Source organism: Maylandia zebra, linkage group LG5, assembly GCF_041146795.1.
Source record: "Maylandia zebra isolate NMK-2024a linkage group LG5, Mzebra_GT3a, whole genome shotgun sequence".
Taxonomy (NCBI): Eukaryota; Metazoa; Chordata; class Actinopteri; order Cichliformes; family Cichlidae; genus Maylandia; species Maylandia zebra.
The window spans coordinates 20,426,999-20,569,059 of NC_135171.1; the positions used below are offsets into that span (position 1 = coordinate 20,426,999).

Consider the following 142,061-nt stretch of genomic DNA (forward strand, 5'->3'; position numbering starts at 1 on the left):
ATTACCTCAGCTCAATATTAGCTTGGAATTTGATGGCAGCATTTGCATCTAATTATTCTAACTGGAAAAGCACAGCATCACTGTAAATACAGTCACGTGAAAAAAAAAGTTTGTCTGTGCAGTGGCAACTGCTGGCAACTGCTCAGTAACATGATTTGGTAAATAAAAGAGCATCTTAGCATGTTAAAGATGAGCACAACTGTCTACAAATTGTGGAGCAATTTAAGAATAATCTTCTTCAAACATTGTGAACATTTTGAATATCCTATCGTCTATAACACATAATATTGACAAAAGATTCCAAGAATCTGGAGAAATCTCCTTGTACAAAAACACAAGGCCAAAAATCAATATTGGATGCCTATAATCTCCAAGCCCTCAGACAGTACAAGAAGGCATGATCCTGCCATTGAAATCACTGCACAGCCTCAAGAACACATCCAGAAATCACTGTGACCACAGTTTGCTGTCTCATCCACAAATGCAGGCTAAAGCTTCACCGTGTAAGGAAGAAACCATAAGTGAACATGACACAGAAATGCCATAATTTTCTCTGGACCAAAGCTAATTTAAAAAGGACTGATGTGAGGTGTAAAACTGTTCCTTGGTAAGACAAATCAAAACTTGAAAATCTCCTTTGGAGAAACTGAAGACGAGAGAGGAGAGAAGAGAGGAGGACTATCCAGTTTGTTGTCAGCATTAAGTTCGAAAAGCCTGAATCTCTGATAGTATGAAAGTGCTTTAGTGCCTTTGGAATTGGCATCTTTCAAATGTGGAAATGTGCCATCAATGCAGACAGGTATATGCAGGTTTTAGAGCAACATATGCTCCCTCCCAGATGTTGCGTTTTACATGCAAGATCTTGCATATTTCAGCAAGGCAATGCTAAATCACATAATGCAGCTATTGCAACAGCATGGCTTTGTAATAGGAGAGTCCGGGTGATGAATTGGCCTGCCTGCAGCGCAGACCTTTCACCAACTGAAAACATCTGGTGTGTCATGAAATTGAATATACAACAAAGAAGAACCAGGACTGTTGAGCAGATGAAATCCTTTATCAGATAAGAATTGGACAACATTCTGTAAAGTGAGTGCTGATAATGCATAGTTCTTTGACCAGAGGGCAGCTTGCCTGTTGGCAATGTGTGTTTGAAATGCCACAAACACAACGATCAGTTGATCCAAGCAGAGTTGGGCAGAGAATAAACAAGAAGTCTGCAACTTGTTATAACTATACAACAAGTTTATTCTTAAACTCTCTCTCTCTCCATATATATATATATATATATATATATATATATATATATATATATATATATATATATATATATATATATATATATATATATATATGGAGAGAGAGAGAGAGAGAGAGAGATGTGTGTGTGTGTGTGTGTGTGTGTGTGTGTGTGTGTGTGTGTGTGTGTGTGTGTGTGTGTGTGTGTGTGTGTGTGTGATTCTCACACATGTAATGTGTACAACATAAACAGACTAGCATCAATCTTGTTACAGCTGTACAAAACTGGAACAACCACCTCCGAGCTAACAGCTTTAAAGCTCAACTTTCTATTGGATGTAATCATTTCAAAATTCTATGTGCACAGTTATCTGATGGAGAACCTCAACGAAGCTCCCAAACCTTGTAACAAGCAGTAAAATTAACTGTAAACCATGCTGTTTAGAGTTCTAAGAATTGTTTCAAGACTTGATTAATTTAAAACACTGGGTTTGAGCTTTTGGAGCCCCATAGCAGGCTAACCAAAAATCACCAGCACTGTGAAATAAATTTGATGATTAAGGTTTTACTTAAACACAATAATACACTGTTTTGTTTATGAAATTGTCAAAAATGACTGGAAATTGTGCAATTTATGTTAAATATAGAAAACAGACTTACTGTCTTTACTGCACATGGACCTCACATGGTTAAGTGTGCCGTCATTCCCCTATGAGACTTTTTTTTTTTTTTAAACACACAACCCTGTAGATTACAAAATTCTTACCTCTAACTTGCTTTCAGCCACAAATGTTTTGCAATATGTTGTCTATATTCCTCACCCTTCAAATGGGGGGAGTTTATGAAGGAAGTGTCGTGAGCTAACAATGTCTCTATCTAGTGGAGCATTAAAGAACTGCAGTTTAATGTCTATTGGAAATAAGTGAGCCATTTAAAAAACTCTAAGCATGGGATATAGATGTCCCGAGTAAATTATTTGTATAGTGTACTGTAGACGAGACAGAGACATCCACCAGATTGTCTTAGAAGCTCTTCTCAAGTTACATGTGAACAGCAACACATTCTGCTACCAGAATGTATAAAACTCCAAACATGGAGTTTTATACATGTCTTCACTTGCTGAAAAACTGGATGAATAATAAAAACATCCGCAAATACACCATCTGTGCTGTTCCCCAAAATAATCACATTATTAATAACAAATTAAATTAAAGCTGCAAGCAGCGTTATGAGGGCCCTCGCACCCCCGGCGCGTCGGGCCACGCCCAACACCTAAAACCAGCACCTCCGATCTGATGTCACATTGATGGAATTCATGCATTTAACAATCAGCTAACATTTCATCTCATTCAATCATGATTATAGTTGTCCCACTAGGTGGTGCTCTAACCATTACTGACAAATGGCATATCAAACATTTCCGAGCTCGACTCTCATCACACCTGCGACCTTTGGGAGAGATTGGACATTGTGTTTTTGAGTGCAGTGTTGGGGAGTAACGGAATACATGTACCGCCGTTACGTATTTAGAATACAAAATATGAGTAACTGTATTTCGTTACAGTTACCGTTTAAAAAGGTGGTATTCAGAATACAGTTACTTTGTTGAAATAAATGGAATACACTGGGGTACTTTCCTGTTTCATTTTGTCGCGGGTCAGGACTGTTTGGGTTTTGTTTGACAGCTAAGTTCTTTTGTTCCAGGCGGCAGCGTTACGGTTGCCATGGTTACAGGGCGACGCTCTCTCTCTCTCTGCGACTGTGTGTTTCCTGGGTGAGAGAGCGCCTTTTCTTTGTTGTTGTTGTTGTTATGCTAAGCTAACAGGCAGAATGCTACAAGCATAGCTCTAAAGAATGTAGCATCATGTTCAGTGTAGTCCGTGCTGCAGGGAGAATGGACTGCCATACACGTTATGGGTCTGTGAGCGCTAGGAGGGAGAAAGGGGGGAGTGGAAAGGTACGAGCAGTCATCGAGCAAAAACGGGAGCTGGAAGCATGTAAATATAATAATAACCACTGCAGCCAAGAAGAGTTCCTGACGAGCCCAGTTGTAAGTAAGGTATTAAGACTCGACTGTACACTGTGTTCGTGTTTTCCTCCGAAAACAACAAGTTCCGTTGGAGCAGCCTTTCAACGCCTCTCTCTGTCTGTCGCAAGAAAAGTTGACCCACACAACAAAGTAGAGCTATTTTTCGGCTACCAGCCGACAGGGACCCCGCCGTATTATGCTGGGCTTACACTGTGCGATTTTTTCAGTCGCGCGATTGAGCTCCTGCTCAAACTGTACGATTGACTCGCAGGGGTTAGAAGTTCATAGGTCACGATGCAGGGTCTCACACTATACGGCCCGATGCTCTGATGCGACCTGAGTGCTCACACTGTGCGTCCATAAAAATGAAGGTTATAACAGAAATTCTGTCGCTCGCTCTCCCTCTCCGTCTTTCACTCACACAGACACACCACCACCATCAACTTTGCTAAATTGCTAATGAAAAACATTGGTCAGGCAGCTGTGATTGAGCAGCAGTGTCGATCCAACTATTTTCAAGGTTGTTGTGGTCGTGATAATTTTGTGAGGCCACATCGAAAGGGCTCGGATGGTTCTACAGGTTGTGCCTCCCTCGCTTGTGTCCAGATCACACGCTGCACTGCCGTGCTACGCCGTCTTTTTCGCTGACATTTGTGTTTGCGCGTGCGCAGTGTGGCAAACTGCGGTGACACCCTCACGACCAAGCGATTGATGATCGGGAGCTGGTCGTGAGGTGTCAATCGCTTCTCGTTACCCCACGTATACTACACGATGCACGACGCACGATGAAGGCCAAAATCGGGCCGATCGCCAAAACGATCGCACGACTCAAAAATCGGCTCAAAATGGGCCAAAAATCGCACAGTGTGAGCCCAGCATTAGTCAGAGGTCCCTTTACTACAGTTCGGAGTCGCGGACCTTCAGTAATAGTAATAAATCACACAGCAATAGTACATTCACGTTGTTGTAAAAAGCATGATAATATTGTAGCGGGTCAGGGCTGTTCGGGGTTCTGCTTGTACAGTTATGTTTTGTGTATGTTGCCATGGTGACGGGTGACGCCCTCTCGCTGCGACGGTGTGTCCTTCCGGGGTCAGAGGGCGCCCTATGTGTGTTGTGGTTGCCGCGCTGAGCAGTTAGCTAGTGGCAGTGTGTTCTTCTGCAAATGTAATAAACGGCTGTGCTCCCTGGCTAGCTCACGGGAAGCAAGACCAAACGATACCTCCGTCTCCTCCTTGTCTGAACTCGCCACAATATATTAAGTAATCCAAAGTATTCAGAATACGTTACTGTCATTGAGTAACGTAACGGAATACGTTACAGAATACATTTTGGGGCATGTATTCTGTATTCTGTAATGGAATACATTTTAAAAGTAACCTTCCCAACACTGTTTGAGTGACAGCAGATTACTGCTTTTTGGTGAGTGATTGAAACTCCACATGTCGCCATGACCACCCCGTTTCCCTAAACGTAAAAAGCTTCGCAATTTAACATCAAAAAGGTCTTTAGATTCCACACACAGGAGAATTGTTCAATCTGATGAAATCCCTTGGAGGAGTTCGTCAAAGTATGAGGCCTGAAAAGAGGGGAAAATGTTGATAAAATTACACATTAATTTTAAAATGGCTGACTTCCTGTTGGATTTGGGATATTGCTCCAAGAGAATTTTTTGGTACATCTTGATATCTTCCATAAGCTTACCAGGTTTCAGACTCATAGATAAAACACAGAGCAGAGGCTGATGTTTTGACATTTTTTAGGGGGAACTGTGGAGCCATTTTACAATTTTCCTTAAAAATGATCACATAACAAGAAAGCCTTCATCACATTGGAGGTGTGTGCCAAATTTCAAGACTTTTTAAACTTTCCAAGCCCCTCAAAAGCAACTTTATTTTTCATGGTGAACCGCGTTGCCACCAGGGTGCGCCGTTCAGTTTAAAGTCACAATTTTCGCACTGAAGCATCATGAAGGACTGATGGTGATATTCACCACTGTTGAGGTGGCCATGATGAACCTGTGAAAATCAGTACAACAAAATGAAAGCCATGATATTTCCTGTTGCCACTAGGTGGCGCTCTGCGTATTCCTGACAATGGGCACATCAATCTGTTCAGGGCGGGTCTGACATCATGCCTGTGAAGTCTGGTACTGATCAAACTGGATTTCAGTGAGTTATACTAATTTGTTTCTTCATGGCGAGACATCCAAGTTCGCCATGCTTTCGGGGTCACACCCTTTGGCGAAAAGTCACCGTTTTCTCTGTAACCCAAGACCAACTCCTTAAGGCTTTCCTGGAGAAATTTGAGGCTGCAGATGTCGCCCATCACAATACTGTACCCCAAAGTGTAAAACATGACATTTCCTGTTCCCACTAGGTGGCGCTGTCCCTGATGTCAAATATGGAGCCTTATCATATGTGTGCTCTTTGGTCCAAATCGGACAATGTATGACAGAATGAGAGGCAATAAGATTTTCATGTCGAGTCATCGAAATTCGCCGTGGCGCCACGGCCTCACCGTATCCCGAAAACTCCAAAGCTCCGCAATTTAACATGGCCCAGGTGTGTAGTTGACACTGACCAAAAATGAAGCTTATACAACCAAATCCCAAGGAGGAGTTCGCAAAAGTTCGAGGCATGGAAATAGCAAAATTAGTGCCAAAATGTCACCTTCACTTCTAAATTGCGGACTTCCTGTTGGGTTTGCGTCAGTGGGCCAATTGACTTTTTTGTTCGTCTTGGTATGATACACATGTGTGCCAGATTTCATGTATGTAGCTCAAACGATGTGTTCGTAGGGCTGCATTTAACAAGGCACAGGTGGCGCTCTAGAGCCATTTCCCAGTGCTCATATGTAAATCCATTAAAATACGAAATTTTTCACCAGACCTGGCATGTGTGCAAAATTTCATGAGTTTTTGAGCATGTTAAAGCCCTCAAAAAGGCAATTCATTTCAATGAAAAATAAATAAATAAATGCTCGGGCCCTAATAATTTTAGTCTATGACAGATTTTGCTTTTAGTGACAAACAGGCCAAAAATGAAACATTGACTAAATTCTTCACTTCTGGCTCTTTTTGATTGATGTTTTCATTTATGAACCTGTAAGTGTATTGTTTGGTTCAGTACCATGACTCTTTTCAGTGTAAACCACACAACATGGGAGTTTATGTGATTGAAAAACCTAGAGACAAATTTTTGCCATATAAAATGCACCTGTTAAAAAACTGAAGCAGCTGTAAGGTTTTAAACATTAGGACTTTTTTTTTTTTTAAAGAAGATGAATCAGGTCCATGGCAGGTTCTCAAATTGTTTAAACACATCAAATGAATAGATGAACAACAATACATGAACTATTTTACAGTGTCATTATTAGAAACAGTGTTTGGAAAAACTAGGTACATGTCATGACTCAGTAGCTTGTAGAACCACCTTTAGAGGAAATATCTCTGTGTGGATTTGTGTGTGTGTGTGTATTCTGATTCATGTATGTGTGATCAGAAATGTGCAAATATATTTGTAAATCTTTACAGAGATTTGTTCATGTGTAATTTGGAATGTGTGTGTAACCAGATTTGCAAATGTGAAATTAAATCTGTAACCATGCATAGATGGTTTTACTCTAAGCACTGAAAATACAGACAAATCTTCTTCATCTTTGTCTTCTTGTCCATTTAGAGGTCACCATAGCAGATCATCTGCTCCATATCACCCTCTCTCCCCTCTGCATGTTCTCCTTCATTACATCCATAAAACTTGTCTGTGGTCTTCCTCTTTTCCTCCTCCAAACCATATATTAGGTCTCACCTTGCAAACTTTCCTTTTTGCTCTTGCCACTATCTGTCTTTCTGTCACAAGTCACCCCTAACACTTGTCTCCATCCACACCATCCTACACTTTCTTCTTCACTTGTCTCCTGAATTGTCCATTTCTTTCGATGATTGACCCCAGTTATTCAAACCTGTCCAGGCTCTCTTCCACCTACTCCCTACTTCCACTACAGATCAATATCATCTGCAAACATCATACTCTATGGAGACGCCTGCCTGACCTCATCTCTCAGCATGTCTATTACGAGCGCAAGGGGCTCAGGGCCGACCCCGATGTAATTGGTGAAATACTCTATATAGCTGGGAGGGCATGGTGGTTTCCCCTCATAGTTTGGGGGAAAAGACCATGGATGTCTTTCACCACTCTCTCCATTGGGGTACCCTGCAGGAAACCATTGAAGATGGACATCACCTGGAGCACCATCTCCCACAGGTCGGTGGTATGAGCAACTGCCATTTCTTTTCTCCTGTGGGTGGCTCTCACCAGCATTACACTACCATAAACAATCAAACACCAACCAGAGTCCCTTTGGAGCTTGAGACACCATGGTAATTGTTATGATATTTTGATACCACGGTAAGCATTTACAGGATATTGTTTTATACAGGAAAACTGTTACTCAATAAGGCCCATATACTAGTTGTTTTTCTCTTTCTATGTGACCCAAGAATTAATGTGTAGGACTCACAAGCTGGTACCTCAAGGTCGAAAACACCACAGAGATGAGACCACTTCCTTACTCCCATCCTCCCTTTTTCTTTATCTCCTGGAAAAGGCTCATTAAAGGCTAGGTGGTTTGTTTCAGAATTCACTAATGAAAGAACTCTGTATTTTATGTCTAGGAGTGTATTTTGCTGGGATGATCATAAATTATAGCTGAACTGATAAACTACACAAGGGATACTTTGCTCAGAAGGCAGGAAGACGTTTCCTTATTTAGTCTGTACCGGTTTGAACTGGGAAAGCTGACACACGAACCTTTTTTTTCTCTATATAAACTGCTGTGTATCAAATAAACCTTTGAGTTGATTCTGGGAAAGCAATCTGAACAGTTTCTGTATCACTTTGTTCTCCTAACTGCTCCCGATATCGTAACTAACCCAGCTGAACGGCATACCTGAGTGTTACTTTAAATAATTAGGAATCTTATAAGGAAAGGACAAAACTCTGCTTATCGCTCACGCCACGGAGGAAACCCGGGACGGCAATTTCCTTCAGTAATCTCACACAAATACCAGTTTGACGTGAACATCATTTTCATGTATCCGCCTCCACTCTGCTGCATCCATAGCAGTAAGCTTTTGGCTGATGTCTCTTCAAAAAAACCTGCAATGTTCAAGAGCTCCTGATCCAACACTGCTGACATCCATATCGAGACCAAAAGGAAGAAGGGCTCAAGTGAGTAAAGCACTGGGACCTCCACTAAGTCATCTGTAGTGAAGTGAAACCTTAAAGAGATTTTTTTGCTTCCTTCAAACTATAGAAAGCTTGTAAGGGGTTTCTCTTCCACTGTTGTTCTTTGATCTACTTACTATAGAAAGGAGCACAGTTTTTGTGTACAGAAACCCCTCTTTAAGTCCTGAATACATCTGAGGGTGGGCCAATCCCTTCCACATTCTACGGAGCTTACAGCATCAGTGCCTTAGCCTGTGGCCTACTAACATGGCCTTATGTCACATGAAGCACCATTTATGTAGATGTTTTTGCCTTCCTGCCTTCATCCTGGCCAGTACAAATCCAAAGGCTTCAAAAGCACCATTGAAAGATGCACTGTGCGCAAGAATGTCATGAAGAGACCACAAGCTAAGCCACTCTGACTGGAAGTGGCCATGTGAGCTTAGGTGCATTCCTTCAGTACCATTAGCCTGGACTTAAAATTGAAACTGCGAATAAAAGGCTTCCCAGTCAGCCTTGACATTATATGTCAGAATTTTCACATTAGCATAGAGGCTTTCCTGGTGCACATGTGCAGTTCTGTCCACATCTCCAGTGTCTGCTGGTTTCACCTAAAAGGCACACCGGGCACAAGAGCGATAGAGCCTGCAAAGCCAGCTTCAGTAGCCATTTTTGCAGTCACTTATCTGACCTGCTCTCTGCTCTTTAACCCTTCAGTCTTCGGCTAAGCCAAAATGTTCTTGATTTTCCACATCAACTTCCTGCTTAATCTTGGAGCAGTCCACCAGAAGTTTTTTTTTCTTTTAACTTTTGACATCAATTGAATCTTCCCTCTTTGTGAACATAGTGGATTAGACAATATACAGTTCTGCTCGCCATTTAAATTAAGTTTTTCATTTAATATATGCAGTTCAATTTCATGTCAACCTTCATAGTAATTGTGTTGCAAGTTACGTAGTAAATGTAGTTTAGTACTAAATGGTTAAAAAAAAAAAGATTGTTATAAAATATGGATTTTACCAGAGAGAAAAATAATTGATTTGGAACTGGTTTTACTAACTAGTAGAATTTGTGTTTATTGTGATTATTAATAGCTTTTATAGTAATTGTTTTCTTGCTTGTTTTGCAGCCTTCCCCTATGTTTCTTTCAGTATAAAGGTTCTGCATTTATATGTGTGTCTAACTCTGTATTTGTTAGTTAGCTTTTGGTAATGGTTACTCTGTGTCTCATGTTAGGTTATATACCTTTGTCCTGTTTTCAGAGAGAGAGAGGGACCTAATTTTGGTTTGTCATGTTGTCTCTCTTAGTTGTGTATTCTTGCATTTCCTGTATTTCTAGATGTTTGTTTCCTGGTGCTGCACTTTGCTTTTGAACTGTTATTTTTTTTATTTATCAGCATTGGAGGCTGTAAATATTTTGCTCCTGCATGTGGGTCCATAAAACTTTGTTAGTTATTATAATTTGTAATTTACATGTTAAATCTTTGTCGTGCAGGGTGGAGCCCTCTTCTCCTTAGAGCACGTGGCTGGTGACACCTCGACTTGGACATACTTCTTTCAGCACATTCTCAAGTCTGTGTTGTTCTACTTTGGTGATGGATGTGAGATCAGCCGGGAAACATAGAATTATGTGAAGGAAGCCAATGTCTCTGATCTCAAACTAAGACACATTGAGGCGCCGCTCAGAATACATTGAACTTTAACTCACTTTCCTCTCCTTTGTCATGTGACCAGCAGAGATAAAAAGTGCCGGTCAACTTAGAGTGATCCTTTAGTGTTGTAAAAAGAAAAGATAAACACTAAAAAGACACAAACGGTGTATAATACTGATTTTGTATCCAGCTAAAGTGACAAATGTATTTTGGTGTTTGTTATTCTGTTCCTCATCTTCAGAGACTCTTGCCTATGAAGTTACTAAAATAAATAATGACCCAGTGTAGTCCATCATGTGCTGCTCATTCATCTGAGATTGTATTTTATAACCTGGTCAGTTTTCATAGTAAAACATCAGAATTTAACTGAAGAAGCATCTTAGATGAGGGGTGAAAGACTGCAATGACCTGGATGAGCGAGAACCTTTACAGACTATTGAAAAGGGGATAAACTCTTTTTCTTTCTTTTTTTTGACATGACTCGACAATTTTTGAGAAGGAAAAAAATGATCTTATAAAAACGTGATAAAGGATGGGTGGTCAAAAACATGATTCCACCATAATGGATATGCCCATGTCCATTAAAGTTTCACTGATATATCAGTAGTCTGATATATTGTCTGAGACTGGCCTGTTACCAGTGAATTACACTGTACTGATATGCAGTAATATTGAAATATGAGCAGGTTAACTTCAGCACTACCGCCACCTACAGATATATATATTTATCATAATTTTATTAGTGCCCGCCTTAGATTCATATCAGTATTAGGGTTGGGTTCTGATGACTGTTTCCTGCATGCTTGCAGCTACTGTTTGTAACCTGATAGCTTTTTTTTATGTAGACTTTTATTTAGAAAAGCGTGACACACTTCCCGTCTGACCTCCTATCTCGCGATCATTCGCTGCTGTTTACGCGGCTTAGCTGCACGACAGTCGTGCTCCACAAAAATGACTTCTGTAATGAGATTTCTGAGCTCTATAGTAAATATATTATGCATTCCGCTTCACCTGATTCACGCCGTCGGCCTGTACGGAATATACAAGCGTATTTTACCAATTTGTATAAATCGGATGGCGAAATCGTACAATAAGAAGATGCACGATAAAAAGAAGGATTTGTTTTGCGTTTTGCCAGAGTTCAAGAAGGCTGGTGGGCAGCTCACAATTTTGGAGATTGGCTGCGGCACAGGTGCAAATTTTGAGTTTTATCCGCCTGGTAGCAGATTGATCTGTACCGACCCCAACCCGCACTTTGAGAAATATCTGACAGAAACTATGGCCAAGAACGATCACCTGAGATATGAGAGATTTGTGGTGGCGTCGGGGGAGGACCTGAGGGCAGTGGAGGACGACTCGATAGATGTTGTAGTCTGTACCCTGGTGCTCTGCTCTGTGGACGACGTGAGCCAAACCCTGCGAGAGGCACACCGCATACTGCGACCAGTGAGTGGGCTTTGCAGCAATTACTTCAGACTGAATCGAGTCCATATTAAACACTGATTGGCAGCCATGCTGTTTATGTTATTATTTGTGCTGCTTCTCTTGCGGGAGAAGAAGACGCTTCGTATCCTAAGAGTCTGTCGTTGTCTAGAGTCAATATATTTTCATGAAAGTTATAATTGTCGAAGTGTTCTCTATCGCTTTAACAATTGTGAGCTTTAGGACACGTGATCGTGATAAGCGGGTACTGCCACCTTCCCTTGGTGGATTTTACTGCCTTCCAGCTGTGGTTCTGCATCAATCAGTAAAAGTTGAAGAGTCATCAAGAAAACAACTGCAGTGTTCACGCTTTAAAAAGTTTATCATCATTTTCTGTTTGATTGTACAACATAAACATTACTTAAATTTATTAGAGACCACCTGTTATATCCAACAGCAATAGTGAAATCAGTTCTTAGTTTCCAATATCAGTCCAATAGGCACTAAGTCACTAGATGGACAGTAATAGCACTTTGTACCATGCACCTTTTTAATCTGTCTCCAGTTTAAGGCATTTAGGTCTGTTTTATGGGATTCCATATTAATTTAAAGCAATATTAATTAAATTATTAGATCATTATAGTGCATATATTTCTTAAGAATATTGTTTTATACATTACATTTTTAATTTATTGGATATGTGTGAAAAGCAATTTTCCTTGATCAAGAGGAAGACGCCCAACTTCCATGGATGTGTCAGATGCAGTGAGGTATTCTGTTTAACATAAAAAGCGATTTCCTGCATTTTGCAAGAAACGAATGCCAAAAACTGATTGCACCTTTGATCTCATGACAGGAATGTTGTTTCAGGCTGAGAATGACTTGGAGTAATTAATTAGAGATATGTTTGACAGGCCAACAAGTCATTTACACACAGTTTAAATACTGGCAAAGTGACTTTTACATGTATTTTACAAAAGTTCTTTACTTTAACAGTAAATAACTGTATTTTGGCATCTTATTAAAAAACAAATTGATGTTGTTGACCATTTTATCTATGTATTTATTTATTTTAACACAGTTTTTTTTCTCCTCCTCTTACCTCATGTAGTGTATTTTCGTTGTTTTTCCTATCAGCCTACCTTTCTGACATGTCTCCCCAATGTGATGTTTGTGTAAAGTTGGTCAGAAGGTTCCTTTGTGAGTGCGCATGCGCCATTAGCGTGCTGCCTGCTGTAACCCCTAATTTCCCTCGGGATGAATAAAGTATTCTGATTCTGATTCTAAATTTGAAGAGTTCCTGGATTAGAACAATAATTGCATTTAGCATTGAAAATAACATTTTGATTAAAGAGTTTGTACTAGTGGATTAACCATTACAGAAAGATTAAACCAGTGATTTTGGTAGTTGCTAGTATTGTTAATTTAGGCACTTGTGGCACTTGTAGGAGGTTAAAAACGTACACATCCCATTGAGACATGCTACAACATATAAAACAACACTGGTTAGAAGTTCTTGAATGGTAGGCTAAAACTCCTTATTGTTAAAATCCTGCATAAACATTTCACAAGGGTAATACTGGCAGCCATATTTTTCACATTACTACAAAGCATTGTGTGTCCAATGTAGGCTGTAAATTTCACTTCATGCTTGTATTAATAATTTTTTGAACAGGAAAAATAAGTTTAATGCTTGTAAGTACGGTGCTGTGAAAAAGTATTTGCCCTGCCTGAATCCTTATGTTTTTGCATATTTCTCACACTTACATGTTTGAAATCATTGAACAATTCATCAAAAATGTAATACTGGGCAAAGGTCATCCAAGTAAATGCAAAATGCAGTTTTTAAATGATGATTTCATTTATTAAGGGTTAAAAAGTTATCCAAACCTACCTGGCCCTATATGAAAAAGTAATCACTCCCTAAACCTGGTAACTGGTTTTTCCACCCTTGACAACAAGAACTGTTATCAAGTGTTTGTGATAACTGGAATCAGTCTTTCACATGTCTGTGGAGGAATTCTAGGCAACTCTTGTGTTTTAATTCAGCTACACTGAAGGGTTTTTGAGCATGAATGGCTGTTTATGGCTATGTCAAAGGATCTCAAACTTACTTCACTCTAGACTTTGGCTAGGCCACGCCAAAACCATTTCTTTTTTTTGAGCCATTCAGAGGTGGACTTGCTAGTGTTTCGGATTATCGTCCTGCTGCATAATCCAAATAACCTTGAGATTTAGGACATGAATTGATGGCCGCACAGTCTTAGGGATCTTTTTCAGTAAACAAATTTCTCAGTCTTTAGATGATGTTCTGTTTTTTGTTTTTTTTTCTGTCCTCCTGGATGAGACATTGATGTTTTCTTCGAGTGATTTTGGTAGGCTGGCCACAGATACAAAAGCTCACCACTGTTTTGGTTGGTTGTGTTTTTTTGTTGGGGATGTATTTTTTCTGTTTATCAATTTGTGTGTTCTGTAGTAGATCTTAAGACGAAATGAGCGCCTACGTGTTTGCCAGTTAAACTATTAATTTACCACTCATTACCCAATATTGACACACTTTATAGTTTACATGTTAAATCTTTGTCGTGCAGGGTGGAGCCTTCTTCTTCTTAGAGCACGTAGCTGGTGACACCTCGACTTGGACGTACTTCTTTCAGCACGTTCTCCAGCCTTTGTGGTACTACTTCGGTGACGGATGTTGGATCGTCCGGGAAACATGGAAATATGTGGAGGAAGCCGGATTCTCTGATCTCAAACTAAGACACATTGAAGCGCCACTCTTCTTCATAATGAAACCTCACATCTCGGGCTATGCTGTCAAATAAATTCAGTCTGATTGTCTTTTTAGGGAGCCCCCCCACCCCCTTCCAAAACACACAGACACACACAACCAGCTTCTGAATACGCTGAGCATTAACTGCCTTTTTCCTCTCCTATCATGTGACCACCAGTAATAGAAACCACCAGTCACCTTAATACTATTTTTTTATTAGAGTGAGCCATTAGTGTTGTACAAAAAAGATGAACACTAAAAAGACAACCTTACATAGACAGCACACAACTCTAATTTTGAATCCAGCTAAAGTGACAAATACATTGTGGTGTTTCATCCTCCATTCCTCATTCCCAAATTGCTTGCCGGGAAAAAAATTGTCTTAGTGTTTGTGAGCTATGGGGATTGATTTGTACCTTTTGTGATTAAAATCAGATAAAATTTATATTTTTTGCTGTTATTTAGGTGACTGTGTCAAAACAGCAGCAATTAAAAGTCTTTATCCCACTGAGTTTGTTTTCTTTCAAAGATTGGGAGGAACTTGGTGTTGCTTTCACTCTCATGTAGGCTGCACTGCATTTCCAGCACCTCCTGGTGTCAATGAGAGGCGTTGGTCACGTGTTAAAGATTATAATCTTTTGAGCTTCTTAAGTCGTTCATCTTCAGGTGCCACAGCAAAGTTTCAGGTAAGCTCGGTGAGAAATGAAGGTTTGTCTAATGAAATTATGCAGACTGCTTTGTTCAGCCTTGAGTCTGCCCTTGCACGCAATGCAGGTCATAGGGCTGCGTGGCATGTACAAACGCCTTTTTCCCTTGCTCGCCTACAATGTGACATTTTCATACAACGACAAAATGCACAGAGTCAAGAGGGAGCTTTTCCGAAACATGGCCAAATTTGCAGATACCGATGGCACCCTCCGCCTGCTGGAGATCGGGTGCGGCAGCGGAGCTAACTTCAAGTTTTACCCTCACGGCTGCACGGTGATCTGCACTGACCCCAACCCGCACTTCGAGAAGTACCTGCGGATGAGCATGGACGCAAACCAGCATCTGACTTACGACAAGTTTATGTGCGTCTCCGGGGAGGACATGCGGGGAGTACGAGACGGCTCTGCGGACGTTGTTGTCTGCACCTTAGTCCTGTGCTCTGTCAGCAATGTGCAGCAGGTCCTGCAGGAGGCCCGGCGCGTTCTCAGAACAGTAAGTAACGTCTCGGTGCTGCCTTCAGGCTCAGTAGGATTTATTTTATTTGCTGCTAACGCGCATGAATGGCATTGCAGTCGGTTACATGAGGTCGGCTAGTAAATTCATTATGTGGCATTAAACACACTCGGTGTGTTATTACCACCATTTCCCGGCTTCTTGTAGAGCAGTGGACAACATATCCAATTTAACTGAGTCTTATTTACATCGCGTTACATCAGAACAACAACCTACTCTCAACATGCTTTACATCAGATGAGCCCCAGGCACTTGGCAACAGTGAGAAGGAAAAACTCCCTTTTAACAGGAGGAAACCTCTGGCAAAACCAGGTTCAGGGAGGAACAGCCATCTGCCACAACGGGTTGGGGTAATTTTAACCCAGAAATCATCTTATGCAATGAATCTGGTTAAAATATATCACCGGCTGCTTAAAAAGTATTTGGCCCCAACTTCCGCCAATATGAAAAGCTAGGGCTAGAGACTGGGTAAATATCTGTAGCTCTAGAAGCCCTTCTTCCAGAAGTACTCAACATGTAGTATAGTCAGTGGCATCTCAAGTGATGAAATGAAATGAAGCCATTCTACAAAGTATTAGACTGGTTTCTCTGTGAAGTATCTACTTATGCAGATTTTGCATCATCTGTGGTTGACCCACTGAAGGTGATATTTTACCTGAACCTCACACGTCTTGCATGGCATTTGAACAACTCTGTTAAATATTTTAAGTTAAAATATGCAAAAGACCGCACTTTTAAAGTAGACTTCTTTTTCCCTTTATGCTTGTCAAGAATATTTTTTACTGTTAGCAAATCCTAAAATATCTGATAGATGTATGACTCCAATGGAGTCCAATGGTTATACTGGAATCGCCACACCCCTTCTTTGTCACACTTCATCTAGTTTGAACCAGTATCAGCCAGAAAGTCAGCCCCAGTGTATGTATAACCAGCATTACACAACCACACATGAACACAATGTAATCTTTTTTGCTGACTGTGTTTCAGGGTGGCGCCTTCTACTTTTTGGAACATGTTGTCTCAGATTCTTCATCCTGGACATACTTTTTGCAGTATGTGTTTGAGCCTCTCTGGTGCTTTCTCGGGGATGGATGCATGATTACCAGAGCAACATGGAAAGATATAGAGGTAGCTGGTTTTTCCGAGCTTAACTTGAGACACATTGATGCTCCAGATGTCAGTTTGATGATCAGGCCACACATCATGGGATATTGTATTAAATGACGGCATGGTGGACTGTGGAGTTTATATTAAAACATTCAGGTTATACAGTGACATACATCCTAAAGCAACACTTGTAATGGCCTGTCCAGAGTTCACATATGAATTTCAAACTACTAGTTGAGGTCCAAGTTCAGGCTGGAGGTTTATTTTGAAAGGCAGCCCATCTGAGTGCACACAAGTTTAAAATTCTGAAAAAAACCTGAAATTATTTTCATTCATCCCTGTAATTATAACAGATCTGCTTACATTTTTATTGCAATACATTAGCCACACTACATAAATTGAGTGAAAATATATTTATTTACACAATCAGCAACATTTCATTTACTGTTTTGTTCTCCTTTCCCTTCCCTCCCATGATGTATATAATAAATATTACCTGGACACTGTGCTTTTTTTCCCTGATTGTCTAAGGAACGGCCATAAAACACCCAAACAAACCACACTTAATTTTGTTTGTTTCCTTTCTCTCTTACCTTTTATATTGCATTGCACAAATATAAGGAATGACAATTGTAACATCTCCGTATAGGGAAATGAGGGGAAATGCTGGTTCATAAAATAAACAAAATATGTCTGTGTAGTAATTATATAGTCAAATTTCTGCAGATGTTGTTAAAGAAAAAAAAATCCAACAGCAAAGTTAAAAAAAAAACAAGAAAAAAAGGAAAGGGATACATTTAGAAACTGAGACTCAACATTAAAGCTCACAATTTCACATCTCCCATTATTAAAAATGTACACAACTATAAATGTTATAGCATTAGCATTTTTTAAAAACAGCAGGTGGAAAAATGGCCAATTTGTATTTTTTTCCCGAGTAAATGTCACTGCTATAAATCACTTTTTTTTTATATATCAAACAGAGTAAAAAAACAAAACAAAAAACAAAACCCTGTAGAATCTCAGCCTGAAATGAAGTGTTCCCAGAAACCCCATCACGTCCAAATGGCTGAGGTGCACCACTGTCACACTACGTCCCAATCCATGAACATTATTCACACAGGTTAACCTGTTTTAACACAATAAAGATCTTTTAATGTTTTGAGTTCTTCAATCAGAGTCTTGTTTTGGTTCTCGAGAACAGCTACGCGGTTTTCCAGGCATTTAACATATTCCTTTTTCTTCCGTCGACATTCACGGGCTGCCTCTCTGAAAACAGGAAAAAAAAAAGTGTTTCACAATGTGCACTATAAACTTATTGATACGGTGATAGAGGATTTTGTCCAATCCCTACCTCCCCAACTATAACTATAACCATAAAATGAATGTACACAAAGTAAAAGCACCTGGGGCATTTTCACACCTATAGATTGTTTTTTCGGGTCCAAATCAGTTGATGATTTTGTAAACTTATAGCTTTTTCATACAACTTGTTAAAGCTTCCCCATCCAGGCGGAATATGAGACCTTGTTTTACTCACAAATACACTGTGGATTTACCTGTTTTTTGCGAGCCTAATTTCTCTTTTCATTGTTGGATCATCAGTTTTAGTCTGGGACAGTCCCACAGGAGACGTCATAACTACAGTCTGAGGCAAGGAAGTGGATGTGGGTGCTGTGCGGATCTGGTACGTCTGCACTTCTCCTCCTGCACCTGTGTGGAACAATAGTCAAAGAATTACAACTGGAAAAACAAGAGTTTTGCATGCAGGCATGAGTTAAGATGCTTGATCAGTAATTACTTCTCAGTTGACCAGAACTATGTACAGTGGTATAGTCCAACAAGACATATGTTACTTCACTTGGCACACACGAGGAATTCTTGTGTTCACCTGAAATTTGAATTATTACTGCTCGGGTTTGTTGGCCTTTTTTCTACCCCTCTTATTTCAAAAGATTTCAAACCTATGTGACTCAACTAGCAGTTTGGGTTTGTTTTTCAAATAAACAATAATTAGACTGAAAAATAAAAAGACATCTTGTTGGAAGTAAGATGGTTCTTATAAAGAACCTTACAAGCTGTATTTGGCAAGTTACTACACACATACCACTGAGCAGATAAAATCTAAGAATGTAAAGATTTTCAGACACAAGGCCACTACACAATATGCTGCATGGTAGGTAAGTATTTAGTGTAGTATGTGTGTTTTTCCATATTCTACTGGTCCGTGGTATGTACTACAGGATGTTGGAGTAAGCTCCAGGAAGACTTGTGACTGGATTTACTTTTTTGATTGCCAATCCTACATTGTTCTTGTAGTCAGAGCCCCTTGATAAGGCACCGTCATCTGACCGGAACACGTTATGAGAGAGCATAATTTAGCTGAACACATTTAAGCTCACAAAAAAGTAATCAGGAAAAAACTGCTTGAAAACTCTGGCAAATTTTATTGACTCACCTTGTACAACAACCTGATTGCTAGGCACCAGTATCTGCTGTCCATCGGGTGTCTGGGCATACTGAAGGATGGTGGTGCTTGACTGGGCTCCACCAGAGTTGGCCATGGTGACAGCCTGAAGTCCCTGAATGCCTTCGGACCCTGGAGATGCCAGCTGGATTGTGCCATTTGCAGCTATGGTAACTAGAAAAAAATTACACAAAGAGTATTAGAAGCTGGTAAAGCAAAAGTAAAAGTTACATTTTTTGTGAGTAGCTCAAGTACTACAAAAATTCTAACTTTCAGTATAGCGCTCCATGTATATAGAGCTCTTTTCCATATATATATATTTTACATTTCAAGGCAATTCTTAATTTTGCAAGTCAGCGAGAAAGATTTTGTAGGTTCTCCTTTCAAGTATAACCGAAGGGAAAAGCTCTTACTGTACTGGCCGCTGCTGGTCTGGTAGATTGGTGTGGTTGGTACTGTAACACCCGTAACTCCTGTGGATGTGGGACTGCTGTCCTTTCCCTCAATGTGTGCCACTTCCTCTGCTGAAAGGTCATTCAGGATTTTTCTATAATGTGAAAAAATGACAGTTCCTGAATTGTTGTTTATTAAACAAGAACTGGGTTTTCAGTTTCTTTTTGTTTGTTTGTTTTCCTTACCGATATGAAGGCCGCCTCGCCAGTATTTCTCTGGTTTTTTGAGTTGCTGCTCCACTGTCTGATGAATCCTGTGAGTCTTCACTGTCTGTACCCAGGGCCTTGAAAGTAGGTGGTCAATTATGATATAAAAACAATTTAAGCAAAAGGTCCATTTGAAAATAAAATAAATACAGAGCTGAGAAAAGCAGCCGGTCTTACATGTGTATTTTGCCCCTGAGGGGACTGAATGACTGATGACTGTGCAGACTGGATCACACCCTGAACCTGAAACTGACCACCAGGCAGCTGCACAACAGCTACAGGAGAACCACCCAGTGACATCTGGAAAAAAAACACAGAAAAGTTCTAAATGTCAAAAAACTGTATGTTTGACATAGTAGCTTGGTGTCAGTGAGTGTGTGTGTGTGTGTGTGTGTATACATACACACAAGTGTGCTCCGAACTTTTGAGAACAACAGAAATATTAATAAGGATATAAGGAAATTTTCACTCAAATTTACACACAACATACTTTTTATTTTTGCCATATTTAGCCACGAAGCTTCCTGTGGCACGCCGGTGTAGTTTTAGTAGAGGTAAATTCGTCTTTAATTGTTCACAAAAGCTTTTCCCCTCCCTTTTTTAAAAGACATTCAGTAGCAAGGGCAATATCCAATTAGTATGACTAAAAATAACAAACTATAAAAGGATATCTTAAGAAAAATTATCTTTAAAATTATTATTTATAAACCCGACAAGCTGATAACAATATGATTCCACATAGTTGCTTTTTGTCACATGTAAGTCTTCATTTATCCTCATTTGGACACCATGTACTTTAAGTGGATAGTTCATAGATATTGTGACCTTAATAGTACTACAGATATGAATTGAAACAGCTTTATGAAATAAGAAGCAAGATTAAGCCAAGCAGACTTACTACACTACAACCTAGAATGTATTTGGTTTTTTCGTTTCAATTTTTCTTTAATCCATTTTAAGTAAACAAATTTAAGGTGTGTGACAGCAAGAGTTGAAAACAAAAAACTTCATGAATGAACCTAAACATGAAGCTGTAACAAAAGGTCAGATATGCGCTTTCAGCCTGGCATTCATAAGTGGCCTTGTATTATCAGCAGTGCGAGAGCAGCTGTAGTATAGCAGTGATACTTCTTAATGCATTTTGAATCTATTAGTTACCTGGTGGCCTATCTGTGAGAACTGAGAGGTTGTGATGGTAGTGGGAATGGTTGCAGTCTGTGACTCAATGCCATTGCTGACCTGCTGTACTTCTTCCATAGTAACTGGGAAGAAATAAGTCATTACCGTTTCATAGTGGCGCTAGTGTTAACAACAACTTTCTGTGGCGGGGTGGTACGCCTGTGACATGTTGTAACCAATCCGCTGTGGCCTTCTCTGCTTCTTTTCCTCTACTACTTAACACCATTAATACAATCACTGTGAAGAATATATGAGCGGTCAAATCACAGTTTATTTAATTATTCTGCAGTTTAAAAAACATGAATTACAGCCAACTAAAAAAAAACAACTTCCTCTTTGGTTAGGTCGCGCTAGCCCAAATGCAACTAACGTTGCAAAGGAGTTACGAAACATGCCTAGGCCCGACAGTCAACAGTTTCAACTTTTTTTTCTTTATTCATTTATTGCTAATTTTACAATGTGCAACTTCCATCCCAAGCAAACGTTTTCGGGTGAAATAAAAGCTCCTCACTGCTAGAATGATCTAGATCACTAAGGTTACACTTGCTAGTTAACGGTAGCTAACGTACAGTAAAACGGATGTTGAGCAGTTTAAATCTTATAAATCGATTTCATAGCAACATCCGAGGCAAGTTTCTCTCCTCCGATTCAAAGGATGGACAAGCTTTTGTCTGAATGAGCAAATATGTGCAACTCTGTCACTGGCACGCAAGTTACCGCGTCAACAGACGTCAGCGATACGGGGAGCCATTAAGCTAACTACACCTTCCCTTTTCGTAAAACGGCGAGGAGTTGACGAAGTAGCAGCCGCCATTACCGCCACAGCCGAGCAGACAGCCACACGAGCACAAAATTGCCGCTCAGGCAGCTGAAATTTACCTTTTCAAATGCAGAGAAGCTGCTCTCGCTCACAGCGTGGACTTCCTGCGATTTGGGTATAGACCTTTGATCAAAAAAAGTAATCCTAAAAGTACTTAGCACCGAAGGCTAAAAGGCTAAAAACATAAAGATGTCAGCTAAAAAAATCGCTGACCACTTTTTTCCCAAAGGAAATGGGCGGTGCTGCTAAAGCAAAGACGCATTACGTAACAGTTTCTTTAGGCTTTGTGATTGGTGAGAAGAGTTTGAACAACTAGTAAACACAGAGAAATGAAAAGTTTACTTCATTATGTTTTCAGGGAATAAAGACAATTCTGACTATTCGAGCTGCAACATTTTCTGAGATGTTGACTTGAAGAAGGTTCATTTAAACGGATCAAAGAATGACAGGTGTGAAATGCTCTATCTGTGGACAGCCTCCATCTTCTCATTTGTTTTTGTCTTCATGTTAATGGTTAATATAGTTGACAACATTTTCTCTGATTCTTCTCTAGTTGTTGCTGATTATGCATTTTATATTATTCATGTAGTGCAGGTTCTTGCCACGTTCTACGCATTCTCAAATCAAAATTTGCACACAAAAGGCCAATTTTTTTTCTTGCTTTTAATGAGACAACAAACTCAACTATCTATGATATTACACACACACACACACACACACACACACACACACACATATATATATATATATATATATATATATATATATATATATATATATATATATATATATATATGACTTTGTGCAGAGCATTCAAGACTAAATGTTTGCAACTTTTTAATGTCGTCCTTCTGTCCTTTTGAGTTTGATATCTAATTTGATTTTTCTTTTTATGATTCTGTCCTGATTTGATGACGCTAGTGTCTTCTTAGTTATTTTTGTTTTTTAATTATGTTTTAAATAGAAGTTGTAATTTTTTTACTATATCTATGTGATTTAGTAATCGATTGGGGCGATCGTGGCTCAAGAGTTGGGAGTTCGCCTTATAATCGGAAAGTTGCCGGTTCGAGCCCCGGCTTGGACAGTCTCGGTCGTTGTGTCCTTGGGCAAGACACTTCACCCGTTGCCTACTGGTGGTGGTCAGAGGGCCCGGTGGCGCCAGTGTCCGGCAGCCTTGCCTCTGTCAGTGCGCCCCAGGGTGGCTGTGGCTACAATGTAGCTTGCCATCACCAATGTGTGTGTGAATGGGTGGATGACTGGATATGTAAAGCGCTTTGGGGTCCTTAGGGACTATTAAAGCGCTATATAAATACAGGCCTTTTTTTTTTTTTAACATTTAAATTTGACAAAAATATTACATATTTTTTAGATCATGTATAATGTAGTATGTTTTGTTGTTAACGCTTCTTAGACACTTGCCACTTTTATGTACGCATGTAATTTAATTTAGTTCACATGAATTTAATTTATATAATGCCAAATCACAACAACAGTCACCTCAAGGTGCTTTATATTGTAAAGTGTAGACCCTACAGAAAATGGAGAAAAATCCAGCAATCAAACAACCCGCTTGGCCAAAGTGGGAAGAAAGAACTCCTTTTTAACAGGAATAAACCTCAGGCTGAACCAGGTTCAGGGAGGGGGTTAGGGGTGAAAAAAATCTCAGTACCAGTAAAAAAAAAATCCCCTCTGAAGTCGCATCAATGGTTTGACCCATTTGCTAAAAGTTATGTTCATGTTTGTTGCATATCTTTTAAAAGACTGATATGTTTTCAGCTCGGAGTCAGTGACAGCTGTGCAAATGTAAATCTCAAACTCCATGAGGCAATTTTTTTCAGATTTGACACAAACTGACACAGGCATGAACTAGTTATGGTGATTATGGTCAAGGTCATTGTGACCTTACAAAACATGTGCAAAATTATTGGTAGAACTGCAGAGCCTGTTACTTGAGAATATGACCCAGGTTATTCTGTAATAGGTTCAAAAGATGTATCCTATAGAAATACACTCACTAAATGTCTGTGTGCAGGTGTGCCTGCTGAAAATATGGCAGTGCAGAAAAGATAAGACTGCAGCTCTGTAAACCTACAGTGTGTCTAAGTGAGTGACTTATGTAATTTTTCACAGAAAAAAGGTGTTGAGTTGTTTTCACATCCTTTCAGAGAGAATCAAGACTTCTACTGCATATAGTGTGGAGTAGGTAGAAGTTACTGTAAATGAAGCACTTACACTTAACTTACACTTTGTTATGTGCTCCCATTCAGCAGCTCCTTAACAAAAATTAAAATTTAAAAAAATCACCCATTCCCATGGTAGCGCGTCAATGTATTTAGGCATGTGGAAATGGTCAAGACAACTTGCAAGAGCAGTTGTCCCCTAAGAAGGGGGATTTAATGTAACTTTGAACATGGTATCCTTGCTGGTGCCAGAGTGATCTGAGAGTTTCAGTAACTACTGATGTATTGGGATTTTCCCCACACAGGCATCAATAGAGTTTACTGAAAATGATTGGAGAAAGAGAAAATATCCAGTGAGCAGCAGGTCTCTATGTGAAAATGTGCTTTTGATGCCAGAGGCCAAATTGCTTCTCCCGATAGGAAAAGACGATAATTCAAATAACAACTTGTTACAACCAAACTATGCAGAAATACAAGACATCTACCTTTGAAGTAGATGGGCTACAGCAGCAGAAGACCTCATCGGGTGCCAGGTTTGTCAAGGCTAAAATTCACATGGGCTCACTAAAATTGGAAAAACGTTTCCTGGTCTGCTAAGTTTCGATTTCAACATTTGGATGGCAGGGTCAAAATCTGGCTGGAAACATAAATCCATCCTGTTATATCAACAGTTCCAGCTGGTGGTGGTGCAGTAATGATGTGGGGGATCTTTTCTTGGAACATTTGGGGCCCCAGCTGAGCATCGTTTAAACACCACAGCCTACGCGAGTCACTGATCATGTCCATCCCTTTTTGACCACAGTCTGTGGGGATGCAGTGTGTACAATAATTCAAAGAGTGTAAGATATTTAGAGTAATAACAGTATTCATTAGTAAGCTCAAGAATATCCAGACACTTGAAATGATTAAATGGTTCTTTTTATTCTGCATTACTTATACATAAAGTATAAAACAAAGTACAACAAACCAAAATAGAAAATAAGTGAGAAAATGGGAAAGTGTACCACCTTAGTATTATTTTTTTTAACTATACAAGTTGAAACACCTCTGTAGCAATAAAGATTAATCAGTGGATCACACCTTCTTGGAGCAAGTTTAGATTTCACCAAATAATTAAAATACAACATACTAAAGTGTGCATACACAAAACATTGACAGAACAACTCAAGAGATGAATACAGTCTTAAGTACACTACTGATTAAATTTGTTCAGTCCTCCGTTCTTAGTAATTACAAAATGTATAAGCATCATGTTTATTTCACCAGACTGTGCAAGCTTTGAAAAGAAATTACACCGTCGTCGGGATTGCATAGTGTGTAAGAACTCTGACGGAGAAAAAAAGAGTGGAAACCAGAAGAAGCCCTTGTAGACTTCCCAGTGAAGCAGGTTGATGGTAGATGGACACTGGTTGTCAGTTACCCCTCTGTATGCTTATTAGGTTTGTGACGCCTCATTTTGACAAATGTCTACATTTTATGGGTACTCTTCACAGATTGCACCACGGGACCAGCTGGTCCATCCCTGTCCTAGGAGTTTTGTTCCCTGAATATACAGTTTCAAACATATTTAAATCCCCTCCCTCCCCCACATTTGTGCCTCAAGACAAGATGTGCCTCAAGACAATTCCTTCTTGTGCTTGGCTGAGTCATGCAAACATTCTGCTGCAACTGTAGGATGCAGTGTTAAAGCTAAGATGAAGAGCTATTCGTTTTTTTAAATATATATATATATATGTGTGTGTGTGGGGGGGGGGGGGGGGGGGATTTGAAACTAGGCAAAAACAAGTATCAAGCTGTAAAATTACATTACATACTTAATGTAACATTGAACGGGGATAAAGTTCACACATTAGAAACCTGCTGTTAAGTACCACCAGTGCAAAGTGCAGTCATTAAATGATTATCATTCCCAGTTATGTTAAAGTTGTTTCTAAAATGTTTGGCATGACTGAATGTTATAATAAAACTACAGCAAAAGTCCAAACAGAACAAAAAACCCCCCAAAAAAACAATTACTATATACATGTTGATATTCAAGGTTCATCACTGAAACAGTATGATCCAAAACAAACAAACTTTTACTTCTCTGAGGAGCACAAGGAGAAGCACGAGTTCGCAGGAATCCAACTACAGTTTGCAAATATATCTAGCTGCTTTTTTTTTTTTTTTTTTACCCATTTTTCTGCATTACCTTTCATTATCAACCAAAGATGTTTTAAATCTGGCTAAGCTCTGCAGATGGATTCACAAGTGCTTCTAAAAATCCAGTGACTGAACACAGAAAATAATCCAGATACATAATGATGGTACTAACAGCATTGCTTTTGCCATTCAGAGTTAACTATTTACAAAGTTGCACAAAGACAAAACACAGTTTGAATGAACCTTCTAGCGGTGAGGGGAGAAACGGGCTGAACTTTTACATACTTGCTCTATTGTGTAAAGTAAACTTAGAGGGGCATGGCTCTTTTGCAAGTATGATGGTAATGGATTATATATGAACACTTGTGGGGCCTGCTTTTTCTTACAAAATAACCTGGTAGCCTGAAAACAGTCATAATATTGTTTTTAGCCTTCTCCGTAGACACTCCCCCCCCACCCCCCCGCAGCGGCTGATAGAAAGTTTCCTGGCATTACCAGCAATAGTCCTCCCACTGACACCTCAAAAGTCCTCAGCCAAGATTCATCACACACATGCTCCTGAACCATTTATAATGCCTCATTGTTATAATAAAATAGAGATTTTTTTTGTGAAAGTGCAATGTTAAATTCATCCTGACTAATAATGCTTTAAAGTTATTTACCTTTATCCTCCATTACATAGCTAGTGTACCACTTCGAAACTGTTAAACTGTATTTACAATCTTCTTTCTGCTACTGTTGTAATCTCCCTGTTGGGTTCTTTATCTACAAACCATCAACCGAGAGAGCTGAGTAAGCATCTATACATTTTTACAATTAAAAATATCTATACAGTTACGTACAGTATCTAAAATAAAAGGAGGCCCTTGTAAGTACAGTACAGAATACGGCCTCTTTCATCTTTTGCTTTGATCCCTTTGGATATCTACCAGGATTTCAACTACTATTCAGACCCAAAGGAGAATCAACAGCCGTTCAGGGTAAAGTCTTAAAAATTAAGTTAGGAATGTATGGCTGTTTGAAAGTTTTATAAGGCAAGAAATATATTAGGGCAGGAAAATCTATTTGGCTTCATTATTAAGGGAAAAAAAAGCATTTTAAGTAATGTCCACAGACTTGCTGTTATTTTCACAGTTTGCCCTCTTATTCATCTGTATTAGTGATAAATGACGAGGGCTCAGCAGATGCGTTTGTGTGCGTCTGAAATGTAAAAATATTTCAAGTTGCAGATTGAAGTGCAGTTGCGGTGCGTAGACACAAAAGGGAAGGTTTTTGTGGTAACGGCCTGTTGTATGTGTTGTTCCGTCCCTTCTGCAGAACAAAAAAAAGAAAAGAATAGGAGCAGCAGGGACTTTTTCTTTTTTTGCTTCCAATGTGCGACATGCACATGTTACCTCTTCCCCAAAATTCTATATATTGAAAAAAAACAAAAAAAACAAAAACACAGTGAACAACTCCAAGCATCACAGATCCAATCACAGACATGCATGTGGCCAAGATATGCTGGTGTCACACAGGGCTAGGTGTCAGTATATGTGGTTCATGCTTTTGCCTTACACCTCAACCAAGCCAGTAGCCAGATGGTGGGATAATGGCTAAAAAATTATTATTATTTTTTTTAAATCCCAGAACACCACCACAAGTGCTCACATGTTGTAAGCAACATAGATAGGATCCAGCTGGTCAGCGAGGAAAGAGTCACGAAGGTGCATGCGTTGCTTTTCTCCCCTGGAGTTGATCGGAATGACACCGGGGTCAACGATGACCACCACACCCACAATGAGGTGGTGCTCCTCCAGCACCACGTTGGTTATCAGAGGCACCAGGTCCAACGCATCCTGCTCTGAACCACACAGCTCCGACACCACCACCAGCAGGTTGGTCCACGTAAACACAGCACTGTGAGGCACAAGGACGAGGCACTTAACAGCAGTGTCACGATGAGGAATAATAAAAACTAATCGGATATTACGTTGTGATGACAGCCTAAAATGTAATCTTTTGTTAAATGGTAAATGGCCTGCATTTGTATAGCGCTTTTCTAGTCCATAGGACCCCAAAGCGCTTTACACTACATTCAGTCATCCACCCATTCACACACTGGCGATAGCAAGCTACATTGTAGCCACAGCTGCCCTGGGGCGCACTGACAGAGGCGAGGCTGCCGGACACAGGTGCCACCGGGCCCTCTGACCACCACCAGTAGGCAAACACGGGGTTAGTATCTTGCCCAAGGATATTTGGCATGCAGCCAGGATGCAGCCTGGGATCAAACCACCGACCTTCTGATTAGTGGCTGACCTGCTCTGCCACCTGAGCTACAGCCACCCATAGGGCAGTGGGGTTCCAAAATTTATACACAAAGGCCCAATTTTACTGCTTTTACCTTCATGTTTTCAAGGTTTAGCAATAATAAGAAACTGGGAAGAACCCATGCTGCTGCTCTTTTTATTAATTCTGTTTTCACAAATTAAAAAAGTGAGGTTATTTTCTCAGTTGCTCCTCCTTTGAAATTAGTTCATCACTTCTTGTATTTCTTTCTCCCATAAACAACAACAAAAACAGCTGATTTCTAAATGAATGTAGACATAATATTTTCAATGATCATCTGCAAGGTTTATATTTCTATCCTTATTAGTACCAGCCAGGCTTTTTACTCACGCCAAGGAGGTTATGTTTTTGGCAGCGTTTCTGTGTGTCTTTCTGTCTGTAAACACAATAGCTGGAAACATTTTGAATGAATTCTGATAAAACTTTGTAGGGTCATGTTAATGATCCATTAAAATCTGGCTTAAATCCATGAAGTTGTTCAAGGTCAAGTTAATGATTTGTTGGCCGAGAATTGACAGGAATCTCAGAGGTGTGGTATGTTTTGTCAAGATACAGAAAGTACTGTTTAAACACTTCAAATATGACTTCATACGTGACCTCTGACTTATCCTTCAAAGTCCATCGATTCCTCTGTAGGTCAAAATGATATTAATGCTATATTGACTTTGTTTGCATTAACAGCATATAGGAACATGTTCATAACATGTCTTTTATCCTTAAAACTATGTTTGTAATTGTACTGCCTTTAATTGTGTTGACAACGTTTCAGAAATGATACTGTTACATGGGGTTTTTAAATATCACAATATACAGTGGGGCAAAAAAGTATTTAGTCAGCCACCGATTGTGCAAGTTCCCCCACCTAAAATGATGACAGAGGTCAGTAATTTGCACCAGAGGTACACTTCAACTGTGAGAGACAGAATGTGAAAGAAAAATCCATGAATCCACATGGTAGGATTTGTAAAGAATTTATTCGTAAATCAGGGTGGAAAATAAGTATTTGGTCAATAACAAAAATACAACTCAATACTTTGTAACATAACCTTTGTTGGCAATAACAGAGGTCAAACGTTTACTATAGGTCTTTACCAGGTTTGCACACACAGTAGCTGGTATTTTGGCCCATTCCTCCATGCAGATCTTCTCGAGAGCAGTGATGTTTTGGGGCTGTCGCCGAGCAACACGGACTTTCAACTCCCGCCACAGATTTTCTATGGGGTTGAGGTCTGGAGACTGGCTAGGTCACTCCAGGACTTTCAAATGCTTCTTACGGAGCCACTCCTTTGTTGCCCGGGCGGTGTGTTTTGGATCATTGTCATGTTGGAAGACCCAGCCTCGTTTCATCTTCAAAGTTCTCACTGATGGAAGGAGGTTTTGGCTCAAAATCTCACGATACATGGCCCCATTCATTCTGTCCTTAACACGGATCAGTCGTCCTGTCCCCTTGGCAGAAAAACAGCCCCATAGCATGATGTTTCCACCCCCATGCTTCACAGTAGGTATGGTGTTCTTGGGATGCAACTCAGTATTCTTCTTCCTCCAAACACGACGAGTTGAGTTTATACCAAAAAGTTCTACTTTGGTTTCATCTGACCACATGACATTCTCCCAATCCTCTGCTGTATCATCCATGTGCTCTCTGGCAAACTTCAGACGGGCCTGGACATGCACTGGCTTCAGCAGCGGTACACGTCTGGCACTGCGGGATTTGATTCCCTGCCGTTGTAGTGTGTTACTGATGGTGACCTTTGTTACTTTGGTCCCAGCTCTCTGCAGGTCATTCACCAGGTCCCCCCGTGTGGTTCTGGGATCTTTGCTCACCGTTCTCATGATCATTTTGACCCCACGGGATGAGATCTTGCGTGGAGCCCCAGATCGAGGGAGATTATCAGTGGTCTTGTATGTCTTCCATTTTCTGATGATTGCTCCCACAGTTGGTTTTTCACACCAAGCTGCTTGCCTATTGTAGATTCACTCTTCCCAGTCTGGTGCAGGTCTACAATACTTTTCCTGGTGTCCTTCGAAAGCTCTTTGGTCTTGGCCATGGCGGAGTTTGGAGTCTGACTGTTTGAGGCTGTGGACAGGTGTCTTTTATACAGATGATGAGTTCAAACAGGTGCCATTCATACAGGTAACGAGTGGGGGACAGAAAAGCTTCTTACAGAAGACGTTACAGGTCTGTGAGAGCCAGAGATTTTCCTTGTTTGAGGTGACCAAATACTTATTTTCCACCCTAATTTACGAATAAATTCTTTACAAATCCTACCATGTGAATTCATGGATTTTTTTTTCACATTCTGTCTCTCACAGTTGAAGTGTACCTCTGGTGCAAATTACTGACCTCTGTCATCATTTTAAGTGGGGGAACTTGCACAATCGGTGGCTGACTAAATACTTTTTTGCCCCACTGTAGTATTATGATACATTTGACCTTTCCAACTGCCTTTTTTCTCAAGTTAACCCCAAAATTTGTTATATATCTAAAGTCCTGCCAAAAGAAAGAGAACGAGCTGCCCTTTTATTTTTAATAAATACTATAGGATATTATTATATATTAAGCTCAGGTTATTTATGTGCAGTTATTATCTACTCCTACATTGTTAAAAACATTAAAGTGTGTGTCGGTGTGTGTGCATGCATTCGCACCTCTCAGCAATACTTCGGTGAGCCCGTGACACTGACGTTTCAATGTCAATAGGATGGTAGCGCAAGCCTCGTAGCTCCAATGTCTCATCCAGTGAGCCCACCACAAACAGAGCATCATGCCGATCTGAGCACAGAAATGCAAACAATATAAGCAACACCCCCCCAAACAAATTCAGTCACATTACAGCAAAATTTGTAATTGGTTACTGTAGGATCGAGGTTACTTTAGTTTCATAAAGTTTGTTTAAGTTTATGCTTTATCAGGTTTAAATCTGCAAACCTTGTTACATTAAACTTATCAGCACTATTCCATCAATATTTCTGAGTCCAGGTTTTAGCTCAGTTGTGGTCTATTTACCCCCGCTTGCATCCAGTAGCTCGGTCCTCTTCACAAAACCCAGGTATCCAGTTCTGGCCCATAAAGTGTGCGGGTCTCCGAAGCTGAGCTTGGTGTTGAAGTGATCAGCCTGAAGACTTTCCTCTCCGTATATGGTGTAGTAGCCACTGGCACTGTGAGGGCTGTTTACCCAGATCTAAGAGAAAGAAACATCTGTAACTTTCAGAGAAAATCTTCTCTAGCTTCAGGTGTGGTCTCGATATGCGTGTGTGCTGTGGTTAACCTCTCCTAGATGAGAATCGCCAAGTGGGCCTCGGGTCTCTGGATTCACTATGATCACCCGAACACCTGGCAGTATCTAAAAATGACAGAGAAACAAAGACACTAAATACAACTCTGACATGCTTTTCATTAAACCTCTCAAAAATTGAGAAAAAAACCCACACAGGACAGCGCATAATGAGTTTCACCTTGCCAGACTCCATTAGAGGAAGACTCTGAGGTGCTCCTCTCTCCACCAGCCTCACTCTGCCAAAAACACAGGCAGCGCATTTATAAATATTCAAAGTTCTAATTAATCTTTGCAAATTGGACCATGTCAGGGATTTTCCTGCACAGAGAAGTTTCTGATGCCAGTGAGGTTTTAGCCAGAACCTCACTGTGTTATTGTTTTTATTGTTTTTTCAGAAAACCCCCCCAGACGTGATATTATTTTTTATATTGATCGCATCCAATAAATCCCATTTAGCTAGAAAAAAAGTGTAAAGTAAGCTTTTACTAAATACTAGCAAGTTTACTTTAACTAACTTGACTGTTCTCACCTGTCATGGCGCAGGGACTTCATGTCCACATACACCGTACAGGGATCAGGACCAGTGGTGCCCTGAAACACACACATATATAAAAGAACAGGTTTAAAGAGGTCCCACTTCTTTCTCATTTGATCTATGATCAACAGCGACGTCCTGCTGGTTGGTGTACCTGCAGGCAGATGGCCAGGTTAACTCTGGAACCAAAAGCAGTGCTGACAGCTCTGGACGACAGCCCGACATCCTTAAACAGTTTGGAGAAGGAGTGTGTGAGGGCAAGACGAGGGCGTTCCTCTGCTATCACCACACAGCTCCGCACACACGACAGGTTCACACCACGGGCCTTAAACAAACATGCAAATGATCAAACCCATGATGTTTTATTTTAAAAATAGCTGTATTGTTTCTCTTCCTGCATGTCGAGTCCTAACCTTGAGTAAATCTGTCTGAGTACCCAATCCCTTAGTGCAGAGCTCCATGACAGAGTAGGAGCAGAAGGTGTCTCTGATACGGTACTGACTGAGCGTGCTTAGCCACAGAGACAAGCTGGTCTCCAGCTCGAACGGAGGAATCAGGATTGACTGGTGACCTGAGTAGACACTGTGAGACAAAACATGTAGGTGAAAAAGTGGGGAAAGTGATACCTTTGTAAATAACCATGAAATATTGTAGCTGACGTTTTACCGTACCTGGCGAGGCACCACAAGACGAAGCCCAGACCACAATAAGGATCCAGACAGATGGCTATTTGGCGAGAGGAGTACAGCTCACACTGAAGCTTTATAGAGCGGCAAAGTGCGCTGACTGCTGCATGAGAGATCTGACAAAAGACAAGAAAAGATAAAGAATTAATTTTGTGTATGTTTTATAAAACAAAGTAAAGTCTTCCATAGATATCTGCCACTCATATATAACCAGAAACTGTTCCTTACACGCTTTCACTTTTTAAAAATGAAGACATGCTCCAGGTATGTGCATCTGTGACTGTACTGGATTACAACAAGAAAAACGACACCCTGCTGATTCCTGCTGGTGTTTTAATACTACTCTACTACTGCTGTAATGTATGAGACAGTGTACCAGACAGTCATTAACAAGTTTAAGATACAGCCAACACGAAATTAAAAAACGACCACAGAATTGATGCCAATATTTGGTTTAAAATAGCGCCGTGACAGAACTCAGTGTTTTTACAGTCTTTTTCATGTGGCAAAATCCATCCTGTAAAAGCCCCAGTCAGTAGAGGAGTCATATAAAAAGTCACGTGTCTCACCTTGACTCCAGTGAGCATGCCTGTTGTGGACACGCTGAAATCCAGATAAGCTATCATCTCTGCTGTGGGCGGCTTATAGATCTGTGGAGGCCGGCGGCGAGGAAGGTCATCTGCAAACACCAATAATGCGGGTTTTACAGCGCTGTGCACAAAGTAAACTTAAGATAATATTGAGCAATGATATAGAATAGGATCCAGCAAGCAACAACTAACTCAAAGTTCACCAAACAGGTGTCTATTCACAAATCTACCCACTGAGCAACTTGGATAACAATTGTAGAAAGCAGTGAAATGTCCAGCTTCCTGTTTTAGTGTCTCAGTGTTGCAGATTCAAACAGTCCACAATAACCGACGCCAACTTCATCTACGCTGCCTCGACTGCGACCCACAACTAATGAACCATGTTCCTGCTTTGAATCTGACACATGAGAAAGTCAAGCGCTGTGAACAACGTGTACTTAATTTGGAGTGTGTATGTAAATAACAAGAAACTGCAGGATTTAAAGTTTTGTCATATGTTAAAACTGAACAGGGGAAAAAAGTGTTTTATTTTCTCATTTTCTTTTCGGCGTGTTTGCTTATTTACAGCTTTCACGGCTGATTTATTTAAAAATCACGTTGATGGACCATTGAAAACTATAGCATAGCAAAATGACAGCAAACTGTTATAAAAGCAGCTCCCTCAGTCACAATGGGGCACTGCAGTGGGCAGCTACACACGTTTGCTTTTGCATCGGATGCCTTTACAGTGGACACAACCCCAAAAAGGATTTGTGTAACCTCCGGAGACCAAGTAATGGATCTTTTCCTTGTTAGGCAAATGTGTAAACCACCATACTATGAAGCTACTAATAAAAACAAAGAGTCATTAACCTTTAATTTTTGATTAATTTTGATCAACCTTCTGATAAATACGATAGTTTATAATAAACAAACTTTTATATTTACCAGAATATTTACCAAAATGAATGAACTGTGAGGACAGTGAATCATCTTTCTTTAGAATGCCTGACTTTCACATTACTGACTTATTATTCATAATTCTTTGATACAAGGATTAATAACTGAATACTAACTGCATACTTACATCTGAGTTGCAAATACTTGACGGTGTTTATAAAACATTAAAAATAGCTGGAACGTCTCAATCATACCAACTGGCACCACAAGGGGGGGCCTGATTTAGCCCATGGCTTGTAACCAGAGCATCATGCAGTACTCAGATATGTTCAGGCTTGATTAACATACTAAGAGTATTTACTACCTGTGTCAATGATTGTTGGCCAGGTTTTAACATTAACAGAGGCAGCTGCCTCTTTGGAGCGCAGAGTCCTCATGAGGTTTTGTGTCGTAAGGATGCACGCAGCTTTACTGACCTGGTAACAAAACACATTTGAATGGGAGCGTGAACAACACAACAGTCAGAATCATTTTTGTTGTAAAATTGTGAGCAGCACATTCCATCAGCGGGTCGATTACAGTTAAAAAGTGGAAACTACGATGGACACTGTAACTGGACCCACTTCATGAGCATAATTTGCTCTCGGAATCAATGTAGCTTGTAAATGGAAATTATTTCAGGAAACTGGATGCCATAAAGATCTGTTAAAATCTAATGAAGCGCAGAGAGGCGCCAAGTAGTTGCAGAGTTATTTTTGGTGAAAGCATAAGTAGAAGTAATCCAGTGTATGGACGTGTTTTTTTTAGTCCTAATATCTACACGAATGAGATCCTGCTTAGGATTAAATGAAAGGACAGGCATAAATGCATGTAACCACATGCACTTACGTCAATGATCATGCGGACAGTAGGCAGCGTGGCTGCCAGGTTCTGAGGGTGCGGAGGCCTGACGTTTACAGGAACACATCCAGCATAGAGACAGCCGTAAAAAGCAGCAATCAAATCGATCCCTGAGGGAAAACAAACAGAGGAAAATCATTTCATAACAATGATGACGGAAGGAACGCTTAGACATGGAGCCGGAGGTAGAACCCACCAGGAGGATAGAGCAGCACTACATTCTCTCCTGTGTTGATGCTGCCTTTCTCAGTGAGCGCTGCAGCTATCTTCTCAGCTCGCTTATGAAGCTGGACACAGGTCGCTGTCCCCACTGTCACACCCTGAAGGACAGGTGACAGTAAGGTTACTATGTATTGTTTTTGTCAATCACATAGATGATGTACGGCATTTTGCAGTGTATGGACAGATCAGTTTGGTACCTTGGCGTTAAGAAGAATGTAGAGAACGTGGTCTGGGTCTGTCTGTGCCCTCCACTGTAGCGCCTCTGTCAAATACTGATGCTGTTATTAAATAAGAAACATAATTACACACTGTAAACTGAGGGTTTTTTTGTTTAAGTGTATAAAATATTACAAACCCAGCCACTGGGGGTAAATACAGGAAGGGTGGTGTTGAAAAAAAGAATTTATTAGGGTCTAAATTTAAAATAAACAAAGCGATGCTTACACTGAGTGTGCTGTCTGAGAGCTGTCTGGTATAAATGATCTGAACAAGAATTAATAGCACACTAAGCCAATATAGCTCTTATAGTAATGAACCCTAACTTAGGATGTGAAAGGTACATCAGCAATAAAAATAAAGGGTGACATTCATGGAAGGTGCTTATTTTCTGAAATACCAAAAAGTTAAAAACCCATGCAAATTCTTGCTTACGTCAGAACTGAACGAAAGCACACAAACTAAAACCACAATACAATACAGATTCGAGCATGACCAGAATAAACGAGGGTGGGGAACATGCCAGAGAGGGTCGTGATTCTTACCATTACGGTGGGCCACATACAGAGCTACATCCAGAGAGTGACGAGAGAAGAGAGAAAGAAGAGTCCAGATTTTTCTATAAAACTGAGCTCTGGCTGAGGTAGAGCCATTGTTACAGTGGCAGCTGAAATGTTTCAGTGTTTCCTATTTTAACACACTTTGCTGAGCAATGCTGTTAATTACATGCACAGGGTGCCTGCAGCTTCTGAAAGACTTGCATTTAGCTCTTGTGAAAAACAGGAGTTAGGTTAAAAAGGGTACGGTCACACTGCAAGAATCAGTGCAAAATTCTGATATAGTTCTTGCATACATTCATCCATTCACATTTTCATTTATTGCAGATTCCAATTAATGTGCAGTAGACACCAGAGCATTTCAACCAGTGCCAAAGAGGATGAGAAGATGAACATTTTATGGCCATTTCTGCCGGCAGTTTGATCGAAGCTTGGGTTATCAGATTCGGAGTTCGGTGCTCATAGTTCTAGTACCTTTCGGACCAGATCCTGATCTTCAATCAGACCGAGGTCTCTCCCTGCAGCCTGGGCAATCCTCTTTCCTGCCACCAGGTTTCCCACCATGACAGATGCAGGACCGACACCAACTACAAGACAAAACAGTCCGAAAGAGATAAAGTGAAATAAAGTAGGAGGCAAAAACAAGACAGGGAGGCCAGACCTCAAAATTATCAAAGCTGTGTGAGATCATCTTGACACAGAAACAAACAAAAGGCAGCATCGAGAGAAGAGCTTTGAATGTCCTTCAAGAAGCCCGGAGAACTATTCCTGAAAACTACTTAAAAAATAATAATAATAATAAAAATAATGTATACTTTATTGATCCCTGTGGGAAAATTCCTCTCTGCATTTGACCCATTCACTAAGTGAAGCAGTGGGCAGCCATTGGGCACCGGGGAACAGTGTGTAGGGACGGTACCTTGCTCAGGGGTACCTCAGTGTAGCTGTTCAGTGGATTCGAACCCCCGACCTTCCGATAATGGGGCCACCACTCTACCTACTGAGCTAGCCCTGCCCCAAAAATGACAGGAAAGCTTGTCTAAGAGAGTTCAGACTCTGTTTAAGACTGAAGGTTGTCAAACCAAATACTGAATTGTTAGAATAGTACAATCACTGTTTATTTAGATGCCATGCATGTTTGCACATTTCAATAAGTTCCTGCTCTTATTTCGCAGTTTCCTAGCAAAACACCTAGAAATGAGGGGTGACTTAAGACATTTGCAGATTACTGCATCTATATCCTTATGACTGCACAGCAGACCCATAGGTTTCCTACAAACTACATCTATAAACAGTCTCTGTGCTGGACTCCATTTAATAATTTATGCTAAATACGTTTAAATTATGAACCTCCTCACCGAGGCTTCGTTTGGCATAATCTTGTAAGAAATTGATGGGGATCATCTTCAGTCATGTTGAACAGAAGTTTGTGTCAGACAGACCTACCTGGCTGCTTCTGGCGGGGCTTGGGCAGGTTGGTGACACAGGTATGGGGACACATTAGGATATTGCAGGGGTGGAGATTGCCCTCTAAGAAAAACTGCTTTGTGTCAGAAATGTGGATGCCACCCAGCGGCGTTTTTGGTAAGGTGTTCGCCGGGACCAGAGCCAAGCAGTAGAGCCCCACTTGGTGGATGCTATCAATAGCCTACAGATGAAACCAAGCACTGAGATTAGCTTTGCTGGGTAATGTTCTATATGTCGAATGATTTTTCGATAACTCCAAAGACTGAAGATTATATTGTAGACACACTGAATGGAGGCTTCCATTCGAACGCTGTGGCTGAATTTACCTGAAGCACCCGGCTCATCCACTGGAAGCTGTCCTCCTCGCTGGCATCGGGCCTCTGCTCTGCCACAATTACAACCCTCTCATCATAGAACACCGTGACTGAAAACACAGCGATCCTGACACACACGAGGATACACAAACTCACTGAAGATTAGCCAGAAGACGTGGAAATCAAACACAAATGAGCAGTTTAAAGCATACAGAAAGTAGAAATACTTTATCTTTCAATAATCCCTTCAGTTGTCAGTGTGGGGCCTGCTGTGTTTCCTCTATACCACTAGATGTCAGTAGTTATAAATAAGATTTGCACTTGACCCACCAAAGAGCTCTAAGATTATTTTCTTTAATCCATGAAGAAGAGTTTTGCCTCACCTGCCACGGTACACAGTCTTGACCGGCTCAACTGCAAGAGCTGTGGCCACCAAGTCGTCGGCGTTGTGTCTCCGCCCGCTCACCATCAGCAGGCCTTCGATCTTCCCCACCACGAAGATGAGACTGCCCTGTACAGAGCAAGTGATGCAACAGCAGGGTTGTTATACGGTTAGTGAGAGAGACGAATGGTTTCAGGTTGCCACAGAAGTGCTCTAATGAAAGAGTCCTACTTACTGGGCCAACAAACCCCAGGAGTCCAGATCGCACAAATGGAATCTCTCCAATGGGAACTCCGTTAGCGTTAACCGGTATCACCTGGGCACGACGACGCAAAGAAAGAACAGCAAAACACACAAAAACAGAATCAGCTTTAACTGCGTCCCTTACTAACGATGGTGGCAGCATGTGCAGTTTGAGTGTTGGTTATTCTGCTTTCGCACCTCAAAGGTGTTTTTGGTGAGTCCAGGCAGGCCATAGTACATGTTGCCTCCTGCACGGGAGTTGATAATTATCTCTCCAATTTCATCTGTTTTACACAACTGAGGCGGTCCATCTGGCTTAACGATACACATCAGAGCTGGAGGGACAAAAAGGCAAAGTTAAGAAAACACGGACTTCCTAATTTAAAATGATTCCCTTGATAATTTTATCTTAGACGTATGACTAAAAAAAAGTCCCACTTTCATTCTTTGTTGCGTACATGTATTCAGATTTACATCCTTTCTGTTATTTTTGCAGTTTAAAAAGATTGACTGGATTGACAGAATGTGGGAAAGTGTAGACTTTCAGCTTAAATTTAATAAAAGAGTGTATTACTTGTTTTAACAATTAACAATTTTTATATTCAGTCCCCTATCTGAGCGTCATAAATATAAATGAACAAATTAACACAGTTACATCAAAATATTCATTTTAAAGACTTTGCTGAGGATCCTTTGCAGGAAATGGCTGCACGATGTCAGGAAGCAAACAGATAACACCAAAGAATGAGTTTCCTCCTTTGGGATTCTTTGTTGCCAGGCCTGCAAATGTTTTTTATATTTTGTGGTTCTTTATGCCTTCAGTCTTGCCTTTCTTTACCTTCAGAAACTCCTGGGTTTCATTTTAGCTTAAAGTACAAATTTGTCTGCTTAACCACAGATGCACACTTATGCATCAGACTGCCTCCAATGTCTAATCTTTGTTTTCTACTGCTGAGGCTTATGAGGGGCTTATTACAGGCTTGGATTATGACATGTCTGTCTCCTAGAGGTTTGATAAATGTTTTTTTTTCTCTTTATGATGGAAAGGATCCCATGATCACTGACCAAATTAGTCCAGGTTCAAGTACAACAGTGCATCCTTTTACCCCCCTCATTATTGTGCCAACGTGCTAATGTCCCTGCTAGTTCTCTGGTGGATATTGACCTCCACTGAGAGCTCCTTTAGTGCATGTTGTGGGTTCACAGATTAAGCTTTTAAAAATGAAATGCCACACTTGGAATCACTTCCAAACCTTTGACCTCATTCATTTATGAGGAAATATTAATGAATAGGCCGCGTCAATTTTTCGTATAGATTGTTCAATTACACATGAGCCCAGATAAACAGGGCACTATATATATATAAAAATGGCAGTTGTTGGTACAATATTTTAGTTTGACCTCCTAAGTGAAAGCTTAAAGTCTGCATATTCATTACAAACTGTAACATGAACAAGTGTTGGTATATAGCCAAAATAATAAATGCTGTTTTAGTGTTCAAAAACCCAACTGTTTATGTCATGAAGTCTTAGAAATAAACATCTGCCAAAAAACTGGAACATTTTATCTGGATGTTGAAAAGAAGAAGATAATTATTTGAATTTCTAATTTTCTCATATGATTATAATTTTATGATTATATTTTTGAACAAGCTTGTTTGCCTCCATTTTCTTGGAGACGTGCAAAAGGTCAAACAGAAAGATTTCAGAGCTGGCGGCAACTAGGCCTATTACATTTTTACACTATAACCACGTGGTTATAGTTAGTCAATATTGTAATCTCCTAATATGTATAGAAAACTGTTTTTTGTTTTTTTTTTAAGTGTAGGTCGTAATGGTCTCTTTTTTAGCAAATTAATTACAATCAAAAAAACAAATGCAAACAAAAAGCCGTTTATCATGCAGCTTTTCTTCTACCCTCACCTCCAGGCATGACGTGCCCCACATCTTGTACAGTCAGAGCGGAGTTCTTGTCTTCCGTGTTCACCCTGATGACACCGTGGCTCAAGCCACCCATGGAAAGGATGGCACGGGCAGGAAGAGGCGCACCAGGCACTCCGGATCTACACGAGTAGACAGTTCACAATCAAACATGGATGTTTCCATCTGTTAGCCATCTGCCTACCCTCTTATGAACAACATCACATATAAATTTCTGTCTAGTTGGACTGAAATACAAGCTGTGAAGGTGGCTTGTGTGAGACATGAAAGAATAGAAAGAATTTGGTTTTAATCTTCTGGTTTTGTCTTTAAGTTTTCTGTAATTTTTAACAACATCCAATAAGAGCAGTGAATATAGGTCAGTGAGTTACCTTCGTATAGCTACCGTCATGGCCTCTGGAGATGTGGCACAGGGGCAAATCACCTCAGGCTTCAGCCCATGAGACTGGAACTTGTTCAGGAAGGCATCGCAGGAAGACACTGACCCTGGAAAGTACAATTTTAAAAGTGTGACATCTAATTTGGCTTGTTGGAAAAGACCCAGTTTTACAAAGCAGCGATGGCTCGGGACATACTCACAGGGATTAGCACCATCAGCAACAATGAGCATTCGTAATGAAGCCAGGCTGATGTCTCTCTGCTCCCGATGAGCCATCATGGCCCAGTGCAGATCTCGGCACTTCACCAGAGCTACACGAGCTGCACAACAGCAGGAGTTACATGGAGTATTATAAAATTATTTTTTAATACACTTCGTCTCAGAGTAAAAGATAATTTACCTTTATGGATGTGGACCCTCTGCACCCAGGAGAGAGGACAGGCTTTCATCACTGCATAGGGAACGCTGATCGTGTGTATCCTGTTCATTACAGCCTGCAATCAAACAACCTGATTACTGGAGGTTGCAAATAAAAAAAAAACTGGAAGGGATTTTTTTCCTTCCAACTTGACAAACAACACAAACAGTGAGAAACCCATTTTGTGATGATTTTGTGCAAGAAATCTTTCATTAGTAATTTAACATTTTACATTTACTAGCGAATTTATAGTTCAGATATAATGTGCACACAAATTAAGACGTTGTACATGCACCTAGCTGTATATGCAACCTAACCTAACCTAGAAATCTACAGCTAATGACACTCACTGTGAGAACTCCATGCCATAAGCCCATGTCCTTTTTGAAGTCCAAGACATTCACCAAAGTTTCCCCTTAAAACAGAGACACAAACACATAAGTGAGGTTGGCTATGTCTAAACAATCTAAACTGAGACATGACTCAAGTTGTGATTTGCTGTTATATAAATAATATGGAGCTGAACCGAAATAAAGCTTTGTGTAATGGATGATGCAAACACTATCCTTCTACTCACCCTCACAGTAGTTGCAGGCCTGAGTCAGTGATTGGCAGTGGGTTAACATGGCCACTTTAGACACAGCCACGCCCACCACTGTGCCCTCCTTATTTGCTTTATACTACAAAGAGATGAAGCAACAGATGAGCCACAACACACCTGACTAAAATGATGCTTTAAAATATTTTTGGTACTTTGACAGGATGGAATAGGCTCTAAGAATGAAGCAACAAAAGTAAAAATAATAATAAGCACAGCTGTGTTACCTCTATGTATGCAGGGTCAGTGTTAGCAGTGGGAATGTGCGGCTGCCAGTCTTTGGATGGTTTCGTCAAGTACTTTGAATCTGTTATCACCCACTTCATTCGAGGCCAGCCTAACAGAGACAGGGAAGATATGCATCACACAACAATTTCGAGAAATATTTAATTTCTTTAAAAACAAAAAACAACAACAACAAAACCTCACAGGTTTTCTAAAAGCCACCAAAATTGATCTGAACTAAAACCCCAATTCTCCCTAAAAAATGGGATGCTGAGTAATGTGTAAAAAAAAAAAAATGCAATGATTTGCAAATCATATAAACTCACACATAACACAGAAAACATGTCAAATGTTTAAACTCAGGCATACAAATATTAGATCATTTTATATTTGGATGGATTTTGTAACATGTCTGAAAAAGTTGAGATGGAAGAAACAAAAGGATGGAAAAGAAAGTTATGCTGAACTGAACTAACTGGGTCAGTAACATGAGTGTGAATGGACTCAGGGACACTTCCAGAAATCACAGTCTGCGAACACAGTTCGCTGTGCGATCGACAAATGCAGTTTGAAGCTTTATCGTACAAAGAAGCAGCCGTAAGTGAACATGATCAAGAAAAAAGTGCTGTCTTCCCTGGACCAAAGTGCTTTTAAAATGGACTGAGGCAAAGTGTAAAACTATTCTGTGGTCAGATGAATGAAAATTGTGTATTGTCTTTGGAAAACATGGATGCTGCATCATGTGGACTAAAGTGAAGAGGGACTATCTGGCTTGTTTTCCATGCTCAGTTCAAAAGCCTGCATCTCTGATGGAATAGAGCTGCATTGGTGCCTTTTTGGAAACGGTATCTTTCACAAGTTTAAAGGTGCCAACAATGCAGAAAGGTATATGCTCCCATTAAGACAAACACCTCCTTCATGGAAGGCCTGGAGACAATGCTAAACAACATACTGCATCTATTACAACAGCTTCATAGTAGAAGAGGCGAGGTACTGAACTGGCCTGCCTGCCTGCAGTTCACACCGTTCACCAAATGAGAATATTTGGCTCATCATGAAACAAAAAATAGGACAAAGAAGACCCAGGACTGTTGAGCAGACAACATTTCCTTCCAAAAGGTCCAGCAGCTGGTTCCTCAGTTTCCAGATGTTTATGGACTGGATGCCACACAGCAGTACGCACAGACCTGTTCTAACTGTTTTGATACGTGTCGCTATGAAATGTTACTTTTTCTCATTTAAAACATTTGGTCTGTTTTCCAGGTTCTACTGTGAATAAGAGTTTTTGAAATTTGCAAAACAAAGCATCCCAATGTTTTTGACATTAGTGTTGAATTAGACAAAGGTTGCTTTTTTTTAAAACAAAACAGGTATTCAGGACATTCAGGACAGAACTTGCTTGCTGACCTTTAAATTGTAGTATTTCGCCCGTGGGGGTCTTGGGTAGGCCTTTCAGGCAGATCTCACTAGTCAGAGCCAGACCAACGCCACAGCTACCGAGCAGAAAACCCACCTGGCTGATACCTGCATCCTAAACACGTCACAAACAGGACAACAAGAAAGCACTCAGATTTTTGAACATAATAAAAACATAAAATGAAAGTTTCCTGTGACGGTTTTTATACCTTGCGAGACAGCGGTACCTCAATAGGTACAGGTATAACTTCAGCAAGGAGGCATCCATAAAATGCCACCCAGAACATCCCGGGGTCACTGTTGGGGTACACCAGCGCCACCTACCAAGAAAGTTTAGTTGGACGTTAAAACAAGCACTTTCTGGGGCCAGTGGTCATTTTAATAAAGTAAACCCTCTTCCATATCAGTCGTTTTACGTAACAGGACATAATAGACATAAAAGCAGCATAGAAGCAGTGTGTGAAAAACTAAAAACAGTCTTTTTTGATGTTATTTTCAACAACAACAAAAAAAATCCTGCCTCCCACAGAGGCAGCAGCAATAAATTGTGATACAGTCAATGTTCATTGCAAATACACAAGTTAAAAATAATCATTTGCTGTAAATAAGTGTGTGTTTTCTGAGTGTGAGCTCTTACTCGGTCTCCTGGTTTGAGGATTTGCTCGTTTTTAGTGCCCAGTTTGTTCAGGAGGGTGTACGCCAGCTTCACACTGCGACTCCACAGCTTCCCTAACAGACAGATGGTAGATTTTGAGGGGGCGGGGGGGGTTAGCACCTTTAGAAAAATATAATGTCAAAGAGTTTGCACATTTTTTTTACTATTACTAGGTTTTAAAATAATAAACATATATAATGTTATCTTTCAATCGTCACAATAAGCGTTTATGACATTAAATGACATCATTTTACTGACTTGATGACGTTATACTTCTCTCTTTGAATCTTGTGTCTCACCATAAGTCAGTGTATAGAGTGGTTTGCCTGTGATGTCGAGAGCAGTAAGGGCGGGGCTCTTCCCCTGAGTGGCTCCCCAGCGAGCCAGCGCTGCCTGCAGGGCTGGAGGCCAGTTACTGACCACTCCCAAAGGCTCCCCTTTCACTGGGATGATCTGACGGCCCTCTGGCTTGGGTGTGTTGGGGTCCGGTTGGGGCACTGTGAAAGAGAGACAACAGGACAGTTTTGAGTATATTACAGACTAATGAGATGAGATATCACGGAGGTAAAACCGGTCCATGCGGGGTATCAGTTTCCTCCTACATGGTTTCCCCCTTTGTTTCCTGAGCTCTCATGTTACCTGCTTTTTTTTTTTTCTTTTTTTTTTAAATTTACTAACATATATATATATATATATATATATATATATATATATATATATATATATATATATATATATATATATATATATATATATTTATTTATTTATTTATTTATTAGGGGTGCAACGATACACAAAATTCTCGGTTCGGTTCAATACTTTGGTGTCACGGTTCGATATTTTTTCGATACAAAAAAATCGTTCATGCCTTTTTAATTTGTCATTTATTAAAATTATAAATATATATTTTAACTCAAAAGTACAGTTTTTAAATTTAATGTTGCTGAAACAAAAGTAATTAAAAAAATAAATATATCTCAGGGCTCTCAAAATTTCAAATTCCCTGGTAGCCCTTCGGGCAGGGACTCTTCAGTTTTTGGTAGCCCAAAATAAATGTGAGTAGCCCGAATAAAAAAGAGAGCAATTTTTTGATTGATGTTTTGTTTCCTTTACAATATTATACATTAAAGTATAATATTGTAAAGGAAACAAAACGTTAATCAAAAAATTGTTGAAAAACAAATTACAACATTGTATAAAAATTACAATCATCAACTCAAATACTTGGTTCTAATTGAACAGAAATTTCTATGAACTTGTAAGAACTGTGTAGGACATGAATCAGTCTGTGTCAGATCCTGAATTTGAAATTTCCGCTGAAGTCACGGGTAAGAGACAAGTGGAACCAAGATCTAGGCCATTTGCTTTTTGAAGTTTGCAAAGACTGCTAAATTTTGCCAGTGGTAGTTCACTCTTTGCAACATAGTACGCTGTTCTAAACAGATTTTTCAGGTTTATTTTTAGTATGTTATTTGCAATTGGTGTTTGTTCTGGGAAAGATATTGCAGACTGAGCAATAATGCATTTCTTGCATTTCTAATGGGGGCCTTTCTTAAAATGACTGGTCCCAGTAACAAAGGCGCTTGTCGACTCAGAAATCGAGAGAAAACCAACAACACACCCGGCAGAACATTATGTTATTTACACGGGTGCACATAAGTGGTCCGCATGTGCGCATTCGCTGTCAAAATAAAAGACGCGCACCAGATAAGAAGTTGCAACGCGCGTTTGCGTCCATATAAAAGCACTGTTTTAGTCCGCTAGAGTGGGATTTTCACGGCACATTCCGCACCACATCTCTGTGCGTTCATCATTTGTTTGAAGCCAGCTCACCTCCTGCAACCACTTTTCCGAGAATACGCGCTTCTTTTGTGGTTCGGACTCCTTCTGACATTTCTTTGGAGGTGGAGGAACACCAAAGTACCAAAGTAATTGCTTAAAGGAGCTTCTTCGACATCTTTAAGAGTTTTAAACAAATGTCTGTCCTCGTCCAGAAAATCTTATGTATGCAAACACGCGTTGCAACTTCATATCTTGTGCGCGTTTTTTTTTTGTTTGTTTTTTTGACAGCGAATGCGCACCTGCGGACCACTTATGTGCAGTCCTGGTTATTTAGCTCATCATATTGCAGCCACAGAAATTCTTTTGTCCATGAAACCAGAAAGCTGCACTTTCTTTTTGCCTTATAGTCTGATTTGTCATAACTTTTACGTTTTGTGGTAAGCTTTTCTTTGGCTGTCACTTCTTCACCCTGACCTGTCTTATTTGGCTCAGCAGAACTAAAATATATATCCTGCTGCTTTTACACACACACACATAACGGTCAGCGATTCTCTGCGCGATCAACCTCTCATATGTTTAAGCTTGCTGCGGGAGATTTCACTTGTCATGTTTGCATAGTAAGCTAACAATTGATAAGACGATGTCAGAGGAATTGGTGCCCAAATTATCATCACTCACCAATCAGTACTGTCGCTCTCTATACACAGTTCGCGCGATTGCAAAGTGAAAGCAAAAAACAAGGCAAATTCAAACGCGATTTCAATATGTCACATATTGACAGTGGCTCACCGATGCCAATGACATAGTTACCCAGCTACATTTCCGAAAGAATGCAAAAGCATTGACATATATTTTTCCTTCCTACAATAGCCCGACGGGCAGGGCAGAGATAGATTTTGGTAGCCCGACTGGAAAAATCGCTAGCCCCGGGACGTCGGGCTAGCGATTTTGCAAGCCCTGTATCTGATTGAGGAATCACTCATCTTTGGAAAAGAGAGTTTATTACAGAGAAATGGCTCTTTCCAAAATAAAAGCTATACTATACGCTTCTTCTGGGCTATATTCTCAGCAGCATATTTTAGTGGGTCAGGGCTGTTCGGGGTTCTGTTTGTACAGTTATGTTTTGTTTATGTTGCCATAGTGACGGGTGACGCCCTCTCGCTGCAACGGTGTGTCCTTCCGGGGTCAGAGGGCGCCCTGTGTGTTGTTGTTGTTGCTGTGCGGTTGCCGGCGCTGAGCAGTTAGCTAGCGGCAGTGTTCTTCTGCAGATGTCAATAAACGGCTGTGCTCCCTGGCTAGCTCACGGGAAGCAAGACCAAACGACACCTCCGTCTCCTCGTTGTCTGAGCTCGCCACATTGGTGTCAGAAGTGGGATGATGGTGGCACCCCATGTTCTGACTCGAGTGACTTTTCCCCCGCCGGTGTTGTGCCAAAAAGTGATTGCCTGCCAAAAAGTGATTTCCAATGTTTCCGTGTATTTTTTATGTGTAATATCTTTACGTATGTTGGTAAATAGACTTCGGTGAACAGCGTTTACAAAGGGGTTATATATAGAATTAAAAGATTATCTGTTTTTTCAAGTATCTTTATAACTCTGTGTTATTGTAAGTGGGGGAAAAGGACCGGATTGGTTATAATGTGAGTTCACATTATAACCAATCCGGTCCTTTTCCCCCACTTACAATATTTTTACAGAACTATTGTAATATTTGCTGCCATTTCTGCTGTCTTACTCTTACAAAAGACATTTTTAATGTTAATGAGATTTTTTTTAACTGCATAAATAAAGGTTCTATAAAAGTCGCTGCCAAAAACTGATTGCGGCTTCTACCTTGTTACACGAATGTTGTTTGTGGCTCAATATGACTTTGTGTCATCCATGAGGGATGCATTTGACATATGTTTCACATATTATAGGCCAACAAGTTACTTATAGCAGTTTAAATACGAGCAATCAGTTTTTGGCAAATACCGGAAATCAGTTTTTGGCAGACAATCACTTTTTGGCACAACACCTGTCGTGACCGGCCGGTGCGCCAAAAGAAGGCACCTGGACATTTGTGTGGGGTAATGGGGTCGTCGGGGACGACTGACCCCTTAGGTGGGGGCTATGTAGCGGGTCAGGGCTGTTCGGGGTTCTGTTTGTACAGTTATGTTTTGTTTATGTTGCCATAGTGACAGGTGACGCCTTCTCGCTGCCACGGTGTGTCCTTCCGGGGTCAGAGGGCGCTCTGTGTGTTGTTGTTGTTGTTGCTGTGCGGTTGCCGGGCTGAGCAGTTAGCTAGCAGCAGTGTTCTTCTGCAGATGTCAATAAACGGCTGTGCTCCCTGGCTAGCTCACGGGAAGCAAGACCAAACGATACCTCCGTCTCCTCCTTGTCTGAGCTCGCCACAATATTAAACATATCAGGTCCCCATAAGGAGAATCATGTGCTAACGGCTGTCTAAATGACTCGGGTAAAGTTTGTAGCATGCATGCTTGTTGGTTTTGTCTGCTTCCACTTGTCTTTGCACTAGGATGATGTCGGGGTAAATGTGCAGTCATATTCGTTGTGTTCCCACTAGTGCTGTCAGCGTTAATCTCGTTGAAATGACGTTAACGCCACAACACGGCAAATCTCCGTTAACGAGCTACCCCTGCGTGGGGCTAGACGGCCAACACGTTAACGAGCTAACTGCGCTAACGCACTAGTTCCCACCCATGTAATTGAGCATTGCATGGCACATCCAACATACTGTTTTACTTTAGTCCATGACACGCTTACCTTCAGGGTCATACGTTACATGAAAACCAAAAAACCAAAATAATTCCAAACGCCAGATCTGAATGAGGGTGTCTGTGTTGAACGCTTAGTGGATCTGCGCTCGACAGTGCAGCCTAGGCGGAGTAGTCGAACGCAGATTCACTGAGCGCTCAACACAGACAGCATCGTCAGAAGGAAGAGCGATAAGAATTGGACAACATTCTGTAAAGTGAGTGCTGATAATGCATAGTTTGTTGACCAGAGGGCAGCTTGCCTGTTGGCAATGTGTGTTTGAAATGCCACAAACACAACGATCAGTTGATCCAAGCAGAGTTGGGCAGAGAATAAACAAGAAGTCTGCAACTTGTTATAACTATAAAGCAAGTTTATTCTTAAACTCTCTCTCTCTCCATATATATATATATACATATATATATATACACACACACACATACACATATATACACATACACACACACACATATATATACACACACATACACACACACACACACACACATATATATATATATATATACATATACACACACATATGTGTATACACGTATACACATATATATGTATACACACATATATATAAATGCCAAAGATTTATCACTATCTCCTTATTCTAAAATAGATTTTTATCAGTGTTTTGCTTTACATCACACAAATTTGAATTCCAAAAAATCTCATATATAAAGACACTTATTTAAAACGATTTACAAATGCAAAGCACTTTTCTGTCACCATGTTGTGAAAAACGGTTCATTTTTATATCTTTTAATTTATTACCAACATATTACCTGTTAGGGATGCAGACTTGATTCGTTAATTATCCTTATTTTGTGTTTTTACTAACATTTTCAAACTTTAAAGCCAAGTACAAACATCCTTTTCCTCATAAATAGCTCAACATAATCAGTAAAGGATTAGAAAAATATTTTTGAACTGTCAGAAAAGCAATCGCCCTAAAAAAAAAATCCAGGAATCTCTGTATGTCTCTACATGTGTCTGTTCATCTGGTTTGCAGGGAACCCGACAGAGTGCAGTGTTGACTTTGAAGTTTTCTGTGAGCTACTTTCCTTATTCACAAGGGGTCACTGTAGCAGATAGATATTTTATGTGGCAGTTTTTACACCAGATGGCCTTCCTGACGCAAGCCCAAAGGGATTTTTGTCTCCTCCAGGGAGAGAAACCAGGGATTGTCGCTTGCTAGGTGAGTGCATGCATTATACCATGGAGCCACTAAGTTTGAAGTTTTCAATAACACTGCACGTGAGACGTTCAGAGAACATCAGTAAATTCTAGCCTGGCCACACACCTTTACAAGCAAATTCTCAACCTGCAAAAGAAATTTGGGGACATTTATAAAACAATCAGTTCTTGCCACATATGCAATGACTAAACCAGTCATTGCATATGTGGTTTAATAAAAATAATACAAACTAGGTTTCTCCTTACCAGCAGCTGTTGACTCAGTTAGCATTAGCTCTGATTTCTGGGCAGATTACAGTGTTTAGAAACAGTGGCATACATGCTTTCACTGCGTGCATCCTTAGAGTTGTCCTCTTTTAGACCAACTTCCTGCATGTGTGGCATTTAGGAAACATCTTTGCATGTAGCCCCTAAAATATCCTGCATCACACTCACCCTAAATGGGAACTATGCTAGTTAGTTACAACTTTTAAACTCTTTGGCTTATTAGAGAAACCTAAATATACATTTGTAAAACAGGTAAGTGTTCATAAATAATCAGAAATGTCATTTTGGAGCACTACATCTGACTATTTTAACTTATTATAAAACGTTGGAGTAAGGAGGGGCACAAATTCCAATTTTTCTATGTGTAATTTGTGCAAGTCGAACAGTCTACCGCTACAGCTAATTCAGTGCAGCAGCGTACCTTCTACGATCTCCTCGGCGTCATCGGTGAAGAAGTCACTGAGCGGGGGCCTCTTAGGCCTCTTCAGGGTGTTCAGCAGCTGCTGAATCTTAGTGGAGACCCTGCTGCTTACAGGAACTCCTACAGGCAGGGTGAAGGTGGAGAGGGGCAGCAGCAGGGATAAATACACAGTCACACATCCCACGACACACAGTGACAGAACATTAGAACATTGTTTAAGCGTCTTACCATCACATAGTCTGCTGTTTTTCATGCCGTAACTTTTTAGTAAAAAATTGAATTAACCACAGATACACCATTTTGAGTCAACCGTAACATATGTCCGGACTGAAAAGCAGCAGCGCGGTGGGTGGCGTCAACACAAGGAGAACGGAGTGAGAGCCGGGATAAAGGTTTTTTTTTGGTTTGGGATCACACATGAGGATTCTTTTTGTGCGTGTAGACGTTGCTTTTGTTTCATTTCCTGGTTAAATCACTAAGTACACACAGCAGGGAGAGTCAGAAACACAGAACGCCATGGACATTGTAGATTAAGGAGTTTCCTTACTCTGTATATTACCTCTTCCTATTAGCCGGTCAAAAATAATTTGACAGAGTGGAAAAAAAGAAAAAAAATCGGGAAGAAAAACAACTTGATTAATAAAAAGGTCACAGCTGGAAGTCAACACTTATTTGAAGAAAGAGAAATCAGATTCTTGCAAAGAGACACAAAATGTTAAAAATGAACTGTTCTCCATTACCATCCGCTGTCTCCATCATGCTCGAGCGGCTCTGTCCCCGGCTCATCCCTCGGACGACAGCGTTGGAGGGCAGGTCCACGCGTGGGCCTCTGGCCGGAGGGGCCACAGCTGTCACATCTGGAGGAGGTGCACTATTCTCTGAGTGGGCTGTAAGGGAAAGCAGTGAGATGTCCACGTGTTTTAATGGGACGAATGTACTGTAGCTATAATTTTAATTTTAAATTTAAAAAATAAAAATAAAACACTCATGCATTAGCAAAAACAAAAGACTATTATTACCTTCACACATGGCAGTGAAAAGCCCTCAGTTTATTTGTATGTGAAACACTACTCACAAGCTAACTATAGCTGGTAGGTTTATGTACTCTGCATTACAGGATTAGGCTATATTAAAGCTAGTTGTGCAGCATTACATAAATTGACCAATCAGATGATCCAAACTTTTTACCTGCTGCTTTTCCTCCAGTTAAATAATTAATAAGTCTACTGTCCTTTGCTTTAACATACACAACGTCTGCACAGAACATTCTCCACACAGGCGCACGTCTCACCAATGCGACTGTGAGCCAGCATGTCCGTCACCGCGGCAGTGCGAGGCTGCTCGTGGGGCTGGTGCTGAGGTTGGTACTGTGGTTGGTGGTGAGGCTTATAAAGAGGCTGGTACTGCGGTTTGTACTGAGGCTGAGGTTGGCTCTGAGGCTGTGGTTTGGCCTCCTGTGAGAGGGTGGAGGAGGCCGAGGAGGAGGTGGAAGAGCCCTGGACGATGTGGTTGACCCAAGACTCCGGGCTCTGCAGGTTGGGGTTGACCTGAGGCTGGGGAGCAACCACTGACGACTGCCTGCGCACGGCTGTCTCATCTTCGGATCCAGACGAGGAGTCTTAGTGCCACAAAACAAAATGTAAATGTCCATAATTCTTAACTAAAAAGTCCAACTTTAATGCCTTCGCACGTCCTACCTGGTGGTGTGCGTGTTTCAATGGGTGACTGCACGTATGTGGACCTGCGTTTGGTAGGCATGGGGAGCGCCATCTTCTCCTCCTTATGTTTAGCCAAGGCAGCTTGTACTGCCTCAGTATGGATATCTGTATTGACACAAACACATTTAGTTTAGGTAGAGATTAGTTCCAATGGCTTTGGATCTCATTCAGAGCAACAAAACAAAGAAGGCCACAAAGAAAAAAAGCTGTTCACATTCTTTCAACATGACTCAAGAATGTACATTTTGTTTACTACCTCCATTTATGGTCTTTTTCTTCCATTAGTGAGACCTTTTTTTTTTCTTGTTATATGAAAGTTTATTGAACTACTTCAAAGAGTCACTGCTGTGTGAATAACATTTTCATATGTTTGAATGATTTCCATAGGGGATCTCAACCGAGGAGCCGAGCCCCCTAAATGAGATTTCAAGGCACAGTAACTAACTTTAGGAGTCCCACGATAAAGAGAAAAAGAAGAAGAGAAAAATCTAGCAAGCTTGCAAAATAATGATGAAAAACATTACTTTGCTTTAGCTGGTGACAGCATTTTTTTGAGAGCAGGAGTGCAGTGTTATGTCTATAAGTCATGTTTAAAACTTGAAGAACGGTGACAGGTGAGAAGCCTGAAGAAATCCTTACAGGAAGACAGCATTTTCCCAATGAAACGGCACACAGAGAGGAGAGAGCCAAGCCGTGTATTAGCCCACTCACATGCCTACACGCGCAAATGCACACAGTAATGAATGCCGAGATACTTTCACTTGATGACACCCACAGGCGCATTAAAAGGCACCGCGTAAACAGACGCACGCTCAGAACACGCGCCACAAAAGACGACTTAGGGAATTTTCACATCTATCGACTGGAGGGCATCATTTTTGTTGAAACGTCAACAGATTTAAATAAATCACAGAGCACAGCTCATTTCACAGCAGCAGTGGGGACCATAATTACATAACTGTCATTCTGCTTAACAGATTGTTCTCAGCTAAATCATTCGCTCTCATAATGTGCTGTTGCGCATCCTCGCACCGGAGCGTCAGGAGAGACGACTCCTTGCACATGTCCGGGAGGATGAGGGCGGTTTCCACGGTGATGGGCACAGTGGGGTGCGTGGCAGCTTGCGGTGAGTTTTACTCCAGTTCCAATCAATACTGACATGTGGGCAGCTGAGGACCTTTACTTATGTCTTTGATGCATGCCCGTTTTATTTATCTTCTTAATCTGAATCTAAAATGGTGTACATAAAACATAAAACATAAAGTGTAATCATAGCGAGAGCAGCTCCAGAAAGCAGTCAGCGGTGTATTCGAGTGAACTCCGTAGTGACAGGCTGTGTAAGAGGTGTAATAACTGCAGGAAGCCAGAGGCAATTAAATTGTTCTGCAGTCTGTTAAAATTATAACCACCTTATTTTTTCTGTTCCTCACTGCTGCAGTTTCTACTATTCTTACATTATTTTAGGCTGTAACACTTCTAATTAGAAATCTCTGACCTGCCATTTTCTAACAACATGACTCAAGGTCATCAAGTTCATTTTTTCTGTCGAGTAGGATCACAACTTTGGTTCTGATAGAAACTCCTCATCGGTTTTTGGATGAACTGCCATTATAAGCCTACTATAGTAATCCTTTGTTCCCCAGAGGGGTACACCTCCTGACTTTAGTGATCTTCTTTTTTTCCTCATGCCACCATCAGAAACACATTTGCATTTTTATTTTATTTTTTATGTAAAATGTGTCAGTACATGCTGCCAGCCTTTATCACGAGATATCCATGTGCCTCAGGGTGAAATGTGACACTTTTGATGATTTTTTTCATTAGTGCAAAATTACAACAAAGTACCTCAAAACTGATGGGCTCAGCTTTAGCTTCTGTTTTACTGCACATTAACAAAACGTGTGCAAGCTAATTAACGTGCTAACATCAGTTATTAGCATTGCCGTTGTACATGGCAAGACTAACATTCAGCTTCAGCATACACCCCCATAAACTTACTACCACAACTCTTCTTCCCCTCACCTACAGCCGGCTGTGGCAGATTCCCTTTTAACAGGAAGAAACCTCCAGCAGGTTTCTTCCTGTTAAAAGGGAGTTTTTCCTTCCCACTGTCACCAAATGCCTGCTCATAGAGGGTCATTATTGTTGGGGTTTTCTCTCCATTATTGTAGGGTTGCTACTATACAGTATAAAGTGCTTGAGGCAACTGCTGTTGTGATTTGGTGCTATATAAATAAAACTGAATTGAATGGAATCACCACAGCTTCAGACTTAGTCGTGTAGCCTAAAATTTGCAAAAGGGAACAAGATCAGGAACAGAAATATTGGTTTATACATTCTGTGCTGAAACGGTTTTTGTTGATTTTCTCCAAACCTCAGAGTTAAATATGCAGTATGTGGACACAGTATTGGGCCAAACAATGCCTTAATCTTGGAATTCAGGTGTATAAAACCAAAGAAACCTAGCCACACAGCCTGCCTCTAAAAACATTTCTGAAAGAATGGGTCCTCTTAGATTTTAGTTGAATAAACATAATTGTGAAAACATCAATGTGTGTGGTGTTGTATTTCCTCAGTGCATCAATATATTTGCATATTCTGTATTTTCCAGCATGTAAAGGAACTTCTTGTCCACTGTGACACTCCTTTTTGTTCTCATCCTGCAATATAAACTTAGTTGAGGAATACCATCTGCCATTCAGCTTGGTTTTATTTTACATTTTCTCATCTCTCAATTTAACCACTTTTGCAGTATTTGCAATTCTTTATACCAGAATTCATTTCATATGTCGGAGACTTTCGAGACTACGAAAACATTGTGGAACGAAGCACAACAATTCTGGGAGCAATTTTCATTCCACTATGGAATCCAAATTAAGGGTTTTGAACCACAGAAGTGACTGTGACATAGACAATAACACAGATAAATGCATGTGTCTCAAATCTAAATTCACTGCCCACTACACTGTAAACTACTGATTGTCTTATAAAAGAGCAGTAACTGAATACACAAGGGAGCTTTATTGCCAAGTTTCACTCACAGTAAGTATAACAATCATAGCCTGACCAACATAACAACAACCTATTTTGAAGCCAGGACACAAATATAGCTTTTGGGGACTTTCAATATTTAAATTCTTATCTATCGTGCAATGCCATCAGCGAAACATCAAAACAAAGATTTATTTCCTAACACAGACCTGTTATCACAATTTCAATTTAGCCTCTACTGAGTTTTTTTAAGCTCTAATCTTTCTGAATCCTCCAACCAGATTAAACAAAAATAATGTATGTTGCCCCTGCCAGTAAGATTTTCTGTAAAGCTGAAACATTTTTAGACAACTCTCCACTAAACTCCAGTCTGACAGACAGACTTTAGATTAGTCAGCCTGGCATTTAGCATGCTGCACAGGCTGAGAGGCTTTTTAAGAAAAGAACCAGCAGGGTGTGGGTCAGCCCACAGGGAGATGCTTTTAGAGCCCGACTCTCAGTCAACAAACACTAGTTGTGTCCTGCACACGTGCTTTGTGCTTCTCTTGTCTCATCTTCACGTGAAAAGGAAACAACCATCTCTGAATCAAGGAGGGGGCCAAAGGGTACATCTTCAACACGTAACAATGCTGAGATCGCAGACATTCACTACTCTCTGAATGGTACTCGTGACTATTGATCATCAGTCTTAACAAACTTACACAGTAATGATCATGAAACTGGCTGCACAGCCCCACTGTTAGTCAGTGGTGTTGGTTTTGATCATTAAGTAAATATAGTGTTTATGAGGCTGAGGAAATCTGCAGTAAGCTGCAGAAGATGTCACATGGATGAGTGACGAAACGTTTCTCCCACTGAAAACACAGCGGCTGAACAGAATCAACTTTCTCGGATCTTTACCACTTATATAGGATTTTTTTGTAAAAAAAAAAAAAAAAAAATCTGTATTCCCCTGCTCTCCTCACAACCTTCTCATACATAGCCAGCCACTGACATCACTCTTCTGCCTGAGAAGGGGGTCCTCACTAAGGGGGCTTCCCAGCTGCGGCAAAGCACTGCTGTCTGCCTCGCTCTCACACACACACACGTTCCCCACAGCTCTTTAATTTGTCCCTTTGAAACAGCCCAGGATCTGAGCTTAAAAACAGACTGTTGTCGGATCGTTTCAGCTCTGAAAACTGTGCTGTAGTGTGCTGTACCGCTGGTGTGACCGTGGTGGGACAACCAAAGTGGGATGAAGAACATTTTGGCGCTGGACTTCTTGCTCACCTGATCTGTAGCGGTCATCCCGGGTTCCTCCACTGCGATGCGTTCTGCGAGTGCGTCGCTCACGATACCGGGATGAGCTGGAGGGTGGAGGTGCATGGCTCGAGGAACTAGGAGCAGGAGGCTGTACATTTTGAGGAGGTGGTGCTGTAAAATAAACACAAAATACATGCATTGTTACAAAACAATCAAAAACTGCTTTACATACTCATTTCTGCAAACACTTTGATTTAATAGGCAGAAGACTTTCCTGTAACAGGCCTTGGGTATCTGCTGAACTTTTAACTGTTTCTGTTAAACACTATCTGTTTAACTGTGCTGTGGAAGGTGATGATTTGGTTTATGTCCTTCTGCACTACCCGCCAAGAGTCAGAGCCATATAGCAGCACTGTCTTAACATTGCTATTGTAGAGCTGGAGCTTGCTTTGGATCCTATATATTTCTCAGTCACCTAAAAGCACCTCTAGCTTTGTTCACTCTGGCTGTGATGTTTTTATGGGCTCTGTTGTGGCTGCTCACCAGGCTACCAAGGTACATGAATTCTTAGCAACGGGGTGGCTAGAGGAGGAGGTAGAGCAGGTCATCATCTACTAATCAGAAAGTTGGTGGTTTGTAGTCTTGGACAAAGTATTCAAAGTATTCTTGGACAAGATACTGGAATCTGAGTTGCTCCCAAATATGTGTTGTTCATCAGAGTGTGAACAGAAGCAGTGAATAAATGAAACGGTGTATAAAGCACATTGAATGTTCACCTGGAGTGGGAAAGCACTGTATAGGAATCAGACCATTTAATATTCTTCAGAACCTCAGTGATGATAGTAATGATATTAATGAGCATCACAACAAAGACTGGATAGTTTTCTCTGTTTTAGGAAAACCTCAAATGCCACTTTAGCCTTTTTACCATGAAACCATGTTGCTGTCATATGTGCACAGTGTGGCTGTGCATTAAGCACACCATGTATACTTGTCATGTCAATTGGTCTCTGCTATCGCTATTATTACAGATGGCCGCTCCTCTGTGAGTCTGGTTCTGTCAGAGGTTTTTCCTATTAAAAGGGGGTCCTTCCTTCCCACTGTTGCCAAGTGCTTACTCTGAGGATTGTTGCGGTTTTCTCTATAATATTGTAATATAAAGCGTTTTGAAGTGACTTTTGCTGTGATTTGGCGCCATATATTTGAAATCAAATTGAACTGAACTGAATGTAAATTTCAAATGACATGAAAAATATTAAAATTGATTTTTTTTGTGTGTGTTTGAAGCTACATTTATTTTTTTTAGGTGGGCTTTTTGGACGTTGTTTTAAGGACATGGATTGTCATATTCCAACTGAGAGAATCAGCTCGTGTTTGTCTGCTTTGTAGATCTGCTGTTCCAAGTCTGTTTTTTTTGTTTTTTAATTTCATTTTTGTAACATAATAAATAAAAAGCTACTAAAAAAAGCTATGGGTGTGAAATGATTCTATTTTTAAATATAGTTTTTTAATTTAAGTCAAGAACAGATTCTTTGCCACGGCAAAAAGACAAAGAAAATATTGTTTTGAGTATGCCTAAGCAAGACAGGAAAACAGCAAAGACACGAGGGATGCACATCTATGCTTAGCCCGATCAAAAAAGGGATTATGAACACTTACGTGGAGTGTGGATTATGTAGGGAGCCAGAAGTTTTGCCCTTTTCTTCTCATAGCCCTTCTGTGTGATGTCACCTGTAGAAAAAATAAAATAAAATAAAACTCTGTATTGCTTCTGAAAAAATGAGCATAAGATATGCCACCATAAAAATAACAAAACATCTCAAACTCTGATTGTTTTATTTGATGGAATTCAAATATACACCAGTTAGACTGTCAAAGGTGCTCATTTGAACCCTGAACTTTAATAAGAAATGTTATGATGGTAGTGTTTTCACATTTCTCTTTGCCATTACAACAATATCAGCATTATTAATATCACTTTTTCCCTCTCATTAACCCTGCTTCAGCAGAGCAGATCGTAGAAAGACTGTCATAAGGACCAAGCAACAGTTACTCAAGTGTTATCGCAGATCGATGGTAGAATAAACAGCTTCAGCATGATCAGCTTTCTATCTGTGAATGGAGTCAGCGAACACCTGTTCCAACCCACTGTGATAGAAAAAGCAGGAAGCAGCAGGGAAAAAAAGAAAAAAAATGATAAAGAAGATGATGAAAACACAGTTGGACCCACACAGTGTTGCAGTAATCTCTGGAGATGACTGCAGGCGTCAAACATGTGGCTCGATTCCAGCCTCAAAGAAGAGAAAAACAAAACAGGACTAAATCTGGAAACGTACGGAAGCGTGGGCAAGAGATGGGATGATTCAGAGACACCGACAGAAAAGACAGAAGTGTGAAAACTGAGGACAAGAAAGGGAAAAACGGAAATGCAGAGAAGATAAAGCGATGAAGTCAGAAAAAGCTTATGAAGATGAGAATGATGCTGCAAAGGACAGGAGAGGAGGAATCCTGAGCCACGGGTTTGACTTGATCGTATTCAAGTGATAGGTAAGCAGTGTCCTTTCGACACCATCTTCCATCCCTCCTGCCAACAGCCCATCTGCAGCTTCCTCCACCCCACCAGACCCAACACAGCCTGACTGAGCTCTCGGCTGGCCCCGAAGCGATACAGAAACTCTGCCAAACTCTTCTGTGGGCAAAGCTGTCAGGTTTTGAGTTACTAAAAATCCATCTGGAGAGCCCGTACACACTCTTACAGTAATTGTGTTGATCAGCAATGATTCATTCAGTATGTTCACCAGTAGCTGCCCTGGCTGCATTTTAAACTTCATCTCCACATGTCTCTGAAACAACCTGTTATCCTTTTACAGTGCCTGAAAATGTCTGTACGAAGGGGAGATAGCTTTATATCAACTACAAGTATTGGCCGGTCTGATGGAGGACCCTGATGTTTGTGAATCAGCCACTCAGTAGCATAATGCCCTGTGGGCCTCAGTTTTAATCTGTGATTACAATTTAGGATTCTGAGATGCAAAGAAAAATACAAATCTTTCTGGCACTGATTTTTATTCTCTGCCCAGTTACAGCACAGAGGACAACAGAGAGGAGATGAGGATTTTCTGATGTGGTTCCAACAAACCACAAAGTTAAAAGCACTAACGTGAAGTGAGCATCTTGTTACAAAGACAAAGGGTGGAATATAAAGCAGCAAGTGAAGTGTCACTTTTTGAAGTCGGTGTGTTAAAAGCAAAGCAGCATAAAATTGGAACAAAATCATGATGGTTACACGAATCCCCAAAACAGAAGGCCTTCCAGCGCAAACCAAAACAGAAAGAGGTTCAAGGTCACAAATTTGTATGAATTCTTTACAGGAGATGTGCAAAGAAGTTTGCACTGTGAACATGTTATTATTAAATCAACATGAAACGCATATGATTTACAACACATGCAGTCAAGACATCATCCAAGTTCGCTCTGAGTAACTTTGAATCTACTTAGAAAACCGCTCAGAGAAATAGCTGATGATTTGTATCCGCAATTATATGCAAACTTCATCTTTAGATGTCGGTTATGACTAAACAGTCCAGAAAAAAAAATACACCAATACCTTTGAAACTGTAGTTTGCTTAAACTTTAGTTATTCTTATTTTGTAAAGAGTGAGAATGTATGGCCTCACATGTTAGGCTAAAGGTGTTTTTAACTGTGGTGGATATTCAAGCTGGGCCTCTGTTTCCTGCTTTATGATTGTTGGAATTTTTGGATTTGTTGTTATGAAAGGATGAAAACAATAAGAATCACATTTTGCGTAATTGACATTACAGATGATACAAAGATCCTCCGCTTATATTTAATAACTGACTAATCTGCTTGGTCTTAAACAGAACCTCTAACACAACTCTTAAGCAGAAGAGACAGAAAAGCTTAGGCAACCTACAACACAGCCATATAAATTGCCACACTGCTGACATCACTGTGGATAGGACGGCAACAGTGAAAGTGCTCCTGTTTGGAGGATATTGCCTGAGAGACCACTCCAACACAATATCTGCTCGGCGACTGAGGGCCCTTTTTTTCTGAAAATGGAAGAAAAGCAAACACTTCCATAAGTAATGCATGAACAGTACAGTTGGCCACGCTCAGTGACACAATTTATTTTTAGCTTATGTGAACAGGCAGTTTCACTGCAGATAGGCAGAGAGGGAGATGGAGTCAGTGAAGGGGGAGGGGCTTGTGTGGCATTAAATGAATCTCAAAGTAATCACTGTTCCATCTGGATGATTTGAAAGTCATCTGTGTTTTTACGGCTGCGTCATCACATTTGGTCTCCAGCAGTTGAAGCTGAAGGGTTAAACTGATGTGAAAGCATTGCATGCGATCAGTGAACTACAGGTGATTAGAGCCCTGCATGAAAATATGTATGTGTGCTCCCTTATATTTTTTTTTCCATCAATTATTCCTAAAATGTGACTATAAAAAAAAAAACTATTATAATTACCAACATCTTTTTTTTTGTACTTTTCCAAAAAGCTATTTTGAGTGAGGTTTTCCATGGGATTGGAAACACTTCAACGCTTGCAGCTTGTAGCGGTGCCTCGCCCTGTGAATAAAGGGCACAGGAAAAACAAAAAAAACTGATATGGTAAGTTCGTAGAAGAAGGATCAGTTAGTGTGACGCGCCTCAATTTTTCACATCATCATAGAAAAAAAAAAATCAAAGTGCAATATGCTAGAAATGGCTCCAGAAGCATTTATAAAGACTTTGGGGTTTTCTCAGTTCATGATAACTAGCACAACAACTCAAACCACCTTTAGTAGATGGTGTGTTTTATGGATGCCCATAAATCCTATTAAAACCTATTAAAATTTGGAGTTAAAGTTCCAAAGTTTATGCTCTCCTTTACATGTTCCAATGCCGTCCAGTGGGCTGGATTGGAGATCTTTAATGGGCCCATTCTGGCCCCTGGGTTTTATGTTTAACATCCCTAGTCTAGCGATAGAGGAACTCTCCATAGTGTCGGGCATCATACAAAGTTTACACTATGAACACAGCCCAGAAGTGGTGAAAAAAAAATCCACGGGAACGGCAGAGCACCTGCAGATAACTCCACACCGCAACTTAATCTTTGTTAAAGTGTCCAGTGTGAGACAAAAATTGACTGTTCGGTAACACAGATGAGATAAAAATGTAATTTTCTGATAAAAGTTATAAATGTTGTGTTTGGAGGACAAAACAAGTTATGTGGACAGGCCATCAAGATTTGGGACTTGGACAGATTAGGTCTGAATTTCATTGAGAAATTTTGCAGGAGCGTGTCTGAGCAGCAGTCCATGACCATGGACCTCGGTCGTGTTGTGCAAGCAGAATGAGTCAAAGCACACAGGTACATCCACAATGATATTGTTAAAAAATAAATAAAACTAATGTTTTGCAATGGCCAAGGTAAAATCCTGTTTTTCTGACATTCTGTTCAATAACAACAACCCTGAAACATTTATGAGCTGAAATGGTTTTGTTGGGAGATTTTTTCCTCCTCACCATTGTGCAAGTCTCATAAGTAAAGGTCGTCACTGTTTGACTCTTTCCCGCAAAAATACGACGTTTGACAACCTCCCCGTACCCTTAATGACAAAGTTCGGTCCCCTAAATGTATATCACCACCATATTTCAGGCCTGCTTCTCGAGCAAGCAGGCCTGAAATATGACAGAAAGTGCTCACTCCAGGTCTATATTCAAGAATTCCCATACTTTACCAACACTTTTCAGTAAAGACATGAGGCACTACTGTTTTAGTCAGACTGCGTATTTGTGGGTAAATATAATGACATTGTAATTTCACATAAAAAACATTGAAATCCCATTTAATTAGAGGGGAATTACACCCTTAGTTGCAAACCGTATTATAAAATGTTACCAGAAAAAGAGTTAAAAAGATGTATTATTTAGCCCAGCTTATATTATAAAGACAAACATGTCTACACACACTATATGCAAACAGTCAAAGAAATCTGCTCGAGGCAAATCACAGCCCTGCTGAGGTGATGAGGGCCTCACTCGTTAACCCACTTTCTCAGAGTGGCCCAGTCACGTCTGTCCTATTGGTGGAGAGGTCACCATGCGACTATTTCAGTGTTACAGTCAGGTTTCACACGAGGCTGCCGCCACTCTGCTCTCCTGTCTTTGTTTGACAGTTGCATCAGTAAAGGAAACCCGTGCGTGCACCTCAGAGCGTACGTTTTCACTTTCCACGACGTGAAGGGGAGAAACATCAAAGCAGTGCCTTGTCTAAGCCCTCCACACTCTCACACTTTCTAGCTTCAGATTATTTGAATTGCAGCAGGCCTGCACTCTCCTTCCTCCCCACAGGCACTCAGTCTGAATAGTAATTAGCTACTGCCCTCTATTTTCTTTCCCTGCTTCTTTCTCTCCCTCATCACATTATCATTCGAATACTTGGTCTCCAAAAAGAAAAAAAAAGAAACAAACAACTTAAAGTCGTGTTAACACCTGCTTTGTGAAAATTATATAAACACTTGGCAAAATATTACAGAGGAAACGTGGATTTCCTGCCGTTTTCTCTCATCTTACAAGAGCGAATAAGCCTGATGATAATGTGTCTACTATAATCACACAATAGCAAACTCCAAGGAGGATCCTCCAAACGGAATAAAACAAGTTTGTCAGTGAAGTATTCGAATTTACCCAGAGTAACTGACATATGGCCCCTCCTCTTTGGCTCTGGGGCTCCTCTGCATTTGCTGACTGAGTTCAAGGGAACATGTATAAGATTGAACTGAAACCTGGTGGTGACATTTCAGCATTTTGTCCACACATTAATAATATATTAAAGGGACAAAATATTAAGAACACTTAATATTGTGTTGCTTTTAGACAACAAGAAAACTGAATGTGTATTCTAGAAGACACACACACCCACACTGGGATAATATAGCTAGATAAAAAAAAATGTATGTTGTCTGTTTCTCTGTGTGAGCCATGTGACAGACGGGCGACCTGGTACAGGGTGCAGCCTGTAGATAAATATGTACATCCAAATACTTTTGTCTATATGGAACATAAATGTAGATCCTAGCAAATGGTTCATGTCCTTTGTATGATGCATGCTTTCTGTACTGAACAATCAGTCCAGACTGCTTGAGAATACAAGACCATGCAAGTGTGAATGACACTTCGGGTGCTACTGACAAAACTTGGAGCTTTTTGTTTCTTCTGTGACTTCCATATTGTTCGCCTTTCTTCAGCGTCGATGATCTTATTCTACACTGTCTGACATATCACACTTTTACACTGCTTTTTTTTTAATGATCATTTCCCCAATTCAAGGTGTCTTGTGCAATGTTTTATTTCACCAAACAAAACATCTTTATCTTTTTTAGAGAATTTTATAATGATGGTTTTAGTAATTATTGCCGTTTGGGAGGATACAAAAAACAACAATGGATTATCGAAAAGAAAGCAACAGAGAATTTCTGTGTACCTTTACTCTGTCAGACAACAAAACTGGAATTACAGGCACTGGTGAGTGAAAGAAAGTGCTTCAAAAAAGCCTCAAGCTCTAAAAAACACACACACACACACACACACACACACACACACACACACACACACACACACACACACACACACACACACACACACACACACAGTTTCCCTGTAGTTGATCTCTCAGGTGATTCGTTTTCCCTGAAATTGTAAGCAGGGTGTGGTTAACTCTGGCCAACAGTGCAATTCATGTTTCCATGTTTGCCTCCACACACTGAGCTCAAGACGTGTCTGGGATGAAACCGTGACTCAGTCGGCAGCCCTTCCACCTCCTTCCTTAGTTTCTGTCTTTGCTGGAAACAAGACTGAAAGAAAAGGGCGTGGAGACACACCTGACACATTGCATTTCAACATTTGCTGGAAGAAGCCGTTACAAACGTTGAACACCGTCAAACGCATATCCTCCTACGGGATTTACACAACCAGTGAGACGCTGAGTTCTGGCTATAATATTATGTATGACAAATGATGTAAACCTAAAAACAAAAATGTCCCAGGAGCAGTATCACCGTATCCAAAAACATCACGCAGGTGCTGACAGAGTTTTGCACGCTGTTAAACACAATATATCTGTTTTTATATTTTTTAAATATTATGCTAACTTAGCAAATGCTATGATTTTGTGCTGTCTTTGACTGCATTAAATATGTCTAGCGTCTTACAAAGCGAGATCTAAACCCAGGCGAGGATTGTATTCCGGGTTTTAATCGTGTGTGTGTGTGTGTGTGTGTGTGTGTGTGTGTGTGTGTGTGTGTGTGTGTGGTGGGGGCTGAAATGCTGACTGTGAAGTTCAACACACTTTTAGGCAGTCACAGAACTGCCTGGTGAGCAGATGTCACAGTCAAATCCTTTCCAGTCAAGTCAGATTACATCAAGTGTATTTGTACAGCTGACTGTAATGTATAACGTCTCCCTGTGAGGGTTCATGACCAAGCCTGTACACTCTAGAACCACAAAGGAAAACAGAAAATGAAAATGGGAGATGAAGCTATTATAAAAAAGTCTGATAAGGTTTCAAAATGGTGTAACAGCAAAGGTTAAGGGTCAGTGAATGGAGCAGCTAAGTGGACGTGTGGTTTAGTTGATGAGATCAGAACAATCAGCCTGGCAGAGCAGAAAGAGGCTACCTCTGCTTAACTCGTTCTTACTGTCATTTGCAATTCCTACGAAAACTCTTCACACACCAGTTTTCTTGCTGAGACCTGTACCAGTGGCCAGTATCCAAGTATGTAGACATCAACTGTAAGAATTTGATCAAACATGAGGATGTGTGAACAAGTGATGTGGTCCTTATGAGCAAAATTTAAAAATAACTCAATAAAAAAAATGATTTGTTTTTCAAAATAAAAGTTTCATGTTGTATAAGAACGACAAAAGCACCAAAGGAGCTCACTTAAAAACTGTTTTGGTGTTAAGCAAAACACATGAGAGTAGCCCTGTTTAATGCAAGGCCTGATACTTCCAAAGACCCATTCCACAGAGACAGTTTATTTTGGAGGACAGCAAAGCATGACTTAACATGAACCTCCAGAGAACCAGACGTGAAAACTATGATGGGCACTCCTCATTAACCAGTGTGAGGTTTCCCTCAGAAGCATGTAGAACAGGGGTGGGCAATTCCAGGCCTCGAGGGCCGGTGTCCCTGCAGGTTTTATATGTGTCCTTGATCCAACACAGCTGATTTAAATGGTTAAATTAGCTCCTCAACATGTCCTGAAGTTCTCCAGAGGCGAACTAATCATGTGATTCAGGTGTGTTGACCCAAGGTGAGATCTAAAACCTGCAGGACACTGGCCCTCGAGGCCTGGAATTGCCCACCCCTGATGTAGAAACTTCAAAAATTCATTCAAATTCATGGTGAAAGACTATTTTCACCATGAATTCATTTGAGATTATTTTCTTTTTGATTTTACGTCTTTGTTTATATTCCCTTCTATTAAAGTGTGCAGCTAAGCATTTACAAACTGAGCTGTAAATAATTAAGAAAGCATTAGAAGGTTATTAGGCCTCTCATAAATATTATAGTTACTATAACTTGCTTTAATTGTTAATGGTTTTGCTTAAGGATCCCTGCTCTGTAGCACTTTTTTGCCTCTTTGGTTATTTGAAGTCTGAGCGTTTCGTCTTGGGTTTTTCTTTTTTTTTTTTTAAACTTTTGTCAGGACCCCCTCCTTTGACCTCACAGTTATAATTATCCAATCAGATGCCTTGTTTTTAATCTGTTAGCAACTGCAGAACTTTTACTCGTCCCACCGAATAAAACTTCTTTGTTGCTGTATTCATTTGCAAAAGATTCACGGAGGAACATTAAAAATGTAGAATATATACACCCATGAGGGGCTTTTATTTGTACAGTTGAAACTATAACCAGCTAAAGCGTATAGTGCATTTCCTGTCTTCACGGGTTGATGGGAATCGGCTAATTGCTCTCGATTGACTATTATGATTTATAAGAAAATCATGCAACACAGCAACACTCAGCTGCATTTCTCCCCCACATTTGCAAAAGCATCTCAGCACATTATCATTGGTGGCAGAAGCCTCATGTTTCCCGTATAATGGTTTTAACAGCTTAGCACAGTGTGCAGTTGTGTTCCTGTATGTGCTTCAACATATGGCTGTTTTAATCTGATAAAGGCTTTATGGAAAATTTCAAAAGGAAAAAAATGCATGTGTTAGGGGGGGAGGGAGGATTTGGGGGCAGGGTGTGGGTGGTCACACAAGAGCTGTGTCCATACCACTGTGTGGTGCAGCACGAGGGAACGTGACATACGAATCCATGATGGTCCTTGCAGGTTTTAGATGTGTCCTTGATCCAACACAGCTGATTTAAATGGCTAAATTACCTCCTCGAGATGTCTTGGAGTTCTCCAGAGGCCTGGTAATGAAGTAATCATTTGATTCTGGTGTGCTGACCCAGGGTGAGATCTAAAACCTGCAGGACACCGGCCCTGGAGGCCTGGAGTTTCCCACCCCTGTGTTAAATGAACACGATGGCGCTTTAGAAGCAGATGAAATGAAATGCAAGATGAAATAGATTTACAGAAGTAAGCTTGCGAACTTTGCTCAGTCACTGAATGAGCATTTATTTGGAGTCGGTTCCAAAATGATCAACAGCATGCTGAAGAGGTCCTGTTGTGCAACGGATGTTGATAAACGGATGGGCGAACAGCCAAGTGTAACGTAGTTTGCAGTAGTTTGCATATTACAGCCAACAGGGCCTCCAGGCAACAAAACTGCAGGCTAACATATCTGTGTTAGGGCAATGAACTTGCATGTTTAATTCTATTTCAGTATGTTTGGTTTGATCACAGACATCCAGACAAGGCAGGATGAGAAGCCTCGTATCTGATCGAAAGGGTCAAGCGGCACAAGGCTCTTTTAAGCTATTCCTCTGTAGTTCTTGTGCTTGAATTAGCAGCTACTATAACAGTATTTTCCAGCCAGTACAATCAGTAATTGATTTGGGCTGAGTTATGATGAGGACAATTTATCAAAATATTAACTCACTGACACGTAGAATAAGTATAACGTGTTGAGCTCAGGAGGCTCGGCCTGAAAGTGAAAGCAACATAAACCAGAAAGAAACTTGGATTAAGTAGCAGCGCACTGCCTGGGCTGAAGCATGTGAGGCCAAGTCCGACTGCCACTTCTATTTGCCACTTTTTAATAATTCAGCAAATAGCATATCGACTTAACCACACTCTCTCTTTCCAACACTGTCACCCTCACTCTGGCATTTCTTTGACTTGTGCTATTTTTAGCAGAAAGTGGCATGAGAAACTAACAGATCAGAGGAAGTTTAGCTTTAATTACCAGAAGGTGTTGGGAAGCACAACTTTAAAGCCAGAGGAGGCTAAAGACCCACCTGTGGTTCACTGTGAACTTGAACGTGACACGATTCAGTTACCCAGCTGGAGGGGTGCGCTTGAATGTCATCTAAATAATTCAGTTTCTTTAGTACACAAAGCAGCAGAAGGTTTTTAGTAACAGTGTGTCTGCGCTCGTGGTGAAAGTGGACATGCAAAGTTTTACATGAAAACCATGATCCACAAATTAAAACAAACCAAACCGGATCCTGCTGTGAAACAAGCAGCAGAAGAGTTCATCTTTTCATGGTGTAGGATCAAGCCTGTGGCCTGGGACAGTGAAGATCAGAGGGCAGCTCCTCTGCAACAGTTAATGAGCTTTTAAAGAGATAAAATTAAAGAGATAAAAGCTAAATCAGCTTCCTTCCTGTCCCGGTCAATGCTGTGTGCACACCAACCACAAATAAATGGAGCTGTAAGCTCTGCAACATGAATACACACATTTTTAAAGCCTGGTACCAAAAAAGGGTTTGGTAGAGGTAATTTCCCCAACAGGTACAAAGGATTAACTTCACTCAGTTATACTATAAGGTTAATGTTATGTGATATTAAGGGTGTGACTGCTTTAGGTGGGTGATGACTGAAGTTCAGTGTTTGGTTGCACTAAAAGACACCCTAAGAGCTTAGATTTGCTGATGCTGGCCATGGTTAGCATCCCATCACAAATCAGAGTAAATCAGCCTAGCTAGCACTAGCAGACAACACTGAAGGTCTACCCTAATTCGAATGTGGTTATGTCCAGTTTTTAAATAAAGAAGCTAACAATACGATGGCCAAGACGACTTCTAAAAACAAACCTGTCCATCTTTTATATACAGTCTGTCATAATGCTCTTAACACTCTTCACTGCAGGAAATGCCAACAGAACTACTTCAGTATTATTGTTATTTTTTAATCAGACACACAGGACAGCATTTCATCTATTTTTGTGGAGGGTAATACTGAAATAATAAAGCAATAGGGGGACAGAGGAAGACTGAGAGAAGTCATTTTTAGAGTCAGAGTGGATGGGTGGGAAAGGAGGAGAGATCCCCCCGCAGCAGTCCTGGCCCACTGTGCTTCACAGGCTAAATGAGCCAGGCTTGTTGCCTCCTGATGCTCTGTGACCTAGATTGAGAGATGCAGGCAAGGCTATAATCTCTCATTTCTCTCCCTCTCTCTCAGTATGTAGCGGGCTGCCGACATGAAAACCTGCATCCCCTCTGCAGCAGCATCGCAGGCAGACAGCGGGATGGATGCTGTTCATTAGAGAATACACACGTCCACTCAACAGCCGGCCCTTTGCAACAGGGACTGGGGAGCTCGTAAAAATATGAAAAAAAAAAATACTATGTAAACACATAACTGCAGTCTTACTGGACTCGTGATGCACTTATGGTCAAACACACCCATGCAGAAAATCATGGCGCAGATGGCATATATTATCATTACAAGCACCAAAATGATATCTGAGCTTCAACACTAATAGCAAAATGCTGTTTTTGTTTTGTTTTTAGCATAGCATTGCATAGGTTTGGGGGCAGCAAATTCAATCTGACAGTCTACTCAAACATCTCACCCACTGTTGGATAAACTGTCATAAAAATGCAGACGTATATTCATGATCTTCGAAGAATACACCATGGCAAAATGTGCAGATTTGTCAACACGATAGTGCCGCAACTGTACAAGATGCTATCATCAAACTTTACTAGAGCTGAGTTGAGCTCAAAATGAAGCCCGAGTTCAAAGATGGATCAGTGCCATCCCATAAATAGTGCCGGAAGTAGGGTCAAGGGGGCTATGGGCCCTTCCCACAGTATGCTCCTATACCAGAGTTTTTTCACACATGATGTATTTCCATGTCTTTCCATTTGGTATATAAAACTGGTAGCATTTCAGCACTGAATGGAATAGAGTCAAAAAGCTTGACAGGTAAGGCTGTGCGATATGAACACAATCTCATATCCCAATATAAGAATTCTATCGTCCCGATAACGATATAAATCACAAAAATGTAACATTTTCTGTAAATTATGTGAATCTCGGGCAGCTCGACTTGCGTGAAGTATTTCCAGCTGCGCGTCGTGTACCTGGAGTCCAGTGTTTTAACCGATGCATGAAACTATACATTTTTAGACATAAATTGTAACCACCGCCGTTTTCTTTGTGAGTATTTATTACACGGCGTGCTGCGGGGAAAAGCCGCTCTAACGTTTGAGTCTAAGGTTTATTTTTTTAGCACCTGGCGGCTCTTTTTTACTTATCATCCGTAAATAATCTGCTCTTTCACGTGATTCCGTTTATTTTGAAAAGTCTCAACAGGATCTTGAGCTTTATTGTGAAAGGTTTATGTGGAACATAAACAAGCGGACACGCGATGGTGTTACCTTCGTTGACAACGCATAAAACAGGCGCTTTTCCATCAGTAGTGTGGTTATATTAAATAAAAGGGAAAGAGAGAAAGAAGAAATGAATTTAGTCACTACTGTCACCATCAAAACGATGAAAAAATATTGCCGTAAACAGTTATATTTTGCGACACCACGAAACAAACGATAGCATAAAATTAAACATAGACGTTTTTATATCGTCATCCGATATTTATCGTTATATCGAACAGCCCTATTGACAGGTGTGTGAGAGTCATAGCTCAAGGGCAGGTGTGATGTGACAATGAAATGGTGTCACAGCTGCTGTGATCCCACAACAACAGTGTTTAGTTCAAATCAATAATTGTCTGAGTGGAGAATAACTAAACAGGATACTCAACATTGCTTGACGAGCTGTGCAGTTGTTTTTCACTTTCCCTCTTTTACTTTCACTCCCTAACATACTCTGAAGATAGAAGCTGCTGATATTATGAAGCCCAAATGCAGAAAACAGTTGTGGTTCAGAGGCTCCAAATTCCAGTCGAGTTCAAACAGCAAGTCTTTGACACCAACCAACCCCCCTCAAAGGTTCTCTTTGTGTCTGTACAGTCAAAGAGGTTAAAGTAGGTGGAGCTGTGCCCTTTCTCTTTCTCTCTCACACACACAGACACACACAAATACAGACAAATACCCACACTGCAGCCCACAACTATTTCTGTCAAAAAAACGCTGATGCACATTTCCTCTGTTTGTTGCTAGGGGAGTCCCATCTATGTGGGCAACAATGGGGGAAATTGTTGCTATGTATAAGATAGCCATGAGAGAGCTTCAGACTCATTGGGGGTCCAGCTGCTGTTCGCCTTGTCCCATTGTGTGTATTCTGAGCACACGGCGAGGGCACTTTATCTCACTAGAAGTTGCGGATACAGAAACAGGACATCTGGACAGCAGCGAACCTTTTCATTAGCAAGAGAATCATGTCTCATCTAAAGTTACAAACGATGCACTCACCCTCTGAGGCTCAGTCCCCAGAAGAGGGACAAGTGGTGTCGACTTACCTCACAATCTCACTAAAAGACTCTCGCAGGTAACTCTGACCACCGTAGGCCCCTATGCTCAAAAATTCCTGCTTGCCAGCAACAGCTGCTCCAGGCAGACCATTTGACAAGAATGAAGAAGCAACCGTTTGCGAGGTTATAACAAAGCAAAAACACCGAAAACTGTACACAGCTGAAATTGGATGACTTGAAATCCAATCAGATTAGAGTAAATAACGAGTAGTTTGAAACCTGATAGACATCCTATAAAGAAAAGCACATTTGTTTCCTCCTATTATAAGAATAAAAATATACTAGAAAGAAATTGTTTATCATAAATATCTATAAAGGTGCACAGAGAACCATTTTTAGCAAATTCTCTCCTGTGGCCCAGTGGTCCACGGTGTTAACTGGTCAAGTGTACCGAGCACAGCTTCTGTGGGTTACAGAAGAACTTTCCTCTAAAACTTATTTCTTTTCTTCTTCTAAGGAAAGAAGGCTATACTCCGTGCTGAAGACAACAGCGTCCTTCACAAACCAGCACAATCTGGCTCTAAGCAGTATTATTCAGTGAAGTAGCCACTGAGGACCCGAGAGGCATGTGTTTGTCAAACTAAGGACTCTGACATACTCTGGAGCATGTTTGAAGGTAGTGGTACACACACTCGGACCTGGCAATGAGTGGCCTTCATTTATTTAAAAAAAGTCCTGACAGTTTATGAATAACCCTGGGTGATCGTGGCTCAAGAGTCGGCAGTCCGTCTTGTAATCGGAAGGTTGCTGATTCGAGCCCCGGCTCTGACAGTCTCGGTCGTTGTGTCCTTGGGCAAGACACTTCACCCGTTGCTTACTGGTGGTGGTCAGAGGGCCCGGTGGCGCCAGTGTCCGGCAGCCTCTCCTCTGTCAGTGCGCCCCAGGGCAGCTGTGGCTACAATGTAGCTTGCCATCACCAGTGTGTGAGTGGGTGAATGACTGAATGTGTAAAGCGCTTTGGGGTCCTTAGGGACTAGTAAAGCGCAATACAAATACAGGCCATTTACCATTTTTTTATTGCTTTTGGCCATTTTAATAATAAGACCTGCCAAAACCAATGCTCCAGACTAGGGCTGGTCCATATTATACCGTTCACGGTAATACCGGTATAATGTTAGGCAACGATAGGAAAATGAAATATCGCGATAGAATATGAGTAAAACGCGCATGCGCAGTGCCTTTGTTTTCATACGCACATGGCCGATTGTTGAGTGAAACAGATGAACCAGAATTGGTTTGTAAAAATGGTTTAACTTCAGTGATGTGGAACTGGTTTGGTGTTTGTCCGTCAGATACAAGACAAAGCACATTTTTTGCAGAACATGCAAGCGGCTGTCCTTATTGTCGTATTTGTCGGACTAAGATGCTCTTAAATCTGGGAGTAATCTGGGTCCTAAACCCCGTATTTCTCAGGTCAAACAACACTGCAGCATCACTGAGAGTTAAAAACTGTCTAAATTCTTTCATCTTTAATAAAACGATCAGCATTGCTGCTTTACCAGGTGTAACTATGAAGTTTAACTTCCAGGCATCCATGAAAACAAAATTTATTACATTTAACGGAGTTAGAAGTTAGCAGGAAGCTAGCGGAAGTTAGCACGCTAGTTTCGCTAGTTACCTAAGCATGATATTGCATGTTCTGACTGAGAGATTTCTGAAAAAAATCAAACGTACAGCTCTGCTATCACTTCCAACATAAATGAAGACAGGAAACTAAACAGCAGTGACGTTTGTAGGGTTACTGAAGTTGGGCTAGCTGGTATATAATGATGTGCTACGTGATCGCTAGCGACACAGCTATGTTAGCATAACATAAACAGTGAAGCTGGAGGACGAACACTAACACTTTTCCACTTATAAAAGTTAACGTTAAGGTTCCTGATAGTTGGAGACAAATTCAGTCGCATGGCAGGATGCTGTAAACGGACCAAACTTCAGTCAGGAGAACAACTGAGATAATCCATCCACAATACGAGGTTAGTCATTAATATACTGCAACAACATGGGAATAGAGCAGCTGCCAGAGAATTCAACACTAATGAATCAATGGTACAGAAGTGGAGGAAGCAAGAATGAGTTGAATAAAGTTTGATTTATCTAACTGCTTTGTTTCGCTTAATGTGCCTTATAATCCCGTGCACCTTATGGTCCGAAAAATACGTACTGCACACTGCAGTTTAATGTTGCAAAGCACCTCTTTTTAACTTCAGTGGATATTATACATGGTTATGCTCAGTATATGTCAGCCCATTTCTACTGGAAATGCCTTTTGGTTAAACTTTCAGCAAGGAATTTGCATTTGCACTGTTACATTTTTATAAAGCTTTAATGTACATAAAAACCAGCTTCTTGTTTAAGTGAAAATAAATGGAAGGTTGTCTTTTTGCGCTAGTAATGTTGTGGAGTTGTATTTTGTCTCGCATCAATTATATCATCAGTTATATCGTTATCGCAAATTTTCAAATATATATCGTGATAAATATTTTTGGCCATATCGCCCTGCTCTACTCAGGCACTCAACTAACTATATTTATAGTGGAACAGAGGATATTCATTTCTTTTACAAAGACATTTCCAAACTACATGATAGGTTCTCTTACAGAAGATCTGACTTAAAAAATCTCAAACTCTTAAAACAGTAAATTTCACAACCAAAGTGCTGCCTTTTGGGCTCAGTGGCACTTACATTTTGCAATCGTGCCACAGTGCTCAAACACCAACCCACACCAGGTAAACTGATCTGACACTGCAGTCACCTAATTCATTCACAAACAAGCTTTTTTCTTCCTTTTTCTTTTTTAAAAGTTCATCATGAAAAGTGCAGGATGATAACAATCGCAGTTATGAATGTGCCATTACTGCACGCCAGTGTGCACATCGTTACGGTTATTTCTCATTCGCTGCCTCTCAGCCACGTTCAATGAGATGAACATACAGTGAACAACCTCAGTTATTCACTCTCATTATCACACTGCTGATTGGAGCCTATAATTAAAGACACAACTCTTTCCCAGCACTAGCTCAGGTCTGAACAGGCTGCAGTCATGCTCCGAGAGTCTAGTCTATTAAGAGTGGTGCTGTTTTGTTTATTTTGCAGTTCCTATAACCTGAATCTAAACCAAAAACGGGGAAAACATTTTTTACATTTCACAGAGGTGTCACCTTTCGAATGAATACAAAAAGAAAGTCACGACACTTTTGCCGAGGTTCTTCTCGCTCTCGTGCCCATGTGAAGTTTCACCTCTTCTTTCACATGGGCTGGGCAACTCTGCGCTGCAACAGAGACCGAGGCATCATTAGTGGCCCATGCTTCCTCCTGCATGGCTCTCCATGTGAAACACAACATTACTCATCCACCCCCAGGCACCTGAGAACTGCACAGCACCAATCAAGTTGCTGCACAGTGATTCACAGTGTGAGGAGGAGACTTGCATAACAGTCAGCTCCATATTCTGTTTTCTTCCAGCCATTCTTACAAAAATAAATAATTAAATAAATGCACAAAATCCATTTTATTTGTGCAGCAGTTCAGGGTTCAGAGCGTTCAGAGAGCCCAATGAATCAGTTCGTGTCCACAAATTCTTCACACACAATGCCTTGACCCATTTCATTAGACAGGAGTGTATGTGCTCTGTAAACATTGCGTGGTATAGATGTGGGTTCATTAAGAATATAGAGAAGCGGAAGCTAAAAAAATAAATAAAAAACCCAAATATTAAGGTGATCATGCTAAGAGCATGCCATACACACGAAGATGACTGATGGAGAAACAACAGCTGGAAAAGGAGGTCACTTTGTTTTTATAAATTCTTGCAGTCGTGTCCCGATGCACTGCAGCAGCACCGACTCTCCTCCAGCTGACACGGGAAAGCAGACGGTGGATGACTGCACACAAACACGCTCACGCAGCCCTCTCTATTAACTTCAGCGAGCCGCAGCTTTCCCATCACCACCACCTACTTATCGCCGCTATATGCAAACCCTACCTTCGGAGAGCTCCAGATCCAACTCCGCCAGCTGGTCCCTGACCTCTTTAGGCAGAGCCGACAGATCAACGCCGCGGTCGGCCATCGTTGGAAGCACAGCAGCCTGCGGGATGTTTGTGAAATCTCAAATGACAGCAGGTAAGATCCACCATGAAGCTCAGAGGAAGAGGTGGGGGGGATTTTAAAAAATCAAGATGTAGTAGTCGTGTTGTTTACTCCATCTCCGCGACTCCCCGACACCGCCATGACTGTGGGAGATGGGAACAACTCGCCAGAGGAGTCCGTCAGTCACATGACCAGGCTTGACGGTAATTGCCGTGACAGGATGGTGGGATGAAAAACAGACTCTCTGCTCCCTCTGCTGTTGTGTTTTTACAGCTGGGAGAAAAAAGAAAAGAAAACACAGCATTCCTGTCGCCTCAGCTCACCTGCCACCTTCCCCTCAGGTGGGTGCTAGCTCGAGTTTGTACAGGTATTTTCATGCACTAATGGTGGAAGTGGCGCCAGGTTTTATTGGAGATATTTTGTGTGATGTTTCAAGGAAATATATAATCCCCCGTGGATTGGGGGGGCGTATTTTCCTAATAAAAAATAGATAAATAAAAACAAAATATCTGAATAAAAAAAATGTAATGTTCACTTGCACACTTAACAAATTGAACAAAATTTTCAGGCTGCATCACTTTTTATTTATTTTCCACCTATTCCAAACAAAGATGGCACCGGAAATCACATGTACGCACTCATTTTAAACACGCTCGCCGGTCAACTCCGTAGTCACACCTTTCTAGTACCAGGTTGGTCGGTCTTTTGCCTCCAGAACTGCTGATTCAACAAGGTGCGTCACATTCCCAAATGCGCTCTGCTCCATTGACATCTGGCGACTGTGGAGGCCATTGAGTACAGTGGCAAGCTCAAGAAACCAGTTTCAGATCGTTGTGACATTTCACACTGTCTTGCTGGAAGACAGTGGCATAAAGAGATGGGCATAGACAGAAAGAGTGGAGTTTAAACAGTGCTCAGTTGGTTCTAATGGGCCCAAAGTCTGCCAAGAAAATATACTCCATGCCATTTACACCAGCAGCAGCAGCCTGAACTGTTGATACAAGGCAGGATGGAGCCATGTTTTCTTGCTGTTTCCACAAAATGAAAAAATGAGTCTCATCAGACCTAAGAGCCAATCTTCTATTATCCAGTTTTGGTGAGCCTCAGTTTCTTGTTCTTTACTGGCAGGAATGGAACCCGCTGTGGTCTCTGCTGCTGTAGCTCATCTGCTTTAAGATTTGTCGTGTTGTGCATTCAGACATGCTCTTCTGCATACTTCGTTTGTAACAAGTATTTACTTGAGTTATCCTTGCTGTCAGTTCAAAGCAGTCTGGTGATTCTCTTCTTACATCCAGAGAATTACTGGATGCTTTCACTTTTTCAGACCAGTCTCTGTAAAACTTTAATAGACTGGTTCTTATATGGCGTCACTTTATACAACTTACCTTATTCACTCATTCATACAAGCACTTTTTATCCAACATTCACACTCCAATGGATGCATCAGAGCGCAACATGAGGTTAGTATCTTGCCCAAGGATATCTGGCATACAGACTGGAGGAGCCAGGGATTGAACCACCAACTTTCCGTTTAGTAGTCGCCTCCTGAGCTAAAGCCAACCCAAACTTAGAGCACCTGGTATGCCAAGGCGGTCTGCCATCAAAGTACTAACCAGGCCAGACCTGCTTACCTGCTTAGTTTTTGAGATCAGACAAGTTTGGGTGTGCTCAAGGTGGCATGGAAATAACCATCTCTAGGCTGGTGTGCTTGTGTGAAAAATCCTACTAGATAACCAGTTTCTGAATTACTCAGACCACCCCCACCTGACACAACAACTCTGCCATGTTCAAAGTCCCTTTAAATCTAATGATCAGTTTGAACTTCAGGGGTTCGTCTTAACCATGTCAAGCCCTGGTGAGATCTGTGTGCAACTATTTTATTTGAGTAAATACTGTTAATTTGTATAATTATAATAATATTTATATAACAAACAGAATTTGTGTTTCTATGCATCTACGTTGTTGCCCTTTTGGCCAGGTTAACCAACCTATTTTGACAGCAGTAAAGGCAACACTATGTTTAGAGTTATGTTTCAATCAGTGGTCTAGATCCTGCATTTAACACCCTTTAACTTGTTTTTGGTTTTCCACCAACCAAAAAAAAAAAAAGTGGAAATTTTTATGCCATTGTTTCATCAGCTGCACCCAAAAAGATGCGATAAGTTTAATGAAAAACGACTTGCAGGCTTAAAAGCAGCTTACTTTTAACCCCAACATACTATTACTGAAGCACAATTCAGGTTCGTTAATTTATTTTTATTATTTGCTCAAGACAACTTATTCATTAGTTGAGACTGTACACAAATAATGTATCCCATCTTGAGGCCTGAGTAAACTCCTTCCAAGACATTTTCCCATGTGGATTCACTGTCGCTAAACACTTAAAAACTGTCCTCTTTACAAATTAAGGGGAAGTACTATTACATGAATTGGGGGGTGGGGGTCTAACATACCCACAGAGCAAAAATAAACATCTTAAAATAAAGACATGTTATAAAAGAGCAACAGGGAGGGGGGCAATATGATAGTCTTGGAAGTACAATGCCATATAAAATAAGCTGCATTTTAAAACTTGCAATTAAAAAGAAGCACCGTGCACAAGTATTGAGTCTACTTCATTATACAAGACGGCTCGTCAAAAGGTGGAAAGCACACAAGACCAGGACACCTGTAACTCTCTAAAAATGCACACTAATCACAAATCTCATTCACTCAAGAATACTTATCTTCACATTTGCTTTGGTCACCTCATAACTTTAGCTTTTAAAACTCGACCAAACACCCACCACCCCCTCAGCAGCTGGGCTACACATGTCATCTAAATGCAAGAACATCGATATTCAATAGAAAAATATATTGCACTAGTCTTTCCTCAACTGAAATGCATGGGTACTGGAGTTTAAAAATCTACGTATGATTATCATTTAAAGGCCGTCTGAAGGATCAAACTTTTCAAGTGTGTTACATTAGGACCGAGGATGGAATCCTTACAATGATTTTTGCATTGATAACAATGTTAGAGAACCAAAAAATAACATGAAAACAGTGAATAGGATGAATCACAAACAGTGGTAATCTTCACCCTTAAATACTCCATGCAGTCAATAGGGTTTCATACACAGGACTAACATGTCATCCATTCTGAATGGGTTAAAATACATGATTTAAAAAAAAAAAGTGTCAGGCACACAATCACAGGGTAAACAGTGAACACCATCTACAATTTGGTTTGCTAAGAACTCAGCTGACTAAAGCGACAAGTGTATTAACTCAAAACTGAAAGAACAGGTTGAAAACAAAACAATATAAACACTTTCCAGGCTACTGCTCACTGCATTCAGCTCTCCTCAGACTTTCACTGCATTAGCAAAACATTATCTGACTAACATATCCGGCATAAAAAATCTTTTCTTACACATGAAAAATACAAGATATTTTACAGAAAAAGTGTCAGCCTGGGAAGGACAAATAAAAAGAAAAAAAAAGAACTCATCACAACCAGTGTGTAGGAAGAAGGTGGACTACAGTGGCTTTGTGAAAGGAAGTTACAAAAAAACGATGTTTCTGATTCAGATTTTTCTTCTCGAGCCTTTAAACCTTTCCCAAGTGTCAGAACTGAACAAGAACTTACCCCAAACCCTGCAGAGTGAGTGTCTGACATGTAATTCATATTTACATAGAGAGAGTGACGAAGCTTCAATGAAAAAGGGAGCCTGCTTGGAGTGGAGGGCTGATGGAGGCACTGTGCCGCGTCTTTGTGTGATTATCGGCGACTGCGAGGGAATTGGGTGGGTGTGGAAGTGGATCTTAGTTTTGGGGTGTGGGTTGGAAGGGGAGAGGGATTTGAGGGCAGGTTCCTCTTTTCAGAAATCTTTGCACGAGTCCGACCTCCGAATGCCACTCGAGTTCATTCTGGTCTATTAAGTGTCTGCGGATCATCTCGGGGCGGACTGCGGCTGCATTGCCATGACAACCCCTGCAGCCTGGCCCGATCCCATGCCGGCCAAGACCGACATGGCCACCGCCTCTGCAGCCCGCACGCTCAGCCCGTTGATGGTGGCCCCCGGACTTGTTGCCGAGGGCGACGGCACGTGCTGAATGACTGCCGCTGGGGAGCCGATGGGTTCAGTGGAAGTATCCCTGGAGGTTTCCTCTCCTCCTGCAGCTACAGACAGAGAGAGCAACATTCACCCTTAGAGAGGTGAGCGAGTAAAAATAATGCATTAGATGGGATGAAGTGACAGATGAATCCTGGCACAAGTGACACAGTACAAGAAGTCTGATGGTCAGTTCATTATCTCAACTGGTTACCTAATAAAGCTGCCTTCTTCTGCATAATAGTGACAGGGCAGTCCTTGTGGGCCAGGAGAAGCTGCTTCAGCTGTGCCACCTCATTCCTCAGATGGGTTACTTCATTCTGACAGCAGCACAAAAAGAAATACAGTACATAAATCATTCCCATCATGCCCCGTTATTGCCATATCACCACAGAAACCCATTTATGACCGCCAGGGTGTTTACATGCTTGATGTTACGCCCTGGAGACGACTCACTGTGAGGGAGACGTTCATGTTGGCCAGATCTTCTGCTTTTTTCTCCAGAGAGTTCACCCACAGCTTCCGCTTTTGCCTGCAGCGGGAAGCAGCTGCCCGATTCCTTTCCAGAAAACGCTGCCTCCTCTCGTCAGGGTCCATCTCTGCTGCTCGCCGCCGCCTGCCCCCTGTTGGCTGAGCAGGGGACACCTGGAGAATGAGGAGGGGGTAAAAGTTGGCTACTTGTAAACCCAAATGTGATCAGTAAGTGGGGGAGAACAGAACAACTGCATCAGGAACTTCTGACATTTAACAGGGGTAAAAAATCAGGGGTAGCAGACAATTTGGTGCCCTTAACTGTCAAATTAAAGCATCCAAACCAAAACACACTCAATCCAATGCTCATGCTTGACTTAAACTGACTCGGCCTTTATTTTGCATATATGAGCACAAATGTTGGACAAGCCTGACATTCTGCTAAATTTTTCTCTTTGATGCCATCAATAATGTGAAAACTACAGCTGTTAGCATTGAGTCTCATTTAGCTTTTTGAGGGAACATTCAAAGGTTTTCCTTCATCACACACATTTAACAGTCTATAGTCCTAGGTGTGCTCTAGGACCACATAACTTGTGTGATATGTGCACTACCTACCTGTGGTTGGGCAGGTGATGGTGCATCAGAGTTTTGAGAGGGCTGCTGGCTTTGTTCCTGTCGCTGTGGAACAGCAGGGATGGATCCTGACCCCCCACTGATGCTATCTTGTGCTCCTGGGCCCTGATGAGTTAGAGCTGCCTTCAACCGCTAAAAAGACACAGAGACAACACCCAGGTCATGTAAAAGTTTTATAAATGTCATTCGTTTGTTTATGTAAATGAAATGTTTAGCCAGCAGCCTACAAAATGATGAAAGTACAACTGATGGTCTCACCATCTTTGCCTCAGAGTGAAGAGTATAGCCAGATGGGGAGGATGAACCACTGCTAGCGCCTCCAACAGGCGGTCCTGGAATCCCAGGGATGTTAGGCACTGTGTTCACTGGCCTCGCAAGCTCCACATAGCAACGAATATCCATAAAGTGGATGAGAGGGGAAAAACCAAAAGGATATGTTAAAATTCCATCCCAATTACAATTTGTTGTATAGTTTTTCATTTTTCTGGAAAATATCTTACAGATATAACTGAGGTCATCTGCACAGGACTGGGCAAGAGAGGAACTGCCTGTCCATTAGGGAGGTGCCTCACCAGTGGATACGAGCCTGTGGGAGAGCTGTTGGCCAGATTAGACATTTGTAAATAGGTGCTTCTCCACTGTGTTCCCACTGATAGAGCAGAGATCAGGCTTACAGTGTTTCACTTTTCCGATGAACACTTCTTCATGAGTTAACTGTACAGAGCTTACACAAGCAGCATGAAGATGTGACTCAAAAGTTCTCAAAGTTAAGCTTGGCTTGAGGAACACGCAAGTCTGGAGAATCGGAGTGGTGCAGAGCTGCAGCTCTCCAACACCTGCCTCAATTTCCATAGTAGATCAAGACACATACGATGATAGTAACCATACTTCTTTTGGAAATTAAAAAACAAAAAGATGCTAAACTGTGGTACAACACAACAACTACAGCTGCTTACTGTAATCCAAGTCTACGGATAAGAGATTCGCTGAAGAGGTAGCTATATTTCTAAGTTTGGGGTGAGTGTCTCAAAAAAGTTTAAATATTGGTAGAGAAACAATTTGTTAAAAGAGAAAAAAAGTGATGCTTTCTTTTGCACAAAAAACTGCAACAGCTTTACAATGGCCATAAATGATGGCTAATAAATAACAGACGCAGAGTCTAAAAGGCACTTTATGGTTCAATAAAAGTGACTGACAAATATAGACTTTCTAATTAATAGGAGCATATCTCCCCACCAGGTAAAAATCAAACCGCCCCATCTTTGATTTCTGGTTGGACTGGATTACTGACTTTCTTGCTAGTTGGTCATGTGAAATTAGACTTATAATTTCTACATTTTACCAGCAGTTAATTCATTTTAAGTTTTACAAATTGTCAGCATGGTCCAAACAGTAAAACAGTAAAGCAAACCACAGCAACCTAAATTATTTTACCCAAGCTGTCTGTTGGAGGGTGGAGCTTGTGTGATGACGGAGGTTGGAGATGGCAACGTGGGGTGTAGTGAGTCATTACTCATGTGAAGGGGAAGAGAACCAGGACGCACAATAGTTGGAGTGGGAGCAGAGCTTGCCACGGGCTTTGTGTAGATCTCCTGTTAATAAATTAAGCAATGTAACTATTTTTGTGTGTCCATTATTTTTACGTGCGTGCAAGGACAGCAAATTACAACACAGCTCTCACCCTAGAGTCTCTGCTGTTTTCTGACATGCTGGACGAGGAATCAGGAGTTCCAGGAGGAGAAGAATCGACTTGTAAGGGCCCCTCATCCTCATCTTTTACTTCAGATGGTGTTTGTAAAGATGCGGCCTTGAAGACCAAAAGCAAAGATGAGAAGATGAAAGCCTTCAAATTTTATCTTGAAACCAGCACACTGCGTGATCTACAGTAACCCTGTCTTTCTCACCGGGTTTTTCGTCCTCTGATCATCTTCCTGCGTTTTGCAAAACTCTTGCTCGAAGGAGGTGGCCAGCTCATTGAACAAACCGACCTCCTCACAGTTCTTCAGAAAACGTGTGGGAGTGGGGGTTTGGTCTGCCAAAAAACAAAAAAAAACTGTCAGTATTAGTGGACAAAAATATCACCTTCAGACACAGACTATTATATACAATTCATCTATTCAGAGCACTGACCACCTCCTCAGCACAGATTAATTAAAAAAAAGACAAATGGCGATGCCATTACCTGCAATGATAACAGAGTCTGTCCTGGCAGGACCAAATTTTAATGTCATTTCATGCTTGTGTTTGTGTACTGACAGGTGATCTTCATTTGTGAATCTCTGCAAAAGACACCACACATGACATTTAAGGAATATCAAGACAGTTTTAATCCTGATGCGAGATTAATAACGCCTGGTTTCCACTATTAAAGCAATGTTTCATCATACATTACACAGCACCTTATCAGCAGTCGTAATTGGTGAGCTAAGCTGGGTTCAGTTAATAACGAGAATAAAAAGCAGAGATTCAGACTCCTATGGCTGTTTAGAGTTAGGGGTATGTCTTAAGAAATCATACCTGCCCACATCCTGGGGCAGTGCATACAAAGGGCCGGTCATCCGCCATCTCAGACAAATGATCTGTAAAAGAAAGCAACAAACACAGCAATGTCATCCAATTTATTAGGCGATAAACCAGCTGATGTTCAGGTTCCCAAGACATATTACATAAGGGCACCAGATATGTTACTACCAAATGTTCTTAACCTACAGCATCAGCTTGAGTGTCATGGAGCTGATAAGAACTACAATCTAAATCGTCATAATTTACACGTGCCTGCTCATCTGTCACCAAAATCACAATAACATCTGGATATTATTATTATTATTATTATTATAGGAGGGACACAGGCCGAAGACTGTGGGCCTGTTTTGAGCATTTCTTTAGACTCGGTTGGGTATAATGTGGGACTAGCGTTCAACGATGAGGCAGCAAGAGCCAAAGCACCTCACCATGCAACCTCCACTTAACAGGATCGAGTCACTGGCGTTGGCTATTAGCGCTGTCGATGTAGTCCGGCTATGTAGTTAGCTATAAGACATGGGTTACAGACTGTGGACAGGACACACAGGTTACCAATCCATTACTGGTTAGCTATGACTTAATGAGAAATGGGCCGCAAGGTAGCACATCCACATTGCTAAGCACGTGAAATACTGTTTTCCACAACCTGACATACGTGTCATTATAGCGAACATGGAAGCTAACATTGAACAAACTCATTCCAAATATCAGAAGGCGCGGCACGTCTAGCAAATAAAGCTGTTTAGTGCAAGTACAATCCCCTAGCTGAGCTCATGCTAAGTGCTAATGGAAGCTTCGTTAGCTTGCCTTAAGTTACACTAACACGTCCGCCAACTTAGTAGCTAGCATTACACGTTAGCACGCTAATGCTAAATAGTGCCCATATACCAAGCCACGACTGTATGAGCGCGGTGCATGCCTTATGAATATCCAGACACATATATATACACACACACATTTTTTTTTTCTTTAAATGACGATTTACATTACATTTTACTAAAGTATGCCCTAAACTTACCCCACGTTTAGACTGCCTCTTCACTCCCCCCCTCCCAGCTCCGGACAGCGCTGCTGTGCTGCTGCTTGGCCGTTGTTGACACTCTTGACACTTCCATTATCCAAATACCGCGAGAGAACTTGGAAGAGTTATTATGTAACAGGATTTCTCTATGCGGGAGGAATCGTAGATTTTACACGAAATAAGATTGATATTATATGAATCATTACATATTCCCTGACTTTTATCTCAATGTGCCGTTATGTCAACTCTACATATATATTCCGCTGTGTTCGCGTCAACTACCAGCGAAAGCTATGAACACACCCACTGAAGACTAAGCCAAACGCGCCTACAGCAGTTACATAATGTTTATTTCCGGATGTTTACTTGGCAGATGGCATGTTGAAATCCTTGAACAGATTTTGTTTTCTGGCTTAAAACACAAAAAACCAAAACCAATTTTAAAAAATAAAACCTTTATTTTTTTGAATACATCAAGCTACTATAACTCAGCGCATAAACCAATGTACTCCGAAAAATGTCCAGCCCATTTTAAAAAAAAAAAAAAAAAAAAGAAAAAAAAAAATCAGGATTCGCACAAGATTGAAATTGTTTTGGTAAGTTTAAAAAAAAAAAAAAAAAAAAAAAAAAAAAAGGGCAAGTCCTACAGAATGAACTGAAACTTTTGTTGCCTCAAAATGAGGTGGTTTACAGCATTTTTACAATGAAATTAAATCCCATTAAGGCACTAGGAGTTTGGTTTGATAACTCCTTATAGTCTAAAACACAAGCAGTGTCAGTCAGCTGCACACTTTAAAAAAATAAAATAAAATAAATAAAAATCCAGTATAAACTACTGATTACTAGAGTGTACAGCCTGTCTTGTAAATTCCCTGTTAACATCTGAATTCTATCTTAAATTACTCATCTCTTTTAACCATATTTAAGAAAATCTAAGAACAAGTTGAAAAATCCATCCCAATACCCTTCTGTCATTTGTAACTGAAAGATATTCATTGTCAAGCCACAAGCTGCATTACAGATCAGAACCTAACCGCTAATAAAAATTAGTCTACACACCAATTCATCAACATTACAAACACTGAATAACATGTAGTCAACGCTAACAACAAAATACACTACCATGTGGACAAACAAAAACTGAATTTGCAAACACAAAACATACATGTTAAAAATCATTAAAAATGGTTTGAGATCCACAGCTACATTCAGCACGTGTGATTCAAGCAATAAAAATGCTACTTTTGAAATCAAGCAGTGAAAACATTCAACATTGAGGGGAAAATTTCTGCTCCCTGTCCCTCAGGCCATTCATAATATTTTAGTAGTAAAGAGGGTTCACTGACGAAGACTTGAGTCAGCATGACTGTTCCACTTCAACAATCTGAAACTATGAAGGAACCACAAACACCAAATTACTACAATGACCTAGTTAACTGGATTATTTACCTAATCCCAGTGTACACTGGTTTTGTGAAATAGAAACCAAAGTTAGCTGAAAAAAAACAAAACAAACCCTTTTTACTTGTACTTTACAAAGCAGATGCCAACATCACCAAGATCTGGTCAAACACTTTCCTGCCTACATCCACCAACCATTAGCACTGATAGAATAATTAGATATTTATAATTTATGAAAAAGAAAAAAGGTTTGTAAAGTCTAGTAAAAATGACATAAGCAGATCTGCTCCACTTATTCCAATGTTAGCGGTATTGATCCAATATTTGTGCCACAAAGGAAAATTATTGCAAAACACAAAACCCAACAAGTATTATAAGTTCAAGACAAGATTCACTAGTCGTAGAACAAGTGTCTACAAACATTTCTACAAATATTGCTACTCTTACCTTTCAAAAGTTCAACCCACTCTGAAGCTGAACATGTCAAGTCCATGGATAACTGACAATAGATACTAGTTTTTCAGATTACTTGTTAATTACATGTTTAAAAAGAGACACAAGGTCTCATATTTTCTAAACCACAGATGTAGATGCCACAAATTCAACAAATGTACAGGGACATCCTCATATCATATCATGACACTACTTTCAGCAAAGTATGCTTCATCACCGCGAACCCTGCGATTCCATCCATGACGACATTTTTCCGAAAAGGAAAATCTATTTATAATTTTTCAAATAATTTCAGGCCTGCAGTAATCTAAAGAGATGTGACAAACTCATGAAATGAAATATAGGCATCTGTCTTTATATATTACATATGTACATATATTCTTTTCTGTTTTCAGTTCATTTTCCCCCACCCTTTGGTTACTTTGGTGAACTTGGAGGGATATTCTGTTCTTTGCCACTGCGTCTGGCTGCCCGCTGTGGTGAAAATCGTTTCCCAGTGTTCAGGCCCTTCTGATGTTCCCGAATCTTCTGCCCTGGCTCTCGGACTCTGGCTTGGCCACTTCCCCCTCTGAAGGAGCGCAGTGGTTGCCGAGGAGGCCGTTTATCTCCACGTTTCTCTGCAGTTTGTCGGCCATTGGGACGAGGCTCCTCCACCCTGTTTACCTTGAGCTCTTGCAGGGGTTGGCTGTCTGAAGAGGTGGGAGTGGAGGGAGAGGGCAATTGTGCTGGCAGCGGTTCTTTGGCCAGCTTCTGGCACACCTCTGCATAACTGAGCTTTTTTAGACCCTGGTGAAAGAACAGGGAACCACAGTTTAAATAAAAAAAAAAAAAAACAACAACAACAACAACAACAACAACAACAAGATGACAAAACACGCTGAGTTTGGAGAGTTGTAAGCTGATGTTACAAGACAATATAATGTGATAAGCAGCACAAAATAAGTCCTTACCGGTTCTGATGTTGGAGATGTGGGAAGCGATGAAGATGTTTCGGTAGAAAGAGCCTGGCTGCAGGTGGAGGGAGCATGTTCTGAAGGTGATTGTGTGTGAGTTTGTGCGGATGAGGAGACATTTTCCTTTGTTACAGGAGCTTCAGTTTTATCCTCTTCCTTTACGACAAGAGAATCACTAAACGTATACAAAAAAAAAAAAGTAAGGGATAAGTGAATTGTTGAAGACTCAATACCTTTGTTATTCACTGATATATTAGCCTGAAGCAAAGGTTACCTTGAGACTGGTGGAGTGGTTGTTTGTGTGGACACAACAGCAGGTTTAGGTGGAATTACAGGATCAGGTTTGTTTACAGGACCTTCTGCGATGTTTGTGGGAACATCTTTGCCGACAGACTGTAATGACAATTAAAATTTGTGCATTTATATTTTACCTCATTTTGTAAAGAGTCTTAAGGATAGAAAGCACCAGGAGAGGCAACATATTCACCTTGTTTGTCACCTTCAGGCCACGCACAATATCAGAAAGGCGCATCTCAGGGACACTTTCCTCCTGCATACTGACCACAGATCCTGGCAGAGGTGGAAAATTGGAGGCTGCCAGGTCAAACTTTGGATGCGATGCCTTGGCCTCCGGTACAGGGACGGGCTTCTACATTGAATGAAGAAATAAAATTCAATATATTAAAAAGCAGCACACCAAGACACTGTAGGACACAGTCCAGGCAGTCAACTTCTTAAATGAAGAGCACGAAAAGAGGAAACCGACTGACCGTTGCCTGCTCATCTTCCCTTTTTCTCCTTGTGCTTCTATTGGGGCCTCTTCTATAAAAACAAACAAACATACCATTAGACTGCCACATCAGATTGGAAACCGTTTTAGTGTTAACAGGGGTAAGTGTAGGATAACACCAACTCACCTGCCCCGTCCAGACCCGCTCACATCTTTAAGGTTGAAGGAGGCCAGAGAGATCAGCTGTTGTGTTTGCAGGACCTGTGGACCAGACACACCATCCAACCGGTTCCTTGGAGCAAAAGAAGAGTGCACATCTCCAGGCCTGGGATGACCTCTTAAATGATTTCTAGGTGCACACAAAAAAAATTACAAGTTTTACTACAGAAATCAAGCGCTACCACAAAAGCATAGTTTGACAGGATTGTACACTTTTTTTTTTTAATAAAACGAGTGAACACAAGACCAATGCAAGAAAGCTCATCTTTATTGGTTTGCAAATGACAATAACAGAGGAAACTGACAGTACTCTTTTTTTTCTCCTTTGTTTTTTTTAAAGAACAAAGTTTCAGTCCTGAAGCAAAATAATGGACTCCGGAAGGACTGGTACCAAACTGCGTTCCATTTAAGTTAATGCTAGCATTACCATCCGCAGAAAGTATTTTACCAAGTTCAAAGTCCTTAATTACCTAAATTAAAGCTTACAACAAACACTGCCAGCACCTGATGGTCGGTGCTGTGCTTTTGGAAACCGAATTTCCCAGAGGAGCCCACCCGAGGGATTAATAAAGTTTTATCTTATCTGATGGTAACTTCAAGTCTGCACTGATCTAATAAACTAAAAGTTTGTATCATAACTGTACATACCGGTTCCTGGTCATAGCAGCATGTGTGTTGATGGAGCTTGAGTTAGCTTTGTAGTTCCCGGAACTGCTGTAACCATTCATATATCCACTGTTGGGGAAAGGTGCCTGCATATCACCAAACAGGAAAAATCATTACAAATGTAACTAAAAAAAACAAAACAAAAAAAACCCTCTGATACTTCTAATATTAACTTTGAGTTTACAGAGGTTATAAATATTAGCTACAATGGAGACTGCCATTAATTTGAACAGCATTAAAAACATTAAAATAAATAACATAGCAGCTTTATGGGACATTCTGAATAGTATATTAAGGTTCTCACCAGCGGTGTTTCGAAATAAGGCATGTTTGATGGCTGAGGATTCCAGGAGGGAGACACAATAGGATAAACAGGGTATTGCTGCTGAGGGCTGTACATCGACTGCATGTACACTGGAGCACTTGAGTCATATGGGGCCTGCAGTGGAGCATGTTGACTGTACACACCTGAATCCTGGATGCTACAGAAGCCATTCTTGCCAAAGAATGTATTAATGGCCTTAATGCGGGCCTGCAGGGAAAATGAGTGAATCAATATCGATATAACATTTCCACAGGACCCATATAGCTCTACTGTCCTTAGTCCCCTCAGATCTCATAATCTCACGGTCATTAGGCCATAAAAACTGCACCGACTAGGAGGAAAGAAAGGTGTTGAGGGGGAGGAGGGGAAGGAGTATAAAAGAAAAATAAGGGAGAGAGGAACAGCATAGAAACAGACAGATTTTAAGAAAGCCAGTGAAAGGTTCCACCCAGCCAGCCACAGTCCATATGGGTCCTTCCAAGCGCGATACTGATCATCACTGGGGCTTAAACAGGACCATCAACAAATCAGTGTTATTTGCTCCATCAGATAAAAGAGCAGGGCACACGATGTCATAACAAAGTCCAGCAAAAATATCACTGATAGAAAAACTTTTTTTAAAAGCCCTTTAAAAAAAAAAAAAAAAAAAAAAAAAAAAATCCCCATTCTTGCTTATCAAGTGAAAAACAAAGCGTAGCAAGCTCCATACATCTATAACAAGCACTGACTGACTCACCATGATTGGTTTCCCTTGGAACATTTTAACTTCCTCTCTTAGGTATCTGTAAGCCTGAGGGCAAGAAAAGAAAACAGTAAAGAAAATGTGGTAGAAATGCTCTTTCCTTTAATGCAGAACCTTAGTGAAACATGAAAAGATCAGAAAGTACTGCACCTGCTTGGTAGTGAGATTTAGCAATTTTAAGTTAAATATGCCAGGTAATAATAGAATATTTAACTGGTTGTGTAAACCTAAAATTGTACAACCAGTTTAAAAATAAGTAAAAGTAGCTTGTGGTAATTCATAAGGGGACGTACCTGTAGTGCATCCATGTCTGACTGAAAAGTTATGTACCAGTTGCTGTTGTGCGCAAACTCAACACTTAACAGTTTCGGGCAGTGTTCACTCTTAAAAAGAGCCTCTACTTCCTGTGAGAGGAACACAACATGAAACATTTTGACCTAAAACAGACCATTCCATCACTCTCCACAAGTCAGCATGCAAAGTCTGACCGAAAAGAAAAAGAGCTATCACTCAGCTACAGCATACACACTACCACACAATATTTTAATCATCTAAAGCTGACTTGACAATAGTTATCACAATTTATGCAAGCACAATCAGTTTCCAGCCCTCGTTTGTAGATTTTACTATTCAGTCAGACAGTATGGGGTTACAGAGCAATATTTTATTAGCATGTAGGAGTCGTCTTTACCTCAACTGGGGTTGTCTCCGGCACTTCTCTTAGAATAATGATGCAGCGACTGTGGTTTGGTCGAACCTTCTTCCCAGTTTCATCAACTTGCACCATGGGGGAGGCTTATTAAAAAAAAAAATTTTTTTTTAATTATTTTCCTAAATCTTCACAGTGCAGCTGAAGACAACTGACATATCCCATTTATGTAATAGCTATGAAAGACCTTTGCTCCACTGTAGCCAGTTTAAAGTTGGTAGACACTGTGAATAATCTTATTTATGTGGTAAATTAACCACACACTAAGAGTAAAACAAAAGGAATGTAATGAATTCTTTCAAGTATGTAATGCATTACTTTTTAAAAAGTAACAATGGGCACTTTAAGTAGTAAACTAGGTAATTGCATTTACCTAATAAATAAAAAGTCTTACATTAAATCTTCTATATTTGATCAAGCTGGAGCAGGTAGCAGTTTAAGAACTATTAGAGTTCAAAACTTTTAAAAGTATCAGCCTGTCTATGTGAAACAACGACAAACAGAAGCACTTGTACCTCGCAGTACATCCAGAATGAGGTCCATGTCAGTGGTAAGAGCTTTAATGTTCTCCATACAAGCAAGTGTCCAAATGGGAACAAACTGATCACCATCCATCTGGGATATCAAGTAGAGGTCCTTTGAAAGATTCTCTCTGCAATACCCAAAACATTGGTCTCTCTGAGTTACAGCTTTTTCTTTGCAGTAATAGTAAAACACAAACATCAACCTTTTAACAACCAAAATGATGATGGTGGTTGGTGGTGGGGTTGATGTTAAATCATTTACATTAGTGTAGGAAAGCCATTTATTAAGCACTTTTGTGTTAGACATTGTCCAATTTAACATGTCACTATAAAATAATTTAAATTAAAATAAGTTTTGTTCAATAAGCACAGAGTTCGCAAATACTAAAGACATTTCAGAACATTAAATCACTATCGGCCTGAATTATTGTTTGTGCAGCTGAATCAAGATGAAAACCGCAGTTAAGCCAAATTAGAAACTTCAGACACCAATGACTCAATATAAGAATATACTCCAATTAAAAGTTAAATGGCTTCTTACAGTTATGAAACAAAGTAAATTCAGTAATTACTGCTGTCCCATTAAGGCAACAAAACATTATACACAACTCACCTAGAAAAGAAGAACTCGAGACGTTCCTTTAAAGACTGTCTCAAACTCTCTTCGGACATCGCCTGCACCTCAGATGAATTATCTATGGCGGATTCGCACTGTGGGTCAAAGCCTAAATACCCCTGGTCAGACGGACTGATGTCATTCACAGGGGTATACTCAGCAATGCTGTCCACGTTTTCACTGTAGTATCCTTTACCTCCTGAAGAGGGAACATCTGAGTAATCTAAGAGAAAACAGTAGCCAAGTGATAAGTGTCACATTCAATAAAGTAGTACACAACAGGACTGAGTGCACCTTTGTGCAATCTCACTAAAAATGTTTCATTATTTCAAATATTACAAGTGCAAGGTTTCATCCTATGGAGATATATCTTTTGAGGACTACACTGAAACTATAACGGGCTATAAACTATAACCCTGCGGGCCCTTAACATCAAAATGAGAGCTAAGCAAACTCTAATCCAAGAGATTTCCAATTAGTTCAACTACATGCATGTAAAATGACATGTGAATACGTGAACTCCAAATTGTGGATCAACTGCCAGTGAAATTCAAACATCTGATTATAAGACTTTAGCAGAAAAGGCTACAGAAAAATGGGTGATGACAATCGGTACAGTAATCAATATGTATAAATGAGTCAAAGCATCAGTGACACAATATCTGTCTTCTTAAAATGACAGAGTGTACCACTTGCACAATCTAAGTGATGAAATTAGATGGGCCAGTGTTTCAGACTTGCCAAAGGGCTTATTAAAGGAAATGACTGTTTGTCTGCTTGAGAAGTGTCAAGGACAATACAGAACTCAACCTTCATGGGTCTTCCAGGGGGGTGGGGAATAAAAACAAAGCAAAACTTCATTGGCCTTCAACACAAAACTGCAAGACCAAACTTTGCTACACAATATGAACCTGATAAATACAGGAGCACACTAACAACCCCCCCCCCAATCTCATTCATGAAAACCAACCAACTTTTGTTGCACTCCGGTCCTACTGTTTGGTCAGCAATTTTCAGTTTAGTGAACCTGAACACTTAATTCATTCAATCCTCACTGTGCAACATTTATGTCATAACTGTTGATACTATAATACACAAAACAAAGTTTGTCATGTTTGCATTTACTGCACACTCCCATGGACAAGAGAAGCAACCTCAACCATTTCCTCATACCATGTCTATAATTTTACTATACATGTCTATACTTGCCACACAGCAACTCCCTATTTTTTTATTTAAAAAAAAAACACTGTACAAGTGAGAACGTTTGGTTTTAGTGTAGTACCATATAAGAGGAACTAACTTTTTCTTCCCTGCAAACATACCTTCGGTCATTTCAGCAGGAGGAGGGCAGGTATTGAGCCATGGAGCATTGTCCATCTCCTCGGGACTCTCACTCTGTTGGGCAGGAATCTCCTGCCACACTTTGGCATTGGGGTTCAGGCCCGCTCCCTTTGTGGTAACCTGCATGATCATTAAAAGAGACAGAATAAATAGCTTTTTCCTTCAAACATTACACATAATTGCATACAGTTGGTAGGTTACTAATTTCTGAGAAACATTCATCAATCATAAGAAAGTGGTATTCAAATATGTCACTCAAAGTGGAGTGAAAGTAAGACTGGACGAATTGTAGCAAGAGTAAATGTAATTTTTAAAAATGAGAGATTGTGTACAGCCTTGTATAGTGTAAAAACATGTATATTACTGAATAAAGAGATTACTTTAGTGTTGTACTTACTGCACTGTGGTCTTAATTGATATTTTTGATTTGATATTTTTTTAATACATGTACTGGAGTTTTAAAAAAAACAAAACAAATTGAATGAGTCATAATAATAATAATAATAATAATAATAATAATAATAATAGATTGGATTTATACAGCGCTTTTCAAGGAACCCAAAGCGCTTTACAATGCCACTATTCATTCACTCTCGCATTCACACACTGGTGGGTGGAGGCAGCTACAGTTGTAGCCACAGCTGCCCTGGGGCAGACTGACAGAAGCGAGGCTGCCATATCGCGCCATCGGCCCCTCTGGCCATCACCAGTAGGCGGTAGGGTAAAGTGTCTTGCCCAAGGACACAACGACCAGGACAGAGAGCCCGGGGAACGAATCGGCGACCTTCCGGTTACAGATGCGCTTTCCCACCCCCTAAATGATGAGTCTCAAGTGTCAAAAAACATTTGTGTGCCATATGTCAAGTCAATCAACAAGACAGGTCAGTCAAGATCCTAAATAGACATTCAAAGCTAATTTAGCATTATACATCAGAGCCAATCCAATGGATGAACTCTGTTCATTAGCGATCCTTTAATCCAGCTTTGCAAATGTGTCGACTCTTCACACACATTCACCGGAGCCCTGAAGTAGTACTACTAAAGCATTGACACGCATACGCACGTAAGCCCCAGCTGAATTTTCATTGGCTTGCTTATCACCATTGTTCCGCCTCTCAGTCGCTCACATACACCCGTACATGGCGCAGACCCGCCTCAAGGCAGCATGACTCGAATAAGGCAGTTTGACCTGTCATCCATTGTAAAATCTCGAGTGTGCAATATTTAGAGTAGCTACACAGTACTAGAATCTTATTTTCAATCCAATCTGCTTTCCAACACTGTATTACAAAAGCAGCAGGTCTGGGTTTACAGTGAAATACTAGAAGTACTTTGAGGGTCGAGAAGAGCACATGGCACCGACATGCCTGAGCGCTTTCAAACACGAAGTGATATTCACTGTGTTCATTTAAAGTTCGCTTAAATAAGTCTCCCTCTGGTTAAAATGGCTGTCATCGATCATCATTACCCCTGCTGTACGTGTTCTTATATTTTCACAATGAACGTCGCATAGTGCTATGACCTTTATCACGGGCTATTCAGCTACAGTGGTGCTAACGTTTAACACAAATCACGTGCCATATTTACTACACGTGTAATCCAACTTTAAAACGCACACCGAGTGTTACTCGTAAAGCAGCAACACCAAGTCAATGAGTTCGTAAATACGTGTTTGCCGAATAGGGTCTTTGGTTGGTGTCCTACCGTAACGTTGCCATATGTAACAAGTGACACCACCATGTTTCGCTAACTCGCTCTCGTCTTACCCGCACACGACACCGGCTACACTTCGTACTGCTAAACTAAGCTAATGTGTTTGACATGTTAAAATAATGCAAGAGAAGTGCTTGTGGTGAATGAGAAACGTAAAGACAAAGTGTAGTGTAATCAAAGAAAAAGCACACAAGTATCTGAGAAACTTCACACAGCACGCGTGTGTGAAACGAGAGAAAGGAAGCAAACAGGTTGCTGCTCGTTAGCTAGCAACAAGGCCTCGTCAAAACTCACCATGCTGATTTGATCTTCTCCGTAGGTCCTCGTCAGTCGCGGGGAACCGATAGTTCAATTGTCGTGCGAAGTTTGCTATTAAATATCGTAAGTCGAAGTTGCTGATCTTGGTGTCTACGTTTAATTAAGGTCTCTTCCAACAACTGCGGCAGTACGGTTAAACGACAGCTCGCGCTCCAGTTCCAAAGGCACGTCCGCGCGCACGACAACTTTGAGATCTGTTATCTTTAAGACACCGAAAACTTTTTTCGCTATATTTTTTAACAAGCACTATCCATTTTACTCATGAATTTCTTCCATTCAGATCCTCATCCCGCAGATAAACTTCGCTACTCTCCTCCAGCATGTGACAGTTACGTCCTCTATCTTCAACCGACCGTCCCGACAGGCTGCACTCCGCCTCCACGGCAACAGCAACGCAGCATAGCAACCATCTGTGACCTCAGGAAACGGAGTACTGCCAAACAGCCTTGAATTAGCTTTGGAAAGAGCCAGTCCAATAAGTTCGTGTTGTCGCAGTAGGAAAAGTAAAAGCAAGGAGAGTTTTTAAAATGTGAACTGTGACAGCATGCAGTTCGGACAAAACTGGGTTACCGGGCGAAGTTCACCTAAACAGTAATTAGTGGGTGGAACTTGACACGGTGCTGCTCCAGCACGACAATACTGATGAAATCATGTCGATTGAATCAACGCAGCTCTCATAAAACCCGCACACGTGATTTCACTTTTGGCTGATTAAATCTGCAAATTAAATCAGAACTGTGGAGGACTGACAAAATTAGATCATTAAAAAAACTGCTATTAATTACAAAGTGAAATAATTTATCAGTATAAATAAGTTAACGATTCATTTAATTTGACATTTAATAAGCTAGTTCCAATTTTATTTAATGGTGTCACATTACTTTTTTTTTTTTTTTTTTTTTTAAGGGCAATTGTGGCCTTCTACAGTGACCTTGCAATTTAAGTATGGCCCTGCCCACCTTCAGCCTGAAGGGGTCAAAGTCTCATGATCCTAAGCACATGGCCGTGGGGAGAAGCTGTAGTTTACTCTGAAACAGTCAAAATGTCCTGTAGAGGTCACTGTTTTTGAGATTTACCTCAGTCAAACTTATTACAGGGACTTCGTTTACCACAGTCTTTCAAAAGCAACACAATTTGCACAACACTATGTGATTAGTGGATTACTGATTACCCAGCCTGTGCAATAAATCAAAATCCCTGCTAACACCTGAAACACTGCAACACAGAAACAATGATCACTGTCTGCCTTTTAAAGCCCTGCAAGCTTCATTCTAACCCAACCCCTTCTAAACCCCAGCTAAACAAGTCAGAAAGGATGGCGCAGCCCCTGTGAATTTAATTAACCAGAATAAATAAAAACATGGGAGTGGGAGTGCAGCGTCTTGTAAGTAGTACCAAAGTAGAGTCTAGTAGTGCATTTTTACAATCTTCAGTCTTACAAACAAAACAGCTGTCCTTATTGACTTTCACTGATAAACACAATAACACAAACACTTCAATGTTCATTGAATCCACAGTGACCTCTTTAATAATCAAACATGCTGGACACCCAATTTAATTTAAAATTGACCAAGCGCATATGGCTGCTTTACAATAACAACAGGCTACTTGTAATATATTTGAAACAAGGTTTGTGCTCGTCAGATTGAAGCATGTTTTCTCAACACAAACTAAAAAAATCCTCCTGCTCATAAGGAGTTCAAACAGCTGTTCTTATTATGCCTTGGTGGTCCCCATTTGCGAGGCTTGTTGGCTCTGTTGTAACTGCTGGATCTTCATGTTCATTACTTCAATTACAGCTGCAAAAAAGAAGACAAGTATAATATAAATTCAACGCTGCTATCGATTAACATTAACATTTTCCGATATGCACTCATACCCATCTTTTGTAATGGCATGGACACTGGAAATTATCGTTATTCTTTAATGTTAAAGACTCAACACATGGCTTCATAAAAAAACAAAAAACAAAAAACAAAAAAAAAACAGTCATGGTTCATAAGTCCACTGATCAAACATTTGCTGTCCCAGAAAAAACATTTAGTTTCTTTATATATTGCTAGTTTAATCAATAAGAATATACATAAAATCCTTGCTAGATTAATAATTTATATTATCCAAATCCCAAAGAATAGTCACTAAAGTGACATTTGGCCCCTCCTTAGACTAACCCCTGCGTAGTGCAGGAATTCCATTGCAATACAGACAGTAGGGGGGCAGGAAATGTGCCAAATTTAAAGACTGAGCAGTTCATAAGCATACAAATGACTTTCAGTTGAGCTGTTTCTTAATTTAGCATGCTGTTCCTGTTGGATGGGAGAGGCTGAAAACATTGCTTTTCTTCACATTTGAACTATTCACTCAGGTGATTTGATGAACGACTTTTATTGTATTTTAGCTCTATTACCCTTCATAGCTTACTCAGAATAACCCTTGAAGCTCTTTTCTGAGTGGTTTCTGTCATATTTAATTCCTGACTATTAGAACAAAATGAGTGTGTTTGAATCAAAAGTTAGTGAGGGGGTTTCTGCCCCTAGTTACCCCTGGATAAACCCGAATACTGTTCTAATGGTTGTTGAACCACATCTTCATTGATAAATGCCAAGGTGTAAAGTCGTTACTAACCCAACAACACTAACATGCTGTTTTATATAACTTACACATGGGTTAAATCACCCAGCATTAGTGTACTAGGTTGAGGGTACAGGCGAGGTCATCAAATGTCATCTTCATAGATTAATTCATCAAAATTCATATTAGCTAGCTATGCTGAAAGCTACTTAAGTATTTAGTTTACTACTCTTTAGTGTATAAAACAAAAACTGTACTGTAAAAAAGCCAAGGCTAAACGAACTAAAAAACAAAACAAAACAAAACAAACAGAGTGAGGACAAGTACGATGCCTGGCACAGACACAGTGAAGATGTGGGGGAGTTATGTTGCATTGCAAACTTATTATCCAACGTGGTTCATCACATGAGTGGACATGGATTTTCAGCTGATATCATCTTCACCTTGTAAGTCTGTGTTTTTGTCAATGATGATAAAATGTGTTTATGAAGACACCTTCTGTACGGGAAACAACTGCAAAGGCACTATGAGTAATTTGGTTGTTATTTGGCACAATCTGTCACCACAACTGTATCACAACTCTGCAAGATACACACATGAAGCTTTGCCGATGAGATCAAAAGGTAAAGGTAAAGTTTCAAGACTGAGGTTCAATCCATTCAAAAAGAGTCGACATTAATGTGGTGAAAATAATCATAATTGCTGTCGTCTAATTTTTAGGATAATTTCATTTTAATTGAAGAAAAAAATAAAAAGTCCAGAAACATGCATGTCATTGAATAAAATAAGTATTTCATCCCCCTCCAACCCAGCCAGAATTCTGACTCATACAGTGCTTAAAACCAGTATAATGTCACATTGTATGATGGTGCACCGAGATAAGGAAATTACCTTGTTTCATGGCATGTTTTTCCTGTAGGGCCGGCTGAATTTTCTCTATCTGCTTTGTGAGGAAGTCTATTTTGCGCTTAAAGAATGCCTTTGAGTCTTCCACGTTCTGCAGAGACATAAAGGAGAAATCTCAACACAACTCAAACACATTTAAACATTTTGTTTCATTATAATCCATTCATGGCTTTTCAAATTGCAAATTTTATTTTATTTTTTTTACCTTTTCAACATAGTATCCTGTCCCCACATCCACTAAAACGTGTTCCACATCATTTAATGTCCCAGGGACATACATCTGAGTAACAGGAATGTCAAGGACAAACATGCATAGCTCAAGATAACCGTGACGTAATTTAAAGCACATCATACAACACAGCAAAACACTTACTGTCCAGTGCAAACAAAAGGATACAGAACTGGTAAGAGGCACAAGGAGTTCTTTTCCTATATGAGAGAGGAGAAAGGAGGTGGTAATAATAAATCAAATTAAGCCACAGATTTCCAGCAAACATTACTGAAAAAGCAGAATTCTGTTTTTGGCCAGAAATGGTCGTGGGGGGTGTCATAAGAACTAATAAGGTTGTAACAAGTGTCGTTTTTAATGTGATGACTGGTTATATCATTACAGTGCATATGAGCTCAGATCAGCGCCTCAGCCCTTCTGTGTTTTGCTCTTGCTTTTTTTTGTTGAAACTGCGAAAGGGGTAATAGCCACAAAATTTAGTCATGTACACTATAATCCAGGATGTGTAGTTGATTTTTCATAGAGGACGTCCGATGAATGTCTTAGACCTTAGTTATTAAGAGTGGTTATTTGAGTTGCTGTTGTTCTTCCATCAACTCAAAGCAGTCTGATCTTTCTACTCTGACATCAACATGGCATTCATTCAACACTTGTGCTGACTTTCAAACCTCTCTAGGCTGTCTTCAACCTGCTCCTCACTCTCACTACATAACATTTATCAGTTAACTGGTTGGTTAAAAGGGGAAGTAAATAAACAGGGTAGTAGCTGCTACTTGTATTTCATTTGAATACCGGTGCATCTAATATATAATAATACGAGTTATTGCCGATATAGTCAGTTTCACGCCTCTTGAGTCTTGAGATAAACATGTTTTTCAATCTACCAGAGGTAGGCTGTCAGAAGTTAAAATTATTACTCACCTTTATTGTTTTTGTTTAGGACATTCAAGCTATCTTTTGCCTCAACATACTTGGTCTGGACAACTTTGAGCTGACCTATCGAAGACGTCAAGAACTCAACTTCCTGCAAAAAGACACAACGCGTAGAAAGCAAGTGGCACACGGTTACCAACCAATGGTTTTATGCTTGACTTGATAAGGTGTGCCGACAGCATCAACAACAATGGGTTTGCACTGTTAGCATCAGTGGTGCTAGCCGGCTGAATACCCGGGCCCGTTCTCAACGCTTAAAGCTCTGATTAGACCCCTTTATAAGGACACATTCCACACACACACGGATAAACTAGGCACACTACCTGGTCTAGCTGGGTTTTCAGTCCCTCTAATTGAGGCAGGGAGAGGTCTGTCAGATTCACCGCCATGTTGGAAGCGTGATGCTAAGAGACCTTTAGTGATGCTGTTTCCGGGTTATGGAGCTGGACCGTCACTAGTCTGAAACATCGCCCCACTGCGGAGAAGTGAGGAAGTGAACCAGCTCCTTATGCCTCTTCAAGGAGAAGTATGTGAGGCTGACAGATGGGTTCAAGTTTGAGCTGGGATAACACTGGGGATCTGAACTGAGCCCCTTCTTGTTTAAAATGGTGATCACTGACAGATGAGGTCAGGGAGGAGTTTCTGTGGACTTTGATGTTTGCAGATGGCACCGATCTGTAGTGAGAGCAGGAAGAAAGGAAAAGAGCCTGAAGTGAGGATATACTCAGGAGAGAAGAGGAACAAAAGTCAATAGAAGAAAGAAAGAATACATATGTGTGAATGAGAGAGGTAGCGAGGTGCAAAGGTAGTGAAAGTAGAAGTTTAAATACCTGCAGTCAACCATCTGAAGCAATGGACAGTGCACAAGAGAGGTGAAGAAGAGTGTGTAGGCAGGGTGGAGCCAAGTGTCCGGGGTGATTTGTGACAGAAGGATATCAGCGAGTGTGAAAGGGAAGGTTTACAAGGTGGTAGTGAGACATGCTATGATGTATAGTTTGGAGATAGCTGAAATGACTAAAACACAGCAGTCCGAATTGCAGGTGGCAGTCGAAGATGAACTAAAGATGCTTCTTGGATAAAAGATGAAATGTCTCCAGATGCTTTCTCCCCCCCCAAGCTCCATAGACTACGATGACCTGGTTGACTGAGAACCTTCACAGACAATCGAAGATGTAGTTTTCAGTGGGAGAGATCAGGATTTAGTAATGAGTACACAGAGGGAATAGCAGTTTGATGAGGTAAAGCTGAGATGGTTTAGACCTGCGAAAAGGGGAGATGGCAGATGTATCAGACAAAGGATCTTGAAGATGGAACTGCCAAGCAGCAGGAGAAGAGAAAGACAACAGAAAATATTCATGGATGTAGTTAAGGATGGTATGCAGAGGGTTTGTGTGACAGGGGATTCCTGGGATAGAGTGTGATGCAGGCAGATGATCTGCTTTCAATCTGCTCAGGCCAAAAGAAGAAGAAAAATATTGCTGGATATAGGCCCTATATAAAATTTATTTTTTGTGCTTGTGACAAAATAAAACTAAAACTGCAAGAGCACCCAGAAAGTGTGGACATCCACCAACTGCTGTTAAAAAATAATTTATTCCAAAGAAATAACACCATGCATGCCCCATGGGTGCAAAGTTCAAAACAGTGACTAGAAAAACATTCAGCAGTGATACGAGAAGATGGGCTATGGGGGGCTCCTTTCTGAAGACATTTTTCGTGTCAAACACTTTTATACCGTTACTCTTCTTTTTTTGTATTGGTTTAAGGTAGAGAGCTTTATGTAAATATGTCAGGTACCACAGGCACCAGGTTCAATGTACACTCATTGGCCACTTTATTAAATAAACATTGCTAGTACTGGGTTGGACCCTCTTTTTCCTTCAGAACTGCCTTCATTCTTCGTGGCATAGATTCAACAAGGTGCTGGAAACATTCCTCAGAAATGTTATTCCATTTAAATATGAACGAATCACAGAGTTGCTGCAGATTTGTCTGCTGCACATCCATCATACCAATCTCCTGGTCAACCAACTCCCAGAGATTGAGATCTGATAATTGTGGAGACAGATCTGGGCTTCATTTCTTTACATAATTAACAGGGCACCGACAGATTGTGGGTGAAAAAAACATTTATTATATTTTATAAAGGAGTTCATTCTATACATTAATGATGAATTAAAAAAAATAAAATAAAATCCTAAGTTATTTAAAACATATTGACACACACAAAAAAAGATAATCAAAACAATGGTTATATAACATTTTTTTATAATGTTATACTCAAAATGCATTAAAAAAAAAAAAAAAAAAAAAAAAACCCTCAGTGGCTCCCTATGATAAGTGCACTGGCAGCCCGTATACCACGGGCGCAGAGCCTATCAGATATTTCAAGTGAGTGGCCTGCCGAGACGACCCCATGAAGTCGAGGAGTGGTGCCCCGGAGCCAGCAGAAAACCACGACTCTAACAAGGCCTTGGTGAAGCGATCAATATCCCGATCTGTGACATCCCAGAGATTTCCCAAGATGAATGGGCTAAAACAAGCAAACAAAAAAAAAAAAAAGAAAAAAATCAAAAGGATGATGACCATAAGACATGTTACAAACTAGATACTCTACAGCATAGGTGTCGAACTCTGGCCCGCGGGCCAAATTTGGCCCGCAGCCTACTTACATTTGGCCCGCGAAGCCATACCAAATTACTATCAGAGCTGGCCTACTGGTATTATACAGCTAATATATATATTGTTTAGTATAAAGCTTTGCTTGTTCCATATTCAGTTTTTCAGCAAACGTGTTTGAGTCCATAAGAAAAGATTCATTCTTATATCTGGAGGAATAAATATATTTCAATAAATATTAACGTTAGCCCGCGACTTTGTTCCAGTTTGAATTTTGGCCCACTGTGTATTTGAGTTTGACACCCCTGCTCTACAGGATGGGCCATTTATATGGATACAGCGTAATAAAATGGGAATGGTTGGTGATATTAAAGTCCTGTTTGTGGCACATTAGTATATGTGAGGGGGCAAACTCCTCAAGATGGGTGGTGACCATGGTGGCCATTTAGAAGTCGGCCATCTTGGATACAACTTTTGAATTTTTCCCCCAATAGGAAGAGGGCCATGTGACACATCAAACTTATTGGTAATGTCACAAGAAAAAACAATGGTGTGCTTGGTTTCAACGTAACTTTATTTTTTCATGAGTCATTTACAAGTTTCTCTTTGTTCACAGCCATTGACATGTCGAAGAGGTTAACACGTGAGGAGCGGATCGAAATTGTGTTGATATCTGGTGAACGCAGTAACCGGGTCATTGCAGCAGATTTCAATGCAAGACGCCCTACGAGACCACCCATCTCCCATGCTACAGTCAGCAAACTGCTCGCTAACTTTCATGTCACTGGAGAGTGGCATTAGTCGAACATCCCTTCGGTGGATATTAGCTACTCACAAATGGCACCCTTACAAACTCCAGCTGCTGCAGCATCTCACCGAGGATGACCCAGATTGGCACACAGAATTTGCAGAATGGGCAAAACAAAAATTGGAACAGGACCCTCAGTTCATGCAGAAGATTTTGTTCAGTGATGAGGCAAACTTTAACGTGAATGGTGAAGTTAAACAAAACCACCGCTATTGGTCTGACACTAACCCACATTGGATGGATCCCTCCAAGACTGTTGGAACAACAAAAGTGATGGTTTGGTGTGGTATATGGGGTACAACGATAGTGGGTCCATTCTTCATCCATGGAAACCTCAAGGCCACTGGATATTTGAAATTGCTACATGATGATGTGTTTCCCTCTTTATGCACTGAAGCTGGCAGGTTCCCTGAGTTTTTCCAGAAGATGGTGCACCACCACGTTATGGGTGCCAGGTCCGAGCATTCCTAGATGAACAGTTTCCTGGAAAGTGGATTGGTCGTCGTGGGCCAGTTGAATGGCCCCCAAGGTCTCCCGATCTGACCCCCTTAGACTTTTATCTTTGGGGTCATCTGAAGGCAATTGTCTATAGTGTGAAGATACGAGATGTACAGCACCTGAAACTACGGATACCGGATGCCTGTGCTGGCATTTCTCCTGCGGTGTTGCTATCAGTGTGTGAAGAGTGGGAGAAGTATAAATGGATTAACTTGTTATGTGAAGCCAAAGCAAGCAGCTGAGAAGGAACTGCAGTCAAAATAGATTTTGATTGAAACAAGATATTTTACCTGTATTTATAAAAACAAATGTACATCCATTAGATTCTATTTTTTAGATTTAGGGACCACTGTTCTTTATTAAAATGATTTCTGTCAGTTTACAAAATAAGCCTTGTATTGCCTTAAAATTATCCCTTAAATAAAGTCAGTATGCAGTTTTCTGACAAACTTGAACAGTTCACTGGATATAAGTGACTCAATTTGACTCTCAGACACAACTGTGTTTGTTTATGTAATTACTGTATATAAAAAAAACAAAACAACCTATTGTTTATATTCACATTCACAATGGGCAGCACATTGAACACATTTTATAAGTGGTCATAAACTTGTAAATAACTCATGAAAGAATAAAGTTACGTTGAAACCAAGCACACCATTGTTTTTCTTGTGACATTACCAATAAGTTTGATGTGTCACATGGCCCTCTTCCTATTGAAAAAACAAAAGTTGTATCCAAGATGGCCGACTTCTAAATGGCCACCATGGTCACCACCCATCTTGAGGAGTTTGCCCCCTCACATATACTAATGTGCCACAAACAGGACTTTAATGTCACCAACCATTCCCGTTTTATTACGGTGTATCCATATAAATGGCCCACTCTGTACATAAGATTCCCAAATATTCCTTCTGTTAACAACAGTTTGTTTCAAAAAAATTGCAATTAAATCTGCAACAGCAGTATTAAAAAAATATATTATTTATGTTTATTTTTCTTTATTTAAATTTTTGTTTTTAGGTTGTAATCATAAGTACTTTGTAGTGCACAAGTTAAAAATAAATGCATACAATGAAAAGGTTTCACATCAGCTATTATAACTTGCTTCAGCCATCAAAAGGAAATGCTGTGCATTTCATATGATCACGTTATCCAGTTTTCATTCAGCTGCACATGAATGAAAATGCAAAAATATCTTACCAGCCTGCTATGATGTAATTTAGCACAATGCCATTTCCTTCCTGCTGCCCCCGGACAGCCAGGGCTCCGCTGCTGCAGCCAAACAGCAGAGATGCTGCCCTCAGCGGCCGTTTGAGAACAGCCTGGCTGTCCAGGAATCGGGCTCCTGCTCCATGGCCCACATAACTAAAATCATGGAGAGATAGATTAAAAAAAGTGAAACTCGCAAAACGAACAGAAAGAAAAAAATAAAAATAAAAAAAATAAAATAGAAATACAAGGTAAAAAAAGATGGATGGAAATCTGTTGACAGAACTGAATGTTACGAAAAACAAGCCCTAATTATGTAAAATAGAATGACTATTATATGTTTGACAAAGAGAAAGTTTTATTTTTGATTAAGAAATCAGTCCCAGTGTGAACCATCTACAGTAAAGCTCAGGGTCACCATCCAGACACCTTCACTTTCTGCACACTGCCCCTTACTTATCTCCAGAAGGCCCTCAAAGTAGCACATTAAGCTTTGGGTCTTTTTGTACACATCTCTACATAGGGCTGTTCGATATAATGATATATATCGGATGACGATATAAAAACGTCTATTGTTTCATTTTACGCTATCGTTTGTTTCGTGGTGTCGCAAAATAAAACAATATTTTTTTCATCGTTCTGATGGTCACTGTAGTGGCTATATTAATTTCTTAAAGTTCTCTCTTTCTCTTATATTTAATATAACCACACTACAGACGGACAAGCGCCTGTTTTTACGGGTTGTCGTTAGCAACAACGATGGTAAAACCAGACTTGTCCTCAAGCTACTCCAACAAGACCGTGGCTGAATTATTTTTACTAATAGAAAAACTTTCACCCCAACCTCTTTCCTTTAAGCCCTGACAGGTACACCAATAGCATGATGCTGCCAAGATGAGAGTATTACCCAAGTGATGAAGTGCCTTGGAGTCCGTCACAGTGCTTAGTGGTCTGCTTACAGAATTAATTTTTTACAAGTATGTATATATATGTAGTTCATTCAGGTTGACATTATTGGTTTTAATGTGTTTTTAAGGGAGACCCTTTTTTTTTTTCTTTTTAAAGAATTTTAAAGTGAATCTTGAAGAGAGAAAAATGTTCAAACAAAGGGGTTTGAATCAGTAGTTAATTTTTACTTGAAAAACTGAAACTCACATGTAGACGTCTTTTGTAGAAACAGCTTCTTCTAGTCGGCCCAAGGCAGGTGCAACTCCACACACTCCTTCCCAGTCCGGTTTGCTTTAATGAGAATAGAAAACTAAACTGATGAAAAACATTTATGCATGGACTTGTGCTCAATTACTGATATGTTTCAGTCTCACCTGCAAAACCAGTCTTTGAAACGCTCCTGGGAGTTTCCTAAATTGTCATCAGGATCGAGCACATAAAACACTTTCTTTGCATCCACACCACGCCTCAAAATAGACTCGGAGTCAGTCTAAAAGAATGATTGAAATAATGATAACATTGCGACTATTGAAATCAACTATTTCATTAGCAATACAGACACTTTGCATTAATCCTTGACAGCATGGGAATGTCTTTATTAGCATTGCAGTTAATGAGAGGTGTGAATGTTAAACGCCTTAACATACATGTATGAGTCCTACCTGACAGTTATAGAGCTTAATCATACCTCTTTTTGAATGCTCAGTCCAAGCAGCGAGTGCAGAGAAGGCATCCGACTTACAGAGCTAGACTTTAAGACGGGAATGCTCTCCCATGGCAACTTCTGAAGGTACTGCAGCAAAAAGCACAAAAGCTGATAAGCAGCAAATACTTTGTCTTCTCACAAGTGATACAATGCAGTGATGCTTTTCAACTTGTAGTGACACACATGCCTGCATTAGCTATAAAAGTGAATTCAGTATTTCACAGAGATGATGAAACCAACCTTGTCAAGGATTAGAACCACATGATTTCGGGGCTCATCCCTCTGTAAGAGCTGGGACACAGCAGTGTGAAGAAGCTGATCACACTCAGTGTCCCACTGTGGAGAAACTCCTAGAGTGAATCTTTTCAAATCGTCTTCAGATAGCACAGGAGATGCAGAAAGCAGAACCTAAGACAAGTCAGAGGCATTAGTGGTCAGAATAATCGATTAACCTGATGTTAAAGATCCATGGAAATGAAACAAAAACAAACAAAAAAACACCACCTTCAACATCTCTTCTTGCACTGGCACCCCCCTTGCAGATAATGCCTTGTAAAGGTGTTGGGTCTGTTTGGAAAGCTCAGCATCCAGTGAAAGGGGTAGAAGGAAGGTTCTCCAGCATCCAAGCAACTTCTCCATGTCCTTCAAGAGTTGCTGAAGGTGAGATAGCAAAATGTTTTCACTTTAAAAGAACGCTCTAAAACAGCAATTCACATTGCTCATAGAAATTTTGTTTCTATGACACTTTTTGGTCTAAATGACTGTTTAACAAAATCAAAGTAGGTGAATAATGCAGGCACTATGAAGTCCAGCAACGTCATTTATCTGTAATACTGACCTCAACTCGAGAGTCGAGAGTCCTGCGGCCCTCCCACCACTTGGCTTTCTCAGACACACAGCTCACAACCTTCTGCTCGACCAGAATACTATCCATCTCCTGGACTAACTGGCTAATGGGATGCTGCACAACAGAAAGTCAAAGTTAGTCATTGTCTGTTAAAAATATGATTTAAAGGTCTTATAAACAAAGCTGGACAAAGCACTGGGGCTGCTGCTGTTGAGTGTCACGACTGAGGCATGAAGTCACAGAACCAAACAAAGTATTTAAATTCAGGCGTCAGATTATGACAGTAATAAAATTCCCTTACTTGATTGTTTCTAGATTTAAACTCCCTAGTAGATGCACCTGTGCTATGAATTTGAAAATCCTAGGTGACTTCTTTCTTAAGCTATTGCATTCACAAGACTTTCAGAAAACTTGACCTCTGACGTTGACGAGACAAAGTTGTCTGAGATTTTTAATAGATACACTTATGGTATAAAAATCTTACGTCTCCTTGTTCATGTTATCGTGTTCACAAAGTTGGGTGGTAATACCCCATCAGTCTTTTTATGGCTGAGAGGTAAAAACTATGTTAGTTTACATTTTCATTTTGCATTAATTGTAAATGTATTTGCTTTGAAGGAAGAAAATAGATTAACAGTCTGCTGAAAACCTTCACCTTTTGTTTAGATGTGTCAATATAAACTGTGACAGGAGCAGAACTTTTCTCCAGACGTGTCAGCATGATGCTGTTGCTCATTTCTCCTGGTTTGACTCCCATTACAGACATGACACATGCAGTCACTCCTAAAACAGAAAGTATAGACAGAGAAACTGTCAAATGATGTTATTTAGGTCACATTGATAATGCAAACTCTGCTTTTACTTAGCTTAGCCTTTCAAATGCTAAAGATTCTGACATAGTTGGGCTATGGATGCTAAAATAGAAGACGCTCACTGCTGTCAGGGTAGCAAGAGAAATCAAAGAAAGTATTATTCTACCTGAAGGAAGGTGCTGGATTTGTTGGATAAACTCTTGGCCGTGGGTCTCTGGAAAAGTCGAGGGGTCAGCTGTTGGGAATAAAAAGATGTTCTCCATCTGAGCCAGCCTCTGTTCACACACAGTCTGAGTGAGCTCATTCAGACTCAGAGTATGCATCTTGTCCTCCAGCTCACTGGAAGCCTTTTTCAGCTTTCTATTACAATAGAAATGACGGGTGTCAGAAAATAGAATGTCATGAGTGGAAAATCATAAATTGACACTTCATATTACAGGTGCTTACTTGAGACAACTGGCTATATGCCTGATTGTGCGATGCCGACTTGTGATGCCCACAGAATGGCTATGTAGCATTGCTGTGGTTATAGAGTTTTGCTGTCCCGTGGTCAAGGCCAAAAGAGCACACAGGGTCGGATAAAGAGTGGGAGGGGGGAAGTGCTGAAGAGTCAACCACGCTGAACGGAGCAATGACTGAACATCCTCCAAAGTGAGATTGTCTGAAAAAAAGATGTTAAGGATGAAACTTCATTAGGGACTCCACATCTAATATATTACTTCCATGTTTATTTTTCTATTGTTGTGGCCCTTTTTTGACACTTTGGATCAGATAATTACATTTTAAAACTTAAAAACAGTGTTAACATACAAATCTGGTTTACAGTCGTGGTATAGGGCTGCTCGATTATGGCAAAAATGATAATCACGATTATTTTCACTGAAATTGAGATCACGATTATTTGACGATATTTATTTAACCCTTTAAGACCTACTATAGAACCAAGTCCACCAGAGCTTATATTATTTTTTTACATGCTGTAGTGCCATTTGTGGGAGCATTTCAAGTTGCTATACATCAATACAACTGTTATAGCCCATATTTTAATAATATGTATGCATTAAGTCCATAGTAATTACATAAATTGCAAAAAAGTGCAATAAACTACAAAAAAAATTGAAAATCGCTTTTGTTTTGTTTACATATATTTCTACTTGGAGAAATTTAAGAGGTTTATCCCTCAAAACTTTAAATACAATAAAGTTGCAAAAAATAGTTTACAACAACAGGAAATTTATTTTGAGTGTCTTCATAGTTTTATTTTGGAGATACAGCAATTTTTATATACTGCAGGAAAAACAAAAAACAATCCTATGATGCAAATTTGCAAAGAAAACAGCATGTGCATCATTTTACTGTGGGAAGTGTTACGAACAGCTGATAGGAACGGCAAAGCGTGTTTCTGGAATATTATGTTTTTGTTCCTGCAAGCGCTTTTTATGCAATTTTTGCAAAGCTATATGTGGAACGAAACCGTGACCGAGGACAAGCTGATGGCATCAGATGTAAGTACAACTCCTCCGGTTTCATATGCAAAACAAATTATTGCGCTAGCTTACACGGTTCAGGTTCTATAGGGATTTAAAAATAGTTACGCAAAACGGAGCGTGCTGCTCTGACCGGCTTTAAAGGGTTAACAATGACTTTAAAAAAAATAATATAACATAGTGTGCAACACCACTGAAGTTTTTTTTTTTTAAACTCTCTTTTCAACCAACGGCAGTCACTCTCCAACTAACTTCTGCTTAGCTTTCAGAGCTTCCCTCGGGTCCTCTTAATCAGCGGTCTCCAACCTTTTTTGCGCCACGGACCGGTTTATGCCCGACAATATTTTCACGGACCGGCCTTTAAGGTGTCGCGGATAAATGAGGGAGGGGCTAATAATCGGCTCAGTCATTTTTAATGATCGTTGAAAGCCCAGATCGTAATCGTGATTAAAATTCGATTAATTGAGCAGCCCTATCGTGGTATCATAGCCCTTGTTTTACTTTATAAAGCAACCCTTCCTTTATAGTACTTGAACTCATTTTACATTGGGTGCCAGCAAAAGGAAAACAATCATAAGATACAAGTATAAAATCCAGTCCATTATTAATACTGCATCATCTGATATTGGCTCACCTGGCCTGCTGTCTGCATGAGAGAGGTGGATTTGTGCATTCTCTCTCAGATGACCTCTGCTTCTGAGAACCAACAGCTCATCGCTCTCCAGATTACCGCACATATCCCTCCGCAGCACCTCAAAATCCACGTCTGGAGAAACAGTCAAGATATTCTGTTAGAGACTATAGTGACCACTATCCTTCTCTCACCCCAACCGGTCACAGCAGATGGCCGCCCCTCCCTGAGCCTGGTTCTGCCGGAGGTTTCTTCCTGTTAAAAGGGAGTTTTTCCTTCCCACTGTCGCCAAAGTGCTTGCTCATAGGGGGTCATATGATTGTTGGGTTTTTCTCTGTATCTATGAAGCGCCTTGAGGCGACTTTTGTTGTGATTTGGCGCTATATAAATAAAATTGAATTGAATTATCGATATTTGTATTTGCTTGCGGATATTTGTTCCTCAAGTAAATGTTGTGAAAACTACAACTACGCACTTTACTGACAAGGGAGTTAGGGAGAAACTTCTCTGTAATCTGAATTCACTGATGTAATTTAAAAACAAAACAGCAATACATGTGAATGACTGACATGTAGATGTTCCAAAATGTGCACAAAATACATACTGTTATCTTTACTTGCAGCTGAATTGTCCTCAGCATCTGATGTCCTAAGTTGTTCAATGCTCATGTCCAGAATTTCTGGAGTTTCCTCCTCAATGGTCCTCATTGTGTCTGGTTCCTCCACAGCAGCTGCGGAAACTTGTTTTCTGGTTCTTCTTGTTGAACCAGGCCGACAGACCAATGTCTCGTCCTCAGAAGAAGCAGCACGAGGGACCACGGTGCTTTTTTTTCCTCTAACCTGCCTCTTGGGGGGAACCTTCTCTGCAGGTGCATCTGGGGTTGTTTTGGTATTGTGGCCAGCTCTCCTAGCAGTTGTTCGTGTCTTAGAGGCTTCAGCTTTTACTTTGGGCTCTGCCTGCGCATTAGCCTCTGAGTCGCTTTCATCACTAAATTCCACCTATAATTAAAATTTAAAGACATTTTTCTTATTTTTGCATAAAATTGGAGTGCACATCATGAAATAATAAAATCTCACATCATTAGATGCTTACCTTGAAACGGGATTTCTTTGTTCGTTTAGGAGCAGCAGGCACAGGCTGAGCTTTGCCTTGAACTGGAGACAACTCTTCATACACATGAAACTGTAGCTTAGGAGCAGTCCTTGATGGTTTCTGCACTGAAGCAGGGCATCTTACCATCTGTACAGGAGTAAGGGCCAAAGTAGGTACTGCTGTGTTGAAGTCATAAGAGCTGAGCTCTTTAACAAAAGGATAAGACTTTACAGTTACTGGTGTGATAGGAACCTGACTCTTTTCTTTGGTTGAGGAGCTTGTGACTTGAATCTTAGGTTTGACAGACCTGGTCTTCTTTGCCTCCTTTTTTGGATCAGCAGTAACTGAGTTTTTAATGACGTCTTTAGATTTTTTCAGTACAGATGCAGGAGGATCATTTTTCTGTTCTGATTTCAGGTCTTTGCCCTCTTTCGGCATATTCCAAGTCCAAGCTTTTGAGAAGAGCTCCTCAGGAGTGCATTCGTTTTTGGCAGCCAAGCTTATCAGGGATGCAATGGCTTTGGCTGTCATTAGGCCTGCTCTCACAGGCCTTAGCATTGGAGAAGGTGTAGACTCAACAAAAGCTAACCCAGCTTCCAGTATTTTCCATATAGCACAGACCTTGGTAAGGCTCGGATCTACCCCAGACAAAGCCATGTGCAGATAAACACGGCCAACTATATCCTGCATTAGGGAGGGTTTAGAAATATGCTTGCCAGTATTGTACAGAGGGAAGAGTTTAGCCAATTTTACTCCAAGTTTGGCAGTAACAGTCTTAGAGCGGGATAATGTTGCCCATTGAAGTTTGGAGCTGACACTGGTGTCATTCGGATCCAGCTGAAGAAGCAGATCAGCTTGTGCAGCTGCCCAGCGAGCAGTGGCACGACCTAGACAGGGTTCAGAGCAGCAAGGGCACTGACATTCAGGTTCATGGGTCAGTGACGACAGCCAGCGGTGAGGCAGGGCTTTGAGAGGTGGAGAGCCGGACAGATCCTTCACTATAGGCTCTTTGGAGGTCCACCTGGTGCTCAAGATGTCCTTGAGATCATCCTCTATGGTTGGAAGAGGAGACTGAGGTCTCTGGACAGGACGACCTTTCCTTGGCTTGATTTTCACTTCAGCCCTCTGCACCTGATCAGAAAAGTCTTTGGGAAAACAAAAGAAAAAAAAAAAGTTACAAAACAACAACCTTGCAACATATTTTATAATTTCACGTGGCCTCTGGTAAGTCCAGTCTCATTGTCTATTGTGACTCAATAACATGAAAAGCAACATTTCAGTTGTGATCATATCATTACCTTTTATTGGAAGTCAACACTATTAAACTAACATCTGGCCCCATGTGTTGGAGCTATACATTTACAGACCTGTGGAGCGCTCCAGAAGGTTTCTGACGATGTCCAAATCAGTTCTACTTTCATCTTTTTCTCCCTGCATCAGCTCCAACTCTGCTTTCATCACCAGCAACTCGGAACATCTACAAAACAAACAACAAAATAAAACACTGTTAACAGGAATTCATAATTTACTGTGCTCAGTGTAAAAAAAAAACCAAAACAAGCCACAATAAAAATGTCACTTCAATACATTAACATCACCAATGTAGAAAGCATATAGACAAATATCTCATAAAAACTGCATTTTAACTCACTAAGATGTACATGTACATACTGGCTGAGTGTTTGAAGTTTTATGGCCAGTTTCAAGGCTTCTAGACACTGTAGTCTGGCGTCATTAATGGCCCCGCAGTCGCTCCTCACAGACACCATCTTCTTAGAACAGTTTAGCAGTTCTGCAAGCAGCTGCCACTTAAGTGCCAGGTTATCTCCTGCTCATAGGGGATAAGAAGGGAATAGGAAGACAGTTACAAGAGGCAAAACAAGCACCAATGACTTTCAGAATGAGGGACAAACATACCCTGGTTGATGAAAACCACGTTTGTGCTACTGTTGCTGCTGGTGGTAGTCCCATAGAGGCCCTTTCCTACCAAAGTAACCAGAAGGCTGCAAAGAAGCTTTAGGCTCTCGTACAGGGCACCATCTGAAGTACTTATACCTAAGAGATACATACACATGCATACATACATACTATAGGTGAAAACTTCTTCGCCATATTCTAACAATGCAAAATTAAAAACACACAAGGCCATCTGGCTCAAGAAAGAGTTGCAAGTGCTTCTAACCTTGTTCCATTATAAGATTTTTCTGAACTTGGGGAAGCAGAGCTGCATCTATGCTCAAAAAAGAAGCGCATGTTTGCAGAGTCCGTGCACGCAGCAAGTACCAGCTTTTTGACTGTTTCTGCTGCTGCTTTAGTTCCTTCAGCACTTCAATAAGGCAGCGAAGTCCACAGTCAATCTGAAATGGGAGCAAACGCAAGAAGGGCAATTAAAAGACAAAATCCCGCCAACAATGATAACTTGCAAGAATAATATGTTTTAGGAAAATCAAAATCAGTGGATTAATGTGAAGAATGCTACATACCTGCCCATTGTTGTAATGGCACTGAGCTTTCACCAGGATTGCCAGTAAGGACAAGGATGAAGATCCCTCTGCTGTGTTACTTGGGAGAACTGATTCCACTTGGTCTAACTGTGTCTAAAAACAATATGGCGCATTTGGATATTGTCTCTTATTAAACAAAAGCATATAAAGTAAGAAAGGTTACTAAACGGCATGCATTACCTGCGCCAGTTCTGTGGAGCCCAAATCAAGAAGAATACTGGCTGAATGAATGAGCGAGCTGGCACAGGCCTCGTTATCAGCCAGTTTCCTTGAGAAGTCCGTCAAAATCTGGAGAGCCTTCAAAGCCTGGAGAGGCTAAACAACAGAAAACAAAACAGTTACAAGAAATCTCTCTGGCCATACACTTATTCTGGTAAAGTTTGATATCATAACTATTTAACATAATTATTATTTAACACACAAAAGGATTCAATCATGCCTTCTTTTTTTTTTCTTCCTTTTTTCTTTTTTTAAGTGGATGGAATTGGTGTTTAGATAACTTGCTGGAAACAAAAACATGGTCAGTGAATATTCTTGCAACACAGCAAACATACCATTACAGTGCAGCTTCAAAAAAAAAAAAAAAACCAAAAACATGTTCAACCAATTAATTTTTCATTGGTTACCAAGTGGCAAAATGTGCTTCTAGAATGACTGATATTAGCAAAACGGAGCATAAAGAAAACATTTTACACATCCTGTGCTGTTACCTTTCCCATGAGTCTGAACAGTGATGCAGTCACACCAATGGAACGACATGTCTCTTTTGGCTCTCTGACAGAAGGCAGGGTTTCACTCTGAAAAATAGTGGTCCAAATATCCAAAGCGCTTTCCAACGGCTGACACAACTCTGAAGACAAAAAAAACAAGGAGGACTGTAAATATCACACAAACATATCCAGTAACAAACAATCAGTTTAGATTTGACTGACGGGGGGAAAAAAAATTTCTTACTGTGCTCTGCAGTCAGGTTGAAATGCAGCCCTTCATAAACCGGAATACTGTCCTGTGTTTTCTGCTTGTCTTCATAATCAAAATCATTGTTTCCTATGGAACTGGTCACACACTGTGTCTGCTCACGCAGCTCTTTCCTTTTTCTGTCACTATCAATGGCCTGGTTAAAAAAAGAAAGAAAAAAAAAAAAACAAGCAACAATTAATCCAAACACAAACAAATAAGAAGTATCAAACTAACACCAGAAACATTATATAAAACGAGGAGGCAAGCTAATATGGCTGCTGTCCTTCTCTAAAGAGCCAATCGACTGCTGAACTGGGAAACAGCTTAGCCACTTATGTTCGTGAAACATATCATGAAACTGTGCACGTGCACATGCAGAGTATAAAGCTTTTAAAAAGTATTTCGGGACAAAGTCATCAGACTTTGATGTCTGGTCTTTACTGGACTCAACTGCTGATTCCATACACAGTTCTCTTAAAATTAAAATATATGTCTCTCTTCCCATTCATTTGAATAGGGACCTCTAAATAACCTCTCATGGCTTCCACTATGCAAACCGGACTTTACACTTTCAGTTTTACTCCTTCTCACACCTTTGTGCAAACAAACAACAGCAATCCACAAAAACAAGCAGATGATTGATGACACAGCGCTCACCTCCTGAAGGTTCTTCTCCAGAGTGCAGATGTAAAGCCATAGCAAAGCATGGGCTTTGTCATCCTTCAGTTTGTCTGCATTCTCTGGAGTCTCTGGTTCTTCATCAAGAAGTCGTAGAGCTTCGTGAATAAAATCCACTGCTGAGCTGTGTACACAAATAATATAACATAATGAGCACAGAGAAAACATTTACTTTCCATAGATGGTGATAACCCAAGTACACAGTTTGGTGGTACACTAAAGAATGTGTTTTGTCTCTCAAGGACCAGAGTTCATTAGAACTGGTGCAAAAAAAAAAAGTTCTTACCAGTCAGTCTGTTCACTGAAATCCTGGAAGCACACAACTTTGGCCATTTCACAGAGGTAAACAGCCCGCAGATGTATATGGGAACTCTCCTCGTGACAGATATCCAACAGATCACACAGAGTGTTGTACCGTTCCTGGGCTGTATCTCCTGGCATCTCCTTGTAAGCACTAAGCTCTTCCTCCAAAAGGCGCAACATTACATTCTCATCAGGTACATCAGGACCAAAACCGTCACGCAACGTCCTGCTCAAGAAATGGCCAACACAAAACAAGCATTTATCTTTTGTTAAATCAATATTCTACTCATTTAATAGTTAGAAAAGACAAATCTAAGACAAGCATACAATAAAAGTCACTTCATTAGTCCTTGTTTGTACCTGAGCCTAATGTCTTCTTCAGAATTACACGCTGCATCAGTCTTTGTTTTCACCCACAGCGATACAGGTTCAGTCATGTGAGCAGTGATTTTGTCCCCCAAAGCCTTCAGCCACAGGATCACCCAGTCCAGAGCTCGATCATACTGCCCAGTCCGCCGTGAAGTTTGCACAGCCAGCATGAAGGGCCGGCTCAACTGATCACAAACCGTAAAAACAGACATTTTAAAGAAAGTACTGCAAATATTTAGCAAATATAATAAATTTCCCATACATTACGTTGGTTTCATTCGTAAACCAACTGCTGCAGTCTGCATACTAATGTTAGTCATAAACCCCCAAATTTTCCCCTAGCTGTGCCTCACTACAAAATATGACCAGAGATATAAGATTACACAATCATTAAAGAACACTTACCCTATCCACAGAGAGAGAGGCAGGGCAATTTTTGCACAGATCCCTGCAGAGGATTTCAACTAGGATAAAGGCTTTGTCATAGAGACGTCTGTTGTACAACCCACAAGCCAAGTTGCTCACAGCAATTACTAGAAGACACATGAACACAAAATGACAAATAAAAAAAGGCACAAAAACCCTGACCAAATAAACTGAACTATTTACCTCATGGTATTTCTTATTTGAGCTAGAGACAAAAGAAAGTCAACAAAACTTTCATGTAATTACATTCTTTAAAAGCAGTTTTGTTACCTGACGTTTCATTTATGCCCGTCAGGAAAAATCCTTCTATCTAAAGTATGGTATAATTTAAGGAACCCTTTCATATAATTTCATTTCAAGTGAACTGACAACATTAATAACAGAAAATCACCTGCTTTGATGACAAGGTTTTCACTAGACAGTTTATGCAGTTCTGTCATCATCAGTCCAGCTGTGGCTTGGCAGTAGAGCAGCACTCTTTCCAGTGTGTCACTGTCCTCCAGCTACGTACAACAAATCACAACCAACAGTTAAACCAAGTACAATCAGAACTGGGAAAAAACAAAACAAAACAAAACAAAAAAAAAACAAAAAAACAACCACACAGAAATATATGATTTTTCAGTTTTGCCAACACCATCATCATCTACAGAAACACCTTTGACTGTATGTGCACAACTCAAACAGTAATAAACCAGAGCAATTCTATTATCTATAACAGTGGTTAACAAGCGGCTTTCTCTTTTTGAATTTGTTTACCAAAATGTTTTACTTTAAAAAAAAAAGAAAAAAAGAAGCTATAAAGCAAGAACTTTCCAAGTTCAGTTTAAGAGAAAAAATAAATAAATAAAAATCATTCTATATTTTTCCCTGGTCATCCATGCCCCTCCTGCAGTCGTTCTAATCCCCACAGCTCTAACTGCATACTGGTATAAGTATTGGCAAAGGGCGACCGTGGCTCAGGGGGTTGGGAAGCGTATCTGTAACCGGAAGGTCGCCGGTTCGATCCCCGGGCTCTCTGTCTCGGTCGTTGTGTCCTTGGGCAAGACACTTTACCTTACTGCCTACTGGTGTTGGCCAGAGGGGCCGATGGCGCGATATGGCAGCCTCGCTTCTGTCAGTCTGCCCCAGGGCAGCTGTGGCTACAACTGTAGCTTGCCTCCACCAGTGTGTGAATGTGAGAGTGAATGAATAATGGCATTGTAAAGCGCTTTGGGTGCCTTGAAAAGCGCTATATAAATCCAATCCATTATTTATTTATTTTTTTCCCCCTCTTTCTTCTTTGCTAAATTAAAAAACAAAATCAACAACAACAAAACAACAACAGTAAAAGAAGAAGAGCAAAAGAAAGTTATTAACAGCACAATGTAATTATAAGAGAAAATATCTAGTTGGGTCTTAGTTTTGTTACTTTCCTTGAAAAACATAATCAAAACAATGTTATGTTGTCACTCTACCCATCCCTACTTACCTCAGATGCAAGCATGCTCTCGTAGGCAAACTCAAAGCCTTTGTAAATACTGAAGCAAAGTGACTTCTGTAGTCTGCTGCACTCGGTCTGGCATGACAAGTTCTGAAAAAATAAATGTAATAATAATAATAATAAAAAAAGCACTTATAATCAGGAAAAAGTCAGTTTTTCCAAACTTCAACCTATTTTGACTCGTCAGAGGCAATGCTAACCTTGTTTAGTATCCTCATTACGCACTCTTGGTGTTCCTCAAAAAAAGAAAACAAAGCCAGTAGCACCGGTCCACTTAAACCCTTGTCATACCCACTGTCGACAGCCCACACAACAAAGCTGCACCCTTCCAGAAATGCATGACCTTCTCTGTCACCCAGGTTACCAGAGACTGATCTCACGGCCCTAGCACACTCTGTTAAAGCCTGGCGAGCCTCATCACCTGCTTTCACTGTTGAATGAATCATTACTCCCCATTTGGCAAGCACCACTGCTGTACACTGACAGCTAAGAAACTCTGAGGCCTTTCTCTCAATTTCACTCAGGAAGGAGGAGGCCAGCCTGTGGTGGCCAGCCTTACACAGCACCTTCAATATAATCAGCACCATTTCAGAAAGCACGTAAAAACGTGATGCTGCACGCTGCTTTGAGCCATCCCTGTCAGAGTCTTGATCACCAGTCCAACATGTGTTAAAAAGTGTGTTCATTTCCTGTAGAAGAATGGAGGTATCCTCCTTTGTCATCACTCCACAGCTACTCTCAAATTCAGTGATGATATCTTCAATGTATACGACAGCTTTAGGCAGAGATGGAGTTGCATTTTCAGTGTCCAAAAGCAAAAGAAAGCTCAAAGCCTGCATCTGGCAGCGCAGTCTGTCTTGAGGATTTAAGATTTTCTTGTCTTTGGCAGCAGATAGTCCGTTCCACAGCACAGAAAAACAGCTCCTCACAAGAACACAGTAGTCTTCTTCATCCTACAGAAAATACAAATCTTGTTAAATTATTAATTTTTCAACTCAATGTCAGACATACTTCACAAGACACTCTTGTAGAGAAAGCAACGCATACCTGTTGGGCTTTAGAAAGACGACTGTAAAGTAGTCCAGCTATGTGGCTGCACAGAGTGTGAACTTCTATGCTGCTTAGCTTTTTGACAATATGGAAAACAATCTTTTCCATGTATAAGGGGTTGCTCTGAGGCACAAGTGCTGCAAAGATGTCATAGCCATGAAGAGAAAGCTCCATCAGTTTCACCAACTGACCGATGTGCTCCAAGTCAAGGCCTCCAACTCCAAGTTGATGGTTACAAGCTCTGATGATCCGGTCACACAGTGTGCGACCCTGAAGCCCGGGCTTACCCTTTACATAATTCTGCAAAATAAAGACCATACATAAATAAATCCAGCTTTCAAATCGAGAACGTAGAGGCAATTAATAATGGATTAATATAGGTACATTAACAGCTTGCGTCAGACTAGCAATTTAACGTGAATTCTAAAGTTAATAGCATTCTTCTTAATAAACTGGTCCCAACCTCGAGTTCGTGGAATAAAAGTTCCGTTTCTCTCACGGAAGCAGTCCGCTTGATGTATTCGTCCACCTTTAAACACTTCATGACGACAGCTGTGGAAAACACGTTAGCCAAGAGTAAATAAAAGATAACTTAAATTTCAACACAGTGGCTAGCCTAGTTAGCGTTAGCAACAACGTCAATACACTATGACGCTATAACAGACTTTTAACCGAGAACAGTTACTGCGACTTACTTGAAGGTCGACGTCTTTAAAAATGTTTTTTGTGCGTACGGTAGATAAACAGGTTTTTAGCTGCCCGCAATAAGCAACATTTCCACAATAGCGTAATGTTGTTTTTAATAGTGTACGTTAAAAAAATTACTATCAATGTCCGCCGCTTTCCTCTCACAGAATTTACTCCCCCGCTCACTGTTTTTAAAAGATCGTTGAAGACCAATCCGACAAGACATCCGTTTTAGCCGGAAACAGAATGAATTATGGGTACCGTAGTTTTATTGAGTCTCACTGCATATAAATCGTACATTAGCCGGAAAAATGCAGAAATCACACTGAGAACTCATTGTCAAAATCTTAAATGAAGAAAAATATTACAAGCAGTAATTAAACTTTATGCTTGTAAATAATTATACATGTCCATTGTCGTATTATATATTAAATTGAGGAACACATGTTTGTAAACTATTAAATAACGCCATGGGGGTGTAAATAGTATTTCATCCTACTCCTTACTAGACATTTAAATTGTGTGGCATATGGAGTTATTCATGGTGACTTAATTTTGTTTTGATTTTTACTTTGTTTTCTGTTGCTCTTTTATTTATATTTACATGTTTCAAATGAAACAGTCAATCACAATCTATTTTCAGCCTATATAAATCAAAGATAACTCATTATTTCATTTATATGTTAAAGGTATTAGTGCCATGTTGTACTTAATTATCATAATTATTAATAATAATTAATTATTAATTAATAACAATGCACAGTGACAATGGTATTTCAGAGCACATTTTGAGTCTAAAATGTGGTTAAAAGAGTAGAAGAAATCTGATGTAATATTGGACAGCTCTCATATAAAGGGAAACAGTTACAGATAACTGAAAAGCTGTATTTTATATAAACTTTAGATTGAAATAAAGTGACAGGCATTATATTTGGGTGCATAAAATAGACAAAAACCTTTTTTGCACAGCAGCAGCAGTGAGATAAGCAATGAAGGAAAGTGATCACCTTGGGATTTGGTGAAGGAGTCCACTGTGAGACAATTTTTTTTAAATTAATAGCTTTATTTATATTGCACTCTCCTTAAACATGGTTTACAAAGTGCTTTCAAAGAAGACAGTCAAGTCATGTGCCCATGCCTTATAAATAAGCCTACAGCTGAACTACTGATTAACTAAGCCCCTCTTCTTGATGACATGCTCCATTGCAGTCTTTTCAGAGATGTCCAGGCTGACCTTGTACTTGGCCAGGATTTTCAAGATGGGCCTCAGCTTTAGCCACCACTGAGTCTTTGGAATACGATGACTGCAGAGGGAAATCAATGAAATCAAGAGATCAAATTATTGAGTAAATATGTAAAACATTCTTTCTGAAGTTGCATTTAGTTATTTCAGCGCACTAGATAGCAGAAAAGAATAGAAATGCGGTCTCACTCAAAGTCAGTCTGTTCTGACAGTTCTGCCAGAGGCTGAAAAACCAAAGCTCTCTTCCTCATGCCCAACACGCAGGCTGAATCCTGAGAGTTGGCGAAGATGCGACCTTGAGGTTTAAGGTTTAAACAGCACAAGTGGCATTAGCACAGGGAACATCGATGGTCAGCAAGTCAATACAACATTTTGCTTTCTGAGGTATACTAAAATCTCACCATGTCTGTAGCATTCCTTCAGCTTGTCAGTCAACCACAGGACAGACTTCATCCCCATCTTTGTGCCAAAATTCCTGTCAAAAGGACTAGGGGTTCCACCCTGATAACATACAGGTTTCCTTTAATGCATAATATTGAACTGGGTGTCAAATAATGATCTTGGAAACAAAAAAACAAGAAGATCTTCATTAAGCAGTTCACCTGCTGCATATGCCCAAGGACGTTCTTCCTGCAGTCAAACACGCCCTTACCCTCCTCTGAGTACAGGTTGAAGATAAAGTCAGTGGTGTAGTTTGCATTGCACTTCTCATTTCTAAAACAAAAGTAGAATAACAGATAAGATATGACCTCCAGTGGTGAACCCTATAAATGTAATAATGTTGATAATTCCCTCAAACCTCAGAATGAGTCCTCTCTTCACTGTAGTCTTCATCTTCTCCACCAGATGTTCCACATTTAGCTACAAATTAATTTTTTTTTTTTTGAAGTCAAGAATAAGAAACCTGTGTTTAAAAATATCCACATATCCATCAGTGATTCTCATAACGAGACAGACAAACCTCTAAGTCATGAATGTTGAAAGGCTCTTCATAAATGTAGGCTGCATCAGCTCCACCTGCTAAACCAGCCGTGGTTGCCAGATAGCCGCAGTATCCTCCCATAGTCTCTATAATGAATACTCTTCTCTTGGTTCCAGCAGCAGATTGCTTGATCCTGTCGCACGTCTACAAATGCAGACACATGAGAAGAGAACAATGTGCTGCATAGGACTTTGATGCTTTGTTGTTTTGTTGTGCTTAAGAGTGTGCCAAATAAGAGCTTTACCATAGTTATGGTGTTGAGGGCAGTGTCAGCACCAATGCTGAAGTCGGATCCAGGAACATTGTTGGACACAGTAGCGGGAACAACAACGAGTGGGATACACAGCTCCTCATATTTCTCTCTAGCTTGCACCAACTGCAGACCTCCCAAAAATGCCTATGAGGAGAAAACAGTAAAAGAATGAGTGTCTGTCGTTCTTGTTTATGTGCTCTCAATGTGGCAGGAAGATACGGAAACAGAGTAGACTGGTTTCATCCACACAGAAACTCACCTCCACATTTGTTGTGGGTAACTGGCACTGACCGAGGGTTGGTTTTTTGTGTGTGTGTGCGTGCGTGTGTGTGTATGTTTTGCAATTGCTGTAAACCTGTTTCTGTGCTTGTTTTGGGTTAATTGGAGGTGCATGTACTGGGTTGTGCTTCCACTCTAGTGCACAGATGCTCTACACTACAAGCTCAGCTGTCACATTTTCCTGATTTTCTGTGTAGGCCAGAGCCTACTACATGCTGCAGTCTGAAGGCAACCTACACTGTAAGAGGTCTGGGTTCTATTTTTAACTGTGAAAGTTAAAAATAGAGAGGGTAGCTGACCTATGGCACAGCTGGTTCTAGCTTTGGACTTTGTGTTTTGTCATTCTCCAAGTGGGAATTGGACACTCCCTCATGGGTGCAAATGTAAACACATGTTAAATACGTTATTACTGTGTTAAAGAGATGTGAAATGCTGCATCAAATACATTGTTTATTTGTTTTCCTAAATGTACTGTTTTGTGTATTAATATTTTTAAATTATAAAAGAAATCAACTTAAGCTTACTGTGATACAATGTATTGAATGGCAACGTTTATGCTAATACTGTACATGGTCCCTTTTAAATAAAACTACTTAATGAATAATAATAATAATAATAATACCTGCATTTACTCTTTATCCCTGCTCAAACCTAAAATATGTAGGTTATGGTGTGAATACCGATCTACCTGTGGCATTATCACAGTCTAATGCTGCTCACCTCAAAGCCTCCGATAATGATCACAGCATGAATGTTGAACTTAGTGATGCTCAGACTGATCTTCTCCATGAACTCCTGAGGCAGGGATCTTCAGAACAGAAGAAAGCCACATGATAACAGATTAAATCTCCCTAAGATAAAAGTTATGGAGATGTAAGACTTGTAACACGCACTCTCATTACTGCACTTGTCACCTCTCACCTCTTTGTGCCCAGGAAGGAGCCCCCCTTTCCAGTCCATCCTGCCACTCCAGACCAGCCAATGGGCTCAATCTGTGGAGTCACAGAGCATGTGCTCTATCGTATGTCATGGCTGTGCACAGTTATGGTAAACAGCTGTTTAAATGCTTAAACAGTAAACGGTCCCTGGTCTGGCTTATTTATTTAATTATTATTTTTTGCATGCAATTAGATTACAATTCCATGGGCCAAGCCATCGAAGCCATCATGCACAGCCAACATCTGGTGGCCCTGGAGGAGTCCAGTTCTGACAGCTGAACGGACTGCAGCATTCATTCCAGAACACGGAGCTCCCACATTCAGTATGGCGATGTTGATATTACTCTGGCAAAGAAATATTTACAGAGATATTTGATTTTTATTAAAAATATTTACAGAGAGATATCGTTTTTCAATGAGGCTTAATGACTGAAAGACAATTTATTCGGTAGCACGGCAGTTTCAAACCTTTGCCTCTGGGGGGCGGACATGAGCCAGCATCTTGTAAGTGTTCCAGTTGTTCTCAAAACTCCTGTTGCCAGAAATTAGAACAAAAAAATATGGACATTGAAAAATTATTGCAGCACATGAGCATTTCGTATTAGCAACACAAAAGTACATGTCTCACTTTCCCCTGAGCTTCACCGCATCATCATACCGCCCCTCAGCCATGGCTGTTGTGACATCTTTAGTCTGATATAGGTGAAGGTGGAAGGAAAACAAAAATCTGGGTCAGATATTCTAAAATATCAACCCCAAAGCCAATTATAGCTTGCCTACAGTATCTCATACATGTTATATATTCCATATTGGATACTTAGAAGATCCCGTGTGTCAAAATCTGACTTTTTGTGTGCTTAGGATCTTAACTCACCACTTGCACACACTCCATGAGCGGAAGTCTGACAGCCATGTTTCCCGACAAGCTGACCACACAAGCAGGAGTCTCTGGTGTGGCCTCCAGTAGAGCCATAACTGATTCCACTCCCATTCTGCTTGCCTGAAACACATTTTCTTTACACAGTTAACTTTATAAAGAAAACAATACCAGCCGGTGATTCATTGTGAAGATCTTACTGAGACATTACCAGGATTCTATCAAAGGCAGAGGGAGTCCCTCCTCTCTGCACGTGGCCCAAGATGGTTGTGCGCGTGTCAAAACCTAGTTTCTTTGATACCAGCTGCACAGACAGATGATTTATGAGCAGTCCTTCTAACTATAGTTGAGCTTAACGTGGTATTCTGGAGTACTGCCAATACTGACCTGTTTGACATGATCACAGGTGATTGGTTTACCTTGGCGGTCCATCGCTCCCTCTGCAACAATGATAATATTCAAGCGGGTGCCACGGCCTCTTTGCTAAGAGGGACAGAGTAAAACACAGTATCGCAATTCACTTTTCATGTATGGACTGTAATGAAGCCAAAGTGAACATGAATGTGAAATCCACCTCTGTTAGTCTTCTGAACAGATGCTCCTCCCATCCATCATCTGGGGGCATCTCTGGGATGAACACCCAGTCAGCACCACAGGCTAGAGCTGTCACCAAAGCCAGGTAACTGGAAACCAAACAAACTAAACCAAGTAATATTTTTTCTAAAACTTTAAAATATCTAACGCTAATATTGGTACATATTAAAATGAGATTTTTGTTGTAAAACTAATTCCTAGAATAATGATAATAACAAACACGATAAAGGAATGTGACCAAGTAAACATAAGATAAAACAAAACAAAACATCGTCCTCAATTTTAGAGATGATATCAAGAATTTGTGGATTGTTTTTAAAGAAACTGGGATGACATAACTTGAACACACATATATCACACACAACTCATCACCTCCATTTCCATCTATTTTGGTGTCAGTGCCATATTCTGTGGTTCCACAGAGATAATGTAATTACAGCTTTGTGACTACTGAACTGACACTTGCACTGACGCGCACAAAACACTCACACAAGCTGTACTTACCCACAGTGCCTGCCCATTACCTCCAGGATGAAGGTCCTCTGGTGACTGCACAATAACAGATTTTGGGTCAGGAGTTCTGAAATCAGTTGTCTCCTTTGTTCACATTTAAAAATGCGAATGCCTCTGGGCATACCTCTGTGCGGTGGTGGTGATGGCATCCACGATCTCTATGATGCGATGCAGGGCAGAATCAGTGCCGATGGTCATGTCAGTTCCACAGAAGTCATTGTCAATGGAGCCCACCATGCCAACAATATTAAGGTGGGAAGCGGACTTGGCCTCAATTGCCGTGATCTTACCTGAGGACCAAAATGACAAAACACTTGACAAATAGGCTAACAGCAGTAAAATGCACCTTGCCACGTTCCATAACTAGCCCTGTGATTGGCTGGTGATCCAGAATCGGCGCCAGGCATAGGCAACCCTGAACTGGACAAGTAGTTTAGAAAACGATGGATGTTTCATAACAACATGAGTTTATTGTGTCGCTAAGAAAAGTGAATTCTGTGTTTCTCACCGGCTTTAACAAGGTCTGCCAGCAGCTCGCTCCACTCTGTTCTGAATTGGTTTGCACCCGTCAAGCTGCCATCACCTCCAATCACACACAGGTTGGTGATGCCCAGCTTGACTAAGTTACAAGCAGCCTTTGTGCGACCCTCCTTGGTTCGGAAGTCCTGACAGCGGGCACTGCCGATCACAGTCCCACCCTGATGTCAGGCAATGAAGAAGGGTTTCAGACCCCGACAAGAATCACAAAGAGGATAATAAGGAGAATGGCAGCTGCAATTATACAAAATCTAAGCACAAATGTTTCATTTCTATTTAGTATTGCAATTTAAAAATGCTGATATTTAGCTGCTAGTTTGATCTACTGCTTTAGAGTGTAGCAAAAAGTTAGTCTGTGACCATTTTTTAACATAAAAAACAATAAAACAAACAAAAATGAAAACCCAGCAGTTTTTGCATCCTTGTGTGTTCTCACCAGCTGCAGCATCATTGACACACTCTCCCACGTAGCAGGGCGGATATTGTCTCCTCCATCTACTAGACCCTGGTAACCCTGTTAACAAACAAGAACAATATCACCTCAGTGAAAAGGGTCATATCTTGGATAAAGCTTTGGGCTTAATAACACGGGAATCTTAGTGATTATATAGTCAGCTACTCTACTCCGTCAGTTGATTTTATTATTATGGTGGGGATATTAGGCAGTGGAATATATGCCATATAGAATCAAATAATATTTTTAAATTTTAAAAAGAAAAATAACAAGCATAGACTTTTTATTTTATTATATATTTAATGTTAACGGTAGTATTAACTGAATAACAATATTAGGTATGGTAATAATAATAATAATGGATTGGATTTATACAGCGCTTTTCAAGGCACCCAAAGCGCTTTACAATGCCACTATTCATTCACTCTCGCATTCATACCTGCAATATTAGGTATGGTAGTTTTGGTTTGTTGCACAAACATCATGCCGAAACTGAACATACCACCTGGAGCTCTTGAATCTGTGTTTACAATGATTAATCTGAAGAAACCAAATGAAGTTAAAAGCAGAATTTACCTCATGCACAAAGAAGACCTTGGCTCCAGTGTAAATTCCCACTCGGACTACGGCCCTCACAGCTGCGTTCATACCTGCAGGAATAATGTATAGGAAACTTATGACAGCACAAAAGTTTGGTTTAAATTTTTGGGATAGATGCGGCACTTCAGCAACTTCCTGCCTAACATATGTATGTCTAATGATTTAAAGTCTGAGTGGTTTAAAGTTTTGTACCATTGCCCACAGCCAGAGGGTTCTGGGTTCAAACCTGTGCTAAAGGTCTTTTGCGCAGAGGTTTCTTGTTCTCCTTGTACTCCCACTGCCATCAAAAACACACAGGAGCAATTCTCCTGTGATTGCCTTTGGCTAAGGTGCTGGGTTACACGTGGAGCTGGCCCCCACATGCTACATGCATGAATATCCACCACTCCTAATCCTACAGATTTTCTATACCTATGGCAGGGATGTCACACTCCTTTTACAATATGGGGGTCATACGGTCCACTTCGATCTCGGGTAAGTTAGATCAATGAAACACCTTTTTCTATCAGTACAGAGATGTTTAACTGCACATTTAATCTTTAGAATAATTTAGTATGAGAAAAAGCAATGCAAAGTCAATTACAACAATATATCCCAGTTTTCTGCATAACAAAGTCGCCACAACTCTTTGGGCATAAATTGTTAGAAATAAAATTGTGTAAAATGACAGAAAAGGTTCTGGTAGCTCATTCTGCAGGCTGTCCTGCAATTATCAAATACGAGTTTATATTTATTAACAAAAATATTCTATTCTTTTATTACTGGACACATTGTTAAAAACAGAAATGAGAATAGGAGTGGAAAAAAAGGGAAGGTTTATGTCATTTGTTTATCTATTATGGTGGTATGTAAATGGCCATAAGAGAGGTCTTTATTGATAGGAAAAGCTGTAAAATGCATGAAAATACAGTTAAAAGTTCAAAATGATGCCCTTCTTAAAAATTTATGATAACTGGATTAGCATATTTTCACAACCGATTTTTACACCTCAGCCTCGTGGGGATCACTAAAGAATATTCCACCCTCGCTTGCATTATTTTTAGTTTTACATCAAAGTCTGTCTGGTTGTCTCTAAGTTAGTGGGGTAACTCGAGTAGGCTATTTACTCTTTCCAAGGCACCATTTTCTTTGATAATAATATGCACTGATTTAGCACAACTAATCTCTGCAAGTATAATGACAGTTCTTTTTTTAGACTTCATATTAACATGCTTCATCAGCTGATAAACACCAAATGGGAGCATCAAGAACCACAAGAGAGCTGATAGCGGTAAACTGCTGGAAAGGAAACTGGGCCTGTGTCTGCTCTTTTGAAGGGGTTGTTTAAAGGACAAGATATGGAAAATTAACTTTAAGGGTGTCAAGAGCATCTCCACTTACGGTGTAAAAAAGGAGAGGAGAGTAAGGAAGAATTGGACTGCACTCCCACTCTATCTCCCCCCTTTACAAACACATGACAGAAAGGTCACGCCTCTAAAATTAGCCCCCATAACAGATACAGTTCTACAGAGAAAGGTGGAAGAAGAGGAGGAAGAAACTTGGTAAATGACATACAAGTTCTAATGAGGATTATGTATTTTAGGTATTTTAGGAAAATAAAGAAAGGTTAGAGATATCCAGTTTTGCACTCTGTTCAAGGATCTTATACATTTGAGATGGAAAAAAAAAGGAATCATTTGAATAGCTCACTGCCTCACATGCTTACACTACAGGATTGTGTGGGGTCACTGACACGCCTCCCAAAGGTCACAGTGGAGATATTCCTCATCAAGTTAAAGGTCAGGGGAGCATCTATCTCTGTCTGTAGTTCTACCACGTCTGGGTGAAGTCCTTCATGCTGCCCTTTTACATAAGTTATCCATAAGAATGGATAGCTCAGTAGTTTAACTCTTTAGAAGGAAAATCATTAAATATGATCAGTGAGTAAAAATTTGCGAGTAGTTACAGTCGATATTAAAACAGAGCTGCTGTGGTGATTAAACATGGCAGTGAAGTTTGTCTGGGCCATTCTTAGTACTTTAGCTAAAACTGATTTACAGTGTTAAGTCTAATTCATTGTTATATATGCACAGTTTGTATTCATTATGTTTATTATTTGTCTTTGACAACCAAGAACAGTTTCAAAGACAAGACTTAAATTCTTGACTGTATTGTCACTGCTGATGAGTCCCTAAGTGCTGATTTTCACCAGTCAAATCTGCCACCTGCTGAAACAAAACAACAGCAATACTGCCTGGGCACACCATGCTCCCCGGAGACCATCTACTTACCCTGGGCATCGCCTCCGGAGGTAAGCACGGCAATTGCCCGACCCACTCCCATCTTCGTGGGGTCGGTAGGACTCTGTTGTGCCATGGTCCTGGAGCTGAAGCTGACTGGGAGAAAGAGACCTTGAATGCAGAAATCCCTGCCACCCTGCTGTACTGTGTACAGTACAAGGAGCCTCTAAGTCAGCCTGCCTGTTATGGAAGGTAGTAACAGTTGCAAAAGTGCACAGCCCAACTATCCTGTTGGCAGACATTCGAGGCACACATAGTTGTGCTTACGCATTTAGACACACACACACGCACACACACACACACACGCTCTACCAACCCCCCTTCCTCAAAATATGGTTTGCCCCCATGGTGTCCCGTAAGGCCATTGGGCCACAGTACAGCCAATCTAACAATGCCCACCGCCACTGAATAGGAGCATGGCAAGGTTGTACTCTCATGCCAAGTCAGAGGAACGCTGCACAGATCAATGCTGGCGGTGATGGTGTTTACTTTAATTGCAGTCTGGCTTACCAGCATCCTCTGCTGAGAGGTCATCACCACCTGTGGAGGAAGAATTAGAATACAATGTTATCTAAACTATGATCCTACCACAGCTGTATGTGACTTAACTGTACATGAATCACTGGTTATTTTTTTACAAAAAGCAAACCCATAAGTCACTTTAAAGTGCAAACTGGCATTTCACTCACATGACAGACCCTCTCTACAAAAGATGAGCTTCTCCAGCATTATCCTTCAGCATTTTCTCTCCTATCCATTTTGTAATTTAAAGCATTAGTGATCCCTCTGCAACATCCTCTACAATGCAGTTAGTTTACTCCCACAGGCTTTATCTTTTTTGTGTTTTGCAGTTGATAGGCTGGCTCCTTAGGAATGAATGCCGAAAAACAAACAAAAAACACACGGTTATATATATATATAAAAAAAAAACACAAAAAAAACACCCAGCACGCCCCTGCGGGCGGTTTATCCTTCAAGCTCGGGTCCTCTACCAGAGGCCTGGGAGCTTGAGGGTCCTGCGCAGTATCTTAGCTGTTCCCAGGACTGCGCTCTTCTGGACAGAGATCTCCGATGTTATTCCCGGGATCTGCTGGAGCCACTCGCCTAGCTTGGGAGTCACCGCACCTAGTGCTCCGATTACCACGGGGACCACCGTTACCTTCATCCTCCACATCCTCTCGAGCTCTTCTCTGAGCCCTTGGTATTTCTCCAGCTTCTCGTGTTCCTTCTTCCTGATATTGCTGTCATTCGGAACCGCTACATCGCTATATATGTATATATATATATATATATATATATATATCCATCCATTCGCTTCCGCTTATCCTTTTCAGGGTCGCGGGGGGGCGCTGGAGCCTATCCCAGCTGTCATAGGGCGAAAGGCGGGGTACACCCTGGACAGGTCGCCAGTCTGTCGCAGGGCCAACACACAGGGACAGACAACCATTCACACTCACATTCACTCGCACATTCACACCTAGTGACAATTTGGATTAATCAATTAACCTATCCCCACAAGCTGCATGTCTTTGGACGGTGGGAGGAAGCCGGAGTACCCGGAGAGAACCCACGCAAACATGGGGAGACCATGCAAACTCCACACAGAAAGACTGATGGTGGAATTGAACTCAGGACCTTCTTGCTGTGTGGCAACAGTGCTAACCACCGTGCCCATATATATATATATATATATATATATATATATATATATATATATATATATATATATATATATTAGGGGTGCAACGATATTCGTATCGATATTGAACCGTTCGATACAGTGCTTTCGGTTCGGTACACATATGTATCGAACAATACAAAATTTTTAATTTATTTTATCAACTTTCCTTCTGACGATGCTGTCTGTGTTGAGCGCTCAGTGAATCTGCGTTCGACTACTCCGCCTAGGCTCGACAGTGCAGCCTAGGCGGAGTAGTCGAAACACAGACAGCATCGTCAGAAGGAAGAGCGCAGGGCAAGCTAGCGAGACAGAAGTTAAGCTCTCCTTGCAACATGGACCTCCCCCACCCTCATTCAGATCTGGCGTTTGGAATTATTTTGGTTTTCATGTGACGTATGACCCTGAAGGTAAGCGAGTCATGGACTAAAGTAAAACAGTATGTTTGCCATGCAATGCTCAATTACATGGGTGGGAGCTAGTGTGTTAGCGCAGTTAGCTCGTTAACATGTTGGCCATCTAGCCCCATGCACGGGGCGATCGGCGGTAGCTCGTTAATGGAGATTTGCCGTGTTGTGGCGTTAAGGTCATTTCAACGAGATTAACCTGAAAGCACTAGTGGGAACACAACGAATATGACTCCACATTTACGCCGACATCATCCTAGTGCAAAGACAAGTGGAAGCAGAAAAAAAACAAGCAAGCATGCTACTAACTTTAGCCGAGTCATTTAGACAGCTGTTAGCACATGATTCTCCTTATGTGTTTAATATGCTGCTGAGAATATAGCCCAGAAGAAGCGGATAGTATAGCTTTTATTTTGGAAAGAGACATTTCTCTGTAATAAACTCTCTTTTCCAAAGATGAGTGATTCCTCAATCAGATACAGGGCTCGCAATATCGCTAGCCCGACGTCCCGGGGCTAGCGATCTTTTCAGTCGGGCTACCAAAATCTATCTCTTCCCTGCCCGTCGGGCTATTGTAGGAAAAATATATGTCAATGCTTTTGCATTCTTTCAGAAATGTAGCTGGGTAATTATGTCATTGGCATCGGTGAGCCACTGTCAATATGTGACATATTGAAATCACGTTTGAATTTGCGCTTGTTTTTTTGCTTTCACTTTGCAATCGTGCGAACTGTGTATAGAGAGCGACAGCACTGATCTGTGAGTGATGATAATTTGTGCACCAATTCCTCTGACATCGTCTTATTAATTGTTAGCTTACTATGCAAACATGACAAGTGAAATCTCCCGCAGCAAGCTTAAACATGTGAGAGGTTGATCGCGCAGAGAATCGCTGAGCTTATGTGAGTGCGCGTGTAAAAGCAGCAGGATATATATTTGACTACGATGACCTGGATGACTGAGAACCTTCACAGACAGATATATATTTTAGTTCTGCTGAGCCAAATAAGACAGGTCAGGGTGAAGAAGTGACAGCCAAAGAAAAGCTTACCACAAAACGGAGAAGTTATGACAAATCAGACTATAAGGCAAAAAGAAAGTGCAGCTTTATGGTTTTATGGACAAAAGAATTTCTGTGGCTGCAATATGATGAGCTAAATAACCAGGGCTGCACATAAGTGGTCCGCAGGTGCGCATTCGCTGTCAAAATAAAAAACACGCACAAGGGTTAGGGTTAAATTTAAAAACTGTACTTTTGAGTTAAAATATATATTTATAATTTTAATAAATGACAAATTAAAAAGGCATGAACATTTTTTTTGTATCGAAAAAATATCGAACCGTGACACCAAAGTATCGAACCGAACCGAACCGTGAATTTTGTGTATCGTTGCACCCCTAATATATATATATATATATATATATATATATATATATATATATATATATATATATATATATATATATGGGCAAGAGACGAAGAGGCAAGAGACGAAAACAGGGCATTGTTGGAATGCTACTACGCAAGTAACCCCGGCGGAAGGGGCTACATGAATAGGATGCGGGACCTATGGATTCTTCGATATCCAACATCCACAATGACGGCGAAACAACTAGTAGCTCAGTGTTCCAACATTCGAAAGAAGGGACTGCTCTCACAGCTAGAGATTGACGAGGTACAACACAAATGCTATGGCAAGGAGGAGTCAGGACGCCAGGTCAGGGGGGAGATATCATCACCCCCACCCGAGATTGGGTACATAGCCCCAAGTGCGATAGGAGAAGGATCGTTGAGTGCGAGAGGAACTGACCTGAAAAATAGGATCATGGCCAAGCTTGAAACCTGTATCCCCCGTAGTCGGTTACCAAGATTACGTGAAGTACCCTCAGAAGGTCTGCTAGATGATGTTAATGCAGCACTACGGACGATACCTACAACCACGATTACCGACACTAACAAGCTGATCTACAATACGGCAGCAGTGATCAGTGAGATGCTTGGCTACAAGTTGAACAGCCACAAGGGGCAGTACCCTCCATGGAGAAGGAGGCTAGAGGGCAAGATCAAAGTAGCACGGAGGGAGGTTAGCCAACTAATGGAGTTGCAGAAAGGTGCGACAAAGAAGGTGCATAAGAAATACAGCAAGCTGTCCATACCTGAGGCCTTGGAAACTGCCAAGCAAAGACTCATAGCCTTGGCCAGCCGCTTGAGGAGATACACCAGAGAGATAGAAGGCAGGAGAATAAACCAGCTGTTCTCCACAGAACCAGCAACCCATAATGGCAATGCTCAGTGGCTAGTGGATCTGAGGGCAGACCACAGCGACCTCCCTGAACAGGGTCCAGTAACCATCACAGTGGCAGATATCCAAGAAAGGGTCTCCAGTATGAAGAGTTGGACAGCACCAGGGCCCGACATGGTTCACGCCTACTGGCTGAAGAAGCTGACTGCACTCCACGAGCGTCTGGCAGCACAAATGAACCAGCTGCTAGTTAACGAGAGACACCCGGAATGGCTAACCGAAGGTCGGACGGTCCTGATCCCCAAGGACCCCAAGAAGGGACCGGTCCCCTCCAACTACCGACCAATAACCTGCCTCAGTACTACATGGAAGCTCCTGTCAGGCATCATATCAGCTAAGATGAACAGGCACATGGGTCAATACATGAGCGGGACACAGAAAGGGATTGGCAAGAATACCAGAGGTGCAAAACACCAGCTACTGGTAGACAGAACAGTCAGCCGAGACTGCAAGACCAGACTGACCAACCTGTCCACTGCCTGGATTGATTACAAGAAGGCCTATGACTCAATGCCCCACAGCTGGATACTGGAATGCCTAGAATTGTACAAGATCAAAGGGACCTTAAGAGCCTTCATCAGGAACTCAATGGGGATGTGGCATACAACACTAGAGGCCAACTCCAAGCCCATAGCACAAGTCACCATCAAGTGCGGGATCTACCAAGGAGATGCTCTGTCCCCACTGCTGTTCTGCATAGGCCTGAACCCCCTCAGTGAGATCATTAACAAGACTGGCTACGGATACCGACTACGGAACGAAGCAGTTGTCAGCCACCTCCTGTACATGGATGACATCAAGCTGTATGCCAAGAGTGAACGAGACATCGATTCACTGATCCACACTACCAGGCTATACAGCAATGACATTGGAATGTCATTCGGACTGGAGAAGTGTAGTCGGATGGTAACAAAGAGAGGGAAGGTAGTCAGAACTGAGGGGATTGAAGTACCAGAAGGCAACATTGCAGACATAGAGGACAGTTACAAGTACCTGGGGATCCCGCAGGCGAATGGGAACCATGAAGAGGCCGCTAGAAAAGCTGCAACCACCAAGTACCTGCAGAGGGTCAGGCAAGTCCTGAGGAGTCAGCTGAATGGTAAGAACAAGATCCGGGCCATCAACACGTACGCCCTGCCCGTGATCAGGTACCCTGCTGGGATAATAGGCTGGCCAAAGGAGGAGATAGAAGCCACTGACATAAAGACAAGAAAGCTCCTTACCATGCATGGAGGGTTTCACCCCAAGTCCAGCGCCCTGAGGCTGTACGCTAAGCGGAAGGAAGGGGGCCGGGGACTGGTGAGTGTCAGCACCACAGTCCAGGATGAGACAACGAACATCCAAGAATACATTGGGAAGATGGCCCCAACTGACCGAGTGCTCCGTGAATACCTCAGGCAGCAGAAACCCAAGAAAGAGGAGGGAGACGAGGAACCATCATGGAAGGACAGGCCCCTGCACGGTATGTACCACCGGCAGATAGAGGAGGTGGCTGATATCCAGAAATCCTACCAGTGGCTGGACAAAGCTGGACTGAAAGACAGCACCGAGGCACTAATCATGGCAGCACAAGAACAAGCTCTGAGCACAAGATCCATAGAGGCTGGGGTCTATCACACCAGGCAAGACCCCAGGTGCAGGCTGTGTAAAGATGCCCCAGAGACAATCCAGCACATAACAGCAGGGTGCAAGATGCTAGCAGGCAAGGCATACATGGAACGCCATAACCAAGTGGCCGGCATAGTGTACAGGAACATCTGTGCCGAGTATAATCTGGAAGTCCCGAGGTCAAAATGGGAGATGCCCCCAAGGGTGGTGGAGAATGACCGAGCTAAGATCCTGTGGGACTTCCAGATACAGACGGACAAAATGGTGGTGGCTAACCAACCGGACATAGTGGTGGTAGACAAACAGAAGAAGACGGCCGTAGTGATCGATGTAGCGATTCCGAATGACAGCAATATCAGGAAGAAGGAACACGAGAAGCTGGAGAAATACCAAGGGCTCAGAGAAGAGCTCGAGAGGATGTGGAGGGTGAAGGTAACGGTGGTCCCCGTGGTAATCGGAGCACTAGGTGCGGTGACTCCCAAGCTAGGCGAGTGGCTCCAGCAGATCCCGGGAATAACATCGGAGATCTCTGTCCAGAAGAGCGCAGTCCTGGGAACAGCTAAGATACTGCGCAGGACCCTCAAGCTCCCAGGCCTCTGGTAGAGGACCCGAGCTTGAAGGATAAATCGCCCGCAAGGGCGTGCTGGGTGTTTTATATATATATATATATATATATATATATATATATATATATATATATATAAAAAGTCTCCTCTCAGTTCAGCCAGTCAATAAGTCCAATTCAGTGCTGAACCAACAAGACCTCAGGGTATTCCATATAGATGACTACTGCTCACAAAGCCTGTAATTCACACAGCAATTTACACTTGTTTGTATTGTTTGTATGCAAGAAAATGTACAAATCTTCTGCACCACAAAACTGTGCCCATTTATTTCTTTCACCTGCACACACATTATACCTTTTTAGTCCCCTGTTGACATGCACAGTTATGAATCAGATGAGTAATTACATGCAGCACAGTATTACACCTCCAACAGATGTGGGTACAGGCTTGTTTGTGTATGAGTCCAGAGGGTTTTTGCAGTTTTTAAAAATGTTTGATGAATCACACCTGAAGAAGCTGAATTAATTGAGGAACCAGCACGGCAGAACGAAATACATTATTTTTGGTCTCCTAAATTAATGTTGAATTACAGTTTTTCTCAGTTGCTTTGGTGCATTTCTCACAACAGAATTAAACTTTGCACAACAGTTAGTTCAACCTCCACAACATGTAGTCGTTTTGGCACAACCTTGTGGCGGTTTCATGTTCATTGCGTCCAAAGGCAAATGCCTTTGGACATGAAGCAGTTGAGTAAGTACAAATATCTAAAGAATGGTCACTTTTGACTTGCTATTCATCACTATCTCCTTTCTTTTATCATGAATGTCACAATTATTTATACTTGTACCGGCTGAATAGTCATTGTCCTTACAACTAATAGTCTTCATTTCATTGCTTGTGTCAGTGCACTCAAAATTGTTGAACATCTTGTCAAACACTTTGTACACCCATTTTGAAAACCCTATTTTTAAGGAGTTTCCATGAAACCCCTGCACACGTTTGTATATCTTGACAAAGCGGGATTCAATCTTGCAAAAGGCGTGAACGAAATCACATTGGAGAAATAGCCACCATTGATGTCCCAGGCCAACGAGGAGGAAATATTACAATGTGTGCAGCAATCTCAGAAAATGGCGTTCACACCCATATTCCTCGTATTGGTGCATACAATACACAACACCGGTTGGCTTTTCTGGACGCTCTTTATAGGGACCTAATCCCACAAAATGAAAGGGATGATCCTGGTGACAATCGGACAATGTATGTAGTGGTTTGGGATAATGTTAGCTTCCATCACTCTGCTGTAGTCGGGCAGTGGTTTGCAGCACACGACAGGATACTTATGGAGTTTCTTCCTCCTTACACTCCATTCCTAAATCCAATTGAGGAGTTTTTCTCTTCCTGGAGGTGGAAGGTATATGACAGGCATCCACATACCCAAATGACCCTGCTAGCAGCTATGGATGCAGCTTGTGATGACATCACAGCAGAGTCCTGCAGAGAGTGGAGTTGACACTCCAGAAGATACTTTCCCCGATGCATCGATAGAGCTGACATTCGCTGTGATGTTGATGCAAATATGTGGGCAGACAGACGGGAGCGTCTAGATATCAATGATTGATATGCAGCAGTGTCTGTTTTTCAGTTTTGTTTTTTTGTTTCATAACCACTGGAGTGAGGTTTACTGTCTAAGTGAGTTTATGTTTGCTGTAAAATGTTTGATTTACTGTATTTCCCCAGTTTGCACAATGCTGTGAACAGTTTCAATTAAATATTATCAAGAGTGCATATGGAGTGTCTTGATTTTCCTTTACAATTTATGGTTTTCAACATGCCATGCATGCTGTCCAGACTTGACATGTCATTGGGAAGCACCTACAAAGAAATCCGTCACAATGAGAACATGTTCAAACCATTTGATTTTGTGACCAAAGGTGCTGGTGTAATGACTTGTAATTGTGACAGCCCTGACACTTTGATTGATATAAGTACTTGCTTTTGATGAATGTATTATCTGTTTTGATTAAGGGACTTGCTTTTGAAGCATTGACTACTTATTTTGAACAACTGACTTTTCTTTTTGATGAAGTGACTCACTTTTGCAAGTTATCCACCATGTTTTGCAGTTTGCACTAATTGTTTTGAGAAGAGCCTTAGTAGTGGTGCAGAGATCAATTCTGTTGTGAGAAATGCACCAAAGCAACTGAGAAAAACTGTAACTATATTGCTATGTGTTAGATGAAAAATGAGACAAAACAAAGCTAGATGAAACTCAATATTTAACACACAAATAATAGTTAAACAAACCAATGTGTGGGATGTCAATTTTTGATATCGATGCATGTGTGAATTGATTATATATGAAAAGTAAGGATCAATATGACAACAAGCTAACTGCAACAGTTTGGTCTGTTGCAGTTAGCTTGTTGAAGCTGACTTTAAATAGACGCAGGAGCTGCTATCTGTAAACCTCACAGGAACCCCTCCCCTCCTTTCCCCCATTACTGTGAAAATGCACAGTCATCCTAACTGAATATGTCAAACCGTGTCATTTTTCTGTATTTACTACCCAGTAAGGTATGACAATTTACCAAAATAAAAATAAAAACAACACGTCAAAAGTTCCTGAAAACAAATTCAACCAGTCAACCGGTCTCATACTGCCATTTGAATAAAACACAGAGTGAAACATAGACCATACGGGCCCATACCAAAACACACAAAGGAACAAATTTTACCTTGGCACTTCTTTCTTAGCCAGAGGAGCAAGCAGGCCAACAGGGTGGCACAAAGAAGCCACAGAGCAATGAGGAGCCCTGAGTGCCACATCCTCTCAGTACCTCTGTTCCTTTGAAACCATTCTGATCTGTATTAATAGCTTTGATATCACTTCTTCATTGTGGAGTAGTGAGCTTCATCGTTTAAGCATGTTGGGTAATCAGATACAAATTGCAAGTGTCTGCAGCAGTCAGACGGCTGGGTGGATATATTAAGATCATGTTTTGGTTTGTGTTAACGAGTGAGACAGTGGGTTTAGGCTTCAAAAACAAAAGGGAATTGGTAAAGTGCTAAAATAGTCAGAAGATGTTTAGGATGTTTTTGGCCCCAGTCACTCAGGCCTAGAGACCAGTCAGTTGTTAGGTGAAATTGGTTGCAAAGAGGTACACATTATTGTACCAAAAATCCTCTTTGCAATTGCTTTGGTTCCTAGCAAAATGCCACCTGTAGTTGCCTGTAGTTTGCACCGTAAGAGGGGTTACAACTATAAAATTTATACAAATACTGAAGTCAAAAATGTCCAGTAAAAGCACAGTTACAAGCAATTTTATTAATTATATAAATATGTACTAAATGCAAATCAATTAATGAAACAAAATTTTAAAAAATCCACCAGTCCTGGTGAATATTAGGTTAGGAAATAAGGACATATAAGCTATTAAAATTGCTCCAATACTACTACACACAATTCCAGTACAAAGCCAAGTGGCATCATGATCCACACTGCCCCAAATGTGCACACTGGCTACTGCAAAGAAGCCCTGAAGAAGACAAAGGACCAGGGTTAAAATTCATGTCTGATCTGCTGACAATTAGCAATTGTGACAATTTCTGAAACAAGTAAGCATGCTTATACAACTTTATGTGTACTCGAGCTCTGACTTCAGTTGAAGAGATGAGGCGTGAGCTGAGGAGGAAGGGTCTGATGTTTATCCAGATTTTCTCTTCCCTTCATGTGTTCACTTATTTGGTGAAGGAGACTCTTCGCCAATGATAAAACATAGGTTTAGTCCTTCATATCTTGAGTTTGAAGGTGCAGACATGAATTAAAATTTTCATCCATGTCATGCAAATGCCTAAAAATTCTCTTCTCCTTTACCTTTGGTGTACTACATATGTCGGCTGATCTCTAGCCACATACATAAAACATGACTAGGCAGAATAAAAATGTTCATCTTGGCCACAATATCTAAGGTGGTGGAGCTTCCACAAATGGCGCCCCCTCCTATGTAATTTTGATAGATTAATTCTAAGTTTATGAGGATGCATCAGTTTGTTGGAAGATTTAATTACAAACTAATAAAAAAATAGAATTATTCTTTTTTCCGATTAAATAACCTCAAAAAACAACTGTCTGTACCTTTAAAATTGCCGTATGCCGCAGAGTTGAACTCGCCAGACGATGTGTTCTGTAGTTCAGTTCATTATAACTTTGTCAAATTTATTTAAAGAGCTGACAAACTGGTTTAATGTCTCTCTGTTGGTACAGTATGACATTATAACAGTGGTGTCATGTTAAATGGGGTCAGTGTTTTTTAAATCGATGGCTGACTTTGCAGCCAGCAAGCTATGCAGCCACGTGACAATGACACTGGAGTGGCTCTCATACCAACACAGGTTAAGATTACAGCAGTGAAGCACAGGCAGACTGACAAATAACATGCATTATACACACAGCTACAGTATATTTTTGAGGACCCCCACTAATATAATGGACACCTCAACCCATAATCTCAGCAGCATACCTAAATGTTTGACGTATCCTAACATTAAACCAAATCTTAACTGTAACACCACGTCCTCACCTTTTTCTAAAAAAAACCTTTCAAGGTCTCAAAGTCTAATTCTGTGTCATAGGAACAGATTAAGACTTTGGGCGCACATACACAACCAGACAAGCTCATGCATCATGATAGTTTAAAAAAGAGCTTTAAGTTAAATGGTTTTCTATTGTTGTGATTCATCAACTCATGTCATCTGTGAAGGTCACGACTCACAGCAGCCCCTTTAAGAAAACACCTTTCCTTCAGTAAAATGACCTCTAAAGCAGATACATCACTGTGGACAAAAGGCAGCTTTGTGCACCATCTTTCGAAAAATTGTGTGCCCCTGGTGGTTTGAGTGACATGCAGCTCTCTCCTGAGGCGAACCCCAATCAACAGCACCATTTCCAGGTAATCCCTGCTCCTGTCTTCCTGACACTGTTAACACTCACACTGGCTGTAATAAACCAGATGGATCAATACAAGACCAGTTCAACACAAAACACTTCCATCTCAGCTAATGCAGTGATATGTGGACTGGATATCCCTGCAATCTGATCCCTCACCATCTCTAATTATCCAGTTGTCTGTAATATTCTGTAATTTATGTTGTGATTAAGACTGTGATTATCTATCTATCTATCTATGTAGACATAAAGAATCATTTTTTTAAACATTTTTTCATAGATTGACTTTTCCATAGTAATTTAGATTAAGTTTTTAAATTTCTGCACTACTACATTAAATGTTTTAACTACAGGTTACATGTTTAGTAGTTACAGGTAAAACTGACGTTTTTGCATACCAAAGGGTCACAAATAAAAGAAAATGTTTACATTTTTGTCAGATATGGTGAAACAGAGTCGTTGCATTTGCTGTTTGTGAATGAACATGATTAACATTGTGTCAGGCCCTCAAAGGCCCATACTGAACCAGAGAAACTCTGCTCATTGGTGTGTTTTATTACCTTAAGTCAATCTAGGACGAGTATATTGTCCTAGATTGTCCTAGAAGTATTTTGTAGACTTTTGTAGACTCTAGACCTGGCATTGCATGAAGTTAAAACCACTGTGGTAAAAATTAATCAGAATGAAAAATAGATAGTGAAGCAAAAGGCCATTTTGAGGTCAGCACTTTGCTCCCTTTCAACATAAATCCTGTACGCTATTGCTCTCCCTGATCTTTAAATAAAGGGGAAAAAAAACCCCTGACAGATCCTTGCTTAAACTCACAGTCAGCCAAGAGATGGCGGCAGCATCAGACCTTTCCCATCGCTCTGTTTATGAGCACTGGAGAAGCACACGCAAAGCTTTAGCCGAATGAATCATGCACTGAAAGTGTCAGTGGATATTTTGTTAGATTTTATTGCAGTTTAATCAGCTCAATGAATGTTTTAATAGGCTGATATTTCAGATAGTGAAAAGCCATGTGGTGATAAATTTTGTGGGGTGAGCTGCCCAACCCACACCCTCCGTACCTCACTCCTCTTCTCTCCTGCCTTTTTGCTGCAGAGA

The 142,061-nt window shown here is 40.7% G+C and overlaps 9 protein-coding genes across 16 annotated transcripts; 2 read left to right on the forward strand and 7 right to left on the reverse strand.

The window, feature by feature from the left end:
• Positions 1–11,024: 11,024 nt before the first annotated feature.
• tmt1a.1 (thiol methyltransferase 1A, tandem duplicate 1) lies at positions 11,025–14,850 on the forward strand. The gene is made up of 2 exons (XM_004544926.6): positions 11,025–11,594; positions 14,162–14,850. The coding sequence occupies exons 1-2, from the start codon at positions 11,100–11,102 to the stop codon at positions 14,393–14,395; spliced, it is 729 nt and encodes a 242-aa protein (XP_004544983.2). The 5' UTR covers positions 11,025–11,099; the 3' UTR covers positions 14,396–14,850.
• Positions 14,851–14,943: 93 nt separating this feature from the next.
• LOC101484749 (thiol S-methyltransferase TMT1A) lies at positions 14,944–17,177 on the forward strand. 2 transcript variants are annotated; one of them, XM_004544925.6, is made up of 3 exons: positions 14,944–15,029; positions 15,204–15,543; positions 16,552–17,177. In XM_004544925.6, the coding sequence occupies exons 2-3, from the start codon at positions 15,229–15,231 to the stop codon at positions 16,786–16,788; spliced, it is 552 nt and encodes a 183-aa protein (XP_004544982.1). In that variant the 5' UTR covers positions 14,944–15,029; positions 15,204–15,228; the 3' UTR covers positions 16,789–17,177. The 2 variants fall into 2 exon arrangements, with proteins under 2 accessions (XP_004544982.1, XP_004544981.1); XM_004544924.6 differs by having other exon boundaries at positions 14,979–15,543.
• On the reverse strand, positions 17,070–22,044 carry atf1 (activating transcription factor 1). 2 transcript variants are annotated; one of them, XM_004544922.5, is made up of 8 exons: positions 21,856–22,044; positions 20,956–21,059; positions 19,975–20,097; positions 19,777–19,874; positions 19,552–19,685; positions 19,130–19,312; positions 18,231–18,384; positions 17,070–17,940 (listed from the first exon to the last, which is right to left on the reverse strand). In XM_004544922.5, exons 2-8 carry the CDS (start codon positions 21,052–21,054, stop codon positions 17,796–17,798), a joined length of 936 nt encoding a protein of 311 aa, XP_004544979.1. In that variant the 5' UTR covers positions 21,055–21,059; positions 21,856–22,044; the 3' UTR covers positions 17,070–17,795. The 2 variants fall into 2 exon arrangements, with proteins under 2 accessions (XP_004544979.1, XP_004544980.1); XM_004544923.5 differs by lacking the exon at positions 20,956–21,059 and having other exon boundaries at positions 21,856–22,042.
• Positions 22,045–24,872: 2,828 nt separating this feature from the next.
• dip2bb (disco-interacting protein 2 homolog Bb) lies at positions 24,873–75,850 on the reverse strand. Of its 4 annotated transcripts, XM_004544917.4 has the most exons (40): positions 75,571–75,850; positions 58,392–58,463; positions 56,760–56,903; positions 52,479–52,604; positions 52,073–52,399; positions 51,522–51,668; positions 51,329–51,346; positions 50,782–50,901; positions 44,649–44,846; positions 44,332–44,423; positions 43,904–44,014; positions 43,686–43,809; positions 42,281–42,390; positions 42,033–42,135; positions 41,806–41,870; positions 41,438–41,531; positions 41,238–41,357; positions 41,030–41,144; positions 40,641–40,780; positions 38,917–39,053; positions 38,711–38,791; positions 38,477–38,604; positions 38,106–38,220; positions 37,759–37,960; positions 36,787–36,899; positions 36,301–36,324; positions 35,737–35,817; positions 35,514–35,637; positions 35,306–35,427; positions 34,782–34,893; positions 33,518–33,627; positions 32,934–33,064; positions 32,676–32,844; positions 32,417–32,587; positions 32,257–32,318; positions 31,906–31,963; positions 31,719–31,793; positions 31,457–31,631; positions 31,099–31,222; positions 24,873–28,017 (listed from the first exon to the last, which is right to left on the reverse strand). In XM_004544917.4, exons 1-40 carry the CDS (start codon positions 75,653–75,655, stop codon positions 27,765–27,767), a joined length of 4,878 nt encoding a protein of 1,625 aa, XP_004544974.1. In that variant the 5' UTR covers positions 75,656–75,850; the 3' UTR covers positions 24,873–27,764. The 4 variants fall into 4 exon arrangements, with proteins under 4 accessions (XP_004544974.1, XP_004544976.1, XP_004544977.1 ...); XM_004544919.4 differs by lacking the exon at positions 51,329–51,346; XM_004544920.4 differs by lacking the exon at positions 36,301–36,324 and having other exon boundaries at positions 75,571–75,849.
• Positions 75,851–77,910: 2,060 nt separating this feature from the next.
• On the reverse strand, positions 77,911–84,723 carry atf7b (activating transcription factor 7b). 3 transcript variants are annotated; one of them, XM_012917566.4, is made up of 12 exons: positions 84,421–84,723; positions 83,397–83,458; positions 83,062–83,158; positions 82,784–82,911; positions 82,561–82,686; positions 82,314–82,471; positions 81,380–81,476; positions 81,138–81,257; positions 80,862–81,011; positions 80,229–80,402; positions 79,987–80,092; positions 77,911–79,840 (listed from the first exon to the last, which is right to left on the reverse strand). In XM_012917566.4, the coding sequence occupies exons 2-12, from the start codon at positions 83,442–83,444 to the stop codon at positions 79,611–79,613; spliced, it is 1,434 nt and encodes a 477-aa protein (XP_012773020.1). In that variant the 5' UTR covers positions 83,445–83,458; positions 84,421–84,723; the 3' UTR covers positions 77,911–79,610. The 3 variants fall into 3 exon arrangements, with proteins under 3 accessions (XP_012773020.1, XP_004544973.1, XP_012773021.1); XM_004544916.5 differs by having other exon boundaries at positions 80,229–80,417; positions 84,421–84,721; XM_012917567.4 differs by having other exon boundaries at positions 79,732–79,867; positions 80,229–80,417; positions 84,421–84,720.
• A 148-nt stretch (positions 84,724–84,871) lies between these two features.
• On the reverse strand, positions 84,872–95,774 carry larp4ab (La ribonucleoprotein 4Ab). The gene is made up of 15 exons (XM_014408927.4): positions 95,113–95,774; positions 93,087–93,225; positions 91,759–91,984; positions 91,137–91,273; positions 90,604–90,707; positions 90,206–90,316; positions 89,907–89,960; positions 89,150–89,377; positions 88,828–88,931; positions 88,148–88,309; positions 88,001–88,052; positions 87,718–87,879; positions 87,505–87,623; positions 87,228–87,405; positions 84,872–87,063 (listed from the first exon to the last, which is right to left on the reverse strand). The coding sequence occupies exons 1-15, from the start codon at positions 95,113–95,115 to the stop codon at positions 86,695–86,697; spliced, it is 2,148 nt and encodes a 715-aa protein (XP_014264413.1). The 5' UTR covers positions 95,116–95,774; the 3' UTR covers positions 84,872–86,694.
• An 863-nt stretch (positions 95,775–96,637) lies between these two features.
• On the reverse strand, positions 96,638–100,255 carry pfdn5 (prefoldin 5). The gene is made up of 6 exons (XM_004544915.4): positions 100,099–100,255; positions 99,764–99,866; positions 99,011–99,042; positions 98,819–98,893; positions 98,599–98,704; positions 96,638–96,935 (listed from the first exon to the last, which is right to left on the reverse strand). The coding sequence occupies exons 1-6, from the start codon at positions 100,162–100,164 to the stop codon at positions 96,853–96,855; spliced, it is 465 nt and encodes a 154-aa protein (XP_004544972.1). The 5' UTR covers positions 100,165–100,255; the 3' UTR covers positions 96,638–96,852.
• Positions 100,256–101,275: 1,020 nt separating this feature from the next.
• espl1 (extra spindle pole bodies like 1, separase) lies at positions 101,276–120,108 on the reverse strand. Its single transcript, XM_014408914.4, has 32 exons — positions 119,904–120,108; positions 119,672–119,760; positions 119,206–119,508; positions 118,359–119,111; positions 118,147–118,248; positions 117,067–117,178; positions 116,655–116,782; positions 116,241–116,434; positions 115,864–116,106; positions 115,557–115,701; positions 114,894–115,053; positions 114,650–114,789; positions 114,120–114,254; positions 113,919–114,032; positions 113,618–113,792; positions 113,353–113,490; positions 113,107–113,263; positions 112,803–112,912; positions 111,436–112,580; positions 110,948–111,341; positions 110,347–110,478; positions 108,673–108,886; positions 108,392–108,585; positions 108,069–108,196; positions 107,405–107,527; positions 107,071–107,220; positions 106,807–106,974; positions 106,549–106,653; positions 106,235–106,350; positions 106,068–106,151; positions 104,904–105,068; positions 101,276–102,308 (listed from the first exon to the last, which is right to left on the reverse strand). The coding sequence occupies exons 2-32, from the start codon at positions 119,750–119,752 to the stop codon at positions 102,107–102,109; spliced, it is 6,510 nt and encodes a 2,169-aa protein (XP_014264400.3). The 5' UTR covers positions 119,753–119,760; positions 119,904–120,108; the 3' UTR covers positions 101,276–102,106.
• Positions 120,109–120,937: 829 nt separating this feature from the next.
• On the reverse strand, positions 120,938–129,686 carry pfkmb (phosphofructokinase, muscle b). The gene is made up of 22 exons (XM_004544913.3): positions 129,436–129,686; positions 127,142–127,215; positions 126,548–126,625; positions 126,083–126,272; positions 125,699–125,864; positions 125,566–125,610; positions 125,042–125,150; positions 124,855–124,950; positions 124,679–124,771; positions 124,465–124,590; positions 124,219–124,283; positions 124,059–124,122; positions 123,789–123,935; positions 123,574–123,644; positions 123,373–123,460; positions 122,365–122,517; positions 122,100–122,264; positions 121,938–121,999; positions 121,741–121,852; positions 121,540–121,639; positions 121,328–121,433; positions 120,938–121,199 (listed from the first exon to the last, which is right to left on the reverse strand). The coding sequence occupies exons 1-22, from the start codon at positions 129,518–129,520 to the stop codon at positions 121,058–121,060; spliced, it is 2,337 nt and encodes a 778-aa protein (XP_004544970.1). The 5' UTR covers positions 129,521–129,686; the 3' UTR covers positions 120,938–121,057.
• Positions 129,687–142,061: the final 12,375 nt, after the last annotated feature.

What these genes read in the sequence shown, in the direction of transcription:
- larp4ab (XM_014408927.4), bottom strand. An exon ending in GCCTGAAGGTGACAAACAAG is followed by an intron (nt 87,624 to 87,717) that starts GTGAATATGTTG and finishes TTGTCATTACAG; the next exon opens with TCTGTCGGCAAAGATGTTCC. An exon ending in ACCACTCCACCAGTCTCAAG is followed by an intron (nt 87,406 to 87,504) that starts GTAACCTTTGCT and finishes GTATACGTTTAG; the next exon opens with TGATTCTCTTGTCGTAAAGG.
- atf7b (XM_004544916.5), bottom strand. Translation starts at nt 83,444, where the DNA reads ATGGCGGATGACCGGCCCTTTGTATGCACTGCCCCAGGATGTGGGCAG. An exon ending in AGACTCTGTTATCATTGCAG is followed by an intron (nt 82,912 to 83,061) that starts GTAATGGCATCG and finishes GTTTTTTGGCAG; the next exon opens with ACCAAACCCCCACTCCCACA. An exon ending in ATCAGAGGACGAAAAACCCG is followed by an intron (nt 82,687 to 82,783) that starts GTGAGAAAGACA and finishes TTGGTCTTCAAG; the next exon opens with GCCGCATCTTTACAAACACC.
- dip2bb (XM_004544917.4), bottom strand. Translation starts at nt 75,655, where the DNA reads ATGGCCGACCGCGGCGTTGATCTGTCGGCTCTGCCTAAAGAGGTCAGG. An exon ending in ATCAGGATCTGGTCCGAAAG is followed by an intron (nt 36,325 to 36,786) that starts GTACTAGAACTA and finishes CTCTGGATGTAG; the next exon opens with CTCTGTATGTGGCCCACCGT. An exon ending in ACATTCTTCTTAACGCCAAG is followed by an intron (nt 35,638 to 35,736) that starts GTACCAAACTGA and finishes CCTGTCCTTCAG; the next exon opens with GGTGTGACAGTGGGGACAGC.
- atf1 (XM_004544922.5), bottom strand. Translation starts at nt 21,054, where the DNA reads ATGGAAGAAGTACAGCAGGTCAGCAATGGCATTGAGTCACAGACTGCA. An exon ending in CTCAGGGGCAAAATACACAT is followed by an intron (nt 19,875 to 19,974) that starts GTAAGACCGGCT and finishes CCTACTTTCAAG; the next exon opens with GCCCTGGGTACAGACAGTGA. An exon ending in CAATCAGGTTGTTGTACAAG is followed by an intron (nt 18,385 to 19,129) that starts GTGAGTCAATAA and finishes TGTTCCACACAG; the next exon opens with GTGCAGGAGGAGAAGTGCAG.
- pfkmb (XM_004544913.3), bottom strand. Translation starts at nt 129,520, where the DNA reads ATGGCACAACAGAGTCCTACCGACCCCACGAAGATGGGAGTGGGTCGG. An exon ending in CTCCGGAGGCGATGCCCAGG is followed by an intron (nt 127,216 to 129,435) that starts GTAAGTAGATGG and finishes TTATTCCTGCAG; the next exon opens with GTATGAACGCAGCTGTGAGG. An exon ending in AGGTCTTCTTTGTGCATGAG is followed by an intron (nt 126,626 to 127,141) that starts GTAAATTCTGCT and finishes GTTTGTTAACAG; the next exon opens with GGTTACCAGGGTCTAGTAGA.
- LOC101484749 (XM_004544924.6), top strand. Translation starts at nt 15,046, where the DNA reads ATGAAGGTTTGTCTAATGAAATTATGCAGACTGCTTTGTTCAGCCTTG. An exon ending in CCCGGCGCGTTCTCAGAACA is followed by an intron (nt 15,544 to 16,551) that starts GTAAGTAACGTC and finishes ACTGTGTTTCAG; the next exon opens with GGTGGCGCCTTCTACTTTTT.
- espl1 (XM_014408914.4), bottom strand. Translation starts at nt 119,752, where the DNA reads ATGAAGTGTTTAAAGGTGGACGAATACATCAAGCGGACTGCTTCCGTG. An exon ending in CCTCTCTCTCTGTGGATAGG is followed by an intron (nt 116,435 to 116,654) that starts GTAAGTGTTCTT and finishes GTTTGTGATCAG; the next exon opens with TTGAGCCGGCCCTTCATGCT. An exon ending in TTCAAAGACTGGTTTTGCAG is followed by an intron (nt 106,152 to 106,234) that starts GTGAGACTGAAA and finishes TTCTCATTAAAG; the next exon opens with CAAACCGGACTGGGAAGGAG.
- pfdn5 (XM_004544915.4), bottom strand. Translation starts at nt 100,164, where the DNA reads ATGGCGGTGAATCTGACAGACCTCTCCCTGCCTCAATTAGAGGGACTG. An exon ending in TGAAAACCCAGCTAGACCAG is followed by an intron (nt 99,867 to 100,098) that starts GTAGTGTGCCTA and finishes GTCTTTTTGCAG; the next exon opens with GAAGTTGAGTTCTTGACGTC. An exon ending in TTGTGCCTCTTACCAGTTCT is followed by an intron (nt 98,894 to 99,010) that starts GTATCCTTTTGT and finishes CCTGTTACTCAG; the next exon opens with ATGTATGTCCCTGGGACATT.
- tmt1a.1 (XM_004544926.6), top strand. Translation starts at nt 11,100, where the DNA reads ATGACTTCTGTAATGAGATTTCTGAGCTCTATAGTAAATATATTATGC. An exon ending in CACACCGCATACTGCGACCA is followed by an intron (nt 11,595 to 14,161) that starts GTGAGTGGGCTT and finishes TTTGTCGTGCAG; the next exon opens with GGTGGAGCCTTCTTCTTCTT.